This window comes from Haliotis cracherodii, unplaced genomic scaffold (assembly GCF_022045235.1).
Source record: "Haliotis cracherodii isolate W230 unplaced genomic scaffold, xgHalCrac1.p SCAF_15, whole genome shotgun sequence".
In the NCBI taxonomy this organism is placed as follows: domain Eukaryota; kingdom Metazoa; phylum Mollusca; class Gastropoda; order Lepetellida; family Haliotidae; genus Haliotis; species Haliotis cracherodii.
The window spans coordinates 735,913-865,307 of NW_027266270.1; the positions used below are offsets into that span (position 1 = coordinate 735,913).

The 129,395-nt window shown below is 42.8% G+C and overlaps 1 protein-coding gene across 17 annotated transcripts; it reads right to left on the reverse strand.

The window, feature by feature from the left end:
• Positions 1–3,075: 3,075 nt before the first annotated feature.
• Positions 3,076–121,186, reverse strand: LOC139462153 (splicing regulator ARVCF-like). Of its 17 annotated transcripts, none has more exons than XM_071243660.1 (24): positions 121,104–121,186; positions 74,238–74,425; positions 55,754–55,825; positions 49,204–49,361; positions 41,394–41,438; positions 33,310–33,496; positions 32,598–32,779; positions 26,588–27,435; positions 24,671–24,937; positions 22,009–22,144; positions 19,401–19,521; positions 18,241–18,357; positions 17,541–17,692; positions 17,066–17,298; positions 16,469–16,562; positions 14,799–14,958; positions 14,497–14,647; positions 14,002–14,140; positions 13,421–13,514; positions 11,475–11,572; positions 9,698–9,933; positions 8,845–8,873; positions 7,380–7,502; positions 3,076–5,971 (listed from the first exon to the last, which is right to left on the reverse strand). In XM_071243660.1, exons 2-24 carry the CDS (start codon positions 74,361–74,363, stop codon positions 5,828–5,830), a joined length of 3,912 nt encoding a protein of 1,303 aa, XP_071099761.1. In that variant the 5' UTR covers positions 74,364–74,425; positions 121,104–121,186; the 3' UTR covers positions 3,076–5,827. The 17 variants fall into 17 exon arrangements, with proteins under 17 accessions (XP_071099761.1, XP_071099765.1, XP_071099766.1 ...); XM_071243664.1 differs by lacking the exon at positions 121,104–121,186 and adding an exon at positions 120,875–120,982 and having other exon boundaries at positions 41,403–41,438; XM_071243665.1 differs by lacking the exon at positions 121,104–121,186 and adding an exon at positions 120,875–120,982 and having other exon boundaries at positions 32,628–32,779.
• Between the last annotated feature and the right edge of the window lie 8,209 nt (positions 121,187–129,395).

A 129,395-nucleotide genomic window follows, 5' to 3' on the forward strand; every position in this document is an offset into this window, starting at 1 on the left:
TCAAGTCTTTCTCCTAGGGTTGTGTGTTTAACGCCAAACTCCGCAATATGCCAGCAGCCTGTGAATAGTCAAGTCTTTCTCCTAGGGTTGTGTGTTTAACTCCGCAATACGCCAGCAGCCTGTGAATAGTCAAGTCTTTCTCCTAGAATTGTGTGTTTAACGCCAAACTCCGCCAGCAGCCTGTGAATAGGCAAGTCTTTCTCCTAGGGTTGTGTGTTTAACGCCAAACTCCGCATTACGCCAGCAGCCTGTGAATAGTCAAGTCTTTCTCCTAGGGTTGTGTGTTTAACGCCAAACTCTGCCAGCAGCCTGTGAATAGTCAGGTCTTTCTCCTAGGGTTGTGTGTTTAACGCCAAACTCCGCCAGCAGCCTGTGAATAGTCAAGTCTTTCTCCTAGGGTTGTGTGTTTAACGCCAAACTCCGCCAGCAGCCTGTGAATAGTCAGGTCTTTCTCCTAGGGTTGTGTGTTTAACGCCAAACTCCGCCAGCAGCCTGTGAATAGTCAAGTCTTTCTCCTAGGGTTGTGTGTTTAACGCCAAACTCCACCAGCAGCCTGTGAATAGTCAGGTCTTTCTCCTAGGGTTGTGTGTTTAACTCCGCAATACGCCAGCAGCCTGTGAATAGTCAAGTCTTTCTCCTAGGGTTGTGTGTTTAACGCCAAACTCCGCCAGCAGCCTGTGAATAGTCAAGTCTTTTTCCTAGGGTTGTGTGTTTAACGCCAAACTCCACCAGCAGCCTGTGAATAGTCAAGTCTTTCTCCTAGGGTTGTGTGTTTAATGCCAAACTCCGCATTACGCCAGCAGCCTGTGAATAGTCAAGTCTTTCTCCTAGGGTTGTGTGTTTAACTCCGCAATACGCCAGCAGCCTGTGAATAGTCAAGTCTTTCGCCTAGGGTTGTGTGTTTAATGCCAAACTCCGCATTACGCCAGCAGCCTGTGAATAGTCAAGTCTTTCTCCTAGGGTTGTGTGTTTAACGCCAAACTCCGCCAGCAGCCTGTGAATAGTCAAGTCTTTCTCCTAGGGTTGTGTGTTTAACGCCAAACTCCGCCAGCAGCCTGTGAATAGTTAAGTCTTTCTCCTAGGGTTGTGTGTTTAACGCCAAACTCCGCCAGCAGCCTGTGAATAGTCAGGTCTTTCTCCTAGGGTTGTGTGTTTAACGCCAAACTCAGCATTACGCCAGCAGCCTGTGAATAGTCAAGTCTTTCTCCTATGGTTGTGTGTTTAACTCTGCAATATGCCAGCAGCCTGTGAATAGTCAAGTCTTTCTCCTAGGGTTGTGTGTTTAATGCCAAACTCCGCATTACGCCAGCAGCCTGTGAATAGTCAAGTCTTTCTCCTAGGGTTGTGTGTTTAACGCCAAACTCCGCCAGCAGCCTGTGAATAGTCAAGTCTTTCTCCTAGGGTTGTGTGTTTAACGCCAAACTCCGCCAGCAGCCTGTGAATAGTTAAGTCTTTCTCCTAGGGTTGTGTGTTTAACGCCAAACTCCGCCAGCAGCCTGTGAATAGTCAAGTCTTTCTCCTAGGGTTGTGTGTTTAACGCCAAACTCCGCCAGCAGCCTGTGAATAGTCAGGTCTTTCTCCTAGGGTTGTGTGTTTAACTCCACATTACGCCAGCAGCCTGTGAATAGTCAAGTCTTTCTCCTAGGGTTGTGTGTTTAATGCCAAACTCCGCCAGCAGCCTGTGAATAGTCAAGTCTTTCTCCTAGGGTTGTGTGTTTAACGCCAAACTCCGCCAGCAGCCTGTGAATAGTCAGGTCTTTCTCCTAGGGTTGTGTGTTTAACTCTGCAATACGCCAGCAGCCTGTGAATAGTCAAGTCTTTCTCCTAGGGTTGTGTGTTTAACTCCGCAATACGCCAGCAGCCTGTGAATAGTCAAGTCTTTCTCCTAGGGTTGTGTGTTTAACGCCAAACTCCACCAGCAGCCTGTGAATAGTCAAGTCTTTCTCCTAGGGTTGTGTGTTTAATGCCAAACTCCGCATTACGCCAGCAGCCTGTGAATAGTCAAGTCTTTCTCCTAGGGTTGTGTGTTTAACTCCGCAATACGCCAGCAGCCTGTGAATAGTCAAGTCTTTCGCCTAGGGTTGTGTGTTTAATGCCAAACTCCGCATTACGCCAGCAGCCTGTGAATAGTCAAGTCTTTCGCCTAGGGTTGTGTGTTTAATGCCAAACTCCGCATTACGCCAGCAGCCTGTGAATAGTCAAGTCTTTCTCCTAGGGTTGCGTGTTTAATGCCAAACTCCGCAATACGCCATCTGTTTGGCAGCAGCCTGTGAATAGTCAAGTCTTTCTCCTAGGCTTGCGTGTTTAATGCCAAACTCCACAATACGCCATCTGTTTGGCAGCAGCCTGTCAACTCGATCCATCTAGACGCCGTTTACTGCCTATTCTAACTCGGAATACCCCGAGTGACTTACATGGAATCAGGTGGTCCGGCGCTGTACTTGGTTGATTGTGTTTTATCATGATCATACGGACATTACTCGTATTATCTACCACTACCTCGGCTGTCTGATGGTACCGTGGTGGAAGCGAACTGGGCTTCATGTCTCTTTGAGCCATAATTTAGATTTATTAATGTTTTTGATACAACTTGTGTATTTCAAAACATAATTCACTCACTTTTCTCATTTTGAAATACACAATGTTATAAATAACATCTACAGAAGGAATTTCTTTAATACTCACTTAAACATGAAACTTCAATGTTAAAAAAGACAAATGAATACATCAAGTATAGCCAATGATTCAAATATCGACTAGTATAGCCAATGATTCAACAATAGACTTTAGTGTAGCCATTGATTCAACCATAGACTGCAGTGTAGCCATTGATTCAACCACAGACTAGTGTAGCCAGTGATTCAAACACAGACTGTATAGTAGCCAGTGATTCAACCACAGATTGTATAGTAGCCAGTGATTCAACCATAGACTACCCATGTGATACGGAAACACTCAAAGCAGCATTCACTCACTGAATCCAACACAACAACTCCTAAAACAAGATGACACTTGCAAGATAATCAGCAGCTGTACCCTTCTTCAAAAACATGAAACAATCTAATTATCTGGAAAAATTTATTATTTCTCAAAATGATATGATACACGACACGACAAATGATTTTAATGGGCAAGACAACAGGATGGTTGGTGAAAGAGACGCGTCTCCATGGCAACCAACCCTGGCTGCAGTGGTCCGAGGCTGGCTCTTCACCATTTCACATACATTGTTCATAAATCAGACTGGATTAATATTCTGAGAATTAAGTCGCAGAGCCTTAGAAGTCAATGGTGTCATCAGAAAGATTCTGTCCTATGTAAGAATATTGAATAAGAGATGTACAAAAATGCTCTTTATCCAACCATTTTCACTCAAAACAATATGTATATATATTCTAAAATCATTCAATAACAGTCTTTAAATAAAACAATTTCTTTTGAAACGGTTGTGTACAGAGCATTTCTAAGGACAATTCTTTTCATAAAATATATGTCATGCAGAACATTTTTTATTCTATTGTGTTAACAGTTAAATTTCTTTCTATACATAATATCACATACACACATTTATCTTGGTAATAAAAAAACTGGAAAACACTGAATTATGGAGAAATGTTCATTTTTATTCACATAAAAAAAACAGATTTATGAAAAGGTTCATAATTATCACAACATAATCAGGTCTTTGAGCAGACATCGGTTACTTGTGCATAGGCTCAATGTGGGATAGCGTCATGACAAACTTGCCGAGTTGCAGCTGAAGATAACAATAGGAGAAATGGCCTACATTAATGCAGAATATGGCAGTCGAGGTGTACTGTATCACCAGTTAAGCTGTAACATGTTCATTCTAACACATACTTGCATTTAAAGAGGAAATTCATACCTGAATATAATTCAAAGTGTAAATATCAATTATTATCACACAAGAACTTTACTTTGTCCTAATCTCTCATCCCAGCGGCTGTAAACAGCATCTGAGAAAAACAATATCTTCAGGTAGGAATTAATGTCCAAGGTTTTCTGTTAAAGGGCAGTTACTGATTACGTCACAAGCTTGCTGTCAAAGGGGAGAGAACTCTTCAAAAGGGACTTCCCCAAATTCTCCAAGATGATTATTCAGCAATAAATACTGCATACTGTTGACACATATCCAGAAGGATTCTAATGATTTACAGAATTTCTTTATACATGTTGTCACAAACCAAAATCATTCCAAAACTACTTTTAAATATTTTAGACTTGGAATCTTTGTTCAAAAAGGCTCTATGGGACAGCTTTCTGGGTTCAGTTCTACATCAGGGACGTTTTACTGGTGGTATCAGAATCGTATGACATCCTGCACACCACCATCCAAGAATCACAGTGTAGTCCAAGTGGAAATGTCCGCCTGATGAGGACCGATCCTACTGATTGCCACAGGAAGGACAAGAAGTGTGGATTATGGTATTAATACTCTATCATATATCGCTAACTGACTACGAAGCTGGAGTGCAAGCAGGATACGAGGACAGACAGAAGTGGAGTTGTTGCAGAACCTGACACAGGCCTCACAAGTGCAGAAGAAAGGGAGCAGAAGAAACCATTGTCACATGATTATATATATGTTTCAGATATGGACAATTTAATCCAAGGACGTCAGTCCTGTGTCAGGGAGGCCTTCCATTACACAAAGGTATGGCTCATTGCCCATCACCAATTGTTATCAATGAAACGACTAACAGTCTAATGTTTTCTACTCGGAGAAGTCGGATTTGGTTGAAACAATGCCAGATACCTTTGTGCAGCAAACACAAATGACCTCAAAGGGAGATAACTCCATGAACATGACATTAGAAGATTTCAAGAAAGGGGGACAACTCCGTTTAACGTGGAATTAGTGTTCCAGAAGGAGACATTTGCATGGCATTCAAGTCCCTCAAAGGGAGATAACTATACATATTCTATGACAGACTTGGATATGTGAGATAGCAGCAGCTACAAAAACAAAGCAACTTGATTCATAGAAAAATATATATCTTCTGCTGTGTACGTCTGCACTCCGTGTAATGCTACAGTGTCTTAAAACGATGACATTTATTCACTCCTGACATGAACATGCATGAACTGTACTCACATCCCACACATCAGCAGCTACTGTGTGCTAGATGAAATACGAAATTAGAAAATAACTGAATATTACTTGACAAATCTGATACACCTTGTTGGGCACGCACATTGCCATGGTTATTATGGTGTGCATACACAAAGTCTGTCACAGTGATTCCAGTGCCGGTCCGACAGCCCTGGCATCAGAAGTAGCTGTACAATCAGTTAACGTCAGCGCTCCATGTATATACAATATTTCTGACTACAGCTAAAATTATTCTGTACTATCACACATCCTTTTGAGTCAAAACAGAAGGGGTTGAGAGAACATCACATATCCTCCGCGCAATGTCGTCAGTTAACAACCTGTATTGAGTCGGCACACAGTCTGAGGGCTGTGATCCTTCGAATCAGTAACACCCATGACAGGTTTGGGCACAAGCACATTCCTCGGTACATCCACAGTCGATATCACGAAGAAGCTTATGTAATCAATTCCAAATGATCCTTCGACATGTGAATTCACAGATTATTACAATTTCCGCTGTTTTTTATGCAGATATGTCGTAAAAACGTCCACAACACTGCAGTATGTACAGAGTTACCTCCCCTGTTTTCACTTTTCAAAGTTTTATCTGCAGACATAAAAACTTCCAATGGACAGGAGTTCCTTCCCTGGACAAGGGTTATCTCCCTTGGTTCAGTGCATGACTTAACAGATGACAGCAGGGTCTTGTGATCACACCCAGGAGTCGGCCCCGCCCTGTGGTCCTCCCCCTGCGTCCAGCATGACTTTACTTGAGTGTACGTAGTCATCGTTACGACGCTGGCCCTTCTTGTTTACCTTTGCATACAATGGCTCCCCGGACTGGTCGGCTGGCTCCTGTGGGCACAGAAAGAAAACAATGTATTTGTTTTGTGTCATCACTATAACCATACAGTTCATAGTCTGCCTGCTACATGAGTGAGTGAGTGAGTGAGTGAGTCGGGTTGAACGCCGCTTTTAACAATATCACAGTCATATTGCGGCGTGTCAGCTTAATTTGGGAGGAAAGCCCAGAGTGATGCAGGTCTCAGACGTTTACCACATCGGTGAAAACCACAAGCACGGGTATGCTGCTGGCAAACCTAATCGGGGCGATCCAGGATTCGAACCCACAATCATAGGTTTCTTGCATGCCCAAGGGATGTAACTCTGCAAAGCGAATGACAAAGCCTTAGACGAATGGGCCACCTTGCCCCCTGGCTGGTACATGACAGAGAGGTACGAGCTTTACGTAGCTGTGTATGTATTGAGAACTCACCTGACTGAGTGAATCTACATGACCCACTCGGCCCCATAGGGTGGCCATGAATTGAATCTGGACCATACGTCAATTCTTGAAAACAGTCTTTGAAAAAACGATCAAATCCATCGACTCAATTTGAGTCCAATCACACCCTGTAACCATGGGCCCCCCACACTGATCAGTTCTTACCACTCTGCTGTCTTGGGAACACGCTCGGCCTTGGATTAGTCCTCTCACGTTATCATACAATTTAAACATCCAGCATTTTATAGCGGAAAGCTTAGACTTTGAGATGTGAATTACCCACTAGATCCTTGCCGACTAAATCCTTGTGTTAAGCTAGTCTATTGCATGTTTGGGAGGAGGGCGACACCCCTGACTGGTGGCTTGTCCCTGTGGGCGTCACTTCACATGACACGACTATGAATCTTAGCTAACCTGTTGCATGTTTGGGAGGAGGGCGACACCCCTGACTGGTGGCTTGTCCCTGTGGGCGTCACTTCACATGACACGACTATGAATCTTAGCTAACCTGTTGCATGTTTGGGAGGAGGGCGGCACCCCTGACTGGTGGCTTGTCCCTGTGGGCGTCACTACACATGACACGACTATGAGTCTTAGCTAACCTGTTGCATGTTTGGGAGGAGGGCGACACCCCTGACTGGTGGCTTGTCCCTGTGGGCGTCACTTCACATGACACGACTATGAATCTTAGCTAACCTGTTGCATGTTTGCGAGGAGGGCGGCACCCCTGACTGGTGGCTTGTACCTGTGGGTGTCACTACACATGACACGACTATGAATCTTAGCTAACCTGTTGCATGTTTGGGAGGAGGGCGGCACCCCTGACTGGTGGCTTGTACCTGTGGGTGTCACTACACATGACACAACTATGAATCTTAGCTAACCTGTTGCACGTTTGGGAAGAGGGCGACACACCTGACTGGTGGCTTGTCCCTGTGGGTGTCACTACACATGACACAACTATGAATCTTAGCTAACCTGTTGCATGTTTGGGAAGAGGGCGACACCCCCGACTGGTGGCTTGTTTCTGTGGGGGGGTGGCTGTGGCTCCTCGAGGGGGGCATAACCAGGGCCAAGGTCCGTCATGGGTATGTCATCCTGCTGAAATGTGAATAAGACCTTGGTTAACAACAACAGAAGGTCAAGGTTACCATATAACAATGGAAGGTCAAGGCTAATGTATGAAAAGGAAGGTCAAGGTTCACATACAACAATAGAAGGTCAAGGCTAATGTATGACAAGGAAGGTCAAGGTTCACATACAACAATGGAAGGTCACGGCTAATGTATGACAAGGAAGGTCAAGTTTCACATACAACAATGGAAGGTCAAGGCTAATGTATGACAAGAAAGGCCAGGTTCACATACAAGAATGGAAGGTCAAGGCTAATGTATGACAAGGAAGGTCAAGGTTCACATACAACAATGGAGGTGAGGTGAGGTGAAATGGTGTTTAACGTCACATCCAAGATTATTGCACTTATATAGCGACGTGCATGTACGTGTGTGTTTGTGTTGCTGCTTGTACTAGTCCGGACTGATGCCGATTTATAGTGCTAGCTCACTGAGATACCATGCCGCAGTTTAACATGAGTACCCCACACAGACACAGTATACGGACTCCGAGCCGACCAGTCCTTGTTTTAGCCCCTTAATGCCGAGCCCCAGACAGGGTAACAACAAGTACCATCTTTTAACGTCTTTTGGTATGACGCGGTCGGGGATCGAACCCCGGACCTTCCGCTCTCCGGGCGGATGCTCTACCACTAGACCACGGAGGTGGTCATACAACAATGGAGGGTCAAGGCTAATGTATGACAAGGAAGGTCAAGGTTCACATACATCAATGGAAGGTCAAGGCTAATGTATGACAAGGAAGGTCAAGGTTCACTTACAACAATGAAAGGTCAAGGCTAATGTATGACAAGGAGGTCAATGTTCACATACAACAACGGAAGGTCAAGCCCACTTTCAACAGAGGGTCAGAAAATACATAAAGCTAATTTTTCATCCACATTTTTCCAAAGAAGAGAGATGGGAGGCAACAAATTTCTCAAATTGTATTTTAGTCAAAATGTCTGCTGGGACAAATGTCTTGTAGATTACAGTCCTTGACAAATAGCCTGCACTCCACTCCTCACGCTGATGAGGTAGATCTTGGTGAGTGAGTGACAGAGTATGGTTTACGCCACTTTTAGCAATATTCCAGCAACATCACGGCAGGGGACACCAGAAATGGGCTTCACTCATTGTACCAAATGGGAATCGAACCCAGGTCTTTCGCATGATGAATGAACACCCTAGGAGGTCTTGGTAAGTGAGGAGTTCAGGGGTGAGAGCCCAGTTTGAAACACGACATTCAGCATATTCTAGTCATGGGCAGTATGTATGACAAAGTGTCAGAACTGCAGACATGGCATGATAAACCTTTAAACAATACTTACTCTACTGTCATGGGAATAGTTGTGTCGATCTGAAATGGAAGCAATTGTTGGTCAGATTTCTCAGAAATATATAAGCATGTCATGTGACGAGTCCCCTCACCTCTTGCAAACAGGATTCTCTGCCATCCCGGGGAACATCAGTTCGAATGTTAGATAATAAAGTGGCTTAATACTTCACTTTCAGATCTAATTCCTCAAATCATAGATGCAAACAATCCTAGAAATCACAGATCAATTTTACATTGTGAGAGCATCAGCACTGAACTGTGACAACCCTCATATTACCATTACGTCCCTGATATTACTGTCATCATATTACCGTGATGATGTGATCATAACATTACTGTGATCATGTTACTGTGATGATGTGATCATAACATTAATCATATTACCATGATGATAATGTGATCATTACATTACTGAGATCATATTACCGTGGCAATAATGTGATCATAACATCACTGAGATCATATTACTATGATAATATGATCATTCTGATAATACTGTGATCATAGTGATGTTAACATGATCATATTACCGTAATATTAATGTGATCATTCTGATAATATTCTGATCATAACATAACTGTGACCATACTGGTATAAATGTACTGATATTACCGTGATCATATCGATATTACCATGATAATATTACCCTGGCATACAGACATTACAGTGTTCATACTGATATTACTGTGATCATATTGATATTACCGTGATCTTATTAATATTACCATGATCTTATTGATATTACCGTGATCTTATTGATATTACCATGATCATATTGATATTACCGTGATCTTATTGATATTACCATGATCTTATTGATATTACTGTGATCTTATTGATATTACCGTGATCATTTAGATGTGAGTGGCTCTGGTTCATTGAGAAGTAGCCATCAGCCTCATTGTGACTGTGATCGGTGCTGTTGTTAGGACGCTTCTGCAACGGTCGTCCCGGAGACAGCGTGTTGTCATCGTAACCCTGAGCACTGATTGGTCTGTTTAGCGTGTTGTATGGGGTGGTATGGTTACTGGCCACGGGACTCACACTACTGCTTAAGTTGCTGTACTTTGAGCCCTCCGCTCTGAAACGTGGAATAGAAACAAAACTGTGAGCCCAAATGTGTGTCACTTTGATGTTTACTACACTGTTGAAACCCAGAAACACTCAGAGTGACCAGGGTACCAACGATTACACGTTGCTGGCATGTTTGTTTGTTTGTTTGTTGTTTAACGCCGCACTCAGCAATATTATAGCAATGATTGACATAATTGGGACACATGACATGCATCAATCAAGTCAGCGAGCCTGACCACCTGATCCTGTCAGTCGCCTCTTACGACAAGCATAGTCGCCTTTTACGGCAAGCATGGGTTGCTGAAGACCTATTCTACCCCAGATCTTCATGGGTCACGTTACTGGCATGAGACAAGTGCCTGGAAATGGCCTCCCATTGTGACGAGACCAGGGGCATCTCTGTTCCGCACTCCGAAGATCACAAATACACACAGTCTGTGATTCAGCACTCTTAACAATCGCCTAACACCAGGGCTTAGACAATCAATATACAATATTGTCACATAATGTTGTTGGCATGCAGTCATGTTGTCATGTCATGTGTCTTGCTGTCTGTCATGTTGGCATGAGGTCTGTCATGTTGCCATGAGGTCTGTCATGTTGCCATACAGTCTGTTATGTTGCCATGAGGTCTGTCATGTTGCCATGAGGTCTGTCATGTTGCCATGAGCTCTGTCATGTTGCCATGAGGTCTGTCATGTTGGCATGTGGTCTGTCATGTTGGCATGAGGTCTGTCATGTTGCCATGAGGTCTGTCATGTTGCCATACAGTCTGTCATGTTGCCATGAGCTCTGTCATGTTGCCATGAGGTCTGTCATGTTGCCATGAAGTCTGTCATGTTGGCATGTGGTCTGTCATGTTGCCATGAGGTCTGTCATGTTGCCATGAGGTCTGTCATGTTGCCATGAAGTCTGTCATGTTGGCATGTGGTCTGTCATGTTGCCATGAGGTCTGTCATGTTGCCATGAAGTCTGTCATGTTGGCATGAGGTCTGTCATGTTGCCATGAGGTCTGTCATGTTGCCATGAGGTCTGTCATGTTGCCATGAGCTCTGTCATGTTGCCATGAGGTCTGTCATGTTGCCATGAGGTCTGTCATGTTGCCATGAAGTCTGTCATGTTGGCATGTGGTCTGTCATGTTGCCATGTGGCCTGTCATGTTGCCATGAGGTCTGTTGCCATGAGGTCTGTCATGTTGGCATGTGGTCTGTCATGTTGGCATGTGGTCTGTCATGTTGGCATGTGGTCTGTCATGTTGCCATGAGGTCTGTCATGTTGCCGCGAGCTCTGTCATTTTGCAATGAGGTCTGTCATGTTGCCATGAGCTCTGTCATTTTGCTATGAGGTCTGTCATGTTGCCATGAGGTCTGTCATGTTGGCATGTGGTCTGTTGCCATGAGGTCTGTCATGTTGGCATGTGGTCTGTCATGTTGGCATGTGGTCTGTCATGTTGCCATGAGGTCTGTTGCCATGAGGTCTGTCATGCTGCCGCGAGCTCTGTCATTTTGCAATGAGGTCTGTCATGTTGCCATGAGGTCTGTCATGTACCTGCAAGCAGCTGTGAACATCAGGAAGTCCTTCTCTGTGAGCCCCATCCGGGAGTACTCTGGATGCAGGGCTCGGAATGTCCACATCGTCCGCATCACCTGCATCACAAGCAGATCCAACCTACAGTTCAGCATCGTTAAACAGCCTTAAATCTGTGAGCAAGGGAGTGAGTATTGTATTTTTTGAAGCAATATTCAAGCAATATCATGGCAGGGGACACCAGAAATGGGCTTCACACATTGTACCCATGTTGGGAATCAACACTATAGGGCTCTTACAACAGGGGCTTTGGTTGAATTTCCCTGGGGCAGGGGCACTGCTAACACTATAGGGCTCTTACAACAGGGGTCCTGGTTGAATTCCCCTGGGGTAGGGGCCCTGCTAACACTATAGGGCTCTTACAACAGGGGCTCTGGTTGAATTCCCCTGGGGCAGGGGCACTGCTAACACTATAGGGCTCTTACAACAGGGGCTCTGGTTGAATTCCCCTGGGGAAGGGGCACTGCTAACACTATAGGGCTCTTACAACAGGGCTCTGGTTGAATTCCCCTGGGGAAGGGGCACTGCTAACACTATAGGGCTCTTACAACAGGGCTCTGGTTGAATTCCCCTGGGGAAGGGGGACTGCTAACACTATTGGGCTCTTACAACAGGGGTCCTGGTTGAATTCCCCTGGGGTAGGGGCACTGCTAACACTATAGGGCTCTTACAACAGGGGCTCTGGTTGAATTCCCCTTGGGCAGGGGCACTGCTAACACTATAGGGCTCTTACAACAGGGGCTCTGGTTGAATTCCCCTGGGGCAGGGGCACTGCTAACACTATAGGGCTCTTACAACAGGGGCTCTGGTTGAATTCCCCTGGGGCAGGGGCACTGCTAACACTAAAGGGCTCTTACAACAGGGGCTCTGGTTGAATTCCCCTGGGGCAGGGGCACTGCTAACACTATGGGGCTCTTACAACAGGGGCTCTGGTTGAATTCCCCTGGGGCAGGGGCACTGCTAACACTATGGGGCTCTTACAACAGGGGTCCTGGTTGAATTCCCCTGGGGCAGGGGCACTGCTAACACTATGGGGCTCTTACAACAGGGGCTCTGGTTGAATTCCCCTGGGGCAGGGGCACTGCTAACACTATGGGGCTCTTACAACAGGGGCTCTGGTTGAATTCCCCTGGGGCAGGGGCACTGCTAACACTATGGGGCTCTTACAACAGGGACTCTGGTTGAATTCCCCTGGGGCAGGGGCACTGCTAACACTATGGGGCTCTTACAACAGGGGCTCTGGTTGAATTCCCCTTGGGCAGGGGCACTGCTAACACTATGGGGCTCTTACTACAGGGGCTCTGGTTGAATTCCCCTGGGGTAGGGGTACTGCTAACACTATGGGGCTCTTACAACAGGGACTCTGGTTGAATTCCCCTGGGGTAGGGGTACTGCTAACACTATGGGGCTCTTACAACAGGGACTCTGGTTGAATTCCCCTGGGGTAGGGGTACTGCTAACACTATGGGGCTCTTACAACAGGGACTCTGGTTGAATTCCCCTGGGGTAGGGGTACTGCTAACACTATGGGGCTCTTACAACAGGGACTCTGGTTGAATTCCCCTGGGGTAGGGGTACTGCTAACACTATGGGGCTCTTACAACAGGGACTCTGGTTGAATTCCCCTGGGGTAGGGGTACTGCTAACACTATGGGGCTCTTACAACAGGGACTCTGGTTGAATTCCCCTGGGGTAGGGGTACTGCTAACACTATAGGGCTCTTACAACAGGGGTCCTGGTTGAATTCTCCTGGGGCAGGGGCACTGCTAACACTATAGGGCTCTTACAACAGGGGCTCTGGTTGAATTCCCCTGGGGCAGGGGCACTGCTAACACTATAGGGCTCTTACAACAGGGGTCCTGGTTGAATCACACTGGGGGACTGCTAACACTGAGTATAGTGCCTACCGTGTGCGCGTATTTGACAGTTCGGGCAAGGTACTGGTTGTCTGACTTGGTGATGTTCAGAAGGCGTGGAATGCCGTTTTCAGTCATCAACGACCTGGAAACAACAGGCAGACATTAGCAAACAGCAACACAGCGAATTTCAAACAGCAAGCATCAAACAGCAAGCATCAAACAGCAAGCATCAAACAGCAAGCATCAAACAGCGAACATTAAACAGCAAGCATCAAACAGCAAGCATTAGTGCGTTATAACTGTGTTGGTTATAAACATTACTGTATCCACCATTCTCTTATGTTATGCATGTAAGCTATCTGTGTACATTACATACAGTCACCAGGGAGTGACTTGTTGCAGTAGCACAGGAAGTGACCTCATGCATCTTTCACTTTGTTCCATATATCGGCAACAATGGCCACAGTTGGTGCCATAGAAGAAACTCATCATCATTTTCTTCTACATGTAATGTCTAAGACCATTGTTTTGCTACAGCTCCTAATGTGAGCCAGTTCATCGCATGTGGGAATGGTAAGAATATAAGGTGTATAAGGTGTGTATAAGGTGTATAAACTAATATAACTTACAGTGCAAAATCTTGATTATTTTTTATGACCTCATACAGCGTTGCTATGACAGCACATAATGTGTCGTCCGGCGCCACCGGACCCGGCATCTGCCGATGTGCGGGAAGTTTCCTCACCAGCTGTTGCATGGCATATTTACCTGGGGACAAAACAGGGCATATTTACCTGGGGACAAAACAGGGCATATTTACCTGGTGTGAAGACAGGGCATATTTATCTGGGGACAAAACAGGGCATATTTACCTGGTGTGAAGACAGGGCATATTTATCTGGGGACAAAACAGGGCATATTTACCTGGGGACAAAACAGGGCATATTTACCTGGTGTGAAGACAGGGCATATTTATCTGGGGAAAAACAAGGCATATTTACTTGGGGACAAAACAGGGCATATTTACTTGGGGACAAAACAGGGCATATTTAACTGGGGACAAAACAGGGAATATTTACCTACATGTTGATCATCTTGCTATTTCTTAGTTTTCATTGTCTTACCAACAAGTTCTTTATTGCGTTCGTCGATGGCCAGATTTCGCAGGGCTGTGGCAGCTGCACACACCACGCGGTCGTTCTCAAAGGTCAGCAAGTCCACGAGATTCGGGAGACCCTTCTCTTTCCGTACGAGGGCTCGGATGTCAACAGCCGGCTGAAAGTACAAGTAATGTGTGAGTGGGCCGGTATTAGAAACATGCAGTCAGATTATGTATGGCGACTCACATGAGGGTCGTTTGCAGTCAGATTCTGTATGGCGACTCACATGAGGGTCGTATGCAGTCAGATTCTGTAAGGAAACCTACCTGCCAGTCGCAGGCAGTCAGATTCTGTATGGCACCAGCAGCTGCCTCCAGTGTGACAGGGTTGGATGCATTTTTGAGCAGCAGTGAGTCGAGGTGGACGACGTCCGCTCCCCACAGCCCCTTGTACTCGGTGGCAGCCTGAGGGAATGTGGGCTGGGTCCTGCAGGGGAAACAACACAAACGTCAGGAGAAATGGGGATCAACATGTGAGTCATGGCACACACTCTGAGCACAGCACAGCACAGCACAGCACAGCACAGCACAGCACAGCACTCCACTCCACTCCACTACACCACTCCTCTACACTACACTACACTACACCACTACACTACACCACTCCTCTACACTACACCGCTCCGCTCCACTACACCGCTCCGCTCCACCACACCGCTCCACTCCACTACTCCACTACACCACTCCACCGCTCCACTCCACTCCACTCCACTCCACTCCACTCCACTCCACTCCACTACATGGATGCTGCCGGGACTACTGTGACACCAACATTATCTACATGTCTCCTGCCTGAGTCACATAAACTGTACAGATCCCTGATATTGATAAACTGAACCAGGAAATATGGACTGATCCCTGATATTGATAAACTGAACCAGGAAATATGGACAGATCCCTGATATTGATAAACTGAACCAGGAAATATGGACAGATCCCTGATATTGATAAACTGAACCAGGAAATACGGACTGATCCCTGATATTGATAAACTGAACCAGCAAATACCAACTGATACCTGATATTGATAAACTGAACCAGCAAATACCAACTGATCCCTGATATTGATAAACTGAACCAGGAAATACGGACTGATCCCTGATATTGATAAACTGAACCAGGAAATATGGACTGATCCCTGATATTGATAAACTGAACCAGGAAATATGGACTGATCCCTGATATTGATAAACTGAACCAGGAAATTTTGGACTGATCCCTGATATTGATAAACTGAACCAGGAAATATGGACTGATCCCGGATATTGATAAACTGAACAAGCAAATATGGACTGATCCCTGATATTGATAAACTGAACCAGGAAATATGGACTGATCCCTGATATTGATAAACTGAACCAGGAAATATGGACAGATCCCTGATATTGATAAACTGAACCAGGAAATATGGACAGATCCCTGATATTGATAAACTGAACCAGGAAATACGGACTGATCCCTGATATTGATAAACTGAACCAGGAAATATGGACTGATCCCTGATATTGATAAACTGAACCAGCAAATACCAACTGATCCCTGATATTGATAAACTGAACAAGGAAATATGGACTGATCCTGGATATTGATAAACTGAACCAGGAAACATGGACTGATCCCTGATATTGAGCAACCCACCCACATAAAACATTTTGGTGGCATCAAGAAAGAAAGAAATATTTTAAAATCAAAATCGTGACAAGAGCAAAGATTCAAATTCAAATGAACAAACAAATAATTAAATGTGTTTGTTTGTTGCTTAACAGCAAGCCCGATTGCGTCAGTCGCCTGTTACAACAGGTATAGTAGCCCTTTACGGCAAGCATGGGTTGCTGAAGACCTATTCTACCCCGGATCTTCACGGGTCTGATAAATGTGAACATCCCTGACACCTGATGATGTTACTGAAGGCACTGTGGATGAGTTGGGGTACTTACTTTTGATTCGGACTGTTGGGTTCATTTCCTCCCTTCTTCTGTACACCTTTCTTGTTCTTGCCTCCGCCACCGAAGCATCCCGTACTGTCACCTGCTTCACAAGGTCAAGGTCAAAGTCAAGGTCAAAGTCAAGGTCAATGAGGGGCTCGGAGAGTTAGTACGGCCACACTTACATGCAACCTTAATGATTGTGTGCTTGTTGCTTAACACTGCACTCAGCTATAAAATACATAGAATCTGGAAAAGACAATCCAGCGATTGATATCATGATCATCGAACCACTCCATCGAGTTATCGGGTTACGATGACATGCAATTCATTAGGTAACCAACTTACGACAGCAAAGGTTGCCGTGGACCAATTGTAGCCAAGAATCTCCATGGGGTATCAGGTTAATGAGTGAGTGTGTATGGTTTTACGCTGGTTTTACGCCGCTTTTAGCAATATTTCAGCAATATCATGGCGGGGGACAGCAGAAATGGGCTTCACACATTGTATCCATGTAGGGAATCAAAACCGGGTCTTCGGCACGACAAGCAAATGCCTTAACTACTAGGCTACCTCACCCCCCCGTCAGGTAACTCAATCTGCATGTACCTTTCTCTGGCGGAGCTCGGTTCCGTGGTAACGTCCTCTTCTTGTAGAAGTCAGGATCTTCAATTTCTTGGATCCTGTATGAGAGATTCCTGAGAATACAGACAACGTTCTCCACAGGCTTATTGTCCATATCTCCTTCTGTTGCGATCTTCAGGGTGTGGATCAGCGCCTTGACGAGGCCGCGACACTCTCGGATTTTCTTCCTGGCATCAAACCCGGCTGAGCTGACATTCCTGGACAAATCAGACATCATGTCATGATGAACCAGACTCTCACACGTCATCACGAACATTTGTACCCTAACAAAATATCCCCCTCGACCTGCTCAACAACTTCACTTTGCATGAAGGCAATATGCGTTTGTTAACTACTCGGCTATTCCACCACTCTCAGAAGCAGGACAGCAATCCTATAGTAGAGGGACCTATTCTAACACAGGCCCCCGCCCCGTGAGGCCCCAGATGTGATGTCTTACCGAAGCACCCCCGTGGCATTCCGGAACGTTGTGGTCCAGGGTTCGTGGTCCCGGTACGGCGTTGCCCCCATCCGGTCCATCCCCGAGTGTGGAATTATAACTACATTCACAATTACTGCTAAACCATCATCGATTATAGGCTTCTTTAGCTCCTGAAACATGACAACAAACAGACTGAGGCACATGAGATGAATTGTCTTAAACTGTCAGTGGATCACCCAAACTCCATTGTCTTAAACTGTCAGTGGATCACCCAAACTCCATTGTCTTAAACTGTCAGTGGATCACCCAAACTCCATTGTCTTAAACTGTCAGTGGATCACCCAAACTCCATTGTCTTAAACTGTCAGTGGATCACCCAAACTCCATTGTCTTAAACTGTCAGTGGATCACCCAAACTCCATTGTCTTAAACTGTCAGTGGATCACCCAAACTCCATTGTCTTAAACTGTCAGTGGATCACCCAAACTCCATTATCTTAACCTGTCAGTGGATCACCCAAACTCCATTGTCTTAACCTGTCAGTGGATCACCTAAACTCCATTGTCTTAAACTGTCAGTGGATCACCCAAACTCTATTGTCTTAAACTGTCAGTGGAGCACAACCAGTTTCATTACTGAAGATTGTAATTGTAATTCATTCAACTGATATTTTCTCAACAAGAACATATACAGAGTGACCTTGACATGATGACCTTACCTCACATGACGAGAGGTTCCACAACACGCCTGTGACAGACTCCCGCACATCATCTTCGTGAGACTTCCGCAGGAGTCGGATGAGTTCTGGGATGCCGCCCTCGTTACGGATTGCTTTCTGTGAGGCAGAACAAGGACATGAGGGGCAGAACAAGGACATGAGGGGCAGAACAAGGACATGAGGGGCAGAACAAGGACATGAGGGGCAGAACAAGGACATGAGGGGCAGAACAAGAACATGAGGGGCAGAACAAGGACATGAGGGGCAGAACAAGGACATGAGGGGCAGAACAAGGACATGATGGGCAGAACAAGGACATGAGGGGCAGAACAAGGACATGAGGGGCAGAACAAGGACATGAGGGGCAGAACAAGGACATGAGGGGCAGAACAAGGACATGAGGGGCAGAACAAGGACATGAGGGGCAGAACAAGGACATGAGGGGCAGAACAAGAACATGAGGGGCAGAACAAGAACATGAGGGGCAGAACAAGGACATGAGGGGCAGAACAAGGACATGAGGGCTGGACTGATACCTGGCTGAAGGCCATAATGATAAGGAAATAAGTCAGAGTCTACAAGTTTGTGTGGAATTAGATTATTAATTAGGAATTATCCTCTTAGACAAGAAGACAGGCATGTGGACAACTTCATCTAATCCGCCAGAAGTCATTTACTGTCACAAGTCCGAGGTTCAAGCAGATACCGACAAATAACAGTCAAACAATCTCAGTAACTCGAAGCAATATTTCAGCTGTATAACCCACAATGGATACCAATGGATCCATCACGTGGACACCCGGATCCATCATGAGGACACCCGGATCCATTATGAGGACACCCGGATCCATGACGTGGACACCCGGATCCATTATGAGGACACCCGGATCCATGACGTGGACACCCGGATCCATGACGTGGACTACCGGATCCAAGACGTGGACTATGGGATCCATGACGTGGACACCTGGATCCATTACATGGACACCTGGATCTATTACGTGGACACCTGGATCTATTACGTGGACACCTGGATCTATTACGTGGACACCTGGATCAATTACGTGGACACACAGATCAAATATGTCCACACAAGGATACATTACATTGACATCAAGCTCCATTATGAGATCACCTGGATCTATTCCATGAACACCCACCTTGTTCTCATCGTTGGTCCGGCCGTAGGACAGGTTCTGCAGGGCTCCACACGCTGCCTTGTGGACCTCGGGGTAGTCATTGCTCAGCAGCTGGATCAGGGGACGGATTCCATCAAGGCCTCTGTCAACAACATCATCAACATCATCATCACTGTAAACATCAGCGTCAACATATAAATCATTGTTGTGAGTGATGTTTTATGGAGAGGTGAAGTGAGGTGAAATTGGTTTTAACGTCGCGTCCAAGATTATTGCACTGATATAGCGACGTGCATGCATGTGTGTGTGTGGCTGCTTGTACTAGTCCGGACTGATGCCGATTTATAGTGCTAGCTCACTGAGATACCATGCCGCAGTTTAACATGAATACCCCACTCAGACACAATATACTGACTCCGAGCCGACCAGTCCTTGTTTTAGCTGAGCGCCAGACAGGGTAACAACAAGTACCATCTTTTAACGTCTTTTGGTATGACGCGGCCGGGGATCGAACTCCGGACCTTCCGCTCTCCCGGCGGACGCTCTACCACTAGACCACGGAGGTGGTCTGTTTTATGGAGAACGTTTTGTGAAGCAAACACTTTCACCGAACCCCAGTGCCGTCAAACATGACCTGTCTTGTCATCTTCTGTCAGCAACTCGACACTCACCACTGTGGTGAACCCACAAAGTGTGACAGTCCAACAGTCCAGTATCATATTCAAGCACAGCCGATCCTGGTTGATAAACTGTGCCCTGAACATGTTCAAACGATAAATATTTTTGTTGATTACGCTGCCTCAACAACATTCCAGCTATTTGAAAGCAGTATGTAAATAATCAAGTCTGGACTAGACAATCCATGGACTGACATCATGAGCATCGATACACCAACTGGGATACGATGACATGCATCATTTCGTGGCCAATTTACGATCAAATAATGATGTTGTTGTTGTATAGAACATTACAAAATGGCTGCCAGTTCTCACAGCCTCATCACACAGCCTCATCCCCACTGTATATTTATAAATGGCTGCCGGTTCTCACAGCCTCATCACACAGCCTCATCACACAGCCACATCACACAACCTCATCACACAACCACAGCCTCATCACACAGCCACAGCCTCATCACACAGTCTCATCACACAGCCTCATCACACAGCCACAGCCTCATCATACAGCCTCATCACACAGCCTCATCACACAGCCACATCACACAGCCACAGCCTCATCACACAGCCTCATCACACAGCCACATCACACAGCCACAGCCTCATCACACAGCCTCATCCCACAGCCTCATCCCACAGCCTCATCACACAGCCACAGCCTCATCACACAGCCTCATCCCACAGCCACAGCCTCATCACACAGCCACAGCCTCATCACACAGCCTCATCCCACAGCCACAGCCTCATCACACAGCCTCATCACACAGCCACAGCCTCATCACACAGCCTCATCACACAGCCACAGCCTCATCACACAGCCACAGCCTCATCCCACAGCCTCATCACACAGCCACAGCCTCATCCCACAGCCACAGCCTCATCACACAGCCACAGCCTCATCACACAGCCTCATCCCACAGCCACAGCCTCATCACACAGCCTCATCACACAGCCACAGCCTCATCATACAGCCACAGCCTCATCACACAGCCACAGCCTCATCACACAGCCTCATCCCACAGCCACAGCCTCATCACACAGCCACAGCCTCATCACACAGCCACAGCCTCATCACACAGCCTCATCCCACAGCCACAGCCTCATCACACAGCCACAGCCTCATCACACAGCCACAGCCTCATCACACAGCCTCATCACACAGCCACAGCCTCATCATACAGCCTCATCACACAGCCACAGCCTCATCACACAGCCACAGCCTCATCACACAGCCTCATCACACAGCCACAGCCTCATCCCACAGCCTCATCACACAGCCACAGCCTCATCATACAGCCTCATCACACAGCCACAGCCTCATCACACAGCCTCATCACACAGCCTCATCACACAGCCACAGCCTCATCACACAGCCACAGCCTCATCACACAGCCTCATCACACAGCCTCATCACACAGCCTCATCACACGGCCTCATCCCACGGCCTCATCACACAGCCTCATCACACAGCCACAGCCTCATCACACAGCCTCATCACACAGCCACAGCCTCATCACACAGCCTCATCACACAGCCTCATCCCACAGCCTCATCACACAGCTACAGCCTCATCACACAGCCTCATCACACAGCCTCATCCCCACTGTATATTTTCCCATCGAAATAACATGATTCACAAGCATTCTCCAATCTTAAAAAAATAAAATTAAACATACATAGAGAAATGGTATAATTTTGTAAAAACAGATGGGACATCTATGTTTCAGCAAGCCTTTCATAATTTCATGGGCCAAATGAAGTGATCCTAAAATCTACAAAGGTCTTCTTGCTTACTACTCTGATATAAACCCATGAGCATGGGTATGTAGCTGACAAACCCCCCACCCATTCAAACCCATGTTTGGCAGATCCATCCATGCCTAAGGGATGTAACTCTGCATAGAGACATGCAGACCACTGTCAATCTTGATGCCGATGAAGCGACTACACACCTTGTTTTTGCTTTGATTCCATCATCCATGAAGGTGAGATGCTGGAGATAGGCGGCTGCATGGACTTTGATATCGTTGTCACGGTGACCCAAGTAGTCTATCACTTCCTGTAGGTCAGGGTTGCGCCACCGGAATGCTGGCAAAATGTCAAACTAGAGTAAGAACTTTACCAACACTGATATGACTCAGCACTAATACAAATTAAAAATGGTCTTTCACTAAAAAATATTGCATGACATGAAATTTCTAAGATTTGTTTCTTTTCTTGCTTGTTTGTTTTTTAATAACGCTGCATTCAGCAATTTTCAAACAATATGACGACGATCTGTAAATAATCGAATAATGGACCAGACAATCCAGTGATTGATAGCATGAGCATCGATTCACGCAAAAAGGATATGATGACATGCATAAAAAAAAAGTCAGTGAGCCTGACCACCCAATCCCGTTAGTCGCTTCTTACAACAAGCACAGTCGCCTGTTATAAGGCAAGGGTTGCTGAAGACCTATTTTACCCAGCTAGTAACCTCTAAAAAAACTTACATATAAACAGACCTTAAAATGTAATTAAGGGACCGGTCATTTATTTCATTGGGAGGGGGTATCAGGGTTTTTTGATGCACTAATGTACGGAATATAACAACCCTTTCCTAGTGTCTGTCACTTATTTTCATGACCCTACCTGAAAAGACAAAATGCAAAAGCACTTTTTAAAATGTCCATTTTTTTCACGGCCCTCCCCAAATGTGTGTATGTTTGTAGACTGTCAGATGTTTTGTGACCCTTCCCTGACTCCCGCTGACCCTTCCCTGTCTCCCGCTGACCCTTCCCTGTCTCCCGCTGACCCTTCCCTGACTCCCGCTGACCCTTCCCTGTCTCCCGCTGACCCTTCCCTGACTCCCGCTGACCCTTCCCTGTCTCCCGCTGACCCTTCCCTGACTCCCGCTGACCCTTCCCTGTCTCCCGCTGACCCTTCCCTGACTCCCGCTGACCCTTCCCTGACTCCCGCTGACCCTTCCCTGTCTCCGGCTGACCCTTCCCTGTCTCCTGCTGACCCTTCCCTGTCTCCCGCTTCCCTGACTCCCGCTGACCCTTCCCTGTCTCCCGCTGACCCTTCCCTGTCTCCTGCTGACCCTTCCCTGACCCTTCCCTCACTCCCACTGACCCTTCCCTGACTCCCGCTGACCCTTCCCTGTCTCCCGCTGACCCTTCCCTGACGCCCGCTGACCCTTCCCTGTCTCCTGCTGACCCTTCCCTGACCCTTCCCTCACTCCCACTGACCCTTCCCTGACTCCCGCTGACCCTTCCCTGACCCTTCCCTGACTCCCGCTGACCCTTCCCTGTCTCCCGCTGACCCTTCCCTGTCTCCCGCTGACCCTTCCCTGACGCCCGCTGACCCTTCCCTGTCTCCTGCTGACCCTTCCCTGACCCTTCCCTCACTCCCACTGACCCTTCCCTGACTCCCACTGACCCTTCCCTGACCCTTCCCTGACTCCCGCTGACCCTTCCCTGTCTCCCGCTGACCCTTCCCTGACGCCCGCTGACCCTTCCCTGTCTCCTGCTGACCCTTCCCATACCCTTCCCTCACTCCCGCTGACCCTTCCCTGTCTCCCGCTGACCCTTCCCTGACTCCCGCTGACCCTTCCCTGTCTCCCGCTGACCCCTCCCTGACTCCCGCTGACCCTTCCCTGTCTCCCGCTGACCCTTCCCTGTCTCCGGCTGACCCTTCCCTGTCTCCTGCTGACCCTTCCCTGTCTCCCGCTTCCCTGACTCCCGCTGACCCTTCCCTGTCTCCCGCTGACCCTTCCCTGTCTCCGGCTGACCCTTCCCTGTCTCCTGCTGACCCTTCCCTGTCTCCCGCTTCCCTGTCTCCCACTGACCCTTCCCTGTCTCCCGCTGACCCTTCCCTGTCTCCCGCTGACCCTTCCCTGACTCCCGCTGACCCTTCCCTGACTCCCGCTGACCCTTCCCTGTCTCCCGCTGACCCTTCCCTGTCTCCCGCTGACCCTTCCCTGTCTCCCGCTGACCCTTCCCTGACTCCCGCTGACCCTTCCCTGTCTCCCGCTGACCCTTCCCTGTCTCCTGCTGACCCTTCCCTGACCCTTCCCTCACTCCCGCTGACCCTTCCCTGACTCCCGCTGACCCTTCCCTGACTCCCGCTGACCCTTTCATGACTCCCGCTGACCCTTCCCTGTCTCCCGCTGACCCTTCCCTGTCTCCCGCTGACCCTTCCCTGACTCCCGCTGACCCTTCCCTGTCTCCCGCTGACCCTTTCATGACTCCCGCTGACCCTTCTCTCACTCCCTCTGACCCACCCACCCGTTATACATGACTGGTCCCAAACCTCACAACAACAATCTGCTTTCTCTTAAAAATGATAAATTTAATCAATCCAATCACAGGCACCAAGTACTGAGCGCTAAACACCATTATTGGAACTGAACAAACTAAACAACAGTCAAACAAACCATGCCACAACCACTGCACAAATCTCATGCCACAAGTAAAATAAGAAGTAGAATAAGAAAGCCGAGTTCAGGTTCTTTGATCAGTCCTACAAGGAGGTCACTGCATGGAATACTTCATCACATGAGTCGTAAAGGTTTGCTTGTCACATCGTGGGCTTTGTACTTGTCGAGAAAGTATCCTGTATTTCACTTACATCCAGACCGATTATCTGTCGGAGTTCTCCGCCCTTCAGAGTTATAATCATTCACAGGTGGCGCTGAAGCAACAGGAGCCTCAGTTCTGTGGACATCTTCTTCTGGATAATAGGGCTGGGGTGTTTTGTCGGGATAGTCGTGGCTGTCGCTGTAGTCGTAGTGTGGAGGAGCACTGGAGTCGTACGGTGGCTGCCCGCCATCACGGTCATCGTAAGACTCATCTCGGAAGGGGGGCCCACGATCCTCGTATGGCGAGGGTCCCGGTCCTAGAATTATTTAGGCCTAGCTAGTCAAGTATTTGGATCACAACTGTCAATACATGTAGCCAGCTGTGTTAAAGGCCTGGATGTTGTGGGGGTTGGATCACAACTGTCAATACATGTAGCCAGCCGTGTTAAAGGCCTGGATGTTGTGGGGGTTGGATCACAACTGTCAATACATGTAGCCAGCCATGTTAAAGACCTGGATGTTGTGGGGGTTGGATCACAACTGTCAATACATGTAGCCAGCCGTGTTAAAGACCTGAATGTTGTGGGGGTTGGATCACAGCTGTCAATACATGTAGCCAGCCGTGTTAAAGACCTGGATGTTGTGGGGGTTGGATCACAGCTGTCAATACATGTAGCCAGCCATGTTAAAGACCTGGATGTTGTGGGGGAAGTTATCATGTACTAACAAGTCAAAACATGTAGCCAGCCATGTTAAAGACCTGGATGTTGTGGGGGGAGTTATCATGTACTAACAAGTCAATACATGTAGCCAGCCGTGTTAAAGACCTGGATGTTGTGGGGGGAGTTATCATGTACTAACAAGTTTAGCCATATTCACTGTAATGATTTGAGTGGGGGGAACCAGAATGGGTGTCATCGCTCACTGTACCCATGTTGGGAATAGAACCCCAACTTCCCTAGTTAGCATTATGGGCTGGGCAGGATTGGTGGACTTGGATTTCTATGTTGGTGGACAGGTAGGGCTAATTACTAAAGAGTTTCCATGGAAACGATGGGAACACATTTAAGGATATAAAGTCAGAGCAAAAATGAGAAACAGAGGAAGGTAGTAAGGCAAAAGTAAAATAAGTATTGTGAAAACAAAACTTTCTATCTACATATCTGACAAACTGACATTGTTAATGATGTAACATGCTGGTTCATGCACATCATCCAGCGTCATGCTTCAAACAGTCTTTCTAAATGACAACACTGACTCGGACAACTGTCAACAATGCAATATGCATGTTTCGCTCTCACCCAAATTGATGAAACTCCAATGCCACATGTTTTTAAGGGGCTGAATCCCATGAGCTCTGGGCTGAATCCCATGAGCTCTGGGCTGAATCCCATGAGCATGTTTATTTTGTTTGTTTGTTTGTTGTTTAACGCCACACTCAGCAATATTCCAGCTATATGAAGGCGGTCTGTAAATAATCAAGTCTGGACCAGACAATCAAGTGATTGACATCATGAGCATCGATCCACTGACCAGTATTTCAGGTACATCACAGCAATTCAGCTTGTTGGGGATCGATGTCTACCACTTTGCCAAAGCACAGTGCTGACAAAGCAAGCATCATTCTCACCCACAGGGGGTGAAATAAAACACAGCCCTGAAAAATATGGTAATCTGGTTCAACCAAATCTAACTATTCAAAAAATTATGTCTGAAAATAAGGATGTACGTGAACTCCCCTGATGATCCTACAAGTCTAGTGGTTGCATGCTTTTTTCAACAGGATTTCATTTCCATCTCAGCCTGTCAGCTAAAAATTGGAGGAAAGCTGAAGTGACACATGTCTTGGACGTTTACAACCTTGGCAAAATCCACAAGCATGGATATGGAGTGTCTAATAGACAAAGCTCAACACAAAGTATACTGAATACAAACGCATGCAACCAGCCGCTACTGCAGGGACTCACCTTGTGACGGAGACGGTCCGCGGTTGTACGGATCCTCCTCGCCGGGCCGGAGCCCGGGATAACTTCCATTACGAGTCTCCTGGAAGGGGTCATCGGCAAATGGGTCTTTCCTCAAGGGAGGCAACCCTTGCATACGTCGGATCAAATCAGGATCGTCACCGGGTCTATCAGCATAGGGGTCATCTGGGTGTCCTTGGTAACTATTCCGGTATCGGGGGTCATTCACATCCCCTTGAGGTCCCATCGAACCCCCATAGGGGTTTTCATGCCGATCTCCATACGGATCCTCAGGATTGTTCTGGTAGTTCTCCCTAAACCGAGGGTCATTGGGGTCAGTATTTGGGTCATCCGGATGACCTTGATAGCTGCCTCCATATTGAGGCTCATTTCCTGTTTCGGGAAGATGTCCATAATCTTCTCCCGGTCGAGACCCGTAGGAGTCGTAAGGAGGATCCTGGTAACTGTTTCGGTATCCTGGTACCTCGGTGGGCCCTCTGAATGAGTCGTCGGGGTGACCTCCATAATGAGGATCAGCATCTCGAGAGGCATCGTGTTCATCATAGCGCGGAGGTCCTCGGTAACCATCATCATCATAAGGCTGATCTCGGTACTGGGGATCTCCGTATGATCTGTTGATTTCGTCTGGATGACCTCCATTGTAGGGGTCACCGTGATGCAAGGCCTGGTGCTGGGAATCGTCTAACGGAATCTCCCTGTAAGGGTCTGATGGAAGAGGTGGTTCGGGGTATCGGTCATCATAATCCCCGTAGGTCGGTTGTCCGCCTCGGTAAGGGGCGCCCGACTCCGATGGCGTGTTGTAACTACCTCTACTGCCTGGGTACTGATCTCTGAAACACGATGGATGAGGTCAACACACAGGGTCAGCACAAGGTCAAGACATGAGGTCAGCATGAGGTCAGCACCAGGTCATACACATGAACTCAACATACTCCTCAACACCAATCAAGTACTATATGAAAAACAACAATATACTGACATCTTGTTTAAATGCAAAAGATAAAACATTCTTATCCATAATATCTTTACAAAAATCTGTAGTAATCTCTCAAAGATGTTGATAATCACTAAATATTACTTTTTAAAAACTGTTATTTAGCTTACTCTTTCAAGAATATTTGGATGATTAAGGTAAGGTGAATAATTATCATAACATTTAACACAACTTCAATACCCTGTCATCTTGTGTACCTGTAGTGAATAAATCATCAGAAACAATATTTATATTTTCATTTCACATTTGATTAGTAACATATCCATAAGCAATGTTATTATAAAAAATATCGGGTATGCAAAATATTTTTATTACATGGGATTTTTTCACAAACAAATTGAAAATTATTCCTCTCTCACATTTTCTAAGATGCTTCAACACATAGTCTAATCTTCTTCAATTCCAAACTTCGTCCAAAGTGCCTTGTCCTAAAATCCCATATAATAACGAGAAGGTACCACAACACTGCTTGAGGAAGCTCTGTTAAACAATGCTTGAGGAAGCTCTATAAAACACTGCTCTATTAATAACAGCTCAAAATAAGGAATCTAGGACAGTAATAATGATCTAGTAAAAGCTATATATATATATATATATAGACAGCGAGTGGTGAAGTCAGTGTCCCATGTTAGAGTGAGTGAGTGAGATGGGTTGAGTACTGCTTGTGTCACGGCATGTCACCTTAATGTGGGAGGAAAACAGGAAAACTGTCATCACATCCAAGAAGACTTTTATTGGTGAATCTGGGATTCAAACTTTATCATCAGATCTTGGCACACACAAGGGAGGCAACTCTGCCCGGTGAATTGCAGCCCCTGACGGGGAGACATACACAAATACTACCAGCTAGAATATTATAAACGTCTATCCCCATGTCAATGTCAGTGAGTGAATGAGTGTGAGAGCACGTGAATGTGTGTGAATGTGTATGTGTGGGAGTGAGAGTAAGAGTGAGAGAGTGGGTTTGAATGAGAGTGAGAGAGTGTGTGAGCGTGAGAGTGAATAAGTGTGAGAGAGCATGTGAATGTGTGTGTAGGTGAGAGTGAGAGTGTGTGTGAGTGAGTGTGAGTGAGAGTGAGTGAGTGTGAGAGAGCATGTGAATGTGTGTGTAGGTGAGAGTGAGAGTGTGTGTGAGTGAGTGTGAGTGAGAGTGAGTGAGTGTGAGAGAGTGTATGTGTGTGCAAGTGAGAGAGTGTGTGAGCATAAGAGTGTGTGAGTGTGAGAGTGAGTCAGATTTTAGCAGCTTTCAACAGTATTTCAGTCGCAGTGTCAGTCACAGTGTCAATCACTGGGAGGACAGCCCAAAGTTCTGATGCAGAACTTTGACATTAACCAGTTTAGTGAACCCGAGAACCCACATGGACACAATGTCAACAACCACAATCAGGGGAATCTGGGATTTGAACCCACGATCATCATTTCTAAGGGACGCAACTCTGCACAGTAAATTGCAGTGTTGGACGCCAGTAGTCTTAGTATGAAATGTGCGTAGTGTTAGAATGAAATGTGTGTAGTGTTAGTATGAAATGTGTGTTGTGTTAGTATGACATGTGTGTAGTGTTAGTATGAAATGTGTGTAGTGTTAGTACAGAATGTGTGTTGTGTTAGTACGGAATGTGTGTTGTGTTAGTACGGAATGTGTGTTGTGTTAGTACGGAATGTGTGTTGTGTAAGTATGGAATGTGTGTTGTGTTAGTACGGAATGTGTGTTGTGTTAGTACAGAATGTGTGTTGTCTTAGTAAGGAACGTGTGTTGTGTTAGTACGGAATGTGTGTTGTGTTAGTACGGAATGTGTGTTGTGTGAGTACGAAATGTGTGTTGTGTTAGTACGGAATGTGTGTTGTGTTAGTAGGGAATGTGTGTTGTGTAAGTACGGAATGTGTGTTGTGTTAGTAGGGAATGTGTGTTGTGTTAGTAGGGAATGTGTGTTGTGTAAGTACGGAATGTGTGTTGTGTTAGTACGGAATGTGTGTTGTGTGAGTACGAAATGTGTGTTGTGTTAGTACGGAATGTGTGTTGTGTTAGTACGGAATGTGTGTTGTGTTAGTACGGAATGTGTGTTGTGTTAGTAGGGAATGTGTGTTGTGTAAGTACGGAATGTGTGTTGTGTTAGTAGGGAATGTGTGTTGTGTTAGTACGGAATGTGTGTTGTGTAAGTACGGAATGTGTGTTGTGTTAGTACGGAATGTGTGTTGTGTTAGTACGGAATGTGTGTTGTGTTAGTACGGAATGTGTGTTGTGTTAGTACGGAATGTGTGTTGTGTTAGTACAGAATGTGTGTTGTGTTAGTACGGAATGTGTGTTGTGTTAGTACGGAATGTGTGTTGTGTTAGTACAGAATGTGTGTTGTGTAAGTACGGAATGTGTGTTGTGTTAGTACAGAATGTGTGTTGTGTTAGTACAGAATGTGTGTTGTGTTAGTACGGAATGTGTGTTGTGTTAGTAAGGAACGTGTGTTGTGTTAGTACGGAATGTGTGTTGTGTTAGTACGAAATGTGTGTTGTGTTAGTACGGAATGTGTGTTGTGTTAGTAGGGAATGTGTGTTGTGTAAGTACGGAATGTGTGTTGTGTTAGTAGGGAATGTGTGTTGTCTTAGTAAGGAACGTGTGTTGTGTTAGTAGGGAATGTGTGTTGTGTTAGTAGGGAATGTGTGTTGTGTTAGTAGGGAATGTGTGTTGTGTAAGTACGGAATGTGTGTTGTGTTAGTACGGAATGTGTGTTGTGTTAGTAGGGAATGTGTGTTGTGTAAGTACGGAATGTGTGTTGTGTTAGTACGGAATGTGTGTTGTGTTAGTACGGAATGTGTGTTGTGTGAGTACAGAATGTGTGTTGTGTTAGTACGGAATGTGTGTTGTGTTAGTAGGGAATGTGTGTTGTGTTAGTAGGGAATGTGTGTTGTGTAAGTACGGAATGTGTGTTGTGTTAGTAGGGAATGTGTGTTGTGTTAGTAGGGAATGTGTGTTGTGTTAGTAGGGAATGTGTGTTGTGTAAGTACGGAATGTGTGTTGTGTTAGTACGGAATGTGTGTTGTGTTAGTAGGGAATGTGTGTTGTGTAAGTACGGAATGTGTGTTGTGTTAGTACGGAATGTGTGTTGTGTTAGTACGGAATGTGTGTTGTGTGAGTACAGAATGTGTGTTGTGTTAGTACGGAATGTGTGTTGTGTTAGTAGGGAATGTGTGTTGTGTTAGTAAGGAATGTGTGTTGTGTTAGTAGGGAATGTGTGTTGTGTTAGTAGGGAATGTGTGTTGTGTTAGTAGGGAATGTGTGTTGTGTAAGTACGGAATGTGTGTTGTGTTAGTACGGAATGTGTGTTGTGTTAGTACGGAATGTGTGTTGTGTGAGTACAGAATGTGTGTTGTGTTAGTACGGAATGTGTGTTGTGTTAGTACGGAATGTGTGTTGTGTGAGTACAGAATGTGTGTTGTGTTAGTAGGGAATGTGTGTTGTGTTAGTAAGGAATGTGTGTTGTGTTAGTACAGAATGTGTGTTGTGTTAGTACGGAATGTGTGTTGTGTTAGTAGGGAATGTGTGTTGTGTTAGTAAGGAATGTGTGTTGTGTTAGTACGGAATGTGTGTTGTGTTAGTAGGGAATGTGTGTTGTGTAAGTACGGAATGTGTGTTGTGTTAGTACGGAATGTGTGTTGTGTTAGTACGGAATGTGTGTTGTGTGAGTACAGAATGTGTGTTGTGTTAGTACGGAATGTGTGTTGTGTTAGTACGGAATGTGTGTTGTGTTAGTACGGAATGTGTGTTGTGTTAGTACGGAATGTGTGTTGTGTTAGTACGGAATGTGTGTTGTGTAAGTACGGAATGTGTGTTGTGTGAGTACGGAATGTGTGTTGTGTAAGTACGGAATGTGTGTTGTCTTAGTAAGGAATGTGTGTAGTGTTAGTATGAAATGTGTGTTGTGTTAGTACAGAATGTGTGTTGTGTTAGTACAGAATGTGTGTTGTGTTAGTACGGAATGTGTGTTGTGTTAGTAAGGAACGCGTGTTGTGTTAATACGGAAGGTGTGTTGTGTTAGTACAGAATGTGTGTAGTGTTAGTACAGAATGTGTATTGTGTTAGTACGGAATGTGTGTTGTCTTAGTACGGAATGTGTGTTATGTTTCATACGGAATGTGTTTTTTGTAAGTACGGAATGTGTGTTATGTTAGTATATAATGATGCCCCTTCTAATGTGTCGATGAGCAGGATAACTAGAGAGCAAGAAGAGAGAAAGACCTCACCAGCAGAAGCTGAGGTTACAGTCATGGTCTGTCAGGTCACGTGACCACGTCACATGACCCATGTCACATGGTTGGCCATGTACCTGCTAAACCAGTTGCTTCAATAACCTACTGATCCAATAGGTTCAATTATTGAAAGAAATTGGAAATTTACAACAAATGTATTGTCACTTTTTGATGAATCGTTTTGTCCGGTTTTAGAAACCTTTAATTATACATAAATATTCAGAAAATATTATCGTTAAGTCAATTCCAGGAATTCACTGTTGATAAGTGTAAATCATACATCACACAATGAAAACACATCATCAGGCATCACATAAATCTTGGTGCCAGCTCGAAACAAATGGAATGAGATTCGAATCTGAATGATGACATTGTTGTGTTTTATTATTTCATCTCTAAATACACAGAACAACTTCATTTGATTCGTCGCAATTTTGACAATACTACAAATTGAATATGCATCTTCAAAGTGTTTCAGTATTTATTTTTTTACATTAATAAATATTGGGACCAGTTTGAAATCACAATGCATATTGACATGCATTTTCTTGTTTACAAATTACGGTTTCATTGACAGTTCAAACATATCAACAGTGATGATTAGTAGGAAGCAAGCTGATTATATACCTGTGCACATAGCCATCGTAAGTATCAATATTTGGTGAGTCGTTGCTATATCGTGACACACTGCCCCGCGGCGAACTGCCATAGTGAGCAGGTGCGGAGGGGAAGTGTTCAGGAAGATGACTGGACGAAAACCTGGGGTCAAGGCCTCGCGGTGATGCTGACCTCGGGAGCGGTGAGCCGCGGATCCCGTCTCCGTGGCGGCTGATGGACTGGTACGTGGCATAGTTGCCGTTCTGCTGTTCCTGGGGCAGGGAGCTGAGTGATCCACGGGGACCCAGCTCCTCACTGGCGATGATACGGGACACAGTCGGCACCTGGCACACAGAGCGAGAGAGTATTGTTTTACAATGCGTCTGGCAATATTCTAACTATATCATGGTGAGGTACACCAGAAATGGAATTCGCACATTGTACCCATGTGGGGAATGGAACCCGGGTCTTCAGCATGATGAGCGAATGCTTTAACCACTAGGCTACCCGACCGCCCTTCATGGCAGCCGGAGAATATCACCTGACTTTATTTCGACGTCAAACATATCAACCCGAGTTGATAAAGCAGAAGACACCATAGGTTAAACCAACCAGTCCACATAGTGACATAACTAGATTTGGGGGAAAACAACTAGTCCCTCTAAAAATTCATGAGCCAGGTTGGGATGATAAAAGTGAGATCTCAAGCAGTCCTTGAGAAACCATTATCTGGCATCATAACAGGAATAACACAGGAAACAAACCTTCACACCACTTTCATCAAACAATAATCTACAGACGTATCAATCAGTTGAGCACCTTTCAGGGTCTTAGAGAAACACACTGTCACACACTGTCGACATACTGGACCTACTTTAGTCTGGCGGCCCCGGTTGCTGCCGGCACTCTGCAGTGACACGTGGGAGCCATGTGTGGAGTGTTCTCGGTCGTACGACATGTTGGGGTTGCCATAGTTCCCGCCTCCGTAGCCCATTCCCGGACTGGAGTTGTAGTGGCCGCTGTACGGGTCTTCGTGCATGTAGTCCATCCTGCCGTCCTCACTGCAACAACAAACACAACATATCCATACACTTCCTACATTCAACGCTGATTTACCCACAGAATATAGTTTGTTATAGTCCGGTTGATAATTTAGAGGCCACCATTAGCTGGAATATTGCAGCGTGATTTTTCTCTTTGTTGTTTAACACCACACTCAGCAATATTCTAGCTATATGAGGGTGGTCTGTCAATAGTGTGTCTGGACCAAACAATCCAGTGATTGATATGAGCATCGATCCACGCAATTGAGATACGATGACATGCATCAACCAAGTCAACGAATATGACCACCCGACCCATTAGTGGCCTCCTACAAAGGCATAGTACGGGTTGCTGAGGACCTACTCTAACCCGGATCTTCACGAGTCTGAAACAAAGTATTCAATAAGTTACACTTACTGTCTGGCCACTCATTAAGTATTAAACACATATACTTTCCAGTCAGGAAAATAGACTTGTGACAAGAAGTCGATGACCAGCCAATTCTTGCAGTTTACTATAGTTCATTCGGCATGGCATGGCATGGCAGCTCAACTCCAGGAGGGCTAGAACTTTCTTTCAAATAGTATAAAACGGCCAGCTTAATACTGTCTGTCTGTCTGTCTGTCCAGAACACCAGAAGCTACTTAACTTTAACCACCTCTTTTAGTCTTTTCTTTCAAGTCCCCCAATAAACCCTATTAAACTCAGGAAATAAAGTATGGCAAAATAAATGTTTATTATAGTCAATATAAAGTATTGTTTAATATACATTTATCATAGTCAATATATGAAGTATGGTAAAATAAATATTTATTATAGTCAATATATAAAGTATGGTAAAATAAATGTTTATTATGGTCAAACGCTGATGCAGAATGAAAACATAAAGCTCTAACGTCATCCCTAGTCAGCATTATCCATGCACTGATCAGACATTCAGGATCAGGAAGGACGTTGGGAGTTGTACGTTACACATTGTGTTTGTCCACCATTCCACATAGCAGTGCCTGTGTGACTTAATGTGGCTTTCTCTGAAGGGTTTGTGTTCATTTAACTATGGACAGCACGCTTCAGCAGACAGTTGGTTCTAAAGACAGATCAAGCTCGTAACTACGGCAATTATACTACTTCTGGGCATTCTTGGAAGACAGGCCTGCATCTAAAGCCATGATTCAGAGGACAATGGCATATAAATGTGTTGTAAAACACGACATGCATCTTTGTCGGTCATTGGATCTATTGGATCAGACGGGCGGAAGTGGTTACAATATTTGAGAAAATGGTAAATCTAAATATTTGTTTGATTTGTTAATTCGATCGACAAGAGAACATGGAACAATGAAAAACTGAGGTGGATAGTTGTCAGGGAAATAGTCTTTATTCAGGCCTGGCAGGTGCTGTTTTCCCCAACACATTTGTTGATTAAATCTTGAAAAAAAGATCAATGACAAACTTCAATATTTGTTCCAAAAATTACACAGCCACAACTTTATTGATTTCCAAATCTGTTTTACTCTGCCACATACACGAGGCTCCTGATGGCCAGGACTTGTCCTCTAACTTGTGAGTACTGAATGAGAAACACTTCCAAAAGGGGGCATTATTAAGGAGGGGGGAGGGGAGGATTCTGTACACTGCACACCTGGAGAGTCCTGATTAAATAGCAATTAAGAGATGACATGACTGTGTCCTCGTTAGCCTGACTATGGAGGGAAGCCAGCACTGAACGAATGTTCTAATCAGCCTTGTTACAGGTACATACGTTCCCCCGACACTGGCAACATGTTTTTGTCAGCCAATCAGATGTGCATGCATTAGATACAGGACATTTCACACACCTTAACATCCTCCTGTAAATGAGAATCTGTCTGTCAAATAAATCTACTGATCTGACCTTTTCTGGATTGAAAAAGTTTGGTAGGAATGCATGTCACTCCATCCGCCACCTTCATCAGACCAACGACAAAATGGCATTATTGCTTCTCACCAGATGGAAACAAAATGAATTCTTTTCAAACTTTGACAAAATACCTATTTGATTCTTTACCTAGTTCAGAAAAATAAACAAAACAATAACTTATTGTTGAATAAAATGTTAGATTATTAATTTTTGCCATAATTGTTTGTTTCATATTGTCTGTACACTAACAAAATACAAATGAGATAAAAATCACAAAATCAAAGCAGGAAGACAACTAAATAGCACAAATGAAATACAATGAAAAGACAGAAATGAGATTAAATGACAGAAGCAACATAACCATGGTAACATAAACATAGAAATAATCTCTGGCTTGTTTACGCATACATGGAGATCATTATCCCGTGATTTTGAAGTCTGGTTTAACTTTTTATTGACAATAATATTCATACTGGGCTATATCAAATATTTCACCTTTACACATGCAAAGACACAACAAATGTTGTCAAAAAATAATTATGACTACATGACCACACATAGGGATTTTACAAAAAACACATCTCAATTCATGGGTAAGTTAGACGTCACCCTCACCACCTAAATTCAAATTTCAATTTCAAATATGGATAACCTTCAACTAAAATGTGTCTATTTGTACATGTAGTATTTGAAAAGAACAAAGGCATGGTATAGATGCAGTTTAAGCATGCAGCCATTTTAAGCTGGAGAAGCACATCAACAAGCGCCTGTAGCATGCCGGTGTTTTGGTCGCCATGACCTGCTAATGATGGTTGGGGCGAGAATAAACACGCCTGGGTTAGAGACAGAGACAGAGACAGAGACGGAGAGAGAGAGAGAGAGAGAGAGAGAGAGCAGGGGGGGGGGGGGTGACAACATTACAATTATTTTCTTGTCAGTTTCACTCCAGTTAAAATGAAAGTTCTGAAAGGGTTGAACCCTAATCGCGGGGACAACTGTGCCAGTGATAAAACACAGACCCAGATTGACACCTGTTATCATTCCACAAATACCTCCTTCTACTGACTGATGTCCTTAACCATTCACCCAATACATTACTGAACAAAGACGGACACCCTTTGGACGTGCTGACATATGAACCTAACGCTGACAATCTGAATGTACAATCTGCTTATTGACACCACGATAAGCAGGGGCTGATGTCACGCTGTATCCACACCCAGCACACCGTTGTCACGGAGACCAAGCAAGGAGTGGTTCCGGGGAATGCTAGCACACAGGTGTCAGGGATATAGGTGTTGCAAAGCTTTTCCTCGTTTGTAGCATGCTAGTCTCATTAATTATAACTAATTATCAAGCATAAATAAATCAATAATTTTATTTTAAGGGTGAAAAGTTTTCAATCAGTCAAAATTGAAATTCCTTTGTCACAATTCAGAAATTAATGGTGTTGAGTATTTCTTAGACAGGGTAACAACAAGTACCATCTTTTAACGTCTTTTGGTATGACGCAGCCGGGGATTGAAGTTGTCCCCGGACCTTCCACTCTCCGGGCGGACGATCTTCCACTAGACCACAGAGGCAGTCAGGGCAGATCAAGGATTTACACTTATTATTAGCAGATGCTGGCACAACTAGGTGAGATAACACTTTAAAAAACATGAAATTAATGTCATGACCATTTCTATCTCCTGGTTCCACTTGGTCTGTGTTGTATAGTTGTCAGGTAAATAGTGTCACTGGCTCCACACACCAAGTGGACAACAGCAAGGTCCGGAGAATCTATTTCCAGCACTGATGATGCATGTTCAGTGTAGATGATATTGATATTGTCCCAACCCAGCACAGTTCTCTGCAGTAAACTGACAGGTTTATTTATGAAGGTGTCAAGCATGGAGTATAAACCACTTATTTACACATGGGTGATAAATGTTGTACACACTAGAAAATCTCTAAGAGGAGGGACATTTATACAGAGGAAACACGTTGTGGACAAGGTCTCCAGGGCCACCTCCAGCACATCGCCAGGTCAGTTGGTGTCTGCCCACGCTTTAGCACACGGCACAACTTGTTGGACTCAACAACAGAGGTCAAACGTCACAACAAGTCACAAGAAGAGGTCAAACCAATTCAGTATCAATCGACACAACTTGCTCGGGTCAAACCAGTTCTGTATCAAACGACACAACATGTCTGGCACAACAACAGAAGTCAAACCATGAGGAAGTAGACCTGACGCAACTTGAAGTGGGAGGAAGATTTGGAGAAACTACGAACACAAGTACAACCGGAAAGGGGGTTCTTGGATTCAAACCCACAACCTGGCAGCCAAGGGAGGGAATTGCACAGCAAAAGTTGTAGTGACCTTGACCGCTGGGCCAACCATGATCAGGTCTTCCAACCAAACTCAAATCAAGTTAAGGACATTGAAAGTGTGAATGAATGATGTACAAGGTGTGATTGCCCGGAATGTCGTGGAGAGCTGAAGATGTGTGTCATCCATCCTGGTCATCAGTGTTGTGGCTCCCCTGGTGTATACACATGATATACACCACCCTACACCCAATCACACACGTGTGAGGGTCTGTCAACTGTTGAGGAGACACCACACTGTGTCAACTTGAAAGTGACAACGTTTGTTGGTGGGGGGCAGTATTGTCAATATCAAACCTCATTGTACATACTTGACATAAGACAAGGCTCCATCATCTCTTGTCATCAACACCTCCAATGTAACTAATTGTCACAACTTGAAAATGAAGTTTTAATTTGTTCACTTTTTCTAAGACAACAAACCCTTTTTTCAACCAGAAACTGAAATTAGACAATCCAGAAATTGAAACAATGACGTCAATGCTTTTGTCACACAACAAAAAATTGTATTGTTTCAAAATATACTTAAAGCAGATTCTTCAACGACAACCTGGACAACTGACAAGAATTTATCTTTGTTACTACAAATGTCAGCTCTAGATTGGACTTGGTTCAACTAATCAAATTGCATCATATCCTTGGGGTGAAGCAGAGAACAAACTTCAAAATACAATTTGAAAAAACAGAATACATGCTGAAGAGGTTTTTTTCCAAAATCACTTTTTGATGTCAAATGTCCCAATTAGTTAAAGACAACACCAAGACATCATCGACCTGGAAGGATAAACCTCCAATGTTAAGTATCAGTCCCTAAAAAGCAGGGCAAGATAAACAGTTTTGTGAAATGATACACAATACAGAAGAGGACAATTGTGTCCTGTTGAGTTCTGCCGTGCACTCGTGACCAAGTCTTCCTGTATCCTTGCACTGTAATGGTAGGCAAACATGTCGTTCCTTAAATAGAGTTATGTACAAAGTTAACTGATAACCATTTCACAAGGGAACCCACGAGGTTTAAAGGAATCTTCAAGTCTCTGAATGTGAGCGCTGAACACTGGATGAAAACAGGCTGCTGGAGCTGACAAGAGGCTGAGAGAGAATAGGGGTGGTGTTTTATTGCATGTAGGCTCTGGGGGCTGTAAGAGAGGCATCGCTCTACACAGTTGGGATACGCAAGAATGGGTTGCTGAAGACCTATTCTGAATCTTGGTTGGTGGACAGAACCGGGGATCACCATAGGGTGAGGTTGGAGGGGAGTCGCAGCACAAATGAAACCAGCAGACAGACACTCTTGCAGTGTGGAACTCAGGAGCTCCCTGGGGACTCCTGGCTGATGTCCTTACAACACTGTCAATATCCTCAATCTGGGCAGGGAGCCAGGCCACACAACCGGCATCATGTACCAGACCAACAAACTAGCCCCAACAGTCCTATCTGTGATACAATCACCACAAAACAGTAGTGGAGGTGGCAGGTGAAGTTCACACTGCAGATTAATTCAGCCCTGGTCAGTCCGGGTCAGACAGATGATGTGGTCTCAGACAAACAAATGGGAACCTGAGACCCAAGCTTGGCAATACGTCCCTGTCTGCTGCCAGCCAACTACCGATCAAGGTGATAGGAAGGAATACAATCCTGCTTCTGTCCAAACTGTGGTCATGATCATGCTGTTGTTTGTTAATGTTGTTTAACGCCGTACTCAGCAATATTCTAGCTATATGATGGTGGTCTGTAAATAATCAAGTCTGGACCAGACAATCCAGTGATTGACATCATGAGCTTCGATCTATGCAATTGGGATACGATGACATGCATCAACCAAGGCAGTGAACCTGACCACCTGATCACCTGATCCCATTAGTCGCCTCTTACGACAAGCATAGCCACCTTTTACGGCATGCATGGGTTGCTGAAGATCTATTATACCCCCGATCGTCACAGGTAGGCCATGAGTATTAGTTGGGTTTCAAAAATATCCAATTCTATCTGCTGAATGTGGGAGAAAAGCCTGAAGAAAATGCAAGCTGTGGGGGTTCCAACCACCAATAAGGGAATAGTGCGGTCAAACCAATGTTCAAAATCTGGGATTTGAACCTAGAATCAGCATATCCTGGTGGCTAAGGGACAGATTAGGACTGATAAGGAGTCAGAACAACATGCATCAACTTCCTCAAAATACCACATGTGTGGATATACCAGTGGTCAACTGACAGCCACTGACCAGACCCATCACCTGTTCTGTTGGCCTCACTGTTCTGTTGGCCTGTCTCACTACACTGCAACTGTAACAACCTCCCTTGCCACTTACAGCCAAAACATGACTTTTGGCAGGACGCACAGAGGTTCATAGTTACATAACCAGTGATCCCACATGCAATCAAAGAGACTTCTCTTGTACAACAGTTCCATACACTTCAGCATTTAAGTGTTCCATGCCTCTCTTTGAAGTGTAATGTCAGCTGTCACCACATCGGGTGCTCCAGGCAGTGACCCCCAATAAACAGACCACACACACAGGAACAGTGTAGAAATACATCTCTTGTTTCACATGACCCTTCCCTGATATTGCACCCACCCCTAATCATATTTCTATTCATAAGCACTGTTCAGTAACAACTGTTAAACCCATATTTCGTTTGTACCATATTCCAACTTTTTGATCATGGAATGGCATTCACAGACAATGAATTTGTCAGATTCAGGGGAGTAGTAACATAGTAACATAACTAATTAATTAATTATAGTTGACACATATACAAAGCAATTAAAAAAGCAAGCTTATGTTTACAGATTTGTAACCTATGAAAATAAATATTAAAGAAAATTTTCTCTCCCAGCACAATCAGATTACAAAAAGTTGTGAGAAACGAGAAACAAAATCACTGCATGTGTGTGTGCATGTGTGTGTGCATCTGTGTGTGCATCAGCAGGTGAACATGTGTTACAATGTTACACAACATGTGGGCATATCGTATATGACATACAGCACCCTGGAATAACTGCCTACAAACTGTCTGATTGGTCAATATTGATGCCTGGCTCTCTGAACCCATGATCTATCATGTCTACTTGAACAAGCTGGTCCCCGAACAATACCAAGCCCACAAGACCTGCATTCCTGCCCATTTGGGTTGGCAGGGCACCAGATGAAAGCCTTGTCATCCGTAAACACTGAGTATAAACAAAGGCTGTATGTAAACATGCACATGATTGAGTGTAAATAACAAACCTTATGTTTTCATATTGACAACAATGTGTGAGGCATATTTTTGTATGTCCCGGCTCCACAGAATGCTTGTTATAGCTATAGCATATACCATATTTCATATACACACCACCAGGATATACTGTTTAAACAGGCGTATACATCGCTTATTGAGTGATACAGAGATACGAATATTATAACATACATAATCAAACCATGGGATATGTTTGAACAAGTAATTGTCCATCTCACTTGTGTTTGATCGAAGCTGTTGTGTAAGCAAGCCAGCACTCAGCACGAAGCAAAAGGAAATATAAAATGAAAACAAACCTACAAGTTAGCGAGAAACTCAGACGTGAAGAAGCAGCAAATCAACTAGGCCATTCATTCCACATTCCATGACGTGTCGCGGTAAAAAAAACAAGATTTGCCTTACCGCACGTACCCAGTGTTCAGTGTGCCCCTGTCCTCCAGTTCTCGCCTGCCAGAAACAAAACACAGTGCAGTGCGCGGGTCGAAGCAAACACATCGTAAGCAAATACACAACAATGACCCTGATCTCTGAAAGCAAGTGTCTACTCCAACAACAGTATACCTCCACGAGCAATTGTCCATGCTAACAGTCAAATTAAGCTACATAATAATAATAGATTATTTAAGATCTTTTTCATTAATACATTTTCTGCCTAATATTCATCAAAATATGTAAAATAATTTTCTTCAGTGAATTAATTATTTGATTTTATCCTTTAGTGAAAACGATGACATGGTGTGAAAAAATCTAACAAAGGACACTAATGTACTGAATGAGGAATCATATGAGAGGAACTCACTAAACAATCTATTTCTTTTCTTCAAATTGTTAAAATACATTAGAATGCCTTGTTGGGTCATTCTGACCTTTGAAGCTGCAATAGCAGATGTCTGACAATTTACAAATCTTTATTGGTGGGGCTGTGGATTACCCATAGGAAATGCTTCACTTTCTGTGTGGGTGAGCTGCCCTTAGACCTTCCTTTGATGATGTTGTGTTCCACGAGCAAGACATAACGTGTGTCACCTGCCTCAAGTCGTTTAGTAAGAAGGAACACGAAGACCCCCCTCCCTGGGGTGAGTCCTACAGGTGATTCATGCCGTAAGTATTCCCCTGTCATCTGTTAATGGCTCTTACACTTCAAGTCTGTAGTAGGCAGACACTTCGTGCAATAAACCAGATAGCAGAAATCCTGGTTGAATAGCTGAGTTATACACAAACATCATTGACACTTGCTTTCGAGATAAGGACTTGATACATACAAAATAAAACAAACACGAGAAATACTGCATGTGCAAGCTGGTAGGAAGATTGAGGTCAAACTGAAATCCTCACATAGCTGAGGCTGCAGGAGTAAGGCAAATTGGAACTTAAAATATCTACAGATTAAAATGTTTCTATGAATAGATACACTGTATTCTAATATCACACATGGATATACACTGTCTTCCATCGTCACACATGGATATACACTGTCTTCCATCGTCACACATGGATATACACTGTCTTCCATCATCACACATGGATATACACTGTATTCCATCGTCACACATGGATATACACTGTATTCCATCATCACACATGGATATACACTGTCTTCCATCGTCACACATGGATATACACTGTATTCCATCGTCACACATGGATATACACTGTCTTCCATCATCACACATGGATATACACTGTATTCCATCGTCACACATGGATATACACTGTCTTCCATCGTCACACATGGATATACACTGTATTCCATCGTCACACATGGATATACACTGTCTTCCATCATCACACATGGATATACACTGTCTTCCATCGTCACACATGGATATACACTGTATTCCATCGTCACACATGGATATACACTGTCTTCCATCGTCACACATGGATATACACTGCCTTCCATCATCACACATGGATATACACTGTATTCCTATATCGTCACAAATAGATACACTGTATTCCTATATCGTCACAAATAGATACACTGTATTCCTATATCGTCACAAATAGATACACTGTATTCCTATATCGTCACAAATAGATACACTGTATTCCTATATCGTCACAAATAGATACACTGTATTCCTATATCGTCACAAATAGATACACTGTATTCCTATATCGTCACAAATAGATACACGGTATTCCTATATCGTCACAAATAGATACACTGTATTCCTATATCGTCACAAATAGATACACTGTATTCCTATATCGTCACAAATAGATACACTGTATTCCTATATCGTCACAAATAGATACACTGTATTCCTATATCGTCACAAATAGATACACTGTATTCCTATATCGCCACAAATAGATACACTGTATTCCTATATCGCCACAAATAGATACACTGTATTCCTATATCATCACAAATAGATACACTGTATTCCTATATCGTCACAAATAGATACTGTATTCCTATATCGTCACAAATAGATACACTGTATTCCTATATCGTCACAAATAGATACACTGTATTCCTATATCGTCACAAATAGATACACTGTATTCCTATATCGTCACAAATAGATACACTGTATTCCTATATCGCCACAAATAGATACACTGTATTCCTATATCGCCACAAATAGATACACTGTATTCCTATATCATCACAAATAGATACACTGTATTCCTATATCGTCACAAATAGATACTGTATTCCTATATCGTCACAAATAGATACACTGTATTCCTATATCGTCACAAATAGATACACGGTATTCCTATATCGTCACAAATAGATACACGGTATTCCTATATCGTTACAAATAGATACACTGTATTCCATTTCATAGATGGAAACAAAACAGTCTTCCCCTACATTGGGTTCAACCACGGACTTGTATCTACTGGTTATATAGGTCCGTGGTTCAACTTAACAGATCAGTATGTGTCCAAAATCAAAACTATCCTCTGTTAGTTGAACAAACACATCGAGTGACACCCATCTCCACGTCTACCACCACCACTGTTAATCATTATAGGACAACACCAGGGACAGACAGAGACTGGAACAGAAGGTACAGATGTTATAAGATTTACAGACTACGTCCAGCTGACCACTAGGAATGTGTACACTAGGTAGATAATAAACACAATAAACACTGCTGCAGATAACCCAGCAGTACATTATAACATAAGGTAATTCTCACAGGTACTTTGACCCGATACCTGTGAATTTAGAACGGCATGCTTTGTTTGTTCTTTAACGCCGCACTCAGCAATATTCAAGCTATATGACGGCGGTCTGTAAATAATCAAGTCTGGACCAGACAATCCTGTGATTGACATCATGAGCATCGATCCACGCAATTGGGATACACTGACATGCATCAACCAAGTCAGCGAGCCTGAACACCTGATCCCGTTAGTTGCCTCTTACGACAAGCATGGGTTGCTGACGACCTATTCTGACACAGATCTTCACGGGGCAGGACAACATGTGGAAGAATTGATACCTTTGTCCCATATCTGAACGACCTTGCCCTCTGCTCCTGTGATAGATCAATCTCACAGTTGTAAAGTCCAACAGCTCCTTACTGTCGAACCTTATTCATAATCCACAATGCACAGAATAAATAGCTCTTCAACACTGAACAGCAAAGTCTTGCTGCGCGATGAACGATCGAGATCGCTCAATAACACTTCGCAGTCTTAATGCCACTAAGTTGGAAATAGCGGCCCGGATACAAGTCACTATGCTGAGTCAAAACTAAAACATGTCTACAAAAACTGGTGTTACTGGGTGTTTTTAACAAGTGAAAACTCCTAATGGAACTACCACCTGTCAATGTTGATACCTCAGAATAGATGTCAGCTGACGTAGGTAGGTTAATAGGAAAGAGACAAAGAAAAGGAGAGGAATAGTTATCCTGCGATGTTATGTCAGGGGCTGTGTCAAAAGCAAAATAAACAATACTTAATGGAATTGCTCATTAAGATGAAATCTTGTGTTAAACAAATAGCGAGTCTCAGTCTGCCCCTATACAAGTCAGAGCATCTATTTCACGGAAGACAGGAAGTAGGGAGGTGAAAAATTGATAGGGATGAAAATAATTTTAACATGGTCCCTCCTCACAACCAGGTTGAAATCAGCTGATTCACTGTTCCTTTATCAGGAGAGCGGAATCACTGAGCCGTGGGAGGTGTGCTGGGTGGGGAGGGGCTCCAACATACATCGTCAGGAGGTCACTGGGTACAGTAGAGTGTTACTTTGTGTCATCATACTTGATACTTTGTGTCACAGCATTAGTGTTGTGTTCATGGGGTTCTCTCATTTATACACTCATTGATAAACACAATTAATTGAAAGGATTATTATTAATATATGGATTTAGTTTTTGTTTGTTTGTTGTTTAACGCAGCACTCAGCAATATACTAGCTATATGTCTGTAAATAATCGAGTCTGGACCAGACAATCCAGTGGTTATCCAATATGGATTTAGTTCTAATTAAGGTGGGGAAAGAACATATTATTGGACCACATATTTTTACATTTGGGAAAGGATGTGCACAGGTTTCCTAATTAAACTTGTTTTCATTTTCAGCCACAGAAATTAAAAATGGATTAATTGTTCGATATCAAATGTGTTTAACACCAAGAAAGCAGGCACTACAAGATATTGCTTTTTGCTTTATACCGAAGTCAGGAAACAAACTCAGGACAAATGTGAGTTAAGTTACCATGTTAACCATTGGGCCACCTGACCATTTTAATGTCCACATGTTGTCAGTCACTCATGTGATAACAGCACGGACTCCACACCTTGGTTTTGCTTTGATTCCATGAAGGTGAGATCACAATCAGGGCAAATTTGAGATTCGAACCTATGGCAATTCCTGGCATGGCAAAGACATCTCTGTGCTAACCAGCCCTCAAGAAGAACATACCCACTAAATAACTTAGTCAGCAAATCTGCCTTCACACTTCGCCAACTTGAACAATAACGACAGATGTTTAGTGGCCCGCAGCCTCTGTAATTTAACCCCCAAACCTCAATTTCAGTCTTCCTACAAGATGTCATAACATCAGGAAATTATTTGTTTGTTTACTTTGACCCAATACCTGTGAATCTAGAACAGTATGTTTTGTTTGTTTGTTGTTTATCACCACACTCAGCTATATTCAAGCTATATGACAGCAGTCTGTAAATAATCGAGTCTGGACCTGACAATCCAGTGATTGATATCATGAGCATTGATCCACGCAATTGGGATTTGATGACATGCATCCACGTGACCACCAGACCCTGTTAGTCGCCTCTTATGACAAGCTTATCGCCTATTACGGCAAGCATAGGTTGCTGAAGACCTATTCTAGCCCGGATGTTCACGGATCTCAGGAAATGAACACCAGTGACACGTAGACATGACTACACTCCCACCACCCCTACGTGCACACCTCCACTACAATATGGCTGATTTCATCACTCATTTACTGAACCGTTCTTTATGCATGCAAGAGCTATTTTTTTCCATTACAAACCAAATCGTTACAAGCCATTAAGTAATTTTGTACTCATGCCATGGTTGAAGGATCTCCCAACAAAGACGTAAATTATGAACAAGTGTTTTGTGTTTACTGTGGCATTGTTGTGTACGCGAGTTCAATGATTTAGTATCACCAGTATTCCGAGTCACGCAGCCAGCATACACTTGCAGTCTGACATGCCGTTTTATCTGAATTATTGATTACTTTTTTTTTTTCATATCACGAGAAATATCCACTAATGAGTGTACACATTGTAGACATAACTCATAGGGCAATTGTCATTTTTCTTATCACATGACGGTAAATACGAGCACTACCCTTATTACAATATGTCCAGGACCAACGACGTGATCATACCTTGCAACAGATGATCATAAGATTTGAAGATGTGAATTACTAAAAGGTAGATGTTTTGGAATCAGTTCACAGATGTGGTCATTTTACTGGGCACTGGTTTCATCAACAATGCATGTGACTGGACTCCACAAAGCACCGAGCTCCCATCAATTCATCACCGTGGCGACATTGCAAACAAATCTTGGCCACTTATTAACTCAGGATTAGTTTGCCCAGGAAAAAATATCTTTTTTATTGTCTAGAGAAGGTCACACCTGGAAGATCTAAATTACTCTTAGAATCCATGCTCAAAGTCAAACTCTTTCACTGGCATTCTGAAGAAGGTGGAGGACAAATTTAGCATATTATTGTCACATCACTGTCAATTGGCACAATGTTATGCTGACACCTTTTCATGTTATTTTTCATAAAATGGTAAGCAAATGTTTCAAGATTAAATAAGACAATTTTAGAATGTGACTTTTAACAAGAAACAGAATGATTGTCAAGAAATAATCATCACGGGTTGTTTGAAGTTAGTTTGCTGTATCTTTATTATTAAATTAGGAATTCACACACATAATAACATCACCACGATTAGCAGGGCCATATTTGAAATAGCCGGTCTTCACTTTCTGTGATTTCAGTAGATCTATCCAAGTTACGTTAAGTTTAGCTGGCTGATATTGTTTATCACTGATTAGTTCATGTTTTAACATGGGTGATCACATGGTTTTAGTGTCTTCTCCAGATGCTACATGTTCCTAAATCTGCTAATGATGTCACAATCGTCTGCAAAGCATTGTGATTCAATTTCATTGTAGTGATATTTCCTGGGAGCTATCACTTGATCTCACCCACAAAGAGTGCATCTCACACTGCAACAGACACCTGCCACCACTGTCATGTCTTCCTTCTGGGCTGCGTAAATCTAGGGTGAGTGAGTGAGTGAGTGAGTGAGTGAGTGAGTGAGTGAGTGAATGAGAGAGTGAGTGAGTGAGTTGGCTTTACACCTGCTGCAGCAACATTCCAGCAGGTGCCCCCTGCTTTATGTATGTACCGTTTGTCAATCGGATGTGGGTCTGTACACCAGGCTTAATGATGTGAATCAACATACAAACATACTGATGAATGAGCCGTGTGTGTGCACGATAGCAGTGATAGAGTTAACATAGATGTGTGTGCATGATAGCTGGCAGTGATAGGGTTAACATAGATGTTGTGCGCATGATAGCTGGCAGTGATAGGGTTAACATAGATGTTGTGTGCATGATAGCTGGCAGTGATAGGGTTAACATAGATGTTGTGTGCATGATAGCTGGCAGTGATAAGGTTAAGGGTTCACAGCGGAACCTCATTAATCTGGAACAGTAAAATAATCCGGAGTAACAAATCATGAGAATGCAATGATTGAAATTAGAGGGTTCTGATCTGTAAGTTTGTCAACTTTTTTTTATCCCTAAAGTATTTTCTTTTAATAGTAGGTTCCCTTGACTCTTAAGGCTTAGTCTTTGATCTCTGGTATTCATCAAGTTAGTCATATGGACACATGTTAAACTGAAATTGTCCAGATTAATGGGGTGTCCAGATTAATGGGATGTCCAGATTAACAGGGTGTCCGGACTTGCAGGGGTTGGCTGTAGATGGTCGGGTGATGTTGAGGTGGTGTGATGTGGTTGATGAACATGGGTGACAGAGAGCTAACAAGAAACCCTCCAGAAACAGAGAGAGGAGACATGAAAGAATAGGGGGCGGGGGGGAATATTCTGCAAATCCAATTCAGAATAACATCTAACACATGCACCAGCCACATGCAATCATGCTGAAAAACGCTGTAAAGAATTGAACACCTTTTGATCAAATAGAAATTGCTGCCGCTGTGGATTTTCTTCAATCGAAAAATTGAGAGAAGAATTGAGGCTGCTTATTAGCAGTTGCCATGGCAACTGAACAACTGCATAACCACATTCCTATTCTCTCAACTCAAGTCTGTGGTCTGACTTGTGCCCCTTGAAGGTAGTAGATAGGATAAGTTATTTAGCTGATTTCCTAAAAACTTATTAATCAAAATCACCCAAAATGCTAAATTACCTACATCTTTTGGCAAAAGATTACAAAAACGGGAGTCAAATATTAAAAAATTCCATCCCCCCACCCAAAAAACCCCATTAGTTCACAATTCATAAATTTGAGAAATTGCCTATTCCCGATGATGAATGAATGGAAAATTACCACCAAGTAAGACAACTCTTGCACATACATTTTTCCCAGAAACAAAATAGCTAGTAGTCGTCACACAGATGGTTGTGTCAAAGTTTGCCGTTCATCGTTCCGTCTTATTGACGTGGTTCGCGTGGCGACTGGCCCATACTCACAGACAAGAGTCCAATAGATGCGAGCTCATTTTAGAGGTATCGGCCAAGTGACTTGGGTCATCCTCGTAGTACGACGTCTGCTGGGACGAGGGCTGCCCTCGCCACATGTACGAGTCGTCCGCGCTCGTCATGCTCCCCGAGTCACTACCTAGTCTATGCTGAAATAAATAATACAACACCAAGGGCCTCGTTAGTCCCTCTACAGACAAACAGACAGACATGGGCTAACAGACAGACAGACATGTGCTAACAGACACACAAATAGACATACAGACAGTCGGACAAAGGCTAACAGACAGACAGACATGGATGACCAACAAAACATTGAATATCACCAAACAAGCTTATAGTGTCAAACAAAGGGCATGTCTCTCGACCCAATCCACAGCAAATGATCACAATTTTGACTGAAAAGATATCCCAATTCATCCCAATAAGACTAACGTTATGGCTATGAAGAGCCGACTTATACTGACATGCCAACAGGACCAATAGAGAGAGTCTTTATTGCTTGGCTCTTCATTCTTGCCTTAGACATGCTCAATGTCACAGTATTTTCATATAATTAGAACTTAAAACATTCCTAATTGTGAACAATACTGTTTCCCGGATTCCTGCAGAGGACAGTTAGTTTGGAATCCAAAAGAAATCCCTGGATTCTACAATATCTCACAATATAAGATTTGAATATTTTAAGTTAATAGGAAGCATTCTGTTTGATATTTGAATTTCCACTGCAAATGAGGGCCTTTCTTTGATGCAGTATTGTACAGGTACTTATGTGAAACAATCCTGACTATACAGCCACTGCCTGCCCCGACACGTGGACACAGACATACACTGGTGAGGTCGACGTGATGAGAAGCTGACACGTGGACACAGACATACACGGTGAGGTCGACGTGATGAGAAGCTGACACGTGGACACAGACATACACGGTGAGGTCGACGTGATGAGAAGCTGACACGTGGACACAGACATACACGGTGAGGTCGACGTGATGAGAAGCTGACTAGTGGACACAGACATACATGGTGAGGTCGACGTGATGAGAAGTTGACACGTGGACACAGACATACACGGTGAGGTCGACGTGATGAGAAGCTGACACGTGGACACAGACATACACGGTGAGGTCGACGTGATGAGAAGCTGACACGTGGACACAGACATACACGGTGAGGTCGACGTGATGAGAAGCTGACACGTGGACACAGACATACACGGTGAGGTCGACGTGATGAGAAGTTGACACGTGGACACAGACATACACGGTGAGGTCGACGTGATGAGAAGCTGACACGTGGACACAGACATACACGGTGAGGTCGACGTGATGAGAAGCTGACACGTGGACACAGACATACACGGTGAGGTCGACGTGATGAGAAGCTGACACGTGGACACAGACATACACGGTGAGGTCGACGTGATGAGAAGCTGACACGTGGACACAGACATACATGGTGAGGTCGACGTGATGAGAAGCTGACACGTGGACACAGACATACACTGTGAGGTCGACGTGATGAGAAGCTGACACGTGGACACAGACATACACGGTGAGGTCGACGTGACGAGAAGCTGACACGTGGACACAGACATACACGGTGAGGTCGACGTGATGAGAAGCTGACACGTGGACACAGACATACACGGTGAGGTCGACGTGATGAGAAGTTGACACGTGGACACAGACATACACGGTAAGGTCGACGTGATGAGAAGTTGACACGTGGACACAGACATACACGGTGAGGTCGACGTGATGAGAAGCTGACACGTGGACACAGACATACACGGTGAGGTCGACGTGATGAGAAGCTGACACGTGGACACAGACATACACGGTGAGGTCGATGTGATGAGAAGCTGACACGTGGACACAGACATACACTGGTGAGGTCGACGTGATGAGAAGCTGACACGTGGACACAGACATACACGGTAAGGTCGACGTGATGAGAAGCTGACACGTGGACAAAGACATACACGGTGAGGTTGACGTGATGAGAAGCTGACACGTGGACACAGACATACACAGGTAAGGTCGACGTGATGAGAAGCTGACACGTGGACACAGACATACACGGTAAGGTCGACGTGATGAGAAGCTGACACATGAAAGGCATGGGACAAGATGAGTGGCTCAGCTGGATTTAAACCGCTTTGAGCAGAATGGCATCAGCTTTATGTGGGTAGCAAGCCCAAAGTGATGCAAGTCGCTGTAAACATTTACTGATATAGTGAAAAACAGGAGCTTTTGTATGGCATTGACAGGACAAGGATCATGATCAGGAAGTTACAGGGATTCAAACCAATGATCAGTGGATCCTGGTGGGTCTAAGGGACTCAACTCATTACAACACAGATATTTGCAGTGTCCCAGGCTACTATTCCGCCCACGCCCTGATTGCCTCCAATGACAAGGTATCAGTGTCTGAAATAACCGCCTGCCTGCCCGCCCGTCTGCCTGCCTGTCCGCCTCCCCGTGGCTGGTAACATTTCTGTCGGACTGCATGAAATTTTCCTCTACCTGCTAGACTTTCTGGCAGACAATTTTAAGATGACTTATGTATTTAGTTTTATCACAACTACTGGTAGATTCTGAAGTAATTGTTTGCAGTATTTCAACTGAATCAAGACATGATTTGTCTCTTAATTTTTGCAATTGTTCAACATTTATAATGTTTGACTGCATGCAGGTAACTTTGAAGATGGGCAGGCAACACTTATGGGTCACCTGCCCGACTGTCTTCTGGGGTTTTAAAATTATTTTAAACATGTATTTGTTTCTTAGGGCTTAACACAACAAACTGATGGGACACATCAGACAGACAGACAGACAGACAGACAGACAGACAGACAAGAAAGTCAACAGACACACATTACAAACTTTGACACACAGACACAGAATCTCAATGATGAATCAATGCATGACAAATCACATTTTCTTCCTCTGTTGCAAGCACAAACACATCCAAATCACCAGTTAAAGAAATACAAAACCCCAGCTCTTAAGTATCACACAGAAATTCCCCACTGCACGCCATACTCACCATACAGTTCCACAAAGCCGACATGTTTGATTTTCTCAGATGTCTCAAACCATCTTTAAAACTTAGTCTCCCATTTTAATTAAATATGTTTCAAGCTAACGAGATCTTTGCGAGCTCTCATACCCAGGCCGCATCTACTTTAATTACTGAACTGCGGCTGAATAAAACAAAAGAATCAATATAACAGAACAATCCAAAGTCCCTTCATATTCACAATGCGAACATTCCTTCTTCACGATTTCCATTCTTCCACCATGTCCATCCATACTATTCCCAGCTTAGCAAAAATCCTTTGTTTTCAAAACTTCCCTCAACTCCAGAATGAGGAAAAGTTTCAGTCCACAAGAGAAGTCTGGCGTATGTTCACCAAGACTCATCATCCCTCCTGTAGCAGTCAGTGAGGGGTTGGGAGGGTTATTGTTGGAATCTAGTTAGGGGGCCTGACAATACATTACATCTGGAGGAAGATGGCGCTACTGAGATGCAGTTAACCTTAATGGAGTAAGTGAAAAAACACACACATGATTTGGTGCTGTGGATATGGAAATGAGCAACCCTCCTCTGTAAGAATATTGTGAAGCATAAACAAGACTTCAAGTAGAAGCTCCTCAGCACACTACTCCAGTTTGAAGGGTCTCCTTTTCAAAGTATCTCAAGACATATCTGCATATGATTCTTGTGACAAACTGCAGAATATTTAAATATACATTCTTGTTTTGATTAGTTTTGCGGGAAGATTTTGTATACATTCTCTTCTATGGGCTTCATTTGACCAAAAGTAGGGAAAACTTCAATACACAATGTATGATTCAACTGCTCCCATCCAACAACTCCCCCCCCAACACACACACACACACACACACACTCCAAACCAACCCAACCCCCAAGCCAGTCCCTTTTAAGTACATTGTTTACATATAATCAAGTGAATCTAAATAAATTGAACAGGTACGTCCAACAGAGGAAGAAACTGTGTCAAAGTGAAATGAAAACAAGATATATATCATAAATGATACATTGAAGAAAGCTTGAGTAACTCTTATCATTCCTCACCATGCAACATACAGTGTCATGTGACATGCATGACATGATGCACCAGCAAAATATTTGTAGTCATTCACAAAGCATGATGCACCACAAATATATATCTATCAGCGCTGGTGCAGGTAATATACATGAACAATGATTTGTTGAATGAACTTGCTACCTACCATAGAAAAAGTTCAGGCAAATTAGGGGGACAATGCAGGATGAACGAATATTAAACCACTCTATCATTCCATAATAATATACATGCAAATGAACATGGAGTGAAGCATGGGATGTTTCTGTGTTTCTGTGATGTTTGAACACCTAACTGTGTCACTTACAGGTATCGTGTATTCGATAGCTTCCCTCAATCTCCTGATAATTCACCATATTCAGCATATATTCTAAACATAAATTCAAAATGTTTCAAAATGTTATTTTTCATTATGTATTCACTGTGTGTATTTCACAGTTAAACAAGGCCTGTAACCTTTGGGTGAATTGTCCCACTGATAGATTTACAATGATGGCGTCTGTGTAGAAAACATTACAAGCCCCCTTGCCTCCCTGCTTTCAATATCAGTCCGCTAAACACAGATAAAAACCTCCCTCACAGCCTCCACGTAATTTTTTCTCATCTCTGCAGTTCAAATACTGATGACATTGCGGGATCAGTAACATCAATTGGCTTCATCTTGTCTGGAGTTTTCTCCCCTGATATTTTCATCACTCCCATGGCTCCATACTAAGTATTTTTCAGATTCCAACTTTTTGTGCTTACCTCGGTACTTGTGAACTGACCATGTCAGGGAGCAATCATTTAATCTTATTGGAAGCTTGGATTTTTCTCAACCAAAAACAATATTGTGGCCATATGATAATATAAATTGTCCAATAAGGAAAATTTAGTCATAAAGAGATGAGTTCATGGAAAAATATTGAAAAATTATAAGTAAGTTTTCATTCCAACAGAAGAAGAAAACTTTCAAAGTGACCTCATCAGCAAAAGGCATCGCCTTTCACCCATTGCTGTGTGTGCAAGTCTTGTGAAGAAATGTTCAACTGTCTTTTTATAATACGCCCAAGAGATAAAAAGAAATTTTTGTTTTACAAAAGATGATAAAAGCTTTTTTGTCTCCTGAAGTTAAAAAAAGATACCGAAGTGTTGGTAGAATAATGAAAAAATTCAGTTGCCTCAAACTAAACTCCCAAGTCCTCCGAAAATAAATGGCTGGTTCCCTCACCTGAACTCGTTTACACAATTTCCTCTTGACGGAGAGCTGGAGAACTAATTTTAGATAGAAACTCTCCTGGCGTGTTACTTGAAACGAGGAAGAAACCAGGTTATAGCAGCCACAAGTCAGTGTAAAATAAGGGGAAAAAATGGGCTGAGTATTTTTGCCTTTTTCCCATTTTGAGGTAATTTTTTACACTTCCCGCTAAAGCCAGGAAATGATAAAATGTTGTTGTCTTCATTTGAAACTTGCACAGTTTTTATTTCTTTCAACATCTGTCATCAACATGCACACCACGCTAAATCAAACATCTCGAGACATGAAAGACAAGTTTCCACGTCTCAAGTTTCCTTTTAAACAGTCATCAACACATAAAGAAAAATATTTATCCTTTGTGTGAAAATTACAATTGTTATTCATGATGAAACTACCTGTTGATAGATGTATGTCAGTCATGACTATAAATAGCACTTGATTAAAGAGGGAACAATTTGAGTGTGTGAGCTGACTATCCCTGTATAAGCCGGAAGGGAAAGACGCCTCTGGCCGTGTGCATGCCACACATCACTGCTGCTACTTCTTGTGGTAGATTATGATTTGAACATTCCAGGCCCCATGTAACAAAGAGGTGCACAACATACCAGTCACAGAGGCCACCTCCACTGTGATGTCACCGGCCAATCCTATCTTATCAAGGGCACAGTTGGATTGGAAATTGGTTTGCAATATTTACTTATTTTAAAATTTTCTTCTTTTTAAATTTTTTTTTTTTTTGGGGGGGGGGGTACATTTTCAATTTCAAATATTAATCTTTGAAAGCATAATGGTGTGCAAATATATGTACGATGTTGTGCAGTTACTTATAGAGACACTTGTCTTGACCTTGTAGACATATGTTGTTTATTACAATTAGTAGAATATCTAAGAATAGTACACAACATAGAACCCATAATAAAAGCAGTATCCTCTGCTGTTAGGTGTTAGAGAGCACTATCACCAGGGAGCACAATGGATTGGTTAATGCTCAGCATCACGACAACAGAACAAACTCTCCACTCAACTTCTGTCATCTCCAGCTGTAATAGAATTGTGCCCATCCAGGGGAGACAACTGTTTAACAACCTGTACAGGTATGCAGCCTCAAGGTGAGACTGGATGAACTATTTTACTGAACTGTACACAAAGGGGAGACAACTGGGGTGGGGTGAAAAGACTGTGACACCTACCTGATTCAGCTGGTGAGCTACGCTCTCTCTCTCTACTTCTAATTCTCTTGTCAGACGCTCAAACTGTGCCTCCTAGAATAGACAGTTTAAGATATACAACTCAGAGAAACTCACAAAATAAACACCATAATGTAACAGTTGTCATAATTTGTTTTTTAAGTGCAAGAAGTCTCCCAGATTCCCTTGTGACAAAATTAAACGACAATACACAAGAGTTATGTGCCCTTGAAAACGAAAACCCTTCAACCAGCAAATTGGAAGCAAGATTTGACTTTTCCCGAGCTAACTGCATCCACTAGGTTGTTACAAGGTCCTATCTCAAGTTAAATCTGATCGGTCTCAGATCAAGGACACAACAGTCCATGTACATGGAGGAGCAGGTGGCCAAGACAAGCCAGTCAGTATCTGTGTGCAGTGTGCAGTGTGCAGTGTGCAGTGTACACTGGTTTCAGTTGTGATTCAAGGCGGATATTCACCACATGGAAAAAGTCTGAGCACAATCTGTAAGACACAGATAAAACAGCAGAACTTTTTCATGAACACACACAAAAATGGTAGCTCTCAAACAGAGCCATGTTAACTTCGCTATGCACTGGGATTACGTTTTGATGTAAGAACACATACAATGCTACTATCAATCAAATTTGAAATTAGCATCACTTAATGTCAGCTTCCCCGAACAATGCTGGTAGCTGGGTGAATCCTTATGAAGCAAGCAAGTACAACACGCATAAAATGGTACAAGTGTGATGATTATAAAACCAAACCTTCATCTGTGCAAATTCTGACACGGCAAGCAGAGACCAGTACAGTTTCTGTGGCACTGACTGATGGTCGTCCAAAGTGTTCTAACATATTTCCCAATTTGATAGTGACATAGAAGAATGCTTTATCAAAAGATTATCTGATGTCATGTCTCCAGCAAAATCAATGCTGTGTAAGTTCTGAGGACCTGCTTTGTTCTTGAATCCCCAACAAAGACCAGGGTAATAAAAATAATGAGATTTTACTGCCCTTTGTGTGAGGAGCAACATACATAACTTGTCAAGGAAACAGGATATCTTTACAGTTACTTTTTCAATCATACAAAAAACATTTTATTTTTAAACATGTTTTGTTCAGGACAACATTAACAGCAAACAATTTACTTTTACGGGGGTGGAATAAAATAAGACAAATTATTACTTTCCACTTTTTTCGTAAATATTAAAAAATCCTAGACAACCCCTTAGAATATCCATTGTTTTTGTTTTGTGTCTCCTTACACCGAGGGGGCGGTCGGGTAGCCTAGTGGTTAAAGCTCGTCACGCCGAAGACCCGGGTTCGATTCCTCACTCACTCACTCCTTACACCAAGACGCTCTAGAGAGTGGCACTGTCCCACCTAACTGTTGCTGTAACATTTACATTGCTGATGGAGGGGAAAAAATGAGTTCCCACCATGCATCAGTACCACAGATGACATCTTCTCATTAATCTGATAACTGGCTTCACAATCCAACAAAAGAGTCTTACACAAACTCAAACTACACCTATTTATAGCACTGAACATAAACAAAAACTCAAAATCGCCTTTCTACAAACAACTCGTGTCAAGTGCTTTCCTATTAACATCCCCATCAGACCATGCGATACTGTCACTCTTTCAATAAATGCCAGGTATTTAGTTATTTCTGAAGGTCCACAAGGCGCTTCGTTTGTTCAGAGAAGAGACATTTGCATCATGTTCTGTTTCAATTTTGTTTCAAAAGTCTTGTTTTCTACATATCATTTGACGTCCTCAGTCTTCAGAGCTGCTGGAACATCGATTCTGTCATCCAAATGCACTGGAGAATCTTTTCAAAATTTGTAAACATCTTGAAAAATGTCCAGTCATTACTTGACAAAGCTCACGAAAATGTCCTATTGCAATTTTAACAAGCAACATTACTTGGCCTTAAATCCAGAATTGCATCCATATCTTTCAGGAGGTCAGACATATATTCAAGGCAGACATATATTCAAGGCTGGCGATTGTTCAGGGAGAGCATTTATTCCAGGATTTACAGTACCTAACCACTGGACTCCTGTTGGGCACTAAACTACGTAAAACTTTGTAACGGATCTCAGATCAATATATCCCAACACTGAACGTGGTCATACAATGTTGCCCCTCTGTACATCGTCTGCCCAAAAACTAAATCATTTATGCTTCATACTGCTCACTAATTGTAGCCATTGATTCCTGGACAGATTAACCTAACATCATTGTTCCAGTACAGTAATATTGACTCCAGCTGATAATGTGCTGATCGAAATACCATTCAAGCATGCAAGTTGATAACGCAACAGTGAGCGAATGTCGGCACGCTAGCTTGGCGACACTTGGACCCATGCATTGAGGAAAGATCAATACAACTACATGGATACATAAGTGAGGCTGGACATAAACTTATATCTCACGTATCGCTGGTCAATATATTGCCTTTCATCTGTAGGTTGAGCGTGACAGTACCCTCTTGTGCTACGTTCATCTCAATCAGCAGACACAACAACTATACAGCATAGGACACTTCTCCTTCATTCAAACAGGGAATGTCAGACTGTCAGTTTCTGCTGGGCAAGGACGTGTTGGAGTAAGTAAGTTGGGTTCCAACATTTTCAGGAATATGTAGCTGTACAGAAGCATCCCCAATCAAGGATAGACAACAAGAATCAGTGAGTGAGTGAGTGAGTGACGAATAAAACTGCTATGTCACAGCTCGTGAGTGAGTGAGTGAGTGACGAATATAGCTGCTATGTCACAGCTTCAAATACAATGAGGCATCTTAACATTGTGCTGCATGGGCGTACTACTGGAATATTTGGAATTTTCACATAGAGGGCCCATGTCAGAAAATTCCTAGAGTGAAGCAAATAGTCTATGCAAAACCTATAGAGTCCAGCCCTAACATTTTTTCAGATTTTAATCTCAACATGCTGACTTTTATCAGCTGAGCTTATCAAACTGAAATAACTTCTACAAAACTGGGCTGGCTTCTTGGTCTGATATATTTCCTGGCCAATTAAGTTCACCCCACAGGCAGGCTCTGTGTGGAGTTCACTGAGTACAGTGTAAGGAGCTTTGTCTCAATGGCTGCAAGCAACTGGTTGACATCCGAGTCGTGAAGGTAATGAACATAATTGGGAAAATTCTTCAATGAAATTGAAAGTGCCTCCATTAAGGAGATACTCTCTGAACATGTCCTCTCGAAATAAGTGAAACACACTGAATGCAGGCCAACTGATGACTGGGAGGGTGAGATGAGGGATCAGGAACCAGGGTTAAATCAAAGCTACTTGTTTCATCAAAAGCAGACAAGTAAACACCATTAAAGACATTAAGTGTGATATACCAAGAGGACAGAACCAGGGCCCATTGCACAAAGCCATCTTAGCACTAAGATTATCTTAAGCCTATGTTAAAGTATGGGAGTTACGATCATTGTAGCGCTATGATCGCTTTGAGCAAGTGGGCCCTGTTCATCTGGCACCTAGCAAACACAAACCAGTGGGCCAAACTGTATCAAAATTAAGATGATATAACTGAAGAAAAATTGACATAGAGCTCGATGATGAAGCATGTTTTAAGGTACTTAAGATTTAAACAAAGAACAACTTGTTGATCCTTAAAAACTTTGAAATCGACCTCGTAGCACTTATGATGTGACCAGGTGATCGTCACACCTTTCAGAGTGACCCCATCCGTGCAGAGCGACAATCTAATCCGTGGCACCAACTGCAGGTAACAGAGTAAGTATGAACAAGGAGCCTCCACTCCCAGTGTAACACAGAGATAGTGGCCCATCAATGCAATCAGATTCATCAACATGCGATGGTTCGGGAAGCAAACATGCTCCCTTATCTGATACCCCATTGCTAAACATAGATTGCACTCTTCTATTACAAATTGGCCGTTAAGGAGGGAAACTGAACCACTTGATCCATTCAAGCACAGCCTGTTGCATCAGGTGCACCTCCAACTGCACCCTCCCAGCACAAGGAACAGGCACTGCAGCAACGGCAGGAAGCATCAGTGGTATGACCTCTACACTCCTCGCACTTCCCCAGTGCCACAAACTACCCTGGTACATTCACATCTGCCCCGGCACATTCACATTTGCCCTTGTACATCCACGTATGCCCCGATACATTCACGTCTACCCCTGTACATTTGCTCTGCCCCAGTACATTCACGTCTGCCGCAGTACATTCACGTCTGCCCCGGTACATTCACGTCTGCCCCGGTACATTCACGTTTGCCTTTGTACATCCACGTATGCCCCGGTACATTCACATCTACCCCTGTACATTTGCTCTGCCCCAGTACATTCACGTCTACCCCAGTACATTCACATCTACCCCTGTACATTTGCTCTGCCCCGATACATTCACGTCTACCCCTGTACATTTGCTCTGCCCCAGTACATTCACGTCTGCCCCGGTACATTCACGTCTGCCCCGGTACATTCACGTCTGCCCCGGTACATTCACGTCTGCCCCGGCACATTCACGTTTGCCTTTGTACATCCACGTATGCCCCGGTACATTCACATCTACCCCTGTACATTAGCTCTGCCCCAGTACATTCACGTCTACCCCAGTACATTCACGTCTGGCCCGGTACCGGTACATTCACGTCTGCCCCGGTACATTCACATCTACCCCTGCACATTTGCTCTGCCCCAGTACATTCACGTCTGCCCCAGTACATTTACGCCTGCCCCGGTACATTTGCATCTGCCCTGGTACATCCACGTCTGCCCTGATACATTCACATCTGCCCTGGTAAATTCACGTCTACCCTGGTACATTCCTGTCTCCCTGGTACATTCCTGTCTACCCTGGTACATTCATGTCTACCCTGGTACATTCCTGTCTGCCCTGGTACATTCATGTCTACCCTGATACATTCACATCTACCCTGGTAAATTCACATCTACCCAATACATTCCTGTCTGCCCTGGTACATCCACGTCTACCCTGGTACATTCCTGTCTACCCTGATACATTCACATCTACCCTGGTAAATTCACGTCTACCCTGGTACATTCCTGTCTGCCCTGGTTCATCCACGTCTACCCTGGTACATTCCTGTCTGCCCTGGTACATTCCTGTCTACCCTGGTACATTCCTGTCTACCCTGGTACATTCACGTCTGCCCTGGTACATTCCTGTCTGCCCTGGTACATTCCTGTCTACCCTGATACATTCACATCTGCCCTGGTACATTCCTGTCTGCCCTGATACATTCATGTCTACCCTGGTACATTCCTGTCTACCCTGATACATTCACATCTGCCCTGGTACATTCACGTCTGCTCTGGTACATTCACGTCTGCTCTGGTACATTCATGTCTGCCCTGGTACATTCCTGTCTGCCCTGGTACATTCCTGTCTACCCTGATACATTCACATCTGCCCTGGTACATTCCTGTCTGCCCTGATACATTCATGTCTACCCTGGTACATTCCTGTCTGCCCTGGTACATTCACATCTGCCCTGGTACATTCCTGTCTGCCCTGGTACATTCACATCTGCCCTGGTACATTCCTGTCTGCCCTGATACATTCACATCTGCCCTGGTACATTCCTGTCTGCCCTGGTACATTCACATCTGCCCTGGTACATTCCTGTCTGCCCTGGTACATTCACATCTGCCCTGGTACATTCACGTCTACCCTGGTACATTCCTGTCTGCCCTGGTACATTCCTGTCTGCCCTGGTACATTCCTGTCTGCCCTGGTACATTCCTGTCTGCCCTATTACATCCACGTCTGCTCTGGTACATTCACGTCTGCCCTGGTACATTCACGTCTGCCCTGGTACATTCACGTCTGCCCTGGTACATTCACGTCTGCCCTGGTACATTCACATCTGCCCTGGTACATTCACGTCTGCCCTGGTACATTCCTGTCTGCCCTGGTACATTCACATCTGCCCTGGTACATTCCTGTCTACCCTGGTACATTCCTGTCTGCCCTATTACATCCACGTCTGCTCTGGTACATTCACGTCTGCCCTGGTACATTCACGTCTGCCCTGGTACATTCCTGTCTGCCCTATTACATCCACGTCTGCTCTGGTACATTCACGTCTGCCCTGGTACATTCACGTCTGCCCTATTACATCCACGTCTGCTCTGGTACATTCACGTCTGCCCTGGTACATTCACGTCTGCCCTGGTACATTCCTGTCTGCCCTATTACATTCACATCTGCCCTGGTACATTCACGTCTGCCCTGGTACATTCACGTCTGCCCTGGTACATTCACGTCTGCCCTGGTACATTCACGTCTGCCCTGGTACATTCACGTCTGCCCTGGTACATTCCTGTCTACCCTGGTACATTCCTGTCTGCCCTATTACATCCACGTCTGCTCTGGTACATTCACGTCTGCCCTGGTACATTCACGTCTGCCCTATTACATCCACGTCTGCTCTGGTACATCCACGTCTGCTCTGGTACATTCACGTCTGCCCTGGTACATTCACATCTGCCCTGGTACATTCACGTCTGCCCTGGTACATTCACGTCTGCCCTGGTACATTCCTGTCTGCCTTGGTACATTCCTGTCTGCCCTGGTACATTCACGTCTGCCCTGGTACATTCACGTCTGCCCTATTACATCCACGTCTGCTCTGGTACATTCACCTCTACCCTGATATATTCACATCTACCCTGGTAAATTCACGTCTACCCTGGTACATTCCTGTCTGCCCTGATACAGTCACATCTACCCGATACGTTCACATCTACCCAATACATTCACGTCTGCCTGGTACATTCATGTCTGCACGATGACCTATGACCTCTGCTGTGTGGGGTACGCCCTGATGTAACTGACTGCCGTGGCCTCCACTATTGCTGCAGTTTTCTCCTATTTCCTTGCAGCAGTGAACTCAAAGCTGTGACTTGAGAATATGTTCAAAACTTGACGAGCTGCAGATGTAACATCCCCATACATAGCAGGGTGGCACAATTTGTAATGTTTTGTGGGTCTGCTGAACACTTATTTACATACCTCAGTGAGTTGGGTTGAATAACAAAGAAGGAGGAATGACGGAAATGATGCTGGTCATAGATGTTCTTACCAGTCTGGTGAGCATAGGTATACGATCCCGGTAAACTACCATCGTAATGAAGGATGTAGGAATTGGAGCCCGATCATCAGATCTCACATGTAGGACTTTTGTTAGGTGTGAAATTGAAAGAATACTATGAATCTGAAAACTCGACCAACCCATTTTATTTTCATCTTAAACCTCTCTGCTCACAAACAAAACTGACTTTGAACTGTGACATTTATATACAACTGACAACCTTGACATTCATATACTACACCTAGTGTGTCACAAACAAATGTAGCTGATCTAAATAAGTGAGACAAGGCCAAATACAAAGTGGGCCAAGACAAGTACAAGTCTGTTTTGAAAGGAAGCAAAGCTCGTCACGAACTGAAAGAAAGCTTTGAAGAGCTACTAAAACAGCTGATGATACCAAGTGCACTTGGCAAAGTTGCAGCCAGCGATGTTGCAGAGGCCTGGGGCTGCTGCCAATGGTGCAGTGCATGAAGCAGGTGGTGATGTAAACACTACAGGTTACACTGACCCCACACCTTACTACACATCTCACAGGAGCTCATTGTCAGTGGCGGCACGTGATCCTATGGACAGCACACAGGTTACACTGACTCCACACATTACTACACATCTCACAGGAGCTCATTGTCAGTGGTGGCACGTGGTCCTATGGACAGCACAAAGGTTACACTGACTCCACACCTTACTACACATCTCACAGGAGCTCATTGTCAGTGGCGGCACGTGGTCCTGTGGACAGCACACAGGTCACACTGACTCCACACATTACTACACATCTCACAGGAGCTCATTGTCAGTGGTGGCACGTGGTCCTGTGGACTGTGGACAGCACACAGGTCACACTGACCCCACACCTTACTACACATCTCACAGGAGCTCATTGTCAGTGGCGGCACGTGGTCCTATGGACAGCACACAGGTCACACTGACTCCACACCTTGCTACACATCTCACAGGAGCTCATTGTCAGTTGTGACGCGTGGTCCTTTGGACAGCACACAGGTCACATATTAGTTACCGTATATCACTGTGTATAAGGCGAGTTTTTTGTACCTAAAATGAGGGGGCTAAGAAGGGGGGTCGTCTTATACACGGAGTCGAAGATCTCACATGTTTTTCCACTGGCGATGTCAACCGGCGTCCGATAGCCAGCCCAGCATTTGACAATACAACTTCGCATTTCTTCCTAAATAACTGTTCCAATAACTATTTCCATACATAAACATGATTTGTATCTCTTTTCCTTGAATAAAGTTTAATAATTTCGGCAAATAAGGTTGAAATGACCCTCGCCTCGATGCAGATTGTCAAACCTCCTGACACGGTAAAACAATCAACATCCGTGAGTAGAGAGCCTGAAGTACTGGTAAGCATTTGCATATTGATCATGTGACCTAACATGTGATAACCGGTGAAGCTGAAATCAATTCCCGCTGTTTTTACAGTTGTATTAACAAGTGTTGGAGACGGTGTGTACAAGTGATTGTGGAATAAACACGCTGAATGTGAAGCAAACATAAGCCTAGTTAGTTACAACATAGTTAATTGGCGATTAAATTACTCACCATTGTCTCTTATATGTTATCACTTCATAAATGAATTTTATTTTACGGGCACCAATTTGGTGTCGTACCGTGTAAACACAAAATGGCGACGTGTGCTGGAGTTACACACGCGACCTATCACTGTAGAAAAAAAACAACGCAAGATAAACATATTTTTATTGCATAGATAAGGTTTGTGTGCGCACTTGTGATGTGTGCGAAATATGCATCAGTCGGAAAGCGCACGTTAAATCTCCAAAGTAACTAACTAACTAACTTGTGATGTCTGTGTGCGAAATACGCTACAGTCGGCAAGCGCACATTAAATCTTCTACCGGTATATCAGTCAGACTTGTGATGTGTTTCATTCCAGGTCGCCTTATACACGGAGTTTAGGATTTTGGGTTGATTTTTAAGGCGTGTACAGGGGGGTCATCTTATACGTGAGGTCGCCTTATACACAGCGATATACGGTAAGCACATTGGTCATGGAGATTCCCTGGATGGGTGACCGTGGTCTGAGAGCTTGGCTCGTATCCTTGGATTCCTTCACTGAAGCACATGTATCACATGTGGTGTCTCCTTGGGCAAGAGACTGATATGTGCCTCTGTTCACCCAGCAGTGAATGGGTACCCAGTAGGTTATGAAGGCAGTCTGTAAATAATTGAGTCTGGACCAGACAATCCAGTGACTGATGTCATGAACATCGATCCTTGCAATTGGGATACAATGACATGCATCAACCAAGTCAGCAGGCCAGACCACCCGATCACGTTAGTCCTCTTACGACTTTGCTTAACACTTATTCTACCCAAGATCTTCATGGGTCAGGTCGGTAGGATGCAATGCAGATGACTGAGTTGGTACCAGTGTTGTAAACACGGCAGGTCAAACTGACCCCACACATTACTACACATCTCACATGAGCTGATGTACAGAGCTGTCAGCAATGAAACAGATATACAAGTCAATTCTTGATTGAGATATTCTAAGTGTCCATGTGGAGATTGAATGTCACTGACTGCTTGGGGGGTGGAATAAGAATAGTCGATGTTGTCACAGGACAGCTCCAGTTCAAGGTCAGTAGAAGAGATTGGGCTTCACATGCTGTTGTCTTGGTCATAATAAAGAAGTTGACATCAATAAATTCTTTTCCTTAGGAGTCGGTCTCTTGAATGTTGGAGACACCTGATGATATATTGCTCAAAATCATACAAAATTTCAACTTTGTAACTATGAGTGAGTGTTTGTTTGTTTCTTGTTTAGTCGCCTCTGACAACAACCATGGTCGCCTTTTACGGGGAGACAAGCATGGGATGCTGAAGACCTATTTTACACTGGATCTTCACAGGGTGACAAGCATGGGATGCTGAAGACCTAGTTTACCCCAGATCTTTACAGGGAGACAAGCATGGGATGCTGAAGACCTATTCTACCCTGGATCTTCACGGGGAGACAAGCATGGGATGCTGAAGACCTATTCTACCCCGGATCTTCACAGGTTCTACGAGTGAGTGAATTGTGTGAGCATGGCCAAATATTAAAGTCTGGGCCAGGCAAATTAACAAGCCACACCTTGAGTCAGGGCGAAGCTGAATCAGGTGGGTTGTACATACGCAGGTCATGTTGTACTGCCATGGCTTGCACTGTTGTACGTGTTGTACACCTGTGTTCTACACCTGCTGTAATACAAACACCAATCTGTGCATGCAGAGCAGTCACTATTATCATATATCACGCCTATCAATTCCAACCTTGCCAGGGTGAAGTATTTCTCCATGTAATGACTAGTGTCATCGATGTGATCAACCAATCCGATAACTTGATACCACAATCTCATAAATATGCAAATAAGATCACCTGGCAGGAACTATTTTTAGTGAGATCTGATGTCACGATCTCATAAATAGGCAAATGAGGTCAGCTAGCTGGAACTTCTGTTTGTAAGCTCGGTACATCGATGCGGTGTTAACTTGATCACAAACAACTGCATAACGCTCCTAAATCATTAGATAGAAGTTTCCCGATGTGCGCATGCTTCTGCAAACAAACATGAACAGGGTGGTCACCCCTGGCTTATTGTCCCTACGTGGTGTCTACAGTGAACCGTGTGTTTCCGTATCGTAAACATCATATATTGGCAATACTGAATATATCTTATGCTCACATAAAACAATTTGTATTCCTTATATGATATTTACGATACTCAGCTGGTAATCTCAACAACTGTTTCAGATTCATACATCCGCCGAACAGTTTCAAGTTGCATCTTCCATATTCGTAAGTTCATTTGATGACCTTCGGTGTTGTAGTGTCCGTGCATCGTGTGAATTTGTCCTTGAGTGAGTGAGTGAGTGAGTGTCTGAGGTTTGACACTTGCCAGTGTTGGCACACCAAGGTTGGGTTTGAACCAGGTGCTTTCTGACTAAGTCCATGACAGGAATGGAGTGAGTGAGTGAGCAAATCCATCAATATCACGGCTGCGGACACCAGAAATGAGCTTCACACATTGTACCCTTGTCAGGAATCGAACCCGGCACAAACGAATGCTTTAACCACTATGCTACCAACCGCCCCGGCATGAATAGAGTCTGGACCAGACAAACCAATAGTGACAGCATGAGTGCTATTTCTCTCACTCATCCAGTCATTTGCTTGCTCCACACCACCACAAGACACAGTCTGCCAGGTAACCCATGGTAACCATCTGACCCTCCAGTGAGTGTGTGAGTGAGGGTGTACCGATACCGTGGATCATCACAGCTCGGAGACACATCCTGGATACCATGGAGACATTCCACAACACCATGAAACACTTGGTGTGGAATCCCTGACCAATCGGCAGTAATTGGACGGACGTATCTAATGAGCTTAACCTAGACTGAAGCTAAGCGGTAATAACGTGAACATGGCTGCTTGAAAGGGATGCCGAGTCACACCACCAACTTCAGCTTCTCCCAATATTGTTATGAGAAAATGTCGGGCTGACACTCGACTTTAACAAACAAGATTCAATTTCAGCTGGAAGGCTCATGGAGATTATTTGAGAAAACTTTGCAATGGTAGCATGGCCTTTGTAGTGCCATTGGAGTGATCAACCAGGGCAAAAACACAACACGGCTCATTTGAGAGAAATATGATTTTGGTGGTCGAGATGGGATGACAAAATCAGGGCCATTACAGAAATTAGCTGAACATGCCGCAGGCTGTGAATATAATTACACTTCTTTGTTCTTGAGGGTTCGATCCTACATTTCATTCATATTTTATCCAATAGTGTTGAAGAACGAACTTGGCGTATGTGATATTTGGTTATTTTCAATGATGATTCAAGTCCATGGCGAGAAGAGAACATCACATGTCTCAATCGGCGGAACACAGACACCTGTTCTGTTCTGTTGTGTTGTGTTACTTTTCCCTCCTGTGTCTAAACAACTCACTACACAAAACAGCTTCAAAATTCAACAAGCAATTCTTGCCATTTTGTCTTAAAAGTTATTTGACCAAACTCACACAAAAATATTATGTTCAGTCCCATACACACTGAAACTGAAACAGTTTGTCTTTCTGCCCATTTTTTTTAGAAAATTAAGAATTTAGGTCTACAGTTGGTCGTTGGCATGATCAACAAACCACACTCTCACCAAAACATTGTCGCTCACAGCAGAGGAAAGGTCGTTGGGGTAGTACCAATCAGTGTGCAGTTCAGAATGTGGCTCTGGACACTTTCCATCATTCCAAATGACGCAAAAAAAAACAAGTATCACCACACCCAAAGGATGCAACATATTATTTGAAAACTAAGATATGTTTTTAATAGTACCTTTGACTATTGACTTTCCTTTGTCAAAATAGAAAGTAAAAACGTCTTCGCAATCGGAAAACATTTATCATTTCTTGTAAGCTCAAAGGTCTTCAGTAACAAAAGGTTCAGCGATATGTTCCAAATGATTTGACCATTGCAATGTAACACGTTTTGATTGGCTGGTTCAACTAAAGGGTCAAATTGGCTTTAAACTTTAATTTTTTGTCTCAAAAGCACACGAAGGGGCCAAGTTTATTCAATTGTTTTGAATACTTGTCTGTCCCCTGGTTTTATCAAATGTCCTCAATTCTCAGAAAGGAAGGGGTAACTTTTCCATTTTCTGACCATGCGCCAATGTCAAGATTGCCCGGCGATCTGCACATGCAGTTGAAGTCCCCACCCAGCAGCATGACCTGCACATGAAGAGTCAAGCCGTCTGCAGCTAAATTGAATGTACTTCCTTCCAGCATACAACAACACTGGAATAAAATTCCGAAGAAGTGTATCTTGCCAGAACGATATGACACTGATAATGCTCAGTCTCCCAAATTATGCTGTCCCTCAAGAAATTTGATTAACCCCTTAACTGCAGTGTTGGCGACTTGACATCAAAGCAGTTATTGGGACGACTGACAGAAGACCAGGGGTTAAATCCAGCACCCTTCTGCCTGACCCGAGATTCATAGTGTGTCCACGATCTCTTCCCTGGGGTGGGACAGTTAATTGTGTCCTATCACCGTGTCTGGGGCTGAATTAGCCACACATCTGAAGCCGTCTGCTCTATGTGGAGAACGAGTGAGTGAGATTGGCTTAGCACCACAATGAACTGTATTCCGTTTGAGGTGGGAAGAAAGCCTGAAATCATACAGGTCTTAGACATTTACCACTTTGGTAAAAACCACGAGCACAGGTACGGAGCTGAAAAGCCTAGAAACATAATCAGGGAAAATCTGGGATTCAAACCCAGAAGTTCCTGGCACACCTAAGGGAGGCAACTCCTTACAGTAAAGATGCAGTGCCTTTGACGACCATTTGGATGGAATCATTTGGGCAAAGAAAGCCATCAGCTTATAAGAAAGCTTCGTGGGAAAGGAAGTTTCTATTTCAGCCTTGAAGCAGTCTGTTTAATGGCACAGGAATCCTATTAGCAAAACAAATTCTCTTTAACAGTTTACATATATTCTATTTTTATTGCAAAAATGGTTTCTCTTGGAGTCTAAACTGCCAGGAATCTTCCTCACAGTTGTCTGCAATTATCCTCCTATCAATGTCTCAGGAATCAGATTTAACAACACGCCTGATAACATTTCCACCAGTGATAGGGACTCCATCCGCTGAGAGAAATACTTGCTTCTGTGCGTGTAAAGACTCAATTTCATGATGCAATCTCAGAACATCAATCCTCTTTACGCTGCCTTGTCACAGAAGACCAAGAATCTGTGTGCAGACTCATCTTGTAAATGCCACCAGTCCTTGTGTCACTCTCACCTGATTCACAATCACAGGTCTCTAACATAAAATTATTTCACCTCAATCTCACAATTCAACATAATCCACGACTGCAATGTCTGCCCCGCTGAACTTCTCAGTGGACCACAATCCAGCTGATGCTACAAATAATATGCTGTCCAATCACCCAGTTCAGTATCTACCTAAGACTTGCTTCCTGCACCTGGTGTCAGACACGTCCACATTACTGACATTCCAACCACTTGTCCCTGCTCGCCTGTCTGTGACACAAAGTCTTGCATCTCCCAGGTGGGTAATAACACCACATAACACCACACAACACCACACAACACCACCACTGCTTGACTCACTGCTACTTGTCTTCCTGTGTATAAACTGCAGGCTTAATCTCTCATACCAAGTTTTTTATAACCAACTACAGCTTAAAGTAGCTGTTCAAAAATAAACAAATAGGAGACGTTTTCGTTCGTAACCTTTCAAATAACAATCCAGGAATGGGAGAGTTTGTCTAAGATTTTTTAAACTGGCTAAAAATACAGTGCTAGACTTGGAAGCATACAAAATATCTTGCAAGCTTAAAAAGGATTTCAGGCTTTACAAATAAGTTTTTACAAAACCGAGGTTTACTGAATCTCTGTGTAAGAAGAGCCATTATCATCACAACAATTTTACATAATGAGAAAATATTAAATGAGAACTGCGGAGTGGAGTGGAATTGGGTGGAAGACAATAACTACACCTGAAGATTTCTATGCTAGACCTACACACAGTGATGTAATCAAATCATACCCGTGCACTTGTTATAAAGCAGATATCATTCGTGCATATTTTCAATTTTCCTAAAAGACAGAATTACATATTTTGGTTTTAGTTTAGCCACGTATGTGCACTTGTACAAATAATGGCCAGGGTTACACCACATGACCCTTCCACCCTCAGTTTGATCATTCTTAAATTTCCCAATTACAGCACATATGACTAAAACATTTCTCTATGGCTTCAAGGACCATGAAAATATTTGGACAGATTTTATATCTTACCAAATAAAATGCTTCAGGAACAGTTCTAAGTGTCCTAATAATTTTGGTGAAATCCTTCACTCATGCACAAACCCGAATGCAAAACTTCACAGGAGAAAGAAAGCTAAATCTGAGGGATAATTCTCAAACAGCAGCACATGCCTCACATCGCCGTGACAACTGGCACGCTTGTTCCCCACACTTGATGAATCGTCTCACAATCAACTACCTGTGTAACTCAATCCCCATAAACAAATTACCTGTAACGGGCTGACCCTAAACGACCCGAGTCACACTAGTTGTGTAACCTGGCACCACGATGGGGAGTCACATGAGGCCACACTCCACATCTGTCACCCACAGCCATAGGGACTTCAGGTCCGCACTGGTCACTAATTGTTGCCAGGCTTATGTCTAGGCAGCAGGACATCTTGTTAGCAACAACAGGTTTTGTTTGTTTGTTGTTTTGTTTGTTGTTTAACGCCACACTCAGCAATATTCCAGCGAAATGATGGCAGTCTGTAAATAATTGAGTCTGCACCAGACAATCCAGTGATTGACATCATGAGCATCAATCTATGCGATTTGGATACGATGAAATGCATCAACCAAGTCAGCAAGCCTGACCACCTGATCCTGTTAGTTGCCTCTTACGGCTGGCAGAGGTTGCTGAAGACCTATTCTACACCGGATCTTCACGGGTTGCAATGGGTGATAACCAGGATTATATGTGTACATCTACACTTGGGCTGTGAGGATTCACAGATACCTATGACATCTTCAATACTTAGGTACACGGATACTTGAATTGTCAGTTTCGGAGATCACGATGTGCTATAAATAGAACAGGAACTAATAGAGTTATCTCCCTTAATGCCAGAAGTAGCAGAGCACCACCTGTAAGCAAGGCAGAACACAAGGACGTGGTATTTGGGACGTACCGACTAACTGTTACATTTAATAACCATCCCTTCATTCAAAACTGTTTAACTTGTGGTTTTCTTTGTAAACGTTTTTCAGATAGAAATAATTAAATGTATGAGGAAAGAGGTTTTAGAGCTGTATTTCATTGATTTCATCATTTCTTACTCTTTGATGTGGTATATTGTGATGCCAGTAGTATTGTCAGTCCGTGTTGTGACACAAATTGTATCACAAGATACCAGGCGATACACAGCTCTAATATATATATTCTTTGTGTAGTAATGCCTTTTGTGTCTAATTCTAGACCTGCACTATAACGTGAACTCTCCGTAAGCCGACAGGTTAGTGAGTTAGCGAGTTTCACACCCTGTTAGCATTATTCGGTCATAACTGTTGAGTACATCAAGAACACATCTGGACCCATGTCGGGAATCAAACCCAGGTGTTCACTGTGACAAGTTTACGCTTTAACCACTAGGCTACCACACCCTCCCTCCATGTTGAAGCAAGTCCTCTCAGCTCTGTGATAGATGGGAGCTTACAGCTGAAGATATACTATTGCCAACAAAACTGTATTTAAAAATAACAGTTCTAATTGTGTGAAAGAATTCATTACAAGCTTCTATTGAAACTGAATATCCTCCATGGAGGCAACTAGGGCTGCAACGTATACACTATGAGGGGAGTATGATACGTATCATGAATATAGGGGAGTATGATACGTATCATGAATATAGGGGAGTATGATACGTATCATGAATATAGGGGAGTATGATACGTATCATGAATATAGGGGAGTATGATGAGTATGGGGTAACAAATACAATAACAAGTTACTTCCGGTGTCACATGCTAAGGGTAATCAGCTGGTTTTGTCTTTGCGTTGGGGGAAAAACATCGTGACAGTGTCAAAAACACTCTTTACAAAAAAACGTACATATTCGATTCTACTGACCACGAATAACTAATTCAATTCAAGAAGGGATACGGTTCGATTCACCGAATACACAAGTGAATTGTAACAGCCCTCATTATGCGCCAGCCTGTGTATTTTTCTCAGCAGCAAGCTGGTACAGGGGCTGTTTATTTAATTGTGGGGCGGTGGGGTAGCCTAGTGGTTAAAGCGTTCGCTCGTCACGCCGAAGATCCGGGTTCGATTCCCCACACATGGATACAATGTGTGAAGGCCATTTCTGATGTCCACGCCTTGATAGTGCTGGAATATTGCATAAAGCGGCGTAAAACAATACTTACTCACTCACTCACTCACTATTCAGTTATTCCTCAGGCAAACTAAAATATCAAGTGAATAGTCTGTTTGCAGAAGCAGGACTTGATCTGTACATAAACAGTATTCAAGCAGTTAGAAACCCCGCCACACTTTCTATAACATCTAAACCTCCAACAGTTTACCAGAGTTGATACATAAGTGTACAAAAAATCAAATTCACCTTACAAGAATTGGGGATATGTGTTTATATAGGGAATAAAAATAAGAGTTAACTTTATACACCCTCACCAAACATGAATTTACTTACTATCAACTCAGAAGCACCTACAGAAAATAGAAACAACATTAGCAGTCCGTGAGAAGCTGGTAGCAAGGAAGTGGTTATTGCATTACGTCCGTTCTTTCACACAAGATAGCAGGGGCTTCAAGAAGACATTTGTTTTCTTCATGAAACTTGACAATACTTAACAGGGGCTTCAAGAAGACATTTATTTTCTGTATGAAACTTGACAATACTTAGCAGGGGCTTCAAGAAGACATTTGTTTTCTGTATGAAACTTGACAATACTTAGCAGGGGCTTCAAGAAGACATTTTTTTCTGTATGAAACTTGACAATACTTAGCAGGGGCTTCAAGAAGACATTTTTTTCTGTATGAAACTTGACAATACTTAACAGGGGCTTCAAGAAGACATTTATTTTCTGTATGAAACTTGACAATACTTAGCAGGGGCTTCAAGAAGACATTTGTTTTCTGTATGAAACTTGACAATACTTAGCAGGGGCTTCAAGAAGACATTTTTTTCTGTATGAAACTTGACAATACTTAGCAGGGGCTTCAAGAAGACATTTGTTTTCTGTATGAAACTTGACAATACTTAGCAGGGGCTTCAAGTAGACATTTGTTTTCTATATGAAACTTGACAATGCTAAGGTATAGGACAGAATGTCTTCACTCTAAATCTGGAGGACTTCAGAAACCACCCTCAAGCACAATCTCTACACCCAGAGCACAAGGAAGCTATGAATTCCTACACTAAAATACAACATGTATAAACATAATCTACAGACACAGCAGGTCTGCTAAACAAGATCCAGATGTTTAGTAGAACACCTGTCCCTATGACGACACGGACAGGTGTACTATATATGAAGACAAGGCTGACTTCAGGATTTCCGCTTCTTTACCCTTCCAATGTGATACTTCTGAACAGGTGCTATCTACGTCTAGCAGGCCAAACCCAAACATATATCCTCAAGTCAACTGGTTTTCATTATCACAATAGTTCTAAATCATCGCTGTATTGTTGGCATGGATGATTTCCCCATGATGTTTTCAGAATGAAACTATGGAGGAATGTCAACTGACCTGTGCTTTCACAGACTTCAGTATACTGGCTGCAGATTCGTCAGCAACGTTGAAAGATTCATTGGTCTGCAGCTGGTACGACTGCATCAGGGCGTGGTCATCGTAGGTGTCGCCACCCGCAGGCATCGCTCATACACATATCAACATCATCGACGAGGGCGGGAACACTGCAGGGCTGGGCACACAGGCTGCAACACAAGTCAGGCATGGTCAGATGCAGTGAGAGCAAAATATAATTATCATTTCATGACACACACTAGCAGAGTATAAGCCTTTCGGGACAGTACTTCAGTAAAATCATAAGGAGTCTGGATGCAAGTTAGCCACTGAAGCAGGGATATGGTGCTAACAAACCAAGAATCATTATCAGGTGAATCTGGGTTTCGAACTCGCGATCATCGGATCCTGAAAGACCTAGGGGACACAACTCTGCACAATGACTAGCAGCGCCACAGATCACTAAGCTATCCATGATCCCTTCCCACATGAGGGCTGGTGTTCAAATTACAATCATAGGATCCTTGCACAAAAAAGGGGCACAACTCAGATGGTTATCAAGTGGTGGTCACACCTGTCTGCAACAAGTCAATTGACTCGGGGACTAAGTGAACTGATTTACCGATATGATTCACAGATTGTCAGGGATACATACTTGAGTCTCATATTAAAAACTGTCAAATGATCAATGTGAGAGAGACAGAAATGCTAAATATTCTTTCCTTCATCGATCATGACCCAGTGTTGAAGGGGCCACCATGTGTTCAAAACAGCTGCTTCCACCTGCAGACATAAACCTCACACAGGCAGTGGGTAATGGCAGGTCACAACGCCCCAGCACAGACACGAGGCGAACAGTTCCGCTCATTGATCACCACACATCCAACAGAACATTGTGCAACACAGACAACCAACAGATGCAAATTAAAAACAAACAATCTGTGTTCTCACACAATAATTGACAGATCAGCTTGAAGCAGCTCACGGTAAAGTGTGTATAGCATGTTGTAATGTGCACTCTAGGACAATATGTTTGTTACTCCATGACAGACTGTATCACCAGATCACCTTTTAGTAAATATTTAATCATTTTTCATATTTTGATAATGTGGCCATTATTACAACCACTTAGCGCACAGGGATATAACTGTTTATATAACCACAGGTCATATAGAGATACAGGGATATAACTGTTTATATAACCACAGGTCATATAGAGATACAGGGATATAACTGTTTATATAACCACAGGTCATATAGAGATACAGGATATAACTGTTTATATAACCACAGGTCATATAGAGATACAGGGATATAACTGTTTATATAACCACAGGTCATATAGAGATACAGGATATAACTGTTTATATAACCACAGGTCATATAGAGATACAGGATATAACTGTTTATATAACCACAGGTCATATAGAGATACAGGGATATAACTGTTTATATAACCACAGGTCATATAGAGATACAGGGATACAACTGTTTATATAACCACAGGTCATATAGAGATACAGGATATAACTGTTTATATAACCACAGGTCATATAGAGATACAGGGATATAACTGTTTATATAACCACAGGTCATATAGAGATACAGGATATAACTGTTTATATAACCACAGGTCATATAGAGATACAGTTCTGCCTCATCACTACTGTTTTAAAACCATGCAACCAGACAAGAAAGGAGTAATGTACTTTTGTCTATATCTTAATCATAACATAAATACTAAATTGTTTTTATTCTTTGCAGGACTACTCTACAAGACAATCCATCTTCACCAAATTCTCACACAAAATGAAAGTGAAAGTTTCCCATTTATTATCTTATCTGATAAAATCAAACCTGTCTGTTTCTCTTGTACACAACTACCCCATGCCATCACCTAAACTACCGCCTTCTTCCTGATCTGACCAATCACCAGCCGCCACAGGTATCATGTGACCTGCAATGATGCAAGGTGTGCACTCACTGACGAAGCCTGTGTCATGAGGAGAGCGATTCTCTCCCAGACACAAAGTCACACGACACTAATTTCAGAGCACAGATACAGGCAATTAATGTCAAAGCTTCACTGACAAGCTTGCCATAGAAAACTGTCAAAACATTGTCTTCAGATGTGAAAAAGATGCAGCTGGAGCCTGGAGACTTGATACATGGTGTGATGTGTGCAGGTGTGACGATGTGATGGGTGTGATGTGTGCAGGTGTGACGATGTGATGGGTGTGAAGTGTGCAGGTGTGACGATGTGATGGGTGTGATGTGTGTAGGTGTGACGATGTGATGGGTGTGATGGGTGTGAAGTGTGCAGGTGTGATGATGTGGTGGGTGTGAAGTGTGCAGGTGTGATGATGTGATGGGTGTGAAGTGTGCAGGTGTGACGATGTGATGGGTGTGAAGTGTGCAGGTGTGACGATGTGATGGGTGTGAAGTGTGCAGGTGTGACGATGTGATGGGTGTGAAGTGTGCAGGTGTGACGATGTGATGGGTGTGATGTGTGTAGGTGTGACGATGTGATGGGTGTGAAGTGTGCAGGTGTGACGATGTGATGGGTGTGAAGTGTGCAGGTGTGATGATGTGATGGGTGTGAAGTGTGCAGGTGTGACGATGTGATGGGTGTGAAGTGTGCAGGTGTGACGATGTGATGGGTGTGAAGTGTGCAGGTGTGAAGATGTGATGGGTGTGAAGTGTGCAGGTGTGACGATGTGATGGGTGTGAAGTGTACAGGTGTGATGATGTGATGGGTGTGATGTGTGCAGGTGTGATGATGTGATGGGTGTGAAGTGTGCAGGTGTGATGATGTGATGGGTGTGAAGTGTGCAGGTGTGACGATGTGATGGGTGTGATCTGTGCAGGTGTGACGATGTGATGGGTGTGAAGTGTGCAGGTGTGACGATGTGATGGGTGTGAAGTGTGCAGGTGTGACGATGCAATGGGTGTGAAGTGTGCAGGTGTGACGATGCAATGGGTGTGATGTGTGCAGGTGTGACGATGTGATGGGTGTGATGTGTGCAGGTGTGATGATGTGATGGGTGTGAAGTGTGCAGGTGTGACGATGTGATGGGTGTGAAGTGTGCAGGTGTGACGATGCAATGGGTGTGATGTGTGCAGGTGTGACGAAGTGATGGGTGTGAAGTGTGCAGGTGTGATGATGTGATGGGTGTGAAGTGTGCAGGTGTGATGATGTGATGGGTGTGAAGTGTGCAGGTGTGACGAAGCAATGGGTGTGAAGTGTGCAGGTGTGATGATGTGATGGGTGTGAAGTGTGCAGGTGTGATGATGTGATGGGTGTGAAGTGTGCAGGTGTGATGATGTGATGGGTGTGAAGTGTGCAGGTGTGATGATGTGATGGGTGTGAAGTGTGCAGGTGTGATGATGTCATGGCAGGTGAACACTGCCTCACACCTGTATGGAGCCCGGAGCCTGGAGTTTTGATACATGGTTTTATGTGCGCAGGTGTGATGTGATGTGTGTGCTCGTCTTGTTGATGCAGTCTAATGCCTCATTTTGTTTGAATTATCTTACAGCGAGAGTTAAATCCCTCTGCAAGCAAGAAACTGGTGACTCAGCACTTGCCATGTAACCATGACAACCATGACAGACAGGTAGATAATCAAAACCTCTAAATGGGATGCAAGTTAATTTTAGTCAGCAATATTCTTGTCATTGCAGCCTCTCAACAATCCAGTAAAACCAGTGACAGAAAGCATGACAACGATCCACGAGACAGGATGACACGCAATCAGCCAAGTCAATGAGTCTGATCACCAGATTTAATGTTGTCCTCCATAGGAACTTGGACATTAATTGCATCATTGTCACAGGTAGATTAATTGTTGGCATGGCAACATTAACTGTGCTCAAATGCAGCCCACAAAAACTCCAACTGAAACAACTGCTGCGCGACCTGCTTCCACCAGACAGGCAGCCACACTGTACAAGAAATGTTGGTATAACCTTCCCCAACATTTCAGTCATGTGTGGCGAAACCATCTCTGGAGGGGGCATGTAAGCTTTTATTTAATCAATAAGACCTCCTCCACTGACAAGTAGCCAAACTTATTTTACCGTAAATAAGGCAACATTTCATTCACAGATTTCTTTCTAAAAAAACCCATTAAAACAAAAGCAGCCAAATGCCATTTCGGTCCACATCAATTAACCATCCATCTATATTCTCCCTGTGACAGTATATCTCTATCAGCAGAGTAAGTTCACAGACCAAGTCCTGGTCCAGATAGACATCTTGCATTCAGCTTATCAAAGTCCACTGTCCATCCCGCCTTCCATCGCTAGCCCCTACTCATCCCCGACATGTCACTTCTCCTCCAACAGTAGCCGATATAGATCATCCCCAGACCATCATTCCCAGCATGCAATTCTCCGTGGCTCTTACACTATCAATATTTTAATTCTTCCTCAGTCACCGACGTCTGGTTGCTGTCATTCAGGCTAAACATTACCACAAGCCAATCACGACACAGCAGCGATTACATCAGAACATTCACGCCAATACCACACACTAACACTGAAATAATTCCAGTTCCTCCCAGGAAGAGAGCGTGACGGAGTGAGTGAGTTGTCGTCTGCTGCTTCAAGCAATATTCCCGCCGACTCACAGGGCTTCACACATTGTACTGACAGGGGGAACATAAACCAGGTTTTACAGCGTGACGAGTCAGTGCTTCAACCACAAGGCTACCCAACCATCTCCTTGTAACCCAAGGCCATCGATGCCATCATGACACATGTTGTCTACCATGTCTACAGAGGTCACTACAAGGAGCCAAATGTCAACAAATTCTAAATAGGCTCCAAAACATTATTTTTTCTAAAAAAATTCAATGAAAATCAGTGAAATGAAAATTATTGACAGAAGGTGGAAAACGCAAACTCGTTGAAAGAGTCTACTAGCCACAACTCATTTGCGATTGGTCTCTATGTGATAAATGGGCTGTGATCAGCTGCGTAATGTATTTTCAACTCAGGACATGCAAATGAGCAAATGGTGTGAGTGGCAGCATCTACCTGTAGAGCAGAACATGCTAACCCTTTTTGTGAACACCTGGTGTCATCACTGCTGGTCAGTGATCCATTCATATAAATTTCACCTCTATTTGGCCTGATACGCCTAATGGAATATTTTTCAAAAGGACCGAATATTCAGGGCTGATCTTTCTCTGGCGTTGATGTTTCATATTTAGACAAGTGTCTAAGCTCTCATATTGAAAACATATACTTACAACACAAACTTTGTCTCACCAGCACTTCACTCACAATACTTCACTCACCAGTACTTCACTCACCAGCACTTTACAAACCGACATTAGTAAATGTGATCCTGAACATAACATCAAGACATGCTGAGAAAAGACCCAACGACACATCAAATGATGAAACTAGTCGTCAACCAGACAGCCTCTAGTGTCCAGTCTGTATCCAGTGGCAAGGTAAATACTATTAAGTCCAAGTTCCAACATTTTTCTAAGGAATGCATTAGAACCAGAGGAAATTGTACAATCAAACATTCTGTCGCCAATTCAGAATATTGATTGTCTGAGAAATCCTGTAGTTACTGAAAGAACATCCTGCATATGGACGACTGAACATGCAGGGATGCATCCCCGACCAACAGTAGCGCCCGGACAACTACACCAACATACACAGAAATAACAGGGAGGACAGCTGTCTTTACACATGTACACTGACTCAATACTGCTCCCTGTCCAGTGAGAATATTAAACTGCTCTGCTATTGATTTTTTTTTTTTACATATTTCTACACATCAGGGGACTTATCAATTGAATTTTTCCATATTTATGAAAACATTTAAAATCAGAATTTCAAATTTGCTTTAAACAAGGTATGCTGTAAGATACAGCTGTTCTCAGAAACACGTTCATGCCAAGTCATTGCTTCTGTAATCCTAAAGGCTATCTATTTTTCATTTGTCTTTTATGGCTCTTCTGGCAATTAAGATTTGCAAATCACATAACAACTGACAAGACATCGTTAAATCTTGTAGAATCTTATGGTCAAGAGCATTCTTCTCCAATGACCTTCCAATGACCTTGATTGATGTCCAGAGGGTGACATCTTGACCATTGTGATGCTACTTTCCCTGAACTAATCTGATTATGTGTGACAAGCAAGCTGCTGACAAGAATGGACCAATCAGACAAGTTAACACCAGACAATGCCACTTTCATCAGTTGGTTCGGGTGAAGATGCAGCTAATTCCTCATTGGTCTCCATTAGGCTTGTTCAACCAAACAGTGTCAAAATGGCTAACTCTTATCAGTTGAGTGACTCCTACAAAACAACTGGATTCACACTGGTCTCCCAATAGACGCACACACCCAAGCTAGAAAGGGAAGTAGGGTAGCCTTGTGGTTAAAGTGAACACTCCATATGACAAAGACACGAGTTTGATTCCCCACATTGGAAAACTATGTAAAGGTCATTTCTGGCACTTCAAACGAACGAACGAACGAACGAACGAACGAACGAACGAACAAACGAACGAACAAACAAACAAACGAATCAACAAACAATATTGATGCATCATGCATCATTCATAAATAATTTCTCATTTATCAGGCACCTTTGTGTTTGAATACAGCAAGCAGCATATCAATTAAGCATCAACATGATCAACTAAGGAATATAGGTCTTAATAGGTCTGTCACAACAAACGCCTTGGCCTACAAGCATGAACTTGTCGGTCAGATTCAGACATCTGAAGATATTAGTTTCAACATACAGACCACACTGGAATAAAGGTGGTTGAATTCTGGTTTTTGGTTCACGTCACAGACCAGTATACTGTCAGCTGACAACTACTCATAGTTGATGCAGTGAAGCAACACCCTGGCATATTAATGTGTTACGGTGACAGTTGTGATCAGTTTTCTGACGTGCCTGCTCCCTTGGGGAGAGTGGACGACACACTCCCTGACACATGTCTGCTGATAGGAAATATATTCTACAGCACGCACAAAACAACAATACACAAAACGAAATGTTAGCATCACACACCACACATCACACACCATGTGCTTCAAACAGGGAAACCCTGTATTTGTAGACCTTAAAATACTGCAGAAAAAAATATACAACATGAACATCTGTATAAAGAAACTTCTGAGATTCAAGAGACCCTATAAATCAGCTTTAGTCCCGTAGTCCTTGCCAAAAAGCCCAATAGTTAAGGCATTATAAGGACTAGTAGAAAATTGCCATAATTATGGGTTTTGCTATATGTTGTCATCATAATGATCATAGTTTCGCTGTTTAAATTCTGCAGAAGAAAGAATGCAACGAATCAGTATCAAGAAACTTCTGAGATTCAAGAGACATACAAACAAGCACGCACGCACGCATGCACGCAGGCAGGAAGCACGCACGCAGGCAGGAAGCACGCACGCACGCACGCACGCACGCACGCACGCAGGCAGGAAGCACGCACGCATGCAGGAAGCACGCACTCATCCACCAACGCACACACATGGATCCGTCAAACAATTTTCCGTCTTTGCAATTAGATTTCAAGTAATTAAAGACTATGTTGTTTCGCTGCTGACTCAGAATTCATAAGAGCTCCGATTGGAGCAGTTTCAAGTAATTACACAGACAATGTCTACATTTCATACAGACAACTAATTACATCATCTACACTGGGGGTGGCGGGGTCGTCCTGTGGTCAAAGCGTTCGCTCATCATGCCGACAGACCGGGTACCAAACATGGGACCTCGAGATCTAGACCAGAAACATCCACCCACCATCAGACCTCGAGATCTTGACCAGAAACATCCACCCACCATCAGGCCTCGAGATCTTGACCAGAAACATCCACCCACCATCAGACCTTGAGATCTTGACCAGAAACATCCAACAACCATGGAGTGTGGCCTTCATTACATCACCAGGGTACAGACACAGTCTCAGCTCGTGGCTTCCATCTGGGTATTTGAGCAACGGTACATTCACTGGACAGTCAGTTCTCCATCCGTTCTCCATCAGTTCTCCATCCGTTCTCCATCCGTTCTCCACCAGTTCCCAGTCAGTTCTCCATCAGTTCTCCATCAGTTCCCAGTCAGTTCCCAGTCAGTTCTCCATCAGTTCCCAGTCAGTTATCCATCAGTTTTCCATCAGTTCCATGTCAGTTCCATGTCAGTTCTCCATCAGTTCTCCATCAGTTCTCAGTCAGTTCTCAGTCAGTTCCATGTCAGTTCCATGTCAGTTCCATGTCAGTTCCCAGTCAGTTCTCCATCAGTTCTCCATCAGTTCTCAGTCAGTTCTCCATCGGTTCCAAGTCAGTTCCCAGTCAGTTCCCAGTCAGTTCCCAGTCAGTTCCCAGTCAGATCTCAGTCAGATCTCAGTCAGTTCTCAGTCAGTTCCCAGTCAGTTCTCCATCAGTGACACAGTGGACACAATCGGCAGCAGGACACCGGGACTCCCCTGTACAGAGCCATGTATTATACAGCACTGATAATGCCTGTCAGGCCTGGGAATAAATCTCCTGTATTGCCTGTCAGCATTGTCTAGACCAGGAGAGGTTACATTCAATAGAGAGTTTTATTCCCTGATTATGACCAGTCAATACAATACAAGGACAGGCAGTATATGAGAGGCGGCTGACCCTGCCACAGATCATGCTGATGATGGTGGTGTTGATGGTGGTATAATAAATATAATAATAAATATAATAATAAATTTATAAATAAATAATAGATATGAAAATAATGAGCAAATCTGGTTTGACACTGCAGTCAGCAGTATTCCAGCAATATTCTATATGAAAATATGGAGTCTGCCTCAAATCTTTTGTGGGATCAAACTCCTTTCCATGTACCATCAAAATATCTATTCATCATGTGAGCCAGAATCTGGAATCCCCCGTAGGTCCTGAACATAATGATTGGGTAATATAGGATATATCTCACAATGATTGGGTAATAGAGGATGTATCTCACAATGATTTGGTAATAGAGGATGTATCTCACAATGATTGGGTAATATAGGATGTATCTCACAATGACTGGGTAATATAGGATGTATCTCACAATTATTGGGTAATATAGGATGTATCTCACAATGATTGGGAAATATAGGGTGTACCTCACAATGATTTGGTAATATAGGATGTATCTCACAATGATTGGGCAATATAGCATATATCACACAATGAAATCCTCCAATCAAGAGATTAATACTCATGATACGTATTGGAGAAACCTCTGTCCTCTCTAATTATCCTCTCACACAGAACCTGACACCCTGAGTGTCATGCTGGAGTCTGAGAGTTGTAACACAGCCTGTCATCTGTTTACAACGTCTGGATTTCCTTTTCTCTTGTCCATTGTATTACCTGACACAGCTTCTATTGTCAGTAACATAAACACAAGCCTCAAGTGAAACCATGTCTCATACAAACTACGTCACTACAGGTTTGGACTTCCATTGAAATCATTTGTCTTATCGCATTACCAATAATAATATTGATCCTAAAATAAAATAAAAATTAATCTTAACAGAAATGAGTTATAAGGTTGTGCCACATGTCAACAGAAATGAGATTTTATTGTGCACCATATATCAGAAGTAACTAGACATGATGATTTGCCATGTCTCAAAAGAATCGGCACTAATAGTTTTTTCTTATTCTGACATTTCAGAATCCAACCCCTCACAAACAGCGTTGCCAATTTGAGCTGTATTAATACACAGGGCCACCTGTCCCTTGCTTCATCCTGAGAGACGAAGGAGAAACACAGCGGCAGCGAGGACGTCACACTGCACAGATCTCCATCACACCCAGCCAGACATCTCACACCCTCACATCATTCACCACATTGAAATAGGGTTCATTGGTTTTTTACATGATGCAGTTATATCTCCTCTTTCAGTTCACTGCACTGAGTATTTTCTCTTGTTGTTAGGCCAACAGATATATTTTATACACATTTATTTGTTACCCGAATTGATGTGTCTGTGTTGAGCTTCTCACATAACTCCCTATGGGGATTCCAGGAGGGAATAATTCCCCAACAGCCCCAATAGGTCCAATGGTCAGACTTGGCGATGTAAGGAACGATGCTGGTACCAGAAGAGGGATAGCGTGTCATCATACCCCGATCTAAGGAACGATGCTGGTATCAGAAGAGGGATAGCGTGTCATCGTACCCCGATCTAAGGAACGATGCTGGTATCAGAAGAGGGATAGCGTGTCATCGTACCCCGATCTACGGAATGATGCTGGTATCAGAAGAGGGATAGCGTGTCATCGTACCCCGATCTAAGGAACGATGCTGGTATCAGACTTGGTGACCTGGTTGACAGCGTGTCATCGTACCCCATGTAAGGGACGATGCTGGTATCAGACTTGGGGGATAGCGTGTCATCGTACCCAATCTAAGGGACGACGTTTGTACCAGACTTGGTGACCTGGTTAATAGTATGTCATCCTACCCAGTGTAATGGACGATGCTGGAATTTATAATTGCTGGTATCAATAATATTTGTCTCTGGAGTGTCTGTTCCAGACACGATTATATCTAGGACACTGTAATATAGTTGGAATGTTGAGGAGTGCAGCATTAAACAACAAACTGCAAAAAGTTTCCAACAATATTGCAATTTCATCATTAACACTGATCTCTGTAGAGTTGCAAGCTGAGCTCCAGGTTGATCTGGGTGAATATGGGAAAAGCACGTCTAGTGATGCATTACCTGTGAGAAGGAGACACATGACCTGTGAGGAGGAGACACATGGACCTGTGAGGAGGAGACACATGGACCTGTGAGGAGACACATGACCTGTGAGGAAGAGACACATGGACCTGTGAGGAGACACATGGACCTGTGAGGAGGAGACATGGACCTGTGAGAAGGAGACACATGGACCTGTGAGGAGACACATGGACCTGTGAGAAGGAGACACATGGACCTGTGACAAGGAGACACATGGACCTGTGACAAGGATACACATGGACCTGTGAGGAGGAGACACATGGACCTGTGAGGAGGAGACACATGGACCTGCGACAAGGAGACACATCGATCACATATTATATCAGAAATGGACGGGCACATACATGTTATTGGGGTCAATGACCTCAGTCCCTTGGCCACAGGAGTGAATGTTTGTTTCACGCAACAATATCCCAGCTTCCTCCTGGAGCCAGGTGCATGATTGCCTCCATCTTCCCGAGGCAAGAGAGTTAACTGATTTTCCAGTCCAGTTTCCACCCTTATTGAACTAGGCTGGAATTACTGGGCTCGAACGTAGCGCCACCAGTCGCTATTACCAGTTATGACCCTTCTATGTCTCTCCTATGGACCAATGTGATTCCACCTCTCGTATCACTTGCGTGTGCTTCACACAAAATGGTGGCGCCCAGTCAGGACGATCTGATCGATAATCAAGATCTATATTGTGATAAAACGGGTCTTACATCGCGAAATGCATCTAATCACATGAGCACCTTGATTAAAAAAATGAAAAGATTTGGAAAATATCTACTGACAACGAGTTGGCGGTGCACATGCTTTGCAAATCCTGCAATCAATCAAAATCTGCACGACAGTTTACGAACCGAGTTTTGATTTGGGTGCGCGATTTTGATTGGAAATGATTTAAGGGTGGTAACTGGACTTTCATAGTCAGTTAACTCTCTTGATGGAATGCCTCAGGAAAGACCCACACAGAGGTATGATGACACACTATCATCCAGGTTTCTTAGTCTGTCTTACAGACCCTGATACAAATATATCCGCTACAGCCAATGCCAGTGTATAATGTTCGGCAAGTCTAGACTACTGCAGTATCTGAAAATGAAGAAAGTCTCTGGGCTCCTTTGTATTACATTTTTATCAAGATAATTTAACAACTGATTTTTTTCTGTAAGATATGTTCATTTCCGAGACTAGATGCTAGTCTAGTCTCCCTCTGTAAGCGTTCATTGTCATAGATAATGATTCTTAATAGTATTGATGTATGTTAAGTCCAGGAGGGAACATAAGTATTGCTTCCTACACATGTGTATGATGATCTGAACAAGATAACTCAACAATATGTTCAAGTCGTAAGTTGAAAACAACACAGATAGAAGCACTGTCTGGCAGTAACTTGTGATCAGTCGAAGAAGCCAACACACTCACACATAAGCTTAGAGCATAGAGCATTGAGCATTGAGCGTTGAGTATAGAGTATAATAGAGCATAGAATATAGATCATAGAGCATAGAGTATAATAAAGTTTAGAGCATAGAGTATAGAATATAGAATTTTGAGCGTAGAGCATTGACCATAGAGCACTGAGCATTGACCATAGAGTATAGAGCATTGAGCACAGAGCATTAAGCATAGAGAATAGAGAATAGAGCATTGAGCATTGAGCAGAGTATTGAGCATTGAGCATTGAGCATAGAGCATAGAGCACAGAGCATAGAGATTCTATTTACCCACTAACTTCTCAATACAGAAACCCAATTATTTCTCCTCTGACATTTCAAATGAATGACTGAAAGAATTCAGGAAATTGTCCACCTGACTTTCAACATTCAAATCATCAATCAATTCTAAATTGATCATTTAAAAGCGAGAAAAAATTCAGTATCTACAATCAAATTAGAATCAAATCGGACAATTGGGCACAGGATAACAGCACTGGAGAAACCGGGCGAAAGACAACATGCCGTTTGATTTCTCCTAAGCCTGCAGTTTCTTGGAACATTTGGTAAAAACGATTGTCTGGCTTCTCCCTATAAAGACATCAATACACTTCGGGTGAAGACCACTGTTGAAGCGAGGGACCAATGGAGCCATCACGCCTCCAAGAAGTCCCTGAGATGAAGATAGGGATGAGGGCGAGGATGGAGACGAAGTGGCAACAAGGATAGACTTAATGGCATCGGAAAGGCTCAATGATCATTAAAACTTTACATCATCCCAAAAGAGCAATAAATATAACTGTTCAAGGGCAGGAGCACAAGTCTGTCACTTCCCATGTAACACAGAGACCATCCACAGTGGGCTCGGAACCACTTCAAGCAAAATGTGACCTGAATCTTTGATCTAAATATCAGCTCCGCCTGAATGAATGGATGGATCACAGATAAGCTAAAATGTTCAGAACAGGTACAAAAGGAAAATCGATATGGCTTGTATGTCTCCCCCGAGATGACAACTGTTCATGAAATAACCTCCGTTCTTGTTAATTCTCCTGTAGGAATAAAGTCTATGATGACCAGAAACAACTGTGGGCATTGCTACAGTTCATTTTTACCCCAGTTCACCTGCCTGGGGGCATCAGGTTTCATAATCGGGTCCCAGCTGTCCTAGTTCCGGTGTCCCCAGAGGGAGACAGCGTGTGTGGACAATTGCATACCTGGAGGGTGTGGCACGTCTGACCCCCGACACAAAGTCTGGTTACTGCCGGTAACATCATGCACGGCAGATCAACCACCACATGCTTCGGACCAGATTACAACATGAAAGACGTTCATTCAAAACACAAACACTTATTTTTCATAACAAATGATTCTGATGTACTCTTAAGTTTCATGAAACAAAGATTGTCCTTTTGTTAAGAGTGACATATAATGTTAATACATGTAATTTTAAGCAAATTCATACACATATCCCTTTAGGAATCATATTTACATATAGAGTTGGGTTTAACGCCGCATTTAACAATATTCCAGTTATATCACGGAGTGTCAGCTTAATGTGGGAGGAAAGCCCGAAGTGATGCAGGTCTCAGACGTTTACCACTTCAGTGAAACCCATGAGCACGGGTATGGGAACGCCACACAGACTTGACAAGGTCGTGGACTATGGGGCAGTTTGGAACTGGAGTACTGAATCTATAGTTCAGCTCATGTAGATGACAGGTGAATCACTGAAGGAATGAGGGGTGTCAAAAGTCTTCAACTCCTAAACTCCTTTACAAACAACTGGAGTTAAGCTGAACCGATTTTTGCTGGCAAAATATTAGATTCATCTTTTGGCTTTAAAGTTTGGTACCTCAAAATGCAAACATTTTCAGTTGTGAAATTGGGTGCAAGTGATATAAGTTGTCTAGATGTCCAAGTAGACCAGCCAGCGGACTCATTTGTCAGCGTGTGAGAAAAGTTGGCTAAAATCTCTTTGAACAGTACAACAGTTGACTAACCAAGAGTCATATCCACTGTCATTCAAACCCACAAGCGGATCCTTTTGTGTCCTGGGGACACAACTCTGCAACATCTTAGAGTGAGTGAGTGAGTGAGTGAGTGAAGTGGGATACCTAGGATAGAGACCTGTGCCAGCAGACCTCAGTGGACATGGAACGGCAATAGCAGACAACCTATGACGACAATCACAACTCCGTGCAATGAGATGAATGAATCACTCCCATCTTCACATCCCAAACACTAGACAATCATGTCTACATTCCCCTACAGTCCCCTACAGTCCCACACCTGGCCACTCTCACACATCTGTACTCTTCTCACTACATCCCAACAAATGAGGTCTGAATGGAATCAAAGAGGAAGCAGTCCCCCCTCCCTGCTGATGTTAAATCATCCAAGAGCTGCCCTCTTCTTCATTTCTCTTTTTAAACTTGATTGTCTCCCTTGAAAGATTACTCTGGAAGGAGTCACACTACAATTTCATTAAGCATCGTCGACGGAGTTTGCAACCTGTACGTGAGAGTCATACTTTTATACACTCTCAAAAAAATGCTTAGACTTCTACTCTGCCATTACCAACGAAGTATTCTTTTCACAGCATAACCATTATTTCAACTAAATTGAATGTGGACACCTACACTTTACAGTCTCAGAAATCAATCAAATTTGAAACACTTCCACTATGAGAAAATAAAGTGAAAGAGACTTAAAAAGTATACCTGGTCCTCACAGCATTGATAAAGGTTTGACCATCAGCATGTCTACATGTCTACAAGAAGTACCAGATTATTTCCCTTTCCAAACAATTCAGTTCAAAATGGTTTCACATTATGCTTATTTAACAAAACATAAACCAAACCTATTATGCTGGAAAAAATAGTTTATTTAATCATTGGAAACAAAATCATATTTCTATTGTGCACAGTTCCTGCAACTAGAAACACTTTCTGAAAGATATTATTCTGTCTAGAACACAGCATAAGAAATAACATATTGCATTTTCTTTGGGAAATTGTTTGAGTTTATGATCAAGCAGCACCAGGTCTGTGCAGGATATCAAACTTTTCTCAGAAACTTTTGATTCTCAAATAAAACCCTGCCTAACTTCTTTGTGTACATAACAGGCCTCTCCACTCCAGCGTAACTACATCTGACATCTACTCAGCTGTATACACACTGCCTTCTACCTGTTTACTTTTGCCAACCATAATCTGTAACATCACTTGTTTTAAAACCGTGTTAAAACCTACATCAAAACATCGCTCCTAATTGTAACAAAGAGGTTGTTCATCCATAAATCTTTTCCTTACTTAAAAACCTGCCTGATTTCACTGAATCTGACGGACCGTTCCTGCCCAGGAATGTACAAATATATCACATTCATATCTACACGGGTCCAACACATTCAACAGCAATAAGGAAATAGAGACGGCCCCTCCCTTCTACGTCTGTTTGCAATGGGCTCTGCCTAATCCTGCCCTCCCGCTCCACTATGTTGACTGTACTTATCAACCACCTCCTCTCTGCCCACGCACAACGCCGTCATGTAGTAAACGTGCCACGTTTGACGTAATATCTCCCTGCACATAGTGCAGAATGTAAACACTTCGGACATATGTTACATATCTAACCTATCATGACTAAATCAAGTTGAAAACAGTTGTGAGGGGAATAGCATCCGCCAGTGATCATAAGTTCTGCCCTCGACATCAATCACAGCTGAATCAACATTATCAACATTTTCCACAATATTATATGGTTCCGGGATCGCCTACCAACATCAATTACTGCTGAATGAATTATACCGGTCTAATCTAACGCAATGAAAAAGATGAAAGATAAACAACGAAGGCAACACTTATTAATTTCAGGTTTACAGATAAACCAACCAGTGCCTATGCACATAATAAAAATAAAACATAAAAAATATATTTAATAATGTTTAATTTTCATTTTTAATGTTCTATCTATTTGGTGTATTAGAAACACCTCCAAACACGTACATGATGTAATAATGAGATGAATATGAAGTGAACACTCATTTCCGCGATCACAAGGTAATCACATGTAACAGCAGCTACCCCAAATATCCTTCACAGATTATTAATCAATATTCCCCTGCTAAACAAACCCTCCCACACAATGTTACACACTGAAAACAATAAATACATTTCTACTTCACTCAAGCTTAATAATAAGCTAAATCCATTATCCATGATCAAAGGTGAGCTTCAGGAAGCTCTCTAACAGAACGAGGCTTTGCAACATGTTTAATAATAGCATGATGGGTATGTTCTTGGCATGTGGGGCTTGGTAGTGTGTTGGTGTGGGTGGTCCCCGATGTCCCCACCCTGATGTAATCCACACCCTCCTACTCCGACCAAGTAACAAATATGTCCTCGGCATACATCACAGGGTGTTTCTGCTGTGAGGAACAGTTCGATCCTGTCTAAGCAGACATGTTGGGGGTACATCACTGAGACGATAGTTCTGAAACCACCAAACATCACATCCTGCTGTGGAGTGGCAGACCAGAACAATGTGTGCTATCCTTGAAGAGGTAATCATATCCAACATATGGCGGCACCGATATTCACCATGAAAGTAGGAACTAGCATCTGTGGGGAGCATCGTCTGTGGGGAGCATCGCTATCAGGTTGCACTGACTTGCGATGTACACTAACATCCATCTACCACAAAGATCACAGAGCCATACTCCAGTGCCCTAAAACATGCACCAGTAGAGGAGTATTGTGGGGGGCAATAAGATGATGATATAGCACAGGCAGATTGGAATACAATGTGTAGATAGGACTCCTACAATCTGCCTGTTGCCAGGAGTGGAACCAGGATGTTTCAGGAACAGGGGCAGGGATACATAGGTATTGCATTTTGTAGGTCACAGGGGCACACATGTGATCTTCAAAGATTGGGCTTCAATCAAAGACATTTTCTGAAATAAGAGATAATTCCCACCGAGCAATATTCACACAATACAAAGAACCAAAACCTCACAGTTTATTGGAGGGTCGCATGAGGTGAAAGGTATTGTATTTTGGTGTATGTCACCGGGTCAGTATGTGATATGAGAAGGGGTTTCAAACGTGATCTTGTGCATCACATGACCCTGTTCCTGTAAGTTTGAGACATGCAAGGAAGCACAAACTGCTGAGAAAATCAAGAAATTAAAGATCTGTACTTTTGTTCAGGAATCGATGACGGGTTCCCATTGGGAAGCCCTGGAAGTAAATACAACCTGATCACCATGCAGTGGGTGATGCAACCTGTCAGATCGGGACTCTTGTGCACCCCTGCAGATGGAGAGTCTTACAATCAGGGTACTACGCCACTTCTCACTCATCACCTCCCACAGTGCCGGAACACCAGGGGACAGGGGTCTTCAGGTCCGTAATATCTCCGTCCAACACTTCAACATTAATTGTAAACAGGAGTGTTTTCAGAGGGACCCCATGGATGTCATCCTTGACACTCTCCATGGATTGAATACCACCAGCCATGCTGGCACAGTTGGGAGTCCATCAGTATTCCAGTCAACACGATTTCGTACTTGTGTACGTAGGTTGCAGCATCACTCCATTGTTAGCGGTCACAAGACTTCACGTGTCTCTGACAGACTAGTCAACTAGAGGCAGGATTAGATGTAGGACTAGAATAGGGACGAGTGGATAGACAAGTTGGTGGTCTATTTACAACTGCTCTGACAAGGAAATACCAGGGATAGAACGGATGGCCACTAGCCAGAATTCATCTCAAGTTGGTAGAATTTCAAGTATCTTGATATGTTTTCATTCATATTCCATGTTCCAGGTTAGGAAACATTCTGGGCTAATAAACATTGCAGGTTAGGAAACATTCTGGGCTAATAAACATTGCAGGTTAGTAAACATTCTGGGCTAATAAACATTGCAGGTTAGTAAACATTCTGGGCTAATAAACATTGCAGGTTAGTAAACATTCTGGGCTAATAAACATTGCAGGTTAGTAAACATTCTGGGCTAATAAACATTGCAGGTTAGTAAACATTCTGGGCTAATAAACATTGCAGGTTAGTAAACATTCTGGGCTAATAAACATTGCAGGTTAGTAAACATTCTGGGCTAATAAACATTGCAGGTTAGTAAACATTCTGGGCTAATAAACATTGCAGGTTAGTAAACATTCTGGGCTAATAAACATTGCAGGTTAGTAAACATTCTGGGCTAATAAACATTGCAGGTTAGTAAACATTCTGGGCTAATAAACATTGCAGGTTAGTAAACATTCTGGGCTAATAAACATTGCAGGTTAGTAAACATTCTGGGCTAATAAACATTGCAGGTAAGTAAACATTCTGGGCTAATAAACATTGCAGGTTAGTAAACATTCTGGGCTAATAAACATTGCAGGTTAGTAAACATTCTGGGCTAATAAACATTGCAGGTTAGTAAACATTCTGGGCTAATAAACATTGCAGGTTAGTAAACATTCTGGGCTAATAAACATTGCAGGTTAGTAAACATTCTGGGCTAATAAACATTGCAGGTTAGTAAACATTCTGGGCTAATAAACATTGCAGGTTAGTAAACATTCTGGGCTAATAAACATTGCAGGTTAGTAAACATTCTGGGCTAATAAACATTGCAGGTTAGTAAACATTCTGGGTTAATAAACATTGCAGGTTAGTAAACATTCTGGGCTAATAAACATTGCAGGTTAGTAAACATTCTGGGCTAATAAACATTGCAGGTTAGTAAACATTCTGGGCTAATAAACATTGCAGGTTAGTAAACATTCTGGGCTAATAAACATTGCAGGTTAGTAAACATTCTGGGCTAATAAACATTGCAGGTTAGTAAACATTCTGGGCTAATAAACATTGCAGGTTAGTAAACATTCTGGGCTAATAAACATTGCAGGTTAGTAAACATTCTGGGCTAATAAACATTGCAGGTTAGTAAACATTCTGGGCTAATAAACATTGCAGGTTAGTAAACATTCTGGGCTAATAAACATTGCAGGTTAGTAAACATTCTGGGTTAATAAACATTGCAGGTTAGTAAACATTCTGGGCTAATAAACATTGCAGGTTAGTAAACATTCTGGGTTAATAAACATTGCAGGTTAGTAAACATTCTGGGCTAATAAACATTGCAGGTAAGTAAACATTCTGGGCTAATAAACATTGCAGGTTAGTAAACATTCAGGGCTAATAAACATTGCAGGTTAGTAAACATTCTGGGCTAATAAACATTGCAGGTTAGTAAACATTCAGGGCTAATAAACATTGCAGGTTAGTAAACATTCAGGGCTAATAAACATTGCAGGTTAGTAAACATTCTGGGCTAATAAACATTGCAGGTTAGTAAACATTCTGGGCTAATAAACATTGCAGGTTAGTAAACATTCTGGGCTAATAAACATTGCAGGTTAGTAAACATTCTGGGCTAATAAACATTGCAGGTTAGTAAACATTCAGGGCTAATAAACATTGCAGGTTAGTAAACATTCTGGGCTAATAAACATTGCAGGTTAGTAAACATTCTGGGTTAATAAACATTGCAGGTTAGTAAACATTCTGGGCTAATAAACATTGCAGGTTAGTAAACATTCTAAAGTTCTCCTCCTGAAAAAGGCCAGAAGGGAACAGGGAACCTGGGACATGAAAATCCGGTGGAAATAATCTTAGCAATATTCAAACAAATCACAGCATGGAAATTAGGAAATGGCTTTGTACACTCATTGAACCGATGTTGGAATCAAACTGGGTCTTCAGAATGATGAACACATTCCGCCACACGACAAACTCACTGCCAATACCGTGTGGACAAACACACGCTCATTCCTAAAACCAATACTTCATTCTCGAAAATATCAAATACATATTCTGAATTAAGTGATAATTCCCACATAGCAATATTCACCCAATACAAACAACGACAACCTCACAGTTTATTGGAGGGTCGCACGAGGTCAGCAGCAAAATGCCTTTGAATCAACTATTGATCGTCGCAAGTCCCTGGGGATCCCGGTATTGAATACACCAGCATCATAAACATTCCGGTGTTTCTTATGGCGGACTGCAGTGGGACAGACTAAGCCCTTTATACCACATCAATAAACACAGTCCACTCCAGCATCCTGCATCTTCACCTACATCGCTGTGTTGATGCCACTGAAATCCTGAACTCATCCCCAGAGCTTCAACTGATATATTTATGATTGAGAATTTCACGAAGTGTAACTGACGTGATAGGTTTGGTCGGCAGTCTCTATATCACGGCACTAAAGGTTTTCAGTTTAATTCAAATCCACAACCTCAATTACATGCATGTCTTGCAAAAAGACTACGGTCAAGGAAATTCAATAATGATACGGCTCTTCTAATTCATTTGGTTATCAAATCATAATTCAATCAATAGCACGCAAAAATACTCTCATTTCTACCAAGGGACCACATTGCACAGCTAAACAATTGCTAAAAGGTCAACATCCTGCATTGAAGCAGGAGAGACACACAGATATCTTTGACATGAAGCAGGCAGCATGGAGAGACACACAGATGTCTGTGACATGATGCAGGCAGCATGGAGAGACACACAGATATCTGTGACATGAAGCAGGCAACATGGAGAGACACACAGATATCTGTGACATGAAGCAGGCAGCATGGAGAGACACACAGATATCTGTGACATGAAGCAGGCAGCATGGAGAGACACACAGATGTCTGTGACATGAAGCAGGCAACATGGAGAGACACACAGATATCTGTGACATGAAGCAGGCAGCATGGAGAGACACACAGATGTCTGTGAAATGGAGGGTTATCATATTTTCTATATTTGTGAAAGTGGATGCAAAATGCTATTGTAATTGTCAGTGTATGTTGGTTAACACTGCAGTCAGCAATATTCCAGCTGCACAGTGGCAGCCTGTCAATAATGATGCAGCGCAAATTAAGGATGTCGTTTATATCGCGATATCGATAATTTTAATATTGTATCGATACAAAAGTATGAACATCCACACTAAACATGCTAAATTAATAATTCAATGACACAGAATCGTTAACATTTGCCAAGATTACCATTGTTAAGATGGACAAAAAGAACGCAGAATATTCAATTTTAAACATAACATGGATCTGCCTAGTCTGTTAGCTTAGCATAGGTCTATACAGATCTATTCTTACCAAAATATATCGATATGTAATGATACTTTTGAGTGGAAATGTCAATACTTTCCAATGAAATACACCCCTATCCCAGACATGACACAGGAGCAATGGAACCAGCGATGACCATCCTCCCCTCACTTGGCCTCCTTCCATATTTTGCCATGTAACGTCAAACATGGGAACTCAGATGGCCCAACACAATCAATTTACTTAACTGAATCTTTCAAGAAATTCCATCACACTTTCAACAATGTTCAAATGCCAAACACTGCTGTGTTTGAAAGAACAGCACCAATTACAATTCTCTCTAGATTTCCACCCTGATGAGCTGGCTGCTGCTCCTCCCCCTCCTCCCCGCGCTTCCGTCTGCAGACTCCCAATGCTGGCTCACACCCTCGGTTTCTACAAATATCTCCAACTGCCATCCTGACTATGTCGCCAGCGGTTGTGAATGACATGAGACATCAAAACGTGAGTGAGTGAGTGAGTGAGTGAGTGAGAGATGTATGTTTTTTAACGACAAGGGAGTGAGTGTTTTGTTTGTTTGTTTAACGCCGGACTCAGCAATAATCCAGGTATATGACGGCGGTCTGTGAAATAATCGAGTCAGGACCAGACAATCCAGTGATTGACATCATAAACATCGATCCACTCAATTGGGATCGATGACATGTATCAACCAAGTCAGCGAGCCTGACCACCCTATCCCGTTAGTCACCTTTTACGACAAGCATAGTTGTCTTTTACAGCAAGTATGGGTTGCTGAAGACCTGTTCTACCCCCGGAATCTTCACGGGTCGAGTGAGTGAGTGAGTGAGTGAGTGCTGCTTTTAGCAATATTCCAGTGAACGAGCGAAGAACAAAAGCTTAGCTACAAGGCTACCACCAACCTTAAAAAAACTGGAGCAAACACAACACCCACTAACCATGTATCAACAACACCTTCAAACACACCACACCGGACACAACCTCTAGCAGACAGAACTGAATGACAGAACTCACAAGATCACTAGTTTCAGCTCAGAGAGTAAGTGAAAGCAACATCAAGTGGCCGTCAAATCTGAACCACACAAAACAGTGACTCGACACAAGAGTTACGATACATCAAACATTTCACGAACAATTTATCCCACACAATGTCACACAATGTATCTCACACAATGTCTCTTACATAATTTATCTCACATATTGTACCAAAGTGGCCTATCAAGAAACTGCCTGCCTTTCCCAAAAATACAGATCGAGATCTATTTCAACACTTCTTCTACAAAACCTTCCTTCATACCAAGCAATAAACTAACAAAGTCCACACACCCAGTACCTGACTGAATGTCCACACACCCAGCACCTGACTGAATGTCCACACACCCAGAACCTGACTGAATGTCCACACACCCAGCACCTGACTGAATGTCCACACACCCAGCACCTGACTGAATGTCCACACACCCAGCACCTGACTGAATGTCCACACACCCAGCACCTGACTGAATGTCCACACACCCAGCACCTGACTGAATGTCCACACACCCAGCACCTGACTGAATGTCCACCACCCAGCACCTGACTGAATGTCCACACACCCAGCACCTGACTGAATGTCCACACACCCAGCACCTGACTGAATGTCCACACACCCAGCACCTGACTGAATGTCCACACACCCAGCACCTGACTGAATGTCCACACACCCAGTACCTGACTGAATGTCCACACACCCAGTACCTGACTGAATGTCCACACACCCAGTACCTGACTGAATGTCCACACACCCAGCACCTGACTGAATGTCCACACACCCAGCACCTGACTGAATATCCACACACCCAGCAAGCCACTTGGTAGTTCTGGAAACATGCATTCTGGAGTGATTCTCTTTCAAATTATCACATTACTTGAAAGGAATGTTCAACTTTAAAAATAGATAGTTTTCGATAGAAATCAATTTCTCAATCTGCCATGGTCACTGAGACACTAACACTGTATGGCAGAATAGTTTAAGCTGACTTGAAAGCTAGTTGAAAAACGGCCTTTATGACACGTACGACATGGTTGCACAACCCCTTCCTCATGTGCCTTGCACTAAAACATCTAGTTGCAGTGTTTTGTGTGACAGTGTTCAAAATGAGAACAGGTTAATGTTGAGGTGGTGAATGTTTTACCCTCCCTCGGCATGTCAGGTTTATCCGATACACTGCGGACAGGTTCAGGAGCAGCCTATGTTTATAACCCTACAGCCTCCAGGAAGGGTGGGGCCCTCATTCGGAAGGCCTCAACAGATTCATAAATCATGTGATTAATCATTGTTAATTTGCAGATATCAGAGCAAAAAATGTTGTGCAGTGTAGTGAATGAAAATCTTTGTGTTCAATTACCCATTTCAACAGTCTTAATAATTTCAAATAGTATGCTTGAAAATAACATTTTCAAAGACGTTTAGTGATTTTTTCATGATCCATGTTTGAAGAAGACCACCTACACCTTTGGATAAACATCTCTGTAATCCCTGCTCAGTCCTTGAAGACGAAGAACACTATCTGATGTCTTGTAGTAAATATTCATATCTTATAGTGACTATTTAATGCTCTTTCCTTAAAATATGATTATTTTGAAAGCCTTTATTAAGATCACAGAAATATTTAGTCTACTGTTTATAAATAACGAACTGAGTAACCATGGTAACATAGAAATAATCTGCTATCCTGAATACAACTTCAAATAAATCTGAAATACATATAGATAATCCTAGATCTTAACATACCGTAATATTTTGTATTGGTACCTTGTCTTGTTATCCTGACTTATCATGAATCTGTTTTTATAGTTTTTAGAATATTATCTCTGTTTCTACATGGAGTGTTTGCACAATAGAAAATATGGAATTTTGTATCTTGATTGTTGAACCCTGTCCCTGTGATTCCTGATGAGCATTCTCTAGATCAGACTCCAGCCAGCTTGAATATGTCTGTCTGGAACATATCTGTCTGGAACATGTCTGTCTTGAATATGTCTGTCGTTAGAAGGTCCACTGTGACATATAAGTCAACCATCAAGAATCTTCTACTTATCTATACATCTGCTGCACGTCATTTAATAAGCTCACTGTCACCGTACACATCACAGTTTGATGAATCGAGTCCAGGAGCAGACAGCATGTGACCTTGCTTTCAGCTCTACCGTGACCTTGCTGTCACTGCAATACCGTCTGGACGGAGGTGAGCAAACTGCCAAACTTCGAACATGGAAGGACTTAAATATCCACAAAAGCTTAAGAAGTGTCATCAATGGTCTGCAAATGTGTATGTTTGATACACATGTCTGCAATTCAGATAACAAAATTGTAATATGATTACAAGCTGAAGCATAATGTTACATATTAATGTTTTTCATTTGCTCAACGCATCACAGAAATCATGTAGAAGGAGAGGATGAGTTCTTCTGCTCGTGTCAAGGGCTCAGTACCAGCTTCCAACAAGTCATCACACCAATACAGATAAGCTAATAAGCTACATTATCTACAGCTAAAATGGTAATTCAGGCCTCAAAAAGTACATTAAATATACATCCTGCTATTGTGCTTCCACAAGTACGTATCCACTTTATTCTGGAAATACTTAATCAGCTTTTACCTTTGGATAAATGCCAACGTCTTCTTCAAAGTCTGTCCTCGACCTTAAACACTCTGCCAATACTACCGTAATCCCCCATCTGACAGTGATGAATGTGGTCACATGTTCTACCTCGGGATATATATTTTGCAATGCACATCCTGGAACTTTGATTTCCCAATGATTTGCAATAGAAACTGGCATTTACTTCTGTATGACTGTTTCTGCCTCAGGGTAATAGTATGGCAATGCCAAATATGAACACGTCTCAAATATGAACAAGTCTCAAATCTGTACACGTCTCAAATATGTATGTTTCAAATATGTACACATCTTGAATATCTACGTCTCTAATATGTATGTTTCAAATATGTATATGTCTCAAATATGTATGTCTCAAATATGTATGTCTCAAATATGTATATGTCTCAGATATGTATGTCTCAAATATGTATATGTCTCAGATATGTATGTGTCTCAAATATGTATGTCTCAAATATGTATATGTCTCAAATATGTATGTCTCAAATATGTATGTCTCAAATATGTATATGTCTCAAATATGTATGTGTCTCAAATATGTGTCTCAAATATGTCTCAAATATGAATATGTCTCAAATATGTATGTCTCAAATATGAATGTGTCTCAAACATGTATGTCTCATGTATGTCCAAAATATGTCTCAAATACGAATATGTCTCAAATACGTACACGTCTCAAATATTAATATGTCTCAAATATGTCTCAGATCAGTTTGGACAGCTAGTTACAATCTGCAGTACCTTGATGTGACAACTGATGAGTTTGGCCATAACGACCAGTATTCTAATAATAACACGGCATGTCAGTTTGATGTGGGTGGGAAGCCTTAAGTAATGCAGGTCTTAGATGCTACCCACTTTGGTGAAACCCACTGCCATGATAACTCATGAAAATTTGGTCATATGAGTCGTTTATAGATGAAGAAGCCAAGAATTGAATTGGTTTCTCTGTAGACTAAAGTCTCCCAGTCTCAACCCGTTATGCTAAACACTGAGCCACTGCAGGCAGGATGACTGACCCCTTGTCGCGGAGACTTCAAAGGTAAACACAGATAATCAACAAGTCTGGTATTGATTTGAACTGATGGTGGAACCAGATACCCAAACTGAGAGATGTAGATCCACACTCAATGTGAGGAAGTTCACAAACACTTGGCTAAATTAATATCATTTCACCCCAACTACAAGAATGCTATATCTATCTGCAAGGTTCTCAGTGACATCTGAGAGGACAGGACACAATTGGATTTGAAAGGAAACTTATGTTACTCGTCACCTATGATGGACTAACATTGAGTCTCGGAAATTGTTAAATTGTCTTCTAATCTCCTAATAGAAAGAAGCCAAGAGAATCAATTCATTTTCAGAAATCTAGACTTGCCAAATTAGTGTTGACTTGCAGGGGACTTATTGGATATATTTGTTTTAAGGTCTGAATAAAAGACTATACCTTTGACTGTCACAACAGACACTGCATCCTCAACACCCATGCCACTCTACGAACTGATATCTTGTAGAATCCAACCAACTATCCCCACCCTTCCCTACCACACACACCCAAGTCCAACAAAAACATGCCCAGTCCTACCCAGAAGTACCAAGTCATCCCCAGAAGTAACCAGTCCTAGCCAGAAGTACCAAGTCCTCCCCAGACGTAACGAGTCCTACCCAGAAGTACAAAGTCCTCCCCAGAAGTAACCAGTCCTAGCCAGAAGTACCAAGTCCTCCTCAGAAGTACCAAGTCCTCCCCAGACGTAACGAGTCCTACCCAGAAGTACCAAGTCCTCCTCAGAAGTAACCAGTCCTCCCAGAAGTAACCAGTCCTACCCAGAAGTAACCAGTCCTACCCAGAAGTACCAAGTCCTCCCCAGAAGTAACCAGTCCTACCCAGAAGTACCAAGTCCTCCCCAGAAGTAACCAGTCCTACCCAAACTTACCCAGTCCTATTACACCCTTCTAAAAAAAACGATCTACCCAGACCTACCCAGACCTACCCAGTCCTACCCAGAGGTACCCAGTCCTACCCAGGCCTAACAAAACCTACTTCACCCTTCTACAAACCTAGATCAACCCAGTCTTACCTAGATCAGCCCAGTCTTACCCAGAAGTACCTAGAAGTACCCAGACCTCCTACCCAGTCCTAACCAGAAGTACCCAAATTGTTTGATAGGCATTACTTAGAAGTTGACGGATGACAAGATAGACACAATTTTTTTATGGATAACAACTTCTTTAATACTGTAAAAGGCGACGTTTCGGTATAGATCCTTATACCGTTGTCAAGCAAGACTGACAACAGAAGTACCCAGTCCTAACAAAACCTACCAAAACCTACTTCACCCTTCTACAAACCCATACAATTCCAGACCTACCCAGAAGTTCCCAGTCCTACCCAGAACTACCCAGTCCTAGCCTGAAGTACCCAGAAGTACCCAGACATACCCAGTCCTACCCAGGAGTTCCCAGTCCTACCCAAAGTACCCAGACCTACCCAGTCCTAGTCAGAAATACCCAGTCCTACCCAGACCTACCCAGAAGTGCCCAGTCTTAACAAAACCTACCAAAACCTACTTCACCCTTCTACAAACCCAGACCTACCCAGACCTACCCAGTCCTATCAAGTCCTACCCAGTCCTATCAAGACCTACCCAGTCCTATCAAGTCCTACCTGTCCGATGGCTGCACCTCGGTGTTTCTGTCACAGTTACCCATCAGTGAATTTATATAATTAGTACATAAAGAGTAACGCATCACTGACCTTACAACTTTTGCCACTACGTTGGTCACAGTCCAGGGATTATGGTCACAGTTGAAAGATTCACCAACCAGTCTGCACCTGCACCAGCGTTAGAAATTGGCACTAGTCCTGTAGTCCTTGCCAAAGTACCCAATAGTTAAAGTATCATAAGGACTAGTAGAAATTTGCCATTTTTAAGGGTTTTACCATATTTTACCATTATAAGGACTAGTGGACTCAAAATGTTAGTTTCTGCACTGAGTGACGTAGTGGTCGATCTAGACCAACTAGCATACATGATTCCCCATCCAGTCCCATGCACCGAGTGACAACAAGTCGACCTATACCAAGTAGCATACCAAGTTGTAAACACTTTATTAGCAACATGTTAATCACATCAGAAATCCAGATGCATTTACACAATCAGGCAAATGATCAGTGATCAGCTGATGATCAGGGAAATAATGGATGATCACATGATGTATGATCAAGCAATGATCAAATGGTGGATGACCAATTAATGATCAAATGATGGATGATCAACAAATTATTAAAATGATGGATGATCAACTCATGATCAAATATCAAATGGTGGATGATCAATTAATGATCAAATGATGAATGATCAATTAATGATCAAATGATGGATGATAAACTAATGATCAAATGATGGGTAATCAACTAATGATCAAATGACAGATGATAAACTAATGCACAAATGATGGATGATCAACAAATGATCAAATGATGAATGATAAACTAAGGATGGTGGGTTATCAATGATCAAATGGATGATCAACAAACGATCAAATGATGTGATAATCAATTAATGATCAAATGTCGGATAATCAACTAATTATCAGTCAGAGATATAGTATGCTTGCTTTCGGATCACCTTTAGTGGTTTTTGTTATAATATTTCACATCAATGTAAAAAGCTTGTCTCCTATAACAGTCAAACCAACACTTATCTCCACAATTCCATATTGATTAAACTCACTTGGAGGTCTACTTATCAGAAATTGATTAAATCAATTAATCGCAAAACCATGACATTGTGTTCATATTTCATAAATGTCTGGTGCCGCCCTAGTAGCAAGCTAGGATCTACAACGAGTCAAATAAAACAACCACAAGCCTTGATAAATATCCCCACTTTCATCCACTTTCTCCAGTCTAAGACAGCAGACGAACATCAATGACCAATCTGTCACAAGCTGTTAGCTCATAGACTAATTCTGAATCAAATCAAGTAATTCATAATGGCCAATATTTGGATTCTGATCAGTAAGCATGTTGGCTCATCAAAAATACATCAGGTAGCGTGATAAACTATGTATACCCCTCTGATCCAGTAATGATAACGATCAATAGCCAATCATACTTCCCTAGCAGCAGAAGGAGGATATAAGAGCCATGTTTGTTATTTCACAGTCTTTATTTTGCCAACCATGCCACAAGTGTTCACAGATTCTTTGATGTCTTCACAGATAGGAAAACATCAGCTTCCTGCTAATGTGAGGATAATTACACCATGGATATTAGTTGGAATGCTACCACAAGAACTTTATGTCAGGTTCTCCAACTGTTCTTAATCCATTCTACACTGGTTTTACAATACAAAACAGCATCTTCTCCTTTCAAGTGAGCGAGACTGTGACCACAACCCGACCTTGACCCGACCTTGACCCAAACCTCAACATTCACACTGTTGGGCTATCCTGCATCACACAAAATGACAAGATTGACAAAACTGAAACCAATAATAACTTTTCTGGTCAATGTTAATAATGGCATATTAACTCGCTTATGAACTGTCTGCCTGTCTGTAACATAACTTGCTGAGCTCCCGGACAGCGTCAAGCGGTGCACTGCCCATCAGCATATATCCCATATATATTCAACCACAAAATACAACAACTTTAGTTCTCACTGAATTATTGATGAGGACTTGACCTTCTATGCAGATGAGCCCACAACAAATCCCTTCCCACAGACCATGTGTGACTCAGACCACAGGTGGAACACAAGACCGTATACTCAAATCATAGCGCAACATTTCCGAAAAGGATCTTATACTCTGAAGCCTCTGAAAACCTGTGCCAGACACTGATATTATCCACAATCAGGAGAGATCACTTATTCCTGAGCGAAATATTCCTTGTTCACCTCGTACTCAGCCGACTGTCATGAAGATGAGAATCCTTGTTTTATTGAGTACCATGACATAAAAAATCCGAGTAACATTGTTATAGATTTTGTCTAATCTGCAAATAAATTGAGTTCTTAGAAGAAATATTCCAATGGCTAATATTTTTTTCTGTACTGAAAACATTAATTTGAGATCATTCATAAGGTTCAGATAACATTTTCTATAATTTTGGTGTTTTTTAAACAAAACCATATCAATAATTTACATTTTCAAACATTAGTTTTTATTCGAAGAGGAGCTAACAGGGTCCAGACACTGTCACTCGTCTGGGAAACAGTCCAGGTAATTAGCATAAACAGTTCCAGTTGGATTGATCCATAATTAAACTTAAATTAGTCACCATACAAAGAAAAGTTTTTATACCTTGTCTGAAAAATGCCATAATTTCCTCCCAACTCTCAACAATAAATGATAACGCTACAGAATTTGTAGGATTTATCCAATCAGAACAAACAAAGGTAACCAGGCACCCTAAGTCGGCAGATGCTGCAGGAACTGTATATGTGTATGGACCCTGTGAGTCTACATCCAGGCATGCCGTGTTGAATGTGGCGCATTCCCCACACACGTCTGGGAACCGACACACGGGACACACGGGCCGGCCGGCCAATATGGTGGACATCTGGAACAATAGCCGCATTTCCCAGGTCAGAGAGCAGCAACAGTTTGTGGATCGTTTACAATACATGGAATACAAGCGAGCGAATGTTGTTGATCGCCACAGTGAGCAATACTACAAGCCACATCATCGCAGCTTGTAGAAAACCAATCGGGCAACCAGTGGTTGACATCATGAGCAGCGTTATAAATTAGCACTAGTCCTGTTGTTTTTGCTTAAATGCCCAATAGCTAAGGTGCCATACAGACTAGCAGAAGATTGCCATTTTTAAGGGTTGTGCTAATTGTCATCATTTTAAGGAGTAGGACTAAGCTTGTTAGTTTCTATCTATTATGAGCAATTATCAATCAGCACGATGATCCATTTTCGTCAACTCTTAAATCTTGCAATCCGGGCCTTCAGTCTGACAAGCAAACACATTAACCTGATAATTAGGCGGTCCGGACATCCCCAGGATTTTACGAGTCGCTGAAATGTGCCTCCATTATACACAGATGTTTAGAATAGACGCAGAAAAAATATATATTGCATCCCGTGGGACGTACAATAAATTCTACCACATTCTTGACACAAAATAGTCCCTTAAGTAAAGTAATTATTGAATCTTACAGTACAGTACTCTATACCATTTAATTACTTCACAGGACCGTCATATTTTCTGTAAGGACCCTTGAACTGGTGTTCCTCTGGACCCCCCAGTTTAGAAGGCCAATGTAAAACCCTGCACTCAATAAAGTGACGGGATTGTGGGAATGGGACTCAGCACTACTTCAATCCTGCAAGGAGTTCAAGTCTGGACGAGGCAAACCAGTTGTTCATAGTGTGAGCATCAATATCAGTCTATAAATCTTGCCTGTGGATTCAGCACAATAACCATGCAAAAGTGAGTGAGTGAGTATGGTTTTACACACCTTTTAGCAATATTCCAGCAATATCACGACAGGGAACACCAGAAATGGGCTTCACACATTGTTATTGTTGGGAATCGAACCCGGGTCTTCTGCCTGACGAGTGAACGCTTTAACCACTAGGCTATCCGACTGGCCATGCAAAAATTACCCTACACAATAATGAATGACCATGCACAATAACCATGCACAATTACTAAGCACAATAACTTCATACTACACGTGACAGCAACAACACTGTTGGTGGACACCACTACTCCGCCAACTCAGCAACAACAACGACGTTGGAATGCAAATGTACCGGCACTGCCAATCAGCATCTCCTGCGTCGTGAGCAGCAGGGGCCAAATCTCTCCCTTAAATCAAATCTGGCTGTGAAATCTTAACAGGGCGGAGAGAATCCCTTATTGAGAAGAGTTGCATTTTAGGCTAGAGGATTAATCCTGGCGAGCAGATCCGAGTTCTTATTCCACAAGATCAATAGTTGTGCGCTTCAGGACTTTTTGGTGGGACTAGTGTTGGGATTAGGCAACCCTTACCCAGACAGAGTTATTGCAAATAAACAGAATATATTGTATATGTATTAAGTGCCCAAGCCCCACAACACAACATCAGTATAATTTATACTGATTTTTCCTGGTGCTCGGCTTTAGGCTGCAAAGATCTTGTACACAGGCAATACATTCTACAGATGCCAAACACTCCTTCATCTAAATAGCACCATCGTCTTTGGGAAGACATTTATTGATATGTAGAAATCATGTAATTCCAAATGTAAATAACTCAATAAAATGTCAACAATACCAAATTTAGCGTCAATGCTGACCATATTTCAACCTACTCTCACAAATACTTTGACACAACAAGCTGATCTTAATTACAAATTAAGGATTTTAGGTATTCCTCTCCAGATACCCCTGAAAACACAGATGCTCTTCAATAGGGCTGTTACAGAGTGTCCCTGACTTTCATGTTTAATTACAAACACTGTCAAGGTTGCTAAGAGTTTGAATTATTATTATTAAAGTTGAATGTTCAATAAAAATACACCATATAAAGACCCCAGCAGGGATTCTGGATTGGAATAGGCCCCAAGCAACCTGTGTTGGTCGTCATAGGTAGGGTGGTCAGACTCAGTGACTTGGTTGTTGATCACTGGATTGCCTGGTCCAGATTGGAGTATTGACAGGCTTCTGCCAAGTAGCTGGAATACTGCTGAGTGTGGCGTTAAACAAGAAACACACACACATACTTCAGGAAGGCCGTTCTGTTCCTAACAGGGCCGATAGACAGATTCCCCGATTCAGTGGAGACAAAACACTGTTATATATACATTAGAATACATCTCATATTGCCAATAAATATTGTATTACTCCGTTCAATCAGTGAAGCACAACTATCTAATCTGTTTGTGAGTTTCCTGAACCGTCCAAACAATGTACGACAACAATGAAATCTGCAGAGGACATTCCCAACACAACCCACATGGCCCCCTAATGATGCACATGTTTTCTCCAGCTGGGGGAGCGGTGGAGGTGATCTCGAGGTCGGCCGTCTAATCAATCTCACTCCTACCCCCAACAGGTAACACTCACAAGACCACGCTGACCATTCCTACAGGAAAACACAACCCCCCATCTTGGATACAAAACACTGTCGGACATGCCAGATACAACAACATGATAAATGTGGAATGTTGGGTCAAGCTGCGACGCTGGAGAACAAACCCACCCACAGACAAACATGTATACGTGTCTATTGAGAGACAAAATTGGTCAAAACCTAATACCGTAATAGAAAATCTTATATTGTTCAATGTCAAAGGCGCCAATCATCTTTGTGCAGCAATCCTTTTTCCTCATTATGACATGTGTCCACCCACATCAAAGTGCAGCCAACCAGGGAGTCTCAAGGAGGGGATATTGCTCTGTATACACCGGCAAGGGTACTTGGACAGCAGAGTTATTCACACTGGCCAGGATATGAATGTGGCAAGTTATTAATGTTTCAGGAAAAGATTGCACTGATAACTACAGATAAAAACCAGAACCACCCTCCTCTGTCCAGCCACCCACTCCTCCAACTGACCTCCAAGACACTGCAACAATGACTGCACTAATGATCTCTACATGCTTCACATTCCGGTGTGCTGACCTGTCCATTCTTTAGACAACAGGCACATGTCTTCCTCATCAGCCCAACAACCTCCATCGCCACCCCCACCCTCTCCACCATCGTCACCACCCCCACCCCCTCCACCACTGTCACCTCCCCACCCCCTCCACCACTGTCACCACCCCACCCACCCCACCACTGTCACCTCCCCACCCCCTCCACCACTGTCACCACCCCACCCCTTCCATCATTGTCACCAACCCACCCCCTCCATCATCGTCACACCACCCCCTTCCACCATCGCCACCAAAATCACAAAAACTTAAGAGACAAAACAAATCTTGATTCAGTCAAAATAATGCAAACAATTCCCTGAGATTCTATAAGGAGTTATAATAAAACTGAATACATAAGTAGTACCAAATTATCTACCAGACAGTCGGGCAGGTGGATGAAAATTTCATGAAGCCCAACAGAAAAGTAACCAGCCACGGGCAGGTGGGCAGGCAGTTATTTCGGACACTGCCTGCACCATACAAGAATATTATGTTGCTCTTATCTTCTGTTGCTAAGCAACAATGGATATAGGTATACAAAGTTGTTTCATTCCCACAAATCATACAGACTGATATCAACAACCACCCACATACAAACAGGACACTCAAGAAATAAGCAAAACTTTCCACTAAATGTCCGCGGAAGGCGAGGCAGCGTACAAGTGCAGTGACATCAGGAACTGGGTGATGGACATGCCAATCAAACTGTGGCACCAGCATGTCTCCGGGCAGGAAGATGCTCTCTATCTGCCCCGCCACAACTCGGAACACGACCCCATCCAGATCTGGGTGTGTCCAATCTGGCTGCTACAGCCGCCCTGTTACAGGTAGGTGGTGACCTAGTAGACTTGCTCAAGTCTCTAAGGCAATAATTATTAGTTTAAATCATAATTTCTAGATTATGCAAGTAATAAGAACAAGTTGTCCTGATAAGAGACTGGAGTACTTAGATGTACTGTGAACATATCTAGACTTGCCTATTAGGATAGAATTACCACACATCCATGGACTTTTTTCAGTATGGCCTTGGAGCAAGGCTAGTGATATAGTGGCAATGTTGCAAGTCACTCAAGTCTATATAAATAAAGTCTGGTATCACAACACAGCATTAACATAATCTCCATTAATAGTAAGAAATTGTGTGCCACACTATAGTTGTAGTAAGATTCCAGGAGAGTTATATTCGCCGTTCCCCAGCTTAACAAACAATCAGGAATATCAGCTTGATTTTCACAACTCATCTCAGCCGAAACAAATAGTGATTAGGCATGCCATAAATAGAAGAATATCCCACTGTCACAAGGACAATGTTAACAATTAGGAAGAACAATTTCCCTGACCCTCCTAGAAATATAATCCATTTTATTTCAAAACACATGTCCCTGTTACTACGTAAGCTATCTTTCAGCGCCCCTCGTTTAAACTGCCTGATTCAGCTTCAAACAACGCACCTGTCTCACCTGGATCGCCTGAACAAAGCACAAGCGAAGTAACATTCTTCAACATGGATCCTAAGTTCGAAATCTAAGTAATCGGAATTAAAAAGAATTTAATGCCCATTTAGTTTGAAGTTATATGAAATTACTGTGACCTTTGTTAAGGGAGTACAGTTACTATCACACGCTGGAGAAAAGGTCATCTTTGTGTTCATTAGTTGTAATACCGACAATATATCAGTCTGATCACACCTTGCACCAACGTTTTAGCTTTCAGTTTTAACATAAGCAATGTGATATGATATCGAGGCAACTATTTACATCTGTCGTATTACGATCCAAGGCTTTGTCCCATGAGACCAATGTACGTAATAAATGGGTACACAAGGCCGAACATGCAACACTGGAACTATGCCAGGCTGAGACCCAAACAGACCTGTGGCCAAGTTACAAATACCCTCACTCAACAAAACACACTAACACGCCTGTCGACCAAAGAATATGTAAATTATTTACCTTAAACAAGATAGAAGGCGAAAAACTCTGTTTGTACTGCCCAATTTAACGGTACGAAAGACAGTTACTTCTTCAAACACTAGATTTATTCAACCGCCAAAATCTTTAAATGATAATAAAATCTTTGCATGTATCCTGAACCCCTGACCTGAAAAAGCAAAATATGTTTCACATATTATCTCTGACATGTTTATTAAAAAAACCTCTATAATAAACACATGTAGATATGACCTAGACTAACATCTAGTCTCGGAAATGAACAGATCGTACAGAAAAAAAAACAGTTGTTCAGTTATCTTAATAAAAATATCATAAAAGGGAGCCCAGTGACTCTCTTCATTTTCATGCTGCAGTAATCTAGACTTGCCAAACATTATAGACTTGCATGGGCTGTATTTGATATATATTTGTATCAGGGTCTGTAAGACAGACTAGATATGACCTTAAATCTTAACTACAACATTACTATACATTATTAAAGTGTACGCTGCCAGCTACCTCATGATATCTATAAATGTTTATACACCATTAATGAAAATATGGAATATCTCATATATAATGTACATCATGCCTTCCTACCTCTCATGTTTATAGTTATATTTACCCCCATATGTAGATAGTTTCTACCCTGCCCTTCTGTACAATAAAAATTCTTCATTCTTAATTCATCTGGGTCAAGGTCACGTGTTGGCCTTGTCATTATACATTTTCCCTTAATGTATTATGCTTTGATTAATCAAATATTTAGCAAGTTATACAAAACATTCCCGGCGCTAAAAATACCCCAGATAAGCACCTGAAGCATTCATCGTGCAGACTGGGCAGATTATTCCCCTGTTCTCCCACCTCCAAACCCAGAAAGTGTTAATTATACAATTCTGTGACAAAAACACAACATTCCTGCGATGGTTTGGCTTGATGTCCGCCACAGTCGACATGTGAATTCCGCCAAGACTTCACAGCACATAATGACATGTCGATGTCGTACACACAGACAACAGAAGACATCCCCGTCCTCATCGCCCTGATGTATGACTCAAGACAATGAGAAACATGCCGAGTGAAACCTATTTCAGAAGTCAGTGTCACGATGCAGGTCAGTTGTACTCCAAGTAGTGTCTGCAGTCACAACTATTGGACTAAAAGAGCGCTGTTCTGTGCCGTCACATGACGCCCATGTGACAGCATGCTTTCAATCTAAGCAATTCATTCGATGAATACTTCATTCTGCGGGCTTATTGTTATTGTTTGGATTGAAATGATGCAAAATTTTCAACATGTGTCGTGAAATATAACAATTACTGGGGGCCATCACAACTTACTGTGTCTGTGAAAGTCATCAGCAAAATTTAGAAAGTCATTCATGAATTTAATTTTTAGTCTACAAAATATTTATAACTAATAAACTATTATGGTTACAGACCCTTGGGTGATCTGCTGGAACTAGAACTGATGTAGAAAAATATGTTGCATAATAAAAACATATTACTCACATTAAATATGTAGAAATCCTTTATCATGTACGACATAGAGTTACTCGACCCACCAGCCATTCTGACCGACCAATACACATTGTCTCAAGTTATGACATACCAACTGTTGACCATCATTTCCCAGACAACCGACACTGCCCTGGCGACAGACACTGCCCTGACAACCAACACTGCCCTAACGACTGACACTGCCCTGACGACCGACACTGACAACCAACACCGCCCTGACGACCAACACTGCCCTGACAACCAACACCCCCCTGACAACCGACACTGCCCCGACAACCAACACTGCCTTGACAACCGACACTGCCCCGACAACCAACACTGCCCTGACAACCGACACTGCCCTGACAACCGACACTGCCCTGACAACCAACACTGCCCTGACAACCGACACTGCCCCGACAAAGTGTGTAATAGTTTCTCACAACATCTGACAAAACACAGATCCATCCAGTGAAACAGTCGGACACAAGCTGCTTTCTGTAGCATCATTGTTTTCCATTCAAATTTGAAATTTGCAACCACTAGCCACATAAAAAGTGAAAACAAATGACATTGGGGCAGCCTGTGTTTAGAAGCCAGGTGTGATGTAGCCAGGGGCTGCTAGCTTAGCTACACAGTACACCCTCCCAAGGTGGGAAAATATTTAAACCTGGTCTCTAAATATAACACAGGTGCCAATGAGGGCTAATTGTTGACCTTAATCAGTTAAACACTACGACTGACAAGAAGTAAATACACCACAATTATTTCTGTCTTTAAAAGATTACACATGGAATGATGAATGAGAATATCCTACTTTTCACACAACTACCTTCAGGTGCTGTCTGGTTGTTTAGATGGACGGGAAAAGTTAATAAACATTTTTCAAAGTTTACATATTTGCTCAAATCTGTCAATATAACAGCCAGATAGTAAACATTGCATGATGAAAATATGGACAGCAACATATATATTACCATATATATATGAACAGTCAATCTGTGTCATAGCAAAAAGAAACAAGAAAACAGCGTTTTCACTATCCCTCCGCCATGGGGCACATTAGAATTTTGTTTGTTCATATAGTTGTGAATATAAACTATATATAGAAGCCTATAAAGCCTTAAAAAGAGACAGTTATGTCATCACAAAATATTATTAGCATGATTAAATATGAAATTGAAAAGCATGGAGCCAGGGCCATAACTCTGTAAACAAATAATTTACGGCACCAATTTTCGAACCCAGCTTGACAAGTATCTCTAAGACAAGCATACAAACGTTGACTCATGTAATTTCAGTATTTTCTGAGAAAAATTGTCCCCATTGCACTCTAGAAAGCACAGAGCAAGGGCCATAATAATTTAACTAAAAAAATATTTCAAACTCATCTAAGATCATGACCAGTAATATCAGTGTGAAAAATTTCCTTTCTCAATCTTAAATAGTTTTCAACAAAAAAATTATCCCCCTTGAGCATGTTGAGAGGCAGACGGGTGGACAGACCGACAAAGATGGAACGATGGACAGGCGAACTCTGTTCTTACACCCCCCGCCCCACTTCATGGCGGGGTATAATACCCACCTACAGTAATAACCATGGTTACCATGGTTACAATACCATGCACCAAACTATTCCATCAAGAACAATAAGATGCAAGATCAGTTTCATATTCAGGTTATGAGATGAAATTATATACTGTATAAAATAACGAACTTTTGTCTACACTGACTAAAAACAGTCGGAAAATATGAGAAGAAATACCAATAGGGTTCTCCACAAGCTTCCTGACATTCGTTTGAAGTCTAATTACTCTTCTTATCCTGTCAGACTAATAACCATGCCTTCCCTAAAGGTTACACCAGCAACGACAAATAATAGCCATTAATCTATGTAATCACACTTGGCTAAGAATACAGACAGCGAAATTAACGGACAATATTTTTCATCAACCATGACTTGACGTGCGATCGTTTGAACTTCTGATCTCCTCAAGTATATGCTGTAACCATGGTAACAGTGGCTATAAAAAATAATATCACACACAAAACACTTTTGTTATGTTAACACGTTTGATGAAACAGGACACACTTATTGAAAAAATGTTACCTTAAATTTATGTTTCTGAATGACTTCTAAACGGCTACATATCAAGATCATAGATAGCTTGTACTCCAGATTATGGTTATCGTCATACTGAGCCATAATAATCATGTCACTGGAGTGACAAGGACATCACGACTACAGCATGTATAGGACACCCATCTCTAGCAATCACAAGTTGGTTTGTTTGTTTGTTTGTTTGTTTGTTTGTTTGTTGTCTAACCCGGCACTCAGCAATATTCCAGCTATATGACGGCGACCTGTAAATATTCAAGTCTGGATCATGTAAGTCGCCAAGCAAGACCTATTGTAACCCGGATCTTCACGGGCATCAGTCATAACTACTCCTGTGTACAGTGAACAGTCATCTCTTTCCTGGCTGGCACAGCGGACAAGGTGGTCATTAGCCACTCATAAAACCCTGGGTTCTACTCTCAAGACTTGATATGTGAGGTGCCATGGAGTCTAAAGTAACATCTCACGAGGCATTCATCAAGACATAGAGGACTGCTCAAGTCAAATCTCAAAAATATTCTTGCGATTTCAATTTTCCTTGATTGTATTTGTGTAAAGAAAGTAGAATTACTGGATAAAGACAAACCTGTCATTTAGTTAAAGAGAAAAGCAAAGAAACTGTTCACATCATTAGTAGAAAATAAGGGTAATGGCATCCTCAAACGTGTAAAATATGAACCTCCATTTCTAATTCAGACTGGCAGCTACATTAATTTATCACACACCATCAAAATGTTACTTAACTAAATATATAACATAAATAGGAGCAAATACTAGCAGGGATATGCAACAAATTGGTACAGAGTTTTTACCATTCAGAGTAACCATAGTAACGGATGCAAACCTGACAGGAAACACTGTGAAACTGTTATTTCAGCCATCAGCAGTAGAGGACGTAATGTGTACGCGAGACGGCTCTCCCGTCTCGCGTACAAGTGACCACCTGAGAGCATGGAGGGGGGGTCACTCGTATGCGTGACGGTCTGTCAGTGGACCATGGATTTCTGCATGTTGCACATAAATGTCTCTACAAGCATTATTTGTGAAAATAATAAAACAAAATTAAGTACAGTTATTGATCATTCTACTAGTTATCGAATGACATGAAAAAAATGGCATAAGAAAAATAATAATGATCGGTATTTATTGGGTTGTCCACGAAAAAACACCCACAAATCTACCCTGTGAACACTCCATGCAGGGCCCTATCAAGTTTGTGACAACCCAGCTCACTGCAAGCACTCCCACACCAACACACCATGTTTCTACTGCTTGGATCAAAGCTTTGTTTTCTGTGCAAAAAGCCATTTGTCCTATCTAATAGATCCCCAGTAATACGACATCAGCCCCAGAAATCAACTCGATCAATCTGAACTGACTTCCTGCATAGCTGACTTCATGAGCTGCTACAATGCATGCCATGTCGAAGTCGTCTTAAATCCCACACACACCAACTGATGATGATGTTTCTATAGCAACAGAATGTTCCTCTTTAAATAAGTGTCTTTCACTCTGAATTTCCAGCCAGCTATAGTCATGATAGGTTTGAGAATGGACACAGTGTAGTACTGAAGCTATTCATATTCATGACAACTGTCTCAAGTGATTGCTTCCGACTCCACTCTCTACAAGTAGCCAGTGTGATGAAGGAGAAGGACACAGTCCAAAACAATCAGGGGCAGATCTTCAAAACGTACTTCCCTTTTCTAGGTATATTGTGCAGTTTTATGATGCTACTGAATTGGTGTCTCGACCTTTGAAGTAAGATATGGTTTATCCAACTGGGAATGTAGGGATCTACGCCCACATTTAGCAATATTCCAGCTCTCTGTATAATGGGCACACTAGACATGCTAGAACCTAGCCATACCTCTTATGACCATCAGGGAATCAAACCTGGACCCTTGGCATGAGGAGTGAACACCTTAACCAGTAGACCACCACCCTGCATCTATGAACCTGAAAGAGGAACTGACCAGATTCCTACGTTGGAAAGCTTGAGTACTGGTAGACTTGCACAAGTCTCCAAGGCACTAACTATTAGTTTAAATCATAATTTCTAGATTATATAAATAATAAGAACAAGTCGTCCCTACAAGAGACTGACATCCACTTATCTGGACTTGCCTATTATATGGATAGATTTACTACACATCCATCGACTTGTCTTTCAGTACAGCCTTGGAGCAAGGCTAGAGTATTGAGAAAAGTGATTTTGACTGAAGGTAGACTCATTCACTGCAAGAGAGCTAACAATTCCATGCAATGAACAAAATAAATACTGATTTAGCATCCATTGTCAATATCTTAATAAACACATCTTTCCTCTTTCCTTGCAAGTACTTCCTTGTAAGTACTACTACTACTAGATGTCATGCTGGTACATAGCCTCACGTTTCATCACAAGTTGCTCAACTTCATCTACGGCATTACCATGACGCATTGAAAATCTGGATTTAGAAAAGGGTTGAAATGGTTTGAAATTTAACTCGATAGAAATGAAATTACAAAAAATATAGTTCACAGATTTGTGGAGAATTAAAGTTGAACATTTTGTCTTTGAGAACGGTACAGTAAGAGCAACATACCGAGGAGACAAGGAGATGCTGGCTATATTATATCAGATCATAATATCCTCCCTTGAATAATACAATACCAACACACAAATGATTATCATCCTATTTTTTCAACAAGTAAAAGAAACCCTGACAACAAAGACAAGATCACACAACTATTCAAGACTGACCATCTTGAATATATAATCAGTTGTCATTCAAAACTTTTTATTCTTTGGGGAAATACATTTTGTAGGTACAGTGCTGAGACACAACAGAACACAGCTTCACTGGACACCCCTCTCTCTCTCTCTGTCTATCTCTTGGCCTCTCTCGCTCCACACACTCCTGGAATGTGGCTGCACGGACAGATTTGGCACAACAAAGACACACACTATACACAAACATTCACCTCTGAAATTCCTCACTCCGTCAACAAGGGGAGGTAATTACATCCATAGTCAATTCAAATTTAAATCTTGCCAATTACTAGCAACCTGTGTTCAGGGCCAGGGAGGGTGTTCTTCGCTGTACTGTTAAAACAGGTGGCAAGAATAGAAGCATTGTTGCGTAGACAATAGAGCTCGGACATAGATCCTCATGACACAGTGTACTCGGTATTCTGATGCATTGGGAATGGAAGCATCTTTCTGGGAGCACTGTTAGAAATATAGTCAAATCAATTCATTTCTTTATTAACCTTTAGCTTTTCAGCTAATCATCAGTCTACACTGCCATTAAATTGTTGGTACAGGCATAGACATTGTTTAAGTACAACATTCTCAGAGAATGTACTTTAATAGAATTTACATAAATTCTTGTCTTGTATAATAATTCTAGGGTGCAGGCCTTGTGCTTTTTGCCTTCAAATTTGAAAAAACGCCCAGATTTTCAAATACAATGGGGCATTTTAGCATTGTGCTGTTCAGGCAAGTGTGGGGGTACCTCTGGAATATTGTAAATCTACACATAAACATGATAAAGGGCCAGTGTCAGAAAATTCCTGGAGTGAACCCTGAATGTGTAATGAAAATTAAGGAACACTATTTCTTTTACACATTTTCATTTCATATTTAAAAATGAAAAAACAAACTACATTTCCATTCATCCTTCATTTGCCCATTAAACAAAAACTAATAACATTCCTCTCGTCAGACCTTACTATGAGTGAGTGAGTGAGTGAGTTGGACCTAACGCCACTTTGAACAGTACTTCCTTTACATCACTGCTGACAAACCAAGAAACACAATCAGGTCAAACCATGATCACAGGTTCCTGGCACGACCAAGGGATATAACCCCTCACAGTGAATGGCAGCACCTCAGACAACGGGCCCTCCATGCCCTCTTATATTGAGATCTCCAGAAATACCAACTCCAGTCCGGGGTCCAGACTGATGAAAACATTAATGATTCAAGAGACCCATTACCTATAAAAATGATGAATCATGTTCTGGAAATATTTGGACCGGAGCTATGATGCTTGAACAGGGAGAGTTATTTGTTTTCTCGACAGGTCAATGCCTGGCAAAATAAATCACTGATAAAGAAGTAATTATCTATAAAAAGTTTCATGTCTTTATATTAACTGAAGAGTTGATATTGGTAATTTTCATCTTCATCTATTGAAATTATCGCTTGTCTGGTAGAGTTATGTCAGCTATTGCTATTATTGCCAGTAACAATTGCAATGTGTCGGGGGCAAGTTTGCATTATTACATCACGAACCAACTCCACACAATCAAGTGTTACGCCAGATACACATTAAACACTGACCAGCCAGGTATATACACAGGTAACACTGACCAGCCAGGTATATACACAGGTAACACTGACCAGCCAGGTATATACACAGGTAACACTGACCAGCCAGGTATATACACAGGTAATACTGACAAGCCAGGTATATACACAAGTAATACTGACCAGCCAGGTATATACACAGGTAACACTGACCAGCCAGGTATATACACAGGTAACACTGACCAGCCAGGTTTATACACAGGTAACACTGACAAGCCAGGTATATGCACAGGTAACACTGACCAGCCAGGTATATACACAGGTATCACTGACAAGCCAGGTATATACACAGGTAACACTGACCAGCCAGGCATATACACACGTAACACTGACAAGCCATGTACATATATACAGGTAACACTGACCAGCCAGGTTCATATATACAGGTAACACTGACAAGCCTGGTACATATATACAGGTAACACTGACCAGCCAGGTATATACACAGGTAACACTGACCAGCCAGGTTCATATATACAGGTAACACTGACCTGCCAGGTTCATATATACAGGTAACACTGACCAGCCATGTACATATATACAGGTAACACTGACCAGCCATGTACATATATACAGGTAACACCGACCAGCCAGGTACATATATACAGGTAACACTGAACAGCCAGGTACATATATACAGGTAACACTGAACAGCCAGGTACATATATACAGGTAACACTGACCAGCCAGGTACATATATACAGGTAACACTGACAAGCCTGGTACATATATACAGGTAACACTGACCAGCCAGGTACATATATACAGGTAACGCTGACCAGCCAGGTACATATATATAGGTAACACTGACCTGCCATGTACATATATACAGGTAACACTGACCAGCCAGGTACATATATACAGGTAACACTGAACAGCCAGGTACATATATACAGGTAACACTGACCAGCCAGGTACATATATACAGGTAACACTGACGAGCCTGGTACATATATACAGGTAACACTGACCAGCCAGGTACATATATATAGGTAACACTGACCTGCCATGTACATATATACAGGTAACACTGACCAGCCAGGTACATATATACAGGTAACACTGACCAGCCAGGTACATATATACAGGTAACACTGACCAGCCGGGTATATATACACAGGTAACACTGACCAGCCAGGTATATATACACAGGTAACACTGACCAGCCAGGTTCATATATACAGGTAACACTGATCTGCCAGGTTCATATATACAGGTAACACTGACCAGCCAGGTTCATATATACAGGTAACACTGACCAGCCAGGTACATATATACAGGTAACACTGACCAGCCAGGTACATATATACAGGTAACACTGACTAGCCAGGTACACATATACAGGTAACACTGAACAGCCAGGTACATATATACAGGTAACACTGAACAGCCAGGTACATATATACAGGTAACACTGACCAGCCAGGTACATATATACAGGTAACACTGACCTGCCAGGTACATATATACAGGTAACACTGATCAGCCAGGTACATATATACAGGTAACACTGACCTGCCAGGTAATATGCACAGGTAACATGATACCTATGTGCACTATCAAGTGGGAGTGTGTATGTAAGCAGGCATTCAACACTGGACTAACTAATTGGTTGGCAGTTTGCAGAACAGTTTACCCTTGGCCATCTCTTGATTTCATAATCACATGTAATTTCCCAAAATATTGCCACAGTTCCCAGAAGGTCTGATTGGCTGACGGAGCTGCCAGACAGGTGTTAACGAGGTAACTGTTTACACAATCAACAAATTACATCTTGCTTGAAAGAGGAAGCTTATCGCTCCACTGGTGTAAGTATGTTACAGGAAACCAACAGCTAATTAACCAAATTCAGGATTAAACAGAGCATGCCATTTAAGATTTTAAGACATAACTGAAAATATCTTTGAGTTGAAATCACCAATTAACTTAAAAGTCTAAATCCAATCCCTATCCAAATAGTTTTGACTCCCCCCCCCCCCCCCCCAAATTGAGGTAGGACTTTGTTCCACTGGAGCACTTGACACGAAGATGTTAGCCCTGTGTCCCACTTGCCACCACATCCAAGATAGTTCAAGTTAAGACAAAACAATACTACGTGCTGTGTCCATGTTAGCCTGCCAAACCCTCCATGGCCTTATCTTGACAGAATGTGCAAAATGTCCACATTGAAACAGACATACCATTTACCTCTGCAAACACCAACACTGTCAGCAGTTTTCATTGTCTTACCCTTGAACACTAAGAAATGCATTAAATCATAAGTCATTAGATATTCTTGCAAATATCCCAAAAGATTTACACTACCTGTCGTCAATTCAAACTAATCACAGCTAGGCCAATCAGTGTTTACAATAAACAGTGGGCACAGTCCAATGATAGTGTGATGTGTAAAATATTTGCATGCATTGATAAATAGACACAATTGTGCAATGTAAAAAGTCTGATAAAAACAATCTTATGTGAACAATGGGGCAGAAGTTGAATTAGTTGGATGGTAGAGTCCCCAACACACGATTAGCACACTGTGGAAATCGATTTTGCATTTTCTTCAGGTGAGGAATTTTTGGTTGACAGTTGTTGGAGTTGGCTGAAGAGCCCAATCAGCCAAGCAGTGTCACACAAGCAGTAGACATGATACACTCGGGAACTCGTGTCCCAGATACTGTGACTCACCTGGAGAAATAGCACGACACTTCAACAGTCGGCCATGATAATTATAGCGTACGTTGACTATTCAGTTTGGCCCGACATACAGGTAAACCCACACAATGTGTATAAACAAATCGGCTCGACGTCTTTACATCCAGTGTAAGTAATATTCCATTTGTACAGGCACCTCACAATGGCGTACACATATTATGCACAACACGGGCAATATCCTTGATTATGGCTGGTTATTCCGAGCATTTTGTAAACATGGAATGCCGAAATTGCTCCGAGGCTGCAGGAGACCACAGTCGCGTGGAAAGTGCGCACGAGAACCCGTCCGGTTCACAGTTTGGACACGTTAATCGTTGGAGGATGTAATTGTGCGAGCTGGGTGAACATTCTTAAGATTGAAACTCACCTTTCACATGTACATAAACCTGGTATACGTTCAAAATCCACGAGAAATGCTTGTCTGAAATCGAATATACACTGCTTGTCAATCAAACGTGACCTCTTTGGCTGGTTCTTCCAGCGACCTCCCCCCACCGACAAAGACTTTCAGATTGTCGCACGCATAATGGACAAGGCAAAGGAAGGTGTGAAATGGTGCTCTAAATAGTGAGCAAGCCGACATTATAGCAACTTACCCTTCTATCCAAACGAGACAACGAAATTGATGCAAAGTACTGTCCAAAAACGTACCCTCTTGTAGGGTGTCTGTCTAACAAAGCTAACAGCGATCCCAACGCCGCCTGGTGGCAAACTACGTTTTGCCATCAGACAACAGGTGAAAACAGGTAGGACGAGTTGGGGAGGGGAGAGGAACTTTCAAAACACCTTCTACGTATGTGTGTGTGACATCGAGTCGGCACCGCGAGAAGCGTTTGTTTATGAGATAGACATGGTACTTAAAATATATTATGCGTGGTACGTAAATCGATAATCGGCCAAACAGTAATCATGTATCTCTGTCTACAATGCTACTACAGCGACTGACTTGGCTATTAAGCTATATTGTGAACACGGAACTTATCGCATATTTTTGTTGAGATGGGAGAGGACCTATGTACAGATATATGAGGTTCGCGAGGGTATATAGTTTAAAATCACAGTCATAAATATTTCACCGAGATCTATATCACAACGACGTGTTTATTTTCGATTCTAAACACGGCAAACCAGTGACTGAACACACCAGCAACATCCGACGCCATCGAGGCCTCATACGCAATCGACTCGTGAAGTTACGGGTTATAATAGGTCTTCAGTAACCTATGCTTGTCGTAAAAGTCGACTATGCTTGCCGTAAGATGCGACTAACGGGATCGAGTGGTCAGGATCGCTGACTTGATTGATGCATGTCATGTTATCCCATTTGCGTAGATCGATGCTCATGATATCAATCACTGGGATTGTCTGGTCCAGATTTGGTTGTTTACAAATAGTGGTAATATCGCTGAGTGCGGCGTTAAACAACAAACAAACATATATAATACGCAATCAGTCAAGTCTCAGCGTCTGTCCACCTGATCCAGCGAACTAGGTCGCCTCTAACGACCGGCAGTAGGGTGCTGGGGCAGGGGTCCCACGGGAACAGTGCCCTGGGGGTAGGCAACATACCGGAGAGATCTAGACACGAATGGACACAGTGTTTAACCAAGTTGATAATATCAGTAATCTATCAGCTCACATCAAATCCGGTAAGTTATTATGGACTTAACTCCTCGAGTGTGTGTATGAACACTGCTCAGTACGTTGCAAGAACTGGGAATAGTGTCTGTTTTAATGATATATGTATACAAAATATACTATTTATACAGCGTGAAGTATTTGCCGGGGAATGAGGCATAACTAAGTGGGTTGTGTGTTTGCTTGTCGGACGAAAACTGGGTTCTTTTCCCATAAATGTATTGGTACGATTAGATTCCGATTTCTTGTTTCTCAATTAATGAACCAGTTTATTGCCCTTTGCTACCAGGATCCGCAGATTGTGAGTTCAAATCACAGACCCAACCAGCAGAAACTTATGTTTGGTTAGTTGGTCTATTAATCGTCTTTAACGCTTCATCAATTTTGATTTTGACTTCCACATTAATCGTTGCTAGGTATAAGACAACCGTTTCATGCAATCTGTAGTACATCTGTTACTGGCCTCACTGTACAGAAACATATCTGATTCAATGTTTATGTAGCAGGGCGTGGAGTCACCCCCCAGATGACATCCTTACCTTGTCAGCTTGCTGACGGGGTTAACCTCTGTGGTCATGTGGACAAGGCGTCCGACCTGTGATCAGAAGGTCCGTGGTTCGAATCCCAACACAGAACTCGGAAATGTTATGGGTGCTACATTTACAATGACACAGAAATAATAATGTCTTTGGAACAACATGCAACAACAATACTCCAGTTTGTAAACATGCCTGTCTTCTCTTTAATCTCTTAACCACCGAATATACACCATCTGTCACAGAGAGGTAATATTCTTTATTAATGAAGTAAATATGTCACAAACACTCGATTTGGTTCCCCAACCAGGAAGCCGCGACATATGCGTGTACACTGAAGACACGCTCCATCAAGACTTGACAAGCGTGACCTTTCACCTAATCCCTTCCTCTGCGATGAAAATGTATTCAGAAATCCAATCTGAACAGTAATTGTGATTCCACAATATCACTGATAGTGATTGACCCACTAACTCGCTGATTCAAGGGGGGAACCAGGTCAGGCTGTGGGGGTATACTGGACCTGCGTCTCGAGACCACGTGCGGCGCATCATCTGTGTGTCTCGGAGGTAACGACTCATCTGCCGGGATGCGTGCCAGGTATTGTCTCCCGGTCACATCACAGCTACATCCCGGCTTGTCCTCCAGTGTGGCGCTGTGGGAAACACAAAATGACGACCGATGACCACGAGGATGACAACGGGTACAGTGTGGTAGAAGTACACGGTGTGAATTTACCATGGCATGGTGGTTCATTGGGACCGTCACCGTACTGTCACCACTATCATCATCACCACCATCACCATCACCACTTATTGTAACTGATATATACGTCATACTTGATGTCAAATAGCTCCATGTCCCAATATTGAAGGCAATCATTTAAACATGACACTCGTAATCACACACTCACACACATACATGCACACACAGAAACACATGCTCACACACACACACACACACACACACACACACACACACACACACACACACACACACACACACACACACACACACAATTACAAATCCACGATCAGCCACTGTTCGCTCGTCACGCCAAAGACCCGGGTTCGATTTCCCACATGGGTACACCGCATGCGTGTGAAGCCCATTTCTGGTGTCCCCGCCGTGTCATTGTTAGAATATTGCTAAAAGCGGCGCAAAACAATACTTACTTACTCGCACGTGCTATGTACAACTGTCACAGTGATACGAAGACCCATCAAGGCTCTTAAGTTATTAACATTGGCCGGACCAATCTCTTTGTTCTACTTTGTGGTCAATATCCCCAGTTGCAGGAGACACAGTACAGGAGTAAAATACTACATATCCCCAGGGTTGATTTGTGACTACAGTAGTACTGTGGTTTACGAAAAATAGTTATATAAATAGGCTTAGAGATCTTTTGACCCGGAGACGAGAAGGAAACCTGATGGGTAAACTGGTATGTCGTGTGTATTGAGTGCATTGGCAACAGTAGTTACATTACAAGTACAACACTCAAGGTTACATTACAAGGTTACAACACTCAAGGTTACATTACAAGTACAACACTCAAGGTTACATTACAAGGTTACAACACTCAAGGTTACATTACAAGTACAACACTCAAGGTTACATTACAAGGTTACAACACTCAAGGTTACATTACAAGTACAACACTCAAGGTTACATTACAAGGTTACAACACTCAAGGTTACATTACAAGTACAACACTCAAGGTTACATTACAAGGTTACAACACTCAAGGTTACATTACAAGGTTACAACACTCAAGGTTACATTACAAGTACAACACTCAAGGTTACATTACAAGGTTACAACACTCAAGGTTACATTACAAGGTTACAACACTCAAGGTTACATTACAAGGTTACAACACTAAAGGTTACATTACAAGGTTACAACACTCAAGGTTACATTACAAGGTTACAACACTCAAGGTTACATGCAAGGTTACATGCAAGGTTACAACACTCAAGGTTACATTACAAGGTTACAACACTCAAGGTTACATTACAAGTACAACACTAAAGGTTACATTACAAGGTTACAACACTCAAGGCCTCAGTGAAGCTTTCCAAATTGATGCCCGATGCAATTACCTAGTTTGACTTGTACCACATGTTCCCGTGGGGGTTTTTTTCAGGTGAACAATTGACTTGCCTTTGCAAGTGTTTGTGACGGGTGGGACAGGGTACGCCCATCTGTTCGCGAACACACTCTATCACCACTTTTTAATAGTGATTCATTAACACATGCTCATGACACAGTCGGACTCGTACTGACTGCTTTATAGCGAGATTTCTATTGGATGTGGAAAGGGTTTTGTTTTGTCGCTTTATTTACACTAAAGGTAAATACACTAATACACACCGAGTCCTGTTACTACAGGGAGCTCGCTTAAGGAAGAGACACTTCTGACGTGGCCGCTTGTACAAGTGGTCGTTTCATATTTCCGTGCGTCTACACAACAACCAGGCATAAACCAGCCGCTGACAACACGATATATACCTTGGCTTATTGCTTAGTCATACCAGGGTAGATTCATCTCGTTCCCACGGATGGAGGTCACGTGGTCATGTGTTCACCCTTTTATCGTCACTGGCAAGTGAAAGACATGTATCTCCACACTTTTGGGTAGACACCGTTTTTCCAAATCTCTGTCCAAATGACTTCTGTGGGAAACAGACCCAAACGCCCGCGACATAGTTTTCTTTAATGGCGCCACGACGAAGACAATGACTGCCGCATCGATGAACAAGTATTGAATATCGATATCTGGACACGACGAAGAAGCAAACAACTAAGCAATATTAGTATTCCCTCAATATATAACGTCGACCTGTAAGTAATCAAGTCAGGACCATGCAATCCAGTAGACCCGTGAAGATCGGGGGTAGAATATATAGGTCTTCAGCAACTCATGCTTGCCGTACAAGGCGACTATGTTTGTCGTGAGAGGATCGGGTGGTCAGGCTTGGTTGATGATTGTCATCGTAGCCCAATTGCGTGGATCGATGCTCATGATGTTAATCATTGCACGCAGGTCCAGACTTGATTATTTATAGACCGCCATCATATAGCTGGAATATTGCTAAGTGCGGCGTTAAACAACAAACAAACAAAACAATCCAGTGATTGATATTATGAGCAACGTTATATACACCGTCGGGTACAGCAGGCATATAGGTTGCTGCCTGGGAACCTATCTATCCCAGAATCCCCAGTCATTTCTGTATGCAAATAAACGATGGGGAGTTTGAAAACAAATTAAAATAAATACATTTTCAGACATTGACACTAATACCAAAATATAATACACAATCGCATATTTTAAATAACCTTGTATGATCGTGAAAAGGACCCCCTGACCCACGCACGCCCGCACGCACGCACACACGTCAGTATATTAAGGTGATGGTCTGTTTGAGTTGGGTATACCACGTCAGTATATTAAGGAGATGGTCTGTTTGAGTTGGGTATACCACGTCAGTATATTAAGGTGATGGTCTGTTTGAGTTGGGTATACCACGTCAGTATATTAAGGAGATGACAAGTAAGCTGTCCCTGTCACGTGATATACCGCCTCCAGTCTTCCATGCACACGTGCCCGTGGGGAATAAATAGGATATGTCACACCAAGGTGACTTAATGGTACCCGGGAGGCGGTGTCGGAGTATCGCATGTTTATAGAACCGATGTCATGACTTAAGCTGGATAATGTGTTTTGTTTGTATTCCGGCACTGACCTGGGAAGACTAAGTACCCGTATTTTCCAGTGAAGTCTCCCCTCATTCAAACACAAAATGAAGTAGCTCAAACTTCGGAATATCAAAACGTCAACGCCAGAGAATAACCAGTCTCGATTATCTACCGAAACATTCCATTCGGCGTAGAAGGCAAAACAGTCATGGGAGTGTTATGAATGGATCACTGAAAATCAGTTACGACACCAGGTGTTCACGAAAGAAATTAAAATAATAGTAATAATAATAGGCCATTTATATTGCGCATATTTTTCAAAGCACTATTATTACCCTGGTCATCCAAACGGGTACCCATTCATTGCTGGGTGAACAGCGACACATTTAGAACAAGGCCGAAAAAGGTAAGCATGTCCTTCCCTACGGGTATCAGTTCTTTGGAAAGATAAGTGCCCGTGAATAAGGAGGATGTATACAAATAATATTAATGATGTAACTTGCGTTCGGTATTATGTTTTGTCGAAGCTGAGAAATCCATGTAAGATCAGAATCATGGGTATAGAATCGCGACATGTTGACGAGTGACCTGTCATTGTTAGTAATTTGCATGACACTTTCTGGGCGTCCTTTCCAACATTCCACTCGAAATAAGAACCGCACACCCGTATCTGTAAACATCTTTGTATGACGCCAGCAACCAGAGCGTATCATCCCCGTGATTTGATGGGGTGCACTGCTCATGACGTCATCTAAATATTCTGATGGCAACAAATAAGGGAACTATGCAAAATAGACGGAAATACGTTTTACTGTCAGTTCATCTAAAATGGCGCGTATACAAATTCAACACATGTCTGCATCAAATGTAGAGATGTGTTTGTGTGCATTGTTTCCAACGTGTATTTGGTAGACAGGCTGGGGACCCATCACAGCATATCATATTATATATTCGCAAGCTAGACACATACACACACGACTTATATATGTACTCCATTTAGTGGGTCTGGGCTGAAAATACACCATACAACAGAAATATCGTGTTGCAAATATGTGATTGACCTCTGAATAATGCGCATGTAACTGACGGCCATAGCTTTGTGAGAGACAGTATTCCAGTTATATCACGGTATGTCTGCTGTGGGAGGAAAGCCTGACGTGATGCAGTGTCAGACGTTCACCACTTTGGTGAAACCCACAAACTCAGGTATGGTGCTGACACATCAAGGATCATTATCAGTGAAATTCTGGGATTCAAACCCACGAACATGTCAGGGACTAAGGGAAATGCGGGTCCTCGGGCGACAAGGCTATCTGCACCTCAAAGGTCGGATATATACTCATACATGTTGGTTCATATGAAGGGTAATCATATTCAAGAGATATTATACTGGTTCGATACAGAAACAAGCATAATGGTATGTTGTGTGAACCGACGCCCGTGACGTCATAGATCCATGACTCGAGCATTTGACATGCACCATTTGTCTTGTGCAGGATTAGCGTGTAAAGTTTGGAAATCACGTGCAGCGTATCGTGATAAGAATAAAGACACTCTCCGGTAACACTTGACTGATTGTTAGTTTTGTCATTAAGTGGTACATATTGGAAACATACGTCTCTGTTTCTACCGATTATGTTTCTAGGTTTGTCAGCACCATACCCGTGCTCGTGGGTTTCACTGAAGTGGTAAACGTCTGAGGCCTGCATCACTTCGGGCTTTCCTCCCATATTAAGCTGTCATGCCGTGTTATAACTGGAATACTGTTAAAAGCGGCGTTAAACCCAACTCACTCACTCCATTAAAAATAATATAAACTTATATATTTCCATGGTTCGCGCTTCTTTTGGCGGTGAGTATATCACCAAGATTGCATGCAGCGCACGCCACTCTCCAACAGGTGCGCGATGTAGCAGCAGACACAAGCAGATGGCGATGCTATGTCATATGGATCTTGGAAGCAGTGCTTCTCGTTGATATGCGTTTCAACACTCAGAGAACATGTCTATTAAATTCCACTGTGTCTCTTAACACGTGGCCGATCAGTCAGCGTTCTCGAGAGTAGGACTATCACTGCTGTCGTGAATTGCTTCTAAATGAACTTGCAGACAGGTTTAAGTGGCGTGCACCTACTGGAATGTAACTGACCGCTGGAGTGGGGAAGTCAGATCACATTCGTGCTACTTGCCTATTAGCCAAAGTGATCTGGTTGGGGGAGTGTGTCCATTAGTGCAAAAACACCGGGCACCTGTCGTGGTCAGTCGCTGTTGGGCCAGTCGCACGTGATGTATACATCCTTCCGGTAATATATACCTTTATTCTTGACTTGGCGGTAACCTTGACAACAAGAATGGATGACTTAATAGTGATGTACCTCCTGTTTATTCACCAATTTAAAAAAAATATATTTATTTCAAAATTTGTTGACCTGAAAAATAGAAGACAAGTAGAAGCCACGCTGTCTGGGTATTATGACACACACAATCAGCCAAGGCACACGTCGTCACCACGTGCACCACGTGGTCTTGGAGGCTTTCACAACTATCGTAGGACCCGGAATCCCGTCAGGGTAAAATGTGAGTGAACCCTTGGAACAGTATTTATGTCATATCACGGCGTGTCAGTTTGGGGTGCGAGGAACGTCCAACATAATGCAGGCATTGGGATAGGCGTTTACCACTTTGGCGACACCCACGAGCTCGGGTATGGTGCTGACAAACCAAGAAACATAATCAGGGCGAACCAGGATTCGAACACACGATCAAATGTTTCTGAGACGCCTCAAAGACGCAACTCTACACCGATAAAGAGATAATGAGATTGAAACCACTATAGATCCTACGCGATATCTCATAACTAATATTTCATTTTTGTTTAAAGATGTCTCACTATTCCAGCTATATGTCTGTAAATAATCGATTCTGAAACAGACAATCCAGTTATTGACATCATATAGCTTCGATCCACAAAATTGGGATACGATGACAAGCACAAAGTCAGCGAACCTGA

What these genes read in the sequence shown, in the direction of transcription:
- LOC139462153 (XM_071243660.1), bottom strand. Translation starts at nt 74,363, where the DNA reads ATGCCTGCGGGTGGCGACACCTACGATGACCACGCCCTGATGCAGTCG. An exon ending in TGAAGTCTGTGAAAGCACAG is followed by an intron (nt 55,826 to 74,237) that starts GTCAGTTGACAT and finishes TGTCTATTCTAG; the next exon opens with GAGGCACAGTTTGAGCGTCT. An exon ending in TGACTGCCTGCGACTGGCAG is followed by an intron (nt 14,648 to 14,798) that starts GTAGGTTTCCTT and finishes TTGTACTTTCAG; the next exon opens with CCGGCTGTTGACATCCGAGC.